This window comes from Gopherus flavomarginatus, chromosome 5 (genome assembly GCF_025201925.1).
Source record: "Gopherus flavomarginatus isolate rGopFla2 chromosome 5, rGopFla2.mat.asm, whole genome shotgun sequence".
NCBI classification, from domain to species: Eukaryota; Metazoa; Chordata; order Testudines; family Testudinidae; genus Gopherus; species Gopherus flavomarginatus.
Window position 1 is genome coordinate 110,827,119 of NC_066621.1, and position 139,102 is coordinate 110,966,220.

Here is a 139,102-nt window from a genome sequence, read left to right on the forward strand (position 1 = left end):
ATTGAAAGACTGAGCCCTGGTCTAAGCCTAAAACTCAGGTGGACTTCGCTATGTCACTCAAGGGTATAAAAAAATCACACCCTTGAAAGATGTAGTTAAGCAGACCCAACTCCCAGAGTACACACCATTAGGTCAATAGAAGAATTCTGTTGACCTACCTACCACCTCTAGAGGAGTGGGGATTTACTAGAGCAAAGGAAAAACCCCTTCTGTTGCTGTAGTAAGTGTCTTTACTACAGCAGTGTAGCTGCAGCTGTGCTGCTGTAGCACTTGTAAGATAGACATACTATATGGGTATGTCTACACTACGGGATTATTCTGATTTTACAGAAACCGTTTTTTAAAAACAGATTGCATAAAGTCGAGTGCGTGAGGCCACCCTAAGCACATTAATTCGGCAGTGTGCGTCCATGTACCGAGGCTAGCGTCGATTTTCGGAGCATTGCACTGTGGGTAGCTATCCTGTAGCTATTCTATAGTTCCCACAGTGTCCCCCGCCCATTGGAATTCTGGGTTGAGATGCCAATGCATGATGGGGCAAAAACAGTGTCGCGGGTGATTCTGGGTAAATGTCATCACTCAATCCTTCCTCCGTGGAAGCAACAGCAGACAATCATTTCGCGCCCTTTTTCCCCTGGATTGCCCTGGCAGACGCCATAGCATGGCAACCATGGAGCCTGTTTTGCCTTTTGTCACTGTCACCGTACGTGTACTGGATGCTGCTGACAGAGGCGGTACTGCAGTGCTACACAGCAGCATTCATTTGCCTTTGCAAGGTAGCAGAGACGATTACCATCTCTATTGCACCGTCTGCCATTGTAAATTGGCGATGCGATGATGGTTTTCAGTCATTTTGCCCCATTTGCATTTGGAAATTGGCGATGATGGTTATTAATCCTTTTGTACCGTCTGCTGCTGTCATGGGTGCTCCTGGATGGCCTCGCTGAGGTCGGCTAGGGGCTCATGGACAAAAATGGGAATGACTCCCTGGGTCATTCCCTTCTTTATATTTTGTCTAAAAATAGAGTCAGTCCTGCATAGAATATGGGGCAAGTGTACTAAAGAACCAGAGAGCACAGCCGCTTCATGTCAGAGCCCCAGAGATCCCGCAGAAATGATAAGCTGAATGCCATTCTAGGGGGTGCCCCTGCAACAACCCCACGTGTTGCTTCCCTCCTCCCCCAATCCTCCTGGGCTACCGTAGCAGTGTCCCCCCATTTGTGTGATGAAGTAATAAAGAATGCAGGAATAAGAAACTCTGACTTTTAGTGAGATAAAATGAGGGGGAGGCAGCTTCCAGCTGCTATGATAGTCCGGGCAGGACATTAAAGGGTGGGGGGGAGAGGAGCGCAGCCTCCCACTGCTGTGATAGTCCAGGCAGTACAGAATCTTTTCTTTAGACATGAAAGGGGGGCTGATGGAGCTCAGCCTCCAGCTGCTGTGATGAGGACGGTTACCAAACCTTTTGTACCATCTGCCGGGAATGACCAGGAGTAATTTCCATTTTTACCCAGGCGCCCCCAGCCGACCTCACTGAGGCCAGCCAGGAGCACCCACGGGCTGATGATGGCAATGGATACCAATCATTTTGCACCATCTGCCACCGGGAAGGGGATGCTGGTGTTCAGCGCTGCAGCACCCCATCTACCAGCAGCATGCAGTAGACATAGGGTGACATTGAAAAAAGGCAAGAAACGATTTTTTTCCCTTTTCTTTCGGGGTGGGGAGAGGAAGGGTGTAAATTGATGACATACACCCTGAAACACCCAGGAAAATGTTTTTGACCCTTCAGGCATTTGGAGCTCTGCCAAGAATGCAAATACTTTTTGGAGACTGCGGGGACTGTGGGATAACTGGAGTCCTCAGTACCCCTTCCCTCCCTCCATGAGCGTCCATTTGATTCTTTGGCTTTCTGTTACGCTTCTCATGCAGCACTGTGCTGAGTCCCTGCTGTGGCCTCTGTCTATCATAGCCTGGAGATTTTTTCAAATGCTTTCTCATTTCATCTTCTGTAATGGAGCTCTGATAGAACAGATTTGTCTCCCCATACAGCGATCAGATCAGTATCTCCCATACGGTCCATGCTGGAGCTCTTTTTGGATTTGGGCCTGCATCGCTACCTCTGCTGATCAGATCTCCACGCTGGGCAAACAGGAAATTAAATTCAAAAGTTTGCGGGGCTTTTCCTGTCTACCTGGCCAGTGCATCCGAGTTCAGATTGCTGTCCAGAGTCTTCACAATGGTGAAATCAATTTAAAGAGCCCTTTATGTCGATATAAAGGACTTTGTTGTGTGGATGGGTGCAGGGTTAATTTGGTTTAACGCTGCTAAATTCGGTTTAAACGCTTAGTGTAGACCAGGCCTATGAGAGAGAGAAAGTGCCTGAGTGAGCAGCTTAAAACACTGACTTGGGAAGAAACCTAGGAAGAGGTTTTTGGGTCAGGTGCAGGCTGATGAGAATGCTCTTGGTGCTGTGAGCAAAAGAAGATATTTCCTGATATTTGATCCCTTCTTCCTTCAGAGACACGAGCCTTTGTACACTGTTTGTGTGATGGGGTACACAAACTCCACACTGGGCCCAAAAGGGTTAAAAGGCAATACTAGACCCAGATAGCCTGACCTCTCCAGGCTTGCAGAGCATGCTCTTGTAACCCACACACCTCTTGGGTGTGGTGCTTTTTCCTCCTCTAGTGACACCAAGACCACTTAGAGATTAATGAGCCTGCTACAACCTTAGCTAAGAGGCATGTGGCTTTTAGCTCATATAGGAGAGGCTCATGCATTTAGCTCGCAAGAGCCTAGGTTCAATCCCACCTGCTGATGACCAGAGTCTGTTGATATTACATTCTGACTGAAGAACGGGCTAAAAGGAGCTTAGAAGGCCATGCAAAAGTGAGTGGACAGGTTATAGGAGAGAAGAATTCTCCCTTAGGAACTCAAACAGAGGGTTGAGACTGAGAGGGGACTACAGAGTGGGTAAGAATCTCAGACCAGATCCTCTAGAACCCTGCTCATTTGGTCTTTTTTTTTTTCAAGTGATTGGTTAAGTTATCAGGGCCATATAGGTAGCTAGTAGTCCAGGGCTGTGAACTTAGAGTCTGCAGGGAGGAACTTGCTGGTGTTGCTTCCCACAGGGCCCTGGGCTGGAAACCAATGGAGAGGGAGAGCCTGGGTTCCCCTACCACATCCCCTTAAGGGCCGTTATCCAGATGTGGGTGGATGCAGGTGATTCCCAGCTTAGGGTCAGGAATCAGGCACATCTACTGCCCTGACAGAGAGGCAGCAGGGCCAAAGGGCAGATGCACTAACTGCTAAGCTGAGCACTTTGTCACATTTGTAAAAAAACAAAACTGCATCAAAGAAAATACCAGACTTCATCAGTTTATACTTCCAACAGCAACATCCTCAGGGCTCTGAAATTTGACTAGTCACTTGGGTTGAAAAGGGGTGACAACAATAATAACAACTGATCATCCAAAAGTCTTCAGAGTCAAGAAGATGTATCTACTGGGGCTTCTTTTTCTTTCTGATCCTTGAATCAGCCAGTGGCACAGTATTTCAACTGCATGCTTCACTAGAGAGGAAGATGCTTTGGCTGATATGAGTGTGTCTATCACTTTCATTGCTTGCAGTAATTAACAAAATGCTGAGAGCTGTAAGCAACCTGGGAAACTTGATTTCACAATGTTACTAAGGGATGAGTAGCTCTGCCAAGTGTGAGTTTTATTTAAAAAACAACTTTTGACTCAGACACTTCAAAGATTTCAATTTTAACATTCTGTGCTCTGAAGACTGACCAGGGAAACAGTCTATAGCAAAAACATATAGGCTAGCTGATCATGCAGTAAAGGGCAGAGGAGAAAAGACAAGAATTTCTATGATAGCATAAAGGTTACAAGAAATGAAAATGGATCCCTGAACAAGTCAATTTATGCTTGCAGAAGCCAGAATTTCTTGATCCTGCTTGGTGTTTCTGACTCATTAGGATCATAAGGCCTGATTCACCACTGCTTTATACCAGAGTAACTCCACAGGTGTTAGGTCTTCTGTTTCTAACTTAATCCCAAATTCATTCCAAATTATAGATTGGGTCACATTCTTTAAGAATAAAAATTAAGAACAACTAAACTTCTGTTCCATAAAAGTAAGCTTGTGTGTGAGGGTGGCAGGCTGGCTGGCCGGCCAAGTCTTTAAGAGAAGCTGTTTCTGATGCTGTGTAGTAATACATTACACTGCTGTCCCTACTCCCTTTGTTCTTAATTTGTAAGTGTTTGCCAGAGATTAGTATCATGCTATTTTTCATCAGAGCTGGAATTTTAGTTTATTTAAGTGTCAGCATAAGGACTCAGACTAGGGCAAACTTGCTGCAATATGGCTAGACGGTAAATTCCCATTATGTTAGTAAATTCACTAGAATTAAACTTGTTTATGTAGCTAAAAGCATTTTTTTGTTAAATAATTGGGAATGAAGGGCCAGATTTTTAAGGGATTTGTGCTCCTAAAGATGCAGATAGGGGTCTAATAGGATTTTCAAAAGCATCCAGATGCATAACTCTTATTAATTTCAGTAGGAGTTGGGCACCTAGGGCTTTTCTGGGATTTTCAAAACCCCTATCTGTAGCTTTAGAGGCCTTAATCCTTTAAATGTCTGGTCCTATAGAGTAATACAAGGCATGTTGCACCCTTCATTCCTGTTGACTTCAGTAGGACTGGGGTTTTCAACACCTCACAGGATATAGCCCTACCTAGCAGGTGCAGGGAAAACTCCATATGGATACCTTGTGAACCTTAGTCTTGTTGTGTTTTTTTCTGTTCTAATTATCAAGGTGCTTATTTACAAATATTATAGATTATGCAATTATAATGCACACAGTAAAAGTGAATATGAATGCTAGTTAATTTTGCTAATTTAGCTCATTTAAATATAACTGAAAGTAATGCAGAAATGTTCTTTGGTAATCACTCAGCCTTCCCCCTTTGCACATTTTGAATGTTAATGATGATGCTCCTATAAATAAATGTATTCCTTCCCCAAGCCCTCCTTGTATCTGGGTTAAGGAAATAAATCTTCTATATGGTTAGTATAGTCATGAACAGAGAAATGCAAAGTTTCATGACTCAAACTGAGTGGAGAACAAAAGGGAGGCAGTAAGAGTAGGGGTGAAAATACCGCTAAGCTGACATTCGTCATTATATCAATGGTAGTACATTACTCTGTGGACACCTGCAGTGAATTACTTGGCAGCCTAATACCAAAGGAGCATAATCTAGGGCTGTCACAGTAAGAGTTTTTATAGTGCTATTTTACAAAATGTCAGTCTGATCCTGAAGCCCTGAATCACACTAATAGTTCTGCTTATGTCAATGGGTCTCCTTGCTTAAGTAAATTGAGAAGTATTTGGACTCTAATTACCAGGAAGTGGGTAGCACTTACTTACTTATGCAAGTAATCTCATGGACTACTCATGTGAGTAAGTTCCACCGCTGGACCCCAGTGTTTATATATATTTGTGCCTCTGTCAACTGATTGTTCACTGTATACACTTCTTTTCTTATCATTCTGTTTTGGACAGTGAAACTAAACTGTAAGTTTCAGATGATGACAAATATAAAACTGTACAGCTAACATACCTCCCTGTTAGTTTTGTATTTGGTGCCTAGATGTCATGATGAAAAGCAAACTATAAAACTGTAGATAGATTAGATTAAATATTATTATCTGAAAAGTTGTGTATTGTTACTAATAGCTCCATTCCTCAAGTTGCTTATGCAGATAAAACTCCATCTCCTTTGAAGTCAATGAGATTTTTGTCTGCATAAAAACCACAGGCTTGGGCCCAGCATGACACATCTACAGTACAGCTTGTTTGCTGAACTGGGCTAGGCTCATTGTTTGTTTGTTTTTTGTGGGGTCTGGGGCCAGGCATTTCTTCTGTCAGGAGTTCTTACCAACATATAGTGACTCAGACTGTGTACGTACTGGGGTGGCTTAAGATGAATGTGTGTGGTTGTAGTGATAGGAAAAGTTCAAGCACACCTTAGAAATGATGTAATTATTTTCCAGGCAGTGATCTTAAAAAATCTGTTTAGATTTAAAAAGCAAACTATATAGGTTTAAAAGAGATGTTTCCCAGCCAACTGGAGAAATGTAACCTTAAATTTAAGTATTTTTTTTCAGTTTCTCCCTCATAGCTTTAGAGTCTGTTGAACCTCTACTGTTACTTTCAGAGCTAGAGAAAAACAATCATCAATAAAACTTTGTGTTCAATAAATATCTTTCTCCAGAACTGGAGCTGTTCTACAGGATATGATATGTTAAAATATCCTTGAGCTGTGTGTGTCTAAAATCTTTAGTTTTAAAAGCAAAGCATTTTCTTCCTTTTGAATAGTTTTTGAAATGTTACAAGCTTTCAAAAATCACCCCACAGAAAGACTCTAAAACATTTCTTATTCTACGTGGATTTTTTTCTCCAGCCATTCCAGCTCTTTCAAATGTTAATATTCTGTATTTCCCTTTCAAAAGCAAGTAGAAGACAGTAGGGAGTTGAGTGTACATCCATAACTCCCAGTTACCCATTGGTATTACCCAAACTCAGCAAGGCTATATATATTCCTCTCAGTACAAACTCTTTGCTATTACAAGAACTGTTTTCAAGAACCTTCCCCCACCAAAAGGAAAACAGAAAAGCTAGTTACAGAATGAAATTCCTTACAAATGGGGTGATACAAAGCAAACACTACAAATATCGCCTTCTCCATACCAATTTATTAAAATGGGAATTTACCTATCTGGTCTAGGGCTGTATCAAGATGCTTATTGACAAAGTGATATGTTTTATCCACAATTTAACAGAACAGGTCACTTGATTCCTAGATCACTCTGCAACAATAACGTATATTAAGGATCAAAGTCACATGCACATGAACAAGGGCTGAAGAGCTCAGACAACTTTGCTGGTCAGGGGCTACGTTAAGGAGAAGCCACATAGTGGGAGACTGCATCTATATATGCCACTGATTACTGCTTAGGTGTAGCTGCCTCCACAGTCTAGTGTGTTGATGGTGCGGGGAGGAAGGGGTAAGGAGTACAACCACTGGATCTATGACTATAACTGGTCAGACTCCCCAATGTAGGTGGTTTGTGACAGCAGCTTTGCTGGTGCTCCTCGGCTTTGGAGAAATACTGCATTTACCTGGTTTATGCAAAATCCCCCTGTGAAAGGACTGTTTACCTGGTGTTTGAACAAGGGACCAGGATTCAGCTTTAACTGTATTTTTATAGCCTTAAAAGGAGAACACGCTAAATATTTCTTGTGCCAGGATCAAAATCTCAGCATGCTAGAAAAGTCTTCATGTTTCCTGTATTGTGATTGGTTCTAAAGTTGTGTGAAATGGTGAAAAAGATCTGAAAAATGTTTTATTAACATTCTACTATATTATTTCAGATTGCAAACATGTAGAATTTTAGACTGTCCTGATCCTGTCTAACACTTACTCATCTTGAAGTAACTTTACTCATGTGAGTTGTCCCATTGAACTCAATAAGACTACTCATCCCTTTCAAGTTATTCTTGTTTGTTTGTAGGATCAAACTCTACATTTATAGCATCACACTATAAAGGTCTGGTCCAACAAACATTATTGTGTGTACACTTACAATCATAATTCCAAAGGGGCTAATCACAGCAGTAAAGTAGAAAGTGTTTCTAACATCGGGTTTGATATTTGATATAGTTATAATGATAAAAACAAACAAAAAATTATTAGCCAACATAGTTAAAATTTATCCTGGTCGGTAGGCAGAAATATGGAATTTAATTGTGGGAACAATTTTGCATGACTCCTCTACGCTGGGATGAATGTAATCCTACATTGATATATTTTATTCAAATGAGATATTAGTGAAAATATTTTTGTTTAATTAGAATCCAATTAAACACCTTAAGGATCTTTTAAGAAGCTTAATTAGGTTTTTTCTTAAGATGAAGATTCCATTTGAAATATTTGCAGGACTAGTGATTGCAAATGATAATTTTTGTTTTAAGAAGGCAGACAGAAAGTTGTTGCTGTGATTATTACCAGAGTTCATGTTTTTAAAAAAGTGCAGATGATGAGGAACGTATACTGAATTATGTAACTGCAAATACAATGTTATCTTTTCAACTACTGGAAAAGGTCCTTGGTGGAAGCTGTGGGTATGATTATTGTATTATGATTGTTAGTTGCTGGTATAATTTGTCTAAATTATTACCAAAAAAAGGAAAGTTGGCTAGAAATCAAATTGCAGCAAATGTTCATTGTGCGAACAGAGAAAGCAATAGTACATGTGCTTTTTTTATCATTCATAACATAGGAATGCATATTAATCATAAACACTGTGCTGGAGGAGTAGATGCTTTGAAAAAGGTTTCATCCTTTTCAGAAACATCCTGAAGAAAAATAAAGTATCATCTTTATAAGAACATTATATTGACTGACTAATTGGAAGGATACCGAAATATTCCCAGAGGAAATAATCTAGAGCTCTGACTTCCTCAGTCAATGCTCTTCTTAGCCACAGCAAATATTTCTTTTAATGGTATATAAATCCATTTAAATTGAAAGTACCATCTGTCAAACTCCCTAATCTGACCATAGGTTCAAAAACAAACCAGTCACAGAGAAACAAATGAAAAATTTGTTCTCTACTGCATGATCCATTTTATGTATAGACAGATGAGGCTATGAGCTAAATCTTGTATCCATTTAAGCTTGTAGGAATTTTGCCATTTATTTCAATGGGAGAAGGATCAAACAATATGTATAAAATAAAATGATTGTGTTTGAAGAGGGAAAATTGTCATCTTTTTAAAGGACCCTATTAGGATCTCTCTTCTGTATTTTCTGTCACACATTTCTGATAACTGCTATATTAGTATATTCTGAAGTTGCAAATGCAACTGGATTGTGACATCAGAATGTGGGCTTCCGTTTTCATATTAATTAGTAATGTTGGGGAAGGAAATATAGAAAAAGAAGAAGCCGTACTGCCAAGAAAGAGGTAGGAAATAGGCAGAGAAACATTGTAGCTGGTCACTGTTATATGGGAGGATTTGCATTCCCCTCCAATACCTGGGTTCTTCAGGACTGGGTGGCCACACACTCTACTTCCATCCTGTCCCTTGTTCCCCCCAGAAACCTCCCCCTCCTGTGAGAAGAACTTGAAGAAACTTTGAGGTCAGTTTCTAGAGTTTGCTGGGCCAACCTCTTTAAGCTATTTCTACAGAAAGGTACAATTTGGCCCTGGATTTTTAAAGTTTCCCGAAGTATAGAAGTAGCTTTATAAACAAAATCCAATTGCTACTAATTGAAAAGTGATACTGCTTCTATTTAAACAACTGATAAATGTATTTTATTGAAGTGTGTTAAAATATTAATGAAAATTGAGGATTAAGTTGAAAAAAGTTTTGAAAAATTAAAAATCGTTTCACGGCAAATTTGTAATGCAAGTGAATGGAGGAACATTACATTTCTTTACTGTAGAAAAATATATCTCAGAAAATATGTGAACTCATACACTGGAAAAGGGAAATTCAATTTATGAATTCACTAATATGAACCTAAAGAAACTGCTATAAAACAAATACGAAAAGAATGTTCAATCCTGCAATATGTTATACATACCACATAATCTTTGTGCTCTTCTTGGGTAGCCTATACCTGCTATGGAAAATTCAAAATGAATTAGTTTCACATAACATCATGCTTATCTGGGTTTAATGTATTTGATAGGCTTGTATATATCTAACATCAACATGGTTTAGAAGTTTGTTTTCATTTAAGAGCTCTGCTAAGGTTCTACCCACTGTGCAAAACATGAAATTAACATGTCACTCTCCAAACACAATATACTTATTTTAAAAGTATTACATCTTAATTTAAACCATAACTGAATATGCATTGTGCCATAATTTCCTGATACTTCACCCTGACATTTTCCTCTCCTTTTCATTGTCGCCTCTTGCTGTCAAGCACTAACAAAAAGCCTATCAGTTTGAGGGGTGTGGGCAAGAGAATGGAGCCTCCATGGGAACTGGTGCTAATTGCAGGTTATGTCTCAACCAGGAGTGAATAGTGCAAGAGAAGTGCAGCATATGCTGTCTTTCCTGGGTATTCAGCCTGTTAGCTTCACAATTGCAGGGACAAATCCTGCTTGCCTGACGCAACCCACTAGTCATAACATAGTCAGTAGGACCACATACAGGTGCAGGTAAGCAAATTTGACCAAAGTTGGTGGCCAAACCTCATTCTTGTAGTGATACTGCAATGTTCTTGTAACAAGTTTAGGGTGACTGGATAGAAAGTATGAAAAATTGGGACAGGGGGTGGGAGGTACTAGGCATCTATATAAGAAAAAGCCCTGAATAGCAGGACTGTCCCTATGAAATCAGGACATCTGGTCACCCTAAACAAGTTTCAGCACTGGAAGATTCAGCACAACAGAATCGGTCTAATTAAATGCTTTGCATTGATAGTTATTGTCTGATTTTTAGGATATTATACTTCCAGTATACTAGCACAGGAATGGATTCTGTTTCCTGTGTGTTCTATTATAGCTAGGATTCAAAGAATACATCACACAGCCACAGTAATAGAAAGAACTATAAGCATGTAAATGTCTGCAATAAAAAATTCTGAAGTCATGTGGTACTGTAGTAATAACTATTTTTGAATGAATAAATGAAAATAAAAAATGAAATATCTACCACATCTGTAAGGTATAGCAAAAGCCCTATCCTGCATGGAACACCCACTTGTTTCTGTGCACAGGTCATGTGGCTGGTGAGACTGAGGCAGTGAGGAGACTAAGGGAGCTAATCAGCTGAGTTCCCTGGCAGGAGATAGGGTTGTATTTGTTTCTTTTCTTTTACTTAACTAGCAGGTGCTCTCCAGGGAAGAACCCACAATGGGAGGAAAATGGTGTGTTGCCAATACTACTGATAGTTTTTCCTCTGTCTGTACCTGTGGGCCTCACTGCCAGATAGGCATCCTGACCCTGGAATCTTCTACCCAGGCCCTAGCCTTGACTTGCTGGGAATGTGGCCTGCACGTCCCTGCGGACAGTCCAGGCAGGGGAAACTCCCTGGTGTGAGAGGTGTCTGTTGGTGGAGATCCTCAGGAAGCAGATGAGAGAGCTTCAGGTGGAGGTGGTTCATCTGTGTAGCATCTGGGATCACAAGGACTTCATCGGCAGAATGCACATGAAGACACCTGCGACACAGGATGCTAGTAGACTACAGATGATTACAGAAACACTAGAGAAGAAAGCTGCTCAATAGGTAGGAGGCAGTACTCCATTCCCCACGAGGTCCCCTGTGTAGCAAAGTGAAGAACTGTCCCACCCACAACATTTTGGCACCTGAGGCAGGGAGCTCAAATGATGCCCCCACGCCCTCTCGCTTGTGCCAAAACTTTGAAAGGTCTCAATTCTACCTTCTTCCTGTTCTACTCCTCTCTTGGCACTGCTCTGCTTCCTATCCCAGTAAAGGAGAACTAACAACTCAAAATACTTTGTTCAAAATTTTTTTGTAACACTTAACTTTCAAACGCCTGAACAACAAATGTAACTTTTCTTGTCTGCACAGTAAACACTGGCATTTTTATCTGTTTGAATAATCAAAGTGGTGCTTTCTGTGCCTTCTTGGTTGCAAAGATTTGAACTGCTTCCTGAAGGTCCACAGTCTGGGCCAGTTCATGCTCTGTTGAGATGGTTGCAAGGCCGACCAGCGCCTCCTGTGTCATTGTGGGGCATACATGTGTTTTTATTAACTTCAGCTTGGAGAAGCTGCATTCTCCACTGGCAACTGTTACAGGAAGTGTTAGAAGTATGCACAGAGCAACAAAAGCATTTGGAAAGGGAGTGGTTATCTTATTTGTGCACATATATTCCAGAACAGCCTTTGGAGTTGATCCTGCTGAAATGTATCTTGAAAGGGCTTTCAGTTCATCACCTAAATCACTCGCATCAATATCGCGCATGTCATCATGTGTCAACACTGTCTCTAGTGCCCTGCATTGCTGGTGTAGGTGTTCTTCAGGTATAGTGAGGAGTTTTGGAATATCCTACAACATCCCAAATATACTGCTGTGTTCCTTGAGCTGCATGAAACCGTCTTCAACTGACTGTATTGTACAATCTAGCACCTGGTTAAAGAATTCAACTTTGAATTGTTTTTGGGGTCTCTTATGGGATTATCCTGTGCCTCATAATCAAAATGTCATCTTCAGTGACTCTTGTATTCTTGAATGGGTGTGAAAATAGCTTCAGTGTGAAGTTCCTCTGCCAACTTCTGTGTACTTGTCAGAACGTCTTGAAATCCCTCTTCTGACCGGTAAGACTGTAAGGATGACTTTGCTTTGTCCAGTTGTTCCATTGCTTCAGATATATCAAGGTCAACATCTTTGACTCTCTTACTTACAACATTTATTTCAAACAGTATGTCATGCCACAACACTAAGCCACACAGAAATTTGAAGTTATTTATGTTTCTGGTCATTCCATTTCCCTCTGCCACTGTTCTCCCACGAACAGTTCCTGTCATAGCATTATCCTCCACACTGGCAACTATGGCATCATCTATCTTCCCAATTTGGTGTTTGATAGGCTTTATCGCCTCCACTCGACTTTCCCAGCCTGCGGCACTCTGTGGTTTCAGTGTCAGAGACGATGTTCTCAGATGTTGCTTCAAAATTTGCCATCGATGAGTTGATGCAGAAAAAGATACATAGATGCTTTGAATTACATTAAAAAATTCAGCAGCCCCACTAGAAGCTGATGCTGCATCAGAGACCACCAAGTTCAATGAATGAGAACTGCATGGGACAAAAAAAGCTTGAGAGTTTAACTCTCGGATCCGTGTCTGCACTCCTCTGTTCTTTTCTCCCATGTTGGCACCATTATCGTAGCCCTGACCTCTCACGTCAGCTATCGCTATTCCCATATCTTCCAGCTTTTTAAGAAGCACATTTGTCATACCAGCTCCTGTAGTATCATCAATGTCAATACATTCTAGAAAATACTCTCTGATAGTCACCGTTGCAGGGACATTTTCACTAAGTTTTGTTGTTGTTACAAAACGCACCATTAAAGTTATTTGTTCTGTATGGCTGATGTCAGGTGTGCAGTCCAGAATAACAGAGTAATATCTTGCTGACTTCAGATCTGCCACAATCTTCTGTTTGACTTTTGTTGCTGGTAACTGTATGATCTTATTTTGAATTGTTTTTCTAACATAGTGGTGTGTGTACATTTCTTGGGTGGTGACTCTTCTTAGATGCTCCTGGAGTACAGCATCAAACTCAGCCATCAGCTCCACAGTTTTAAGGATGTTTCCATTGTTTGGCACATCCAGCTGATCTGAAGTGCCACACAGTGCTAGGTTTTGGGTAGCAAGCATTCTCACAATGGCAATGAGTCCTTTCAGAACATTTTGCCAGTAAAGACATGCTGATGCAATCTTCTCTTTATGCTGATCATCTATGGTGGCCTTTAACCTTAGTTTCATCTCAAGCTCTTTCCACCTATGGAATGCTCTCTGGTGATTTGCTGCCTTCTCATGGCATGCCAAATTTTTCCAGTCCTTTGTTCCTGTAGAACTCAGTGTGGCTAGAACATTAGACTGGAAGAGTTTGCAACAAAAACAGTATGCAGCATTCTGGGGTTTTGAGTACATAAGCTGTGGGGATTTCACGCCAGTAATGTGTTGGATGGAAACTTCTATTTTCATTGTCTTTGGGGAACATGAAGTTTTTCACTTGCTGTGGCCCATGCAGTACAAGGAAGTCCCTCAGGCTACTGCTCAAGTGGGTCCACAGTCCTGGACCATCTACACTTAAGGAACTAAACTCAGCAGCAGCTGTTTCTTGTGCCTCCACCATACGCTTCTACACTTTTCTTCAGGAATGTGCATGGTTACATCCATCTGAGATGGAGATATGGATGCTACAGTAGCTGCCAGGTCACCTGCACTCTGACTAACTGGAAGATCAGGCATCTCCTCACCACTCACATCCTCACTGGGGCCGGAAGGCTCAGAGTGAACATTTGTGTCTATGTATCTCAGGAGAGCTCTTTCCTGCTTAGATAGAAAAGCTTCCTTTGCTTTCTTTCTTTTTCTGAATGCTACCCCAGAGGGGTGTTTTCTTCTTTCATTCATGACTGCTGTTCTGTGCCAGCTATAGTGGCTCTCAACATCCAGTTGGAAGGGGACAAATAAGCAGGCTGGTAGCAGGGCCTGAGTGAGGGAAGATATCAGCGTCTTAAGGGCCTAACTGGCTCCTACTACTTCAGTTGACTGCCTGTTCTCCTCAAGTGGATTCAGGGAAGCAGCAGGAAACAGGAAGCTCCCTGAGAAGCTGGGGTTAATCAGTCCAGCTAGAGAGGGTGCTAGAGAGGTACATAAGAGACTCCTCCTCCTCCTCTCTTCCTGCAGCTCCTGCTGCTTTCTGTTATTCCCTCTCACCTTTTCTCTTTCCTGCCTGTCTGTTATGTCTCTTGTGCACTCCTTTCTCAAGCACAGCACTGCACCATCTCTGTGCATCTAGAGCAGAGAGAATACATATGCACCAGCAGCAGACACAATTTTCTACACTTTGGGTCCTAGTGGCACCCCCCCCAGAGTCTGGCACCTGAGGCAGCCACCTCAGTTCACCTCATGGTAAGGCCAGCCCTGAGAACTGGTATGATGTACTGGCAACAGGAAGTGAGGAGCAGACCCATGGCTAAGGAGGAGAAGCTACTTGCCACCAAGGATGGGAGGCTCTTGACCACCACAGCCAAGATCTAGGGTACTGACAGTCAGGACTCCCTTCTGAGGGGAATGGAGACAGTCCTTTGCTAACCTACATGATGGCCTGTGAGGAGTGCTGCCTAACTGGATCCTGCATCTAATAATTATGGAAAGGTTGCAAAGGCTCATCTGTCCACAACCCCATGCTGCTCTCTCTCTGTCCTTGAAAGCTGTGGGCACCTTGTTCAGGAAGGTTAGGCAGGTTAAAAAGGGAGGAGGTGTTGCACTATACATCAAGAATATATTCACTTGTTTTGAGGTCCAAAAGGAGGTGAGAGGTAGATTAGTTGAGTGTCTCCAGGGTAAGATAAAGATAAAAGAGGTAAAAAATAGGGGTGATGTTATGGTATGGGTCTACTATATTCACTCAAATCAGGAAATGAAGGTGGATGAGGCAATTCTAAAATAAATAACAGAAATACACAAAACACAAGACTTGATAGTAAGGGAGTCTTTAACTACCCAGACATCTCTTGGAAACTTGGCAAAATACAAAATGTCCAATAAGTTCTTAAAATGTATTGGAGAAACCATTTCGTTCCAGAAAGTGGAGGAAGAAACCAGGGAGGCAGACATTTGAGACTTGATTCTGATCACCAGAGAAAAATTGGTAGTGAATCTGAAGTGGAAGGCAATTTGAGGTGAAAGTAATCATGAGATGATAGATTTCATGATTCTAAGAAAAGGAAAGAGTGAAAGCAACAGAATAAGGATGATGGACTTCAAAAAGCCAGTTTTAACAATCTCTGAGAACTGATAGGTAAGGTTTCACGGGAAGAAATTCTAAGGGAAAAAAGAAGTTAAGGAGAGCTCACAGTTTCTCCAGGAGACAATTTTAAAGGCTCAACTGCAAATTATCTTGATCCAAAGGAAAGATAGGAAGAATAGTAAGCAGCCAATATGGCTCCAGCAGGAGCTTTTTAATGACCTTGAAGTCAAAAAGGAATTCTTCAAAAAAATATGGAAACATGGACAAATTGTTAAGGAGGAGTACAAAAGGATAGCACAAGAGGTAGGGATAAAATCAGAAAAGCTAAGGCACAGAATAAGTGACACCTAGCAAGGGACATAAAGGCAATAAGAACAGGTTCTTTAAATACATTGGGAGCCTGAGAAAGATGGACAGTGTAGGCCCTCTACTTAGCAGGGAAGGAGAACTAATAACATCAAGGAGGCTGAAGTGTGTGTTGTTTTGCTTCAGTCTTCACTAAAGAGGTTAATGATGACCACATATTCCACACAATTAATATTAACAACAAGGGGAAGGAATGCAAGTCAAAGTGGGGAAAGAACAGATCAAAGAATATTTAGAAAAATTAGATGTGTTGAAGTCATGGGGCCTGATTGCTTCAGCTAGTTCCTTAAGTACCCTAGGATGAATTTTAATCTTGAAACTGCTAGCAATTATCTTTGAGAACTCATGGAGGATGGGTGTGGTTCCAGAGGACTGGAGGAGGGTAAACCTAGTATCTATCTTTAAAAAGGGGAACAAAGAGAAGCCTTGGAATTATAGATCAGTCAGCTTAACTTCAGTATATGGCAGGAGACTGCAACAAGTTGTCAGTTTGTAGGCACTTAGAGGATAATAGTGTTATAAGGAATAGCCAGTGCAGATGTGTGAAGTACAAATCATGCCAAACCAGCTTCTCTTCTTTCTTTGACAGGGTTACTAGTCTAATGGATAGAGGGGAAGTTGTACGCATGATGTATTTTAATTTTAGTAAGGTTTTGACATAGTCCCGCATGACATTCTCATAAACCCATGAGAGAAATGTGTTCTAGATGAAATTAATATAAGGTGAGTGCACAACTGGTTGAAGGACCATACTCAAAGAGTTGTTGGTTATCAGTGGTTCTCTGACAAACTGGGAGGGTGTATCTAGTGGGGTGTTTCAGGGGTCAGTCCTGTGTCTGATATGTGTCTGATATTAGTCAATGTTTTCATTAATGACTTGCAGATGACACCAAGATGGGAAGCATTGCAAGCACTTTGGAGGACAAGATTAGAATTCAAAATGATTTTGATAAACTAGAGAATTGATCTGAAATCAACAAGATGAAATTCAATAAAGACAAATGCAAAGTACTTCATTTAGGAGGGACTAATCAAGTGTACAAGTGAAAATGGGGAATACTTTAACTGGCTTTGGTAGTACTGCTGAAAAGGATTTGTGGCTTATTGTTGACTCGTACTCAATTGTTGATGTACTATATGATGTAAATGTAAAAAAGGCTAGTATCATTCTAGAGTGTATTAACAAGAGTGTTATATGTAAGACCCAGGAGCTAACTGTCTGGCTCTACTCAGCTTGAGTAATGTCTTAGCTGGAGTATTGTGTTCAGTTCTGGGCACCACACTTTGGGAAAGATGTGGACAAATTGAAGAGAGTCCAGAGGAGAGCAACAAATATGATCAAGGGTTTAGAAAACCTGACCTATGAGGAAAGGTTTAAATAAAAGCGGGGCATGTTTAGTCTTGAGGAAAAAAAAGAATGAGTGGGGACCTGGTAAGTCTTCAGATATTTTCAGGGTTGTTATAAAGAAGATTTAATCAATTGTTTTCCATGTCCAGTGAAGGTAGGACAAGAAGTAAAGGGCTTAATCTGAAGGGAGAGAGATTTATGTTAGATATTGGGAAAAGCTTTCTAATTATAGCAGCAGTGGAGCACTGGAATAGGTTTCCAAGGGAGGTTGTGGAATCCCCATCATTGGAGGTTTTAAATATCCAGTTGGACAAATGCCTGTCAGGAATGGCCTAGGTTTACTTGTTCCTGCTTCAGTGCAGTGGACTTGACTTGCTGGCTTCTCAAGGCTCTTTCCAGCCCTAAATTTCTCAGATTCTATGATCAAGGGCTTGCAGGATTAGGCCCAGAGTTAGTAAATGACAACAATACATGGTAAGTGATTGAATGTTGACACACATAATAAATTCTACTGAAAAACCTCACTTCCATGCTCTTCTATCTAGCTTTCTTCTAGGTTCGTTTATCAGTACCTCTTACTGCAGGCAGACTGTGGTGGCGTTCAGACTGGGGTCTGAAATTAGAAAGGAGTAGGGCTATCTCTAATCTTTTCCAGAGAGTGTTTCACAGCCCAGAGCCAAGCACTGGGAGTCATGTAAGTTTCACCCTTCTGCACATAAAGTTATTGGTAAGATTCATTGTCATCTTGTTTTTTAATTCTTGTTCTAAGGACAGAGGTGACAATTATTATAATTTATATGCCAGAGAATCTCACCTTGTAACTTCTGTATTCATCCCTTACCCACTGAGCCAAAGCATCTCTTTTAGAAAGCATTCAGTCTTGACTGGAGAATTCACCACATCCTTTGGTAAACTGTTCCAATGGTTAATTACCTTTACTAATCAAAAAAAATTTTCACCTTATTTCTTTTCTGAATTGTTTTACATGAGCTTCCAGCTATTGAATCTCATTACCCCTTTGACTGCTAGATTAAAGAGTCTTCCACTATCAACTCTTCTCCCTGTCAAAGTACTTGTAGAAGATAATCAAGTCATCTCTTAACCTTCTCTTGGATAAACTAAATAGATTGAGTGTGTAAGCAGGTTTTCCAGACTTCTAGTCATTCTTATAGTTGTTGTCTGAAATCTTCAGCATCCTTTTTAAAGGATGTACATAGTACAGTACATACAAAGATTACATTACCCCTCTTAGCCACTGCATTGCACTGGGAGCTTTCAGATTGTTATCCACTGTGACCCCCCAACTAAGTTCTCTCCAGAGTCACCGCTTGCCAGGAAAGAGGTGGCCATTAACAATGGATGGTTTCAGCCCATTGATGTCTGGGTTATGGGCCCAGCACACTCCTGTTGTGCCAATCTGCTGACAGAATCATAGCCCTTGCTAAGCTGACACAAAGGACCCTTAAATTATCCCTAAAAGTCTAATGGGGTTCCTCATTATAAAGGAATCATGGGGTGACATAAAGACAACTTTACACCTTCCTCTCCTTGTCTTCCCTGACGCAGGGACTTGTCAGGGCTGGCTTAGGGAAGGAAGAGTGAAGCCAGGGTGTGAGTCATCCCACCAATCCTTAGAAGAAGCAATAGTCCCTAGGAGGTATGAGATGTGTTCTACATGGTATGTTCCAACTTGTGCCAGGGCCCAGTTTGGCCCCTAACCGCTTCTGGAATTAGGGGAGCCATAGAGTTGCTTAGCAACACCTTTGCTTCCCCTTTCTTCAGCAACACCAAGCATAAGGTCAGCGCAGTTTGAGGATTGCATCCTTAAGAGGTGTGGCTGGTGCAAGAGGCAGCCCCCACAGGCATAGTTCCTTTACACAGGAGGAATTATTTACTGGCCATCTGCATCTGCTTAAGTCCACTTTGTCCCATGTAAGTGAACTTCACAGATTGGAGAATGCTGTGTAGTATTTACACAATGAGTGCGGTTGTCTTGGTGAGACACAGATGGAGAGGTTGCTTCCTTCCACTGTGAGCCTTAAGGCAGAACTTTACATTGGACCTGGAAGTGAAGGGGGAATTAATGGAAGTTGTAGACCTCTGCTGTAAAGTGCTCTGAGAGGCAAGCTCTGCTCCAGAGACAAGCTGCTGTGTGTTGTATGAGCTTGAATTTTTAGTTGTCCTTGACCAAAATGCCTAGGTATAGGGATATAGTACTCAAGTGCTGAGGTGATGAATTTGTGAATCACTGTTGAAAAGTTGTCATCTGAGAAGAACAAGAACAAACTTCTAGCAATATGGAGACAATAGAAAATGTTTCTTGCTACTGTCGCTCATAAGAACAAATAAATGTGAATATTATAACTATTCAATGAGAGAGAGAGCATACTATAGCATACTTACATGTAAAGGAATTCAAAGTTTCCTATAGGGTCATAGGTAGTCTGAGATGTGGTTAGTGTACTAAATTGCAATAAATAAATAAAGTAAGTAAGTAAGACCTGTGAAAAGAACTCATTACTGACTTTGTCTCTTGTATTCTCTTATCAGTCCTATGAGCAAAGTTAATTTAACAGTTGATAGCCTACAGATAGTAAATCAAAGTGAACTCCGGCATAATAGGCCATATGTTTTTAAAAATATATAAGGATAGGAAATGTGATTTTTCTGATATATCTTATGGGGACATGTGCTGCGAGTTCAGTGCACTTGATACACAAATACAAGCTACAGTATTATTCTACCATTAAACAACACATCTTAGTGTACCCAATCTATCTAATTAGATCAAGTTCATCACTGTGGTATATGAGGGCTAGAGAGGGACATAGATTCAGCATTTTAACATCTAACTTCTGGGTGCTCTGCTACCTAGTGGAATCCAAAGTATTCTGGGGTGGGGCTCTCTCAGGGTATATTTTTGATATTAAAATACTCTCTGGGAGCCCTTTTCATAAGCCCCCATCAGAATTAATATATTTTCAAAAATGAAAACACACTAAGCAGCAGCCCACAGCAGCAAGCCTCAGAACCTAGGTCAACAGACTCCGAATCGCAAGGCTTGTGCTATGGCACTGAAAATAGTTGTTTAGATGCTCGCAGGGTGACCAGACAGCAAATGTGAAAAATCGGGATGGGGGTGGGGGTAATAGGAACCTATATAAGAAAAAGACCAAAAAATCGGGACTGTCCCTATAAAATCGGGACATCTGGTCACCCTAGGTGCTCGAGCTCTGAAGCATGGGGAGGTAGGTGGGCTTCAGCCCCTATGCTCCAGCCCCAACTGCAATGTCTATACAGCTGTTTTTATTGCCATAGCATGAGCCACGTGAGCCCAAGTCTGTCAGATTGGCTCTGAGTCCCACAGCAGCAAGCTGTGTAGACATACTTCAGTCTTTCCTGTTGATGCTGTTTCTCTTTGTATAAAATACTGGAGTCCAAATAACTCCAGAGCCCTAGGGTTAGTGCACTCATCTTGGAGGAGAAGATGTGACTTCAAGGTTCTGCTCTACGTCAGCTAGAGAGAGAGGATTTGAACCTGGGTCTCCAACACCTTGAGGGAGTTTTTACATATGTGGGGAACAGGACACTACCACCTCCTGCTGTGTTTTGTGGTGGGTGGGCCTGATCTGTTAGGCATACTTTAAGCATGAATCAGATAAGTGGGGAAATGCCTAGTTTGAGGATCTTGACAGGAGCAAGGTGGCAGGGCTGACACAGTTTTGCACATGCCTAGTAGCAGAAATGTAGGTGCATAGGGAACTCTGCCGTTGGAAACTTAGGTGCTTGCAGGGTCATACAACAGCTAAGTGAAGGTTTTGAGGATCTAAATTTTGGATTTAGGTGACTTAAAATGGCAGTTAGGTGCCTAAATCCCCTGGTGGATCTAGCCCTGAATCTCTAGACAGAGTTTAGGCACCTGAAAGATAAATATCGGATCTAGGACAAGGAAAACACCAACAAATGAAGACATGTTCATGGCCTATGCTTCTATTAGTGTTATATCTACTTATTTATTCTGTAGGCAGAAGCTGCCTTAGAGTGTGATCCTGTACCCACTTAACTTTACATACATACATGAATAGGTGCATTGAATTTATGAACAGAAAGTTAAGCATAGTTTTGAATAATGAAAATAATACTTTGCACTTACCTAATGAGCTCGAAGCATTTTACAGATGAATTAATTAAGCCTCACAACATCCTTGTAAAGTAGAGAAGTACTTTTAGACACATTGTACAAAGTGGGAAACTGAGGCATAAACGTTAAGGGACTTGTCCCACTGTAGTGGCAAAGCTAGAAATAGAACTCTTAGTTCACACTCCTGTGCTCTAACCAACAGCTGCACTAACCCCTGCAACACCCTATGTAAAGGAAAATTCATGAGCCTCAGACAGATTACACTAACTCATGCAACGTATAAGGGTTGGAAGGTAGAGTTCGGCAAATGACAGGAGATCAGCTAGCTTGTCCTCAGGCAACAGGGCTGTGGACAGCTGGTAGGGGAGTGTACTTTTCATTGTTTGGCCATAAAGAGCCGAGAATCCAAATTTAATGGGGGAACCATATTTATATCTGGGAAGGGATGCACAGTAGGTACCCACAAAACAGGACTTTGTATGGCCACACACCTGACATATGCCTACATCAGCCCTGTTAGGGATCATTTGGCCTTCAGTACTTATACTCAATTCATATTAATGAATGATACATATACATATGCATGATGGGCCAAATTCTAGTCCCAGTGAAGTTAATGGCACATCTCCCATTGACTTAACTGAGGATAGGATTTGAACTCAGTACAGAATGGGTTTGTGAAGAATTACCAACTTGCTGTGCCATATTTCCCATATGACGTCCTTACTGATACTACTCCTTAAAGCACTGGGTCTCGACTGTTTGGGGCTCAGGATTCATTTGAAAACCTTGAAGGCCTGTTGCAATCCAATAAATAGTTCTAGTGCAAAAAACATTCGGCTTACTAAATATTTTTCACCCATGATATATACACATTAACATAAAAAGTACTAATAAATATACAGTGTGTACCGTAAGCACTGGCTCCTGTGGCTCCTGTCCTGAGGACTAGCTGGGATCAGCTCTCCACTCTGGGCGTTGCAGATTCCAGGGTGTAGTGCTGCTTGGGTTTGACCTGGCTTCTCTGACCTGGGGGCCAGCTGGAACAAATTTGTGTGAGTGGTGTTGTGACCTAGTGCATGGGGCTGCAGTGCCACTCACTCAGATTGAGCCTGGCTGGTCCTCATCGTCAAGATGGAGGGACAGCTGAGCCAAACTGGAGAGGTGCTGAAACCCTGTGTACCAGGTTGCAATGCCCCGAGCAGGGAGCTGAGCAGAGCTGCCGCTGCAGGGTAAATACAGGATTTGCTCAAGCCACATGTCAGCTGTCTTATTAATGTGACTGTTGAGATGCAGTCACTTCTATAAAATGTTGATTCGTTCAGTATTGGATAGTTCTAAATTATACTTTAGCTATATTGAAATATCTTCTTAATATTTGTATTAATGAATAAATATTCTTTGTTTTTATGATCTTGGACAACCTCTTTCTGTGTAACTTCACCTTTGCACCGAACTGGCCATTTTGACCTTAAGACACAAAGGAATGCAAAAAAGCTGCACGGGGGAGAGACATGGGAGAGACATGGTTTGTAAACAGGAATTTGTGGAATGTACTCATATTTTGGTTGTAGTTGTAGTGTCCAGAATTCCACAAAAAAAACCGAATAAATATTGTTATATGGTATATTTGCTAAAATAAATAATAATAATGTTGCATCATCACTAAGCATCATCTAATGTAGAGCAGTTACTCTAGTTTACTTTGGCAAAAACGCAAATATTTTGAAAATTATAATATAAAATAGATCCAAAGCTTGATTTATTGCATAAGTCCCTTAATTATTGGAATATGATTAATTTTGGCTTTTGTAGTAGAGGGGAAGTGCCCTAACTACAAAATAATTTGGTGATCAATTTGTCAAGTTGTTTGATGAAACAGGATTTATAGTACATGCATACTTGTTCCACTTGCGAAGACTATCTTATGTTCCTGTGTCAACACTGTTACGGATGAGGTATTGAAAATAAGGAATTTATAAGATAACAGAAAAGTTAATGCTTATATTTACTGTTCACCAAACACTTCCTTCGCATTATTTCAGTGGCCAAAGATATGGGGGTATCACACCTCCATGTATTCAAAACAGATTCATAGTCAGAAGTTGGCAGATTCATGACAGGTACTCAAGGAGGAGAACAGCTGTCTAGCAGCAAAACAATTTTAGCTGATCTTTTCAGCCACTTGCTGTACCATTGCTCTGTGTGTGTGTGTGTGTGTGTGTGTGTGTGTGTGTGTGTGTGTGTGTACACACATACACACCCCATGGCAGGTGTTTTTCTGTGTGTGTAAAGGGATAGAGTGGGCAAGAATAAAAAAAAAATTGTAAGGGGCTATGGAAGCATTTATTACCTGGTTTAGTAAAAAAAAATAAATCATTTTTATAATAGAACAAATAAACATTTTTGTTACAGACAAATGGCCTGATCAAGACTTCTGGAAAGTTTTGTAATCTTTCTTTGCTCAGCATTAAAGGGGAAATATCTCCTTTTATAAAACATCTGTGGAATGGCATATAAGGCATTCTGCCGCCACTTTGTTCTCTAGCAGAAATCCTGGCCCTAGTGACATCCGTGGCAGTTTTGCCATTGACTCCAATGGGGCCAGGATATCATCCTATGATTCTTGTCAGCCAGACCTACATATATGACAATGTGCAATAGAAAATGACATTGCAGGAGTCACTGAGAAAGAATTAATAGGAAACAAAAAATCATCAAAAGAAGAATAGGTCTGTAAAACTGACAAAGCAGAACTAGTCATATAATTTATGCCAAGAATTACTATGTTAAGGGGTACTTATTGAACTGATTCTGAGAAAAACACATTCACGCAACAAGTCCCTACTCAAGTGAGTGATACTTTTGGCTGCAATAGGTCTACTCACATTTATAAAATATACCCATGTACATACAGGTTTGCAGGAACAGGCTCATTGTCCTGACCTCATAACACTGAGTAAAGAAGAAAACTACATGAGATGTTAGGGTTTATATTTGAAATTTTTATGGACCTTTTTCATCTAAGAGCCATTAGAGTCTATTATGAAAATCAAGTTGTGCTGCACTTTTCATATGCTAAAGATCTGCATAAGTTTTCAATGGGGGGAAAATACATGCAGAAACAATACACTTGTAAAGAATACATTTAATAGTTACATTTACTTGTTTTAAATGAAAATACCTAAAGCTATTATTTACACTGTAGGCTGAAAGGACCAAGTCCTGTTGTCTTTGCTCAACATCTGCTCCTGCTTCCACTGAAGTCAATGTGTATCTTGCCTGGGTAAAAACAGGTATTTGACTGCCAAAAAATATTTTACATTTTTTTCCTGTTAAGATTTGGCAGGAAAATTTCACTGCAAAGAATAAATCTTTTAGTTAAAAATGCAGAAGGAATTAAACCAAACCCCAAACACTTTTCTTTTATCCTTTTTTCTTGAGACATAGGTGTGTTTTTCAAATTTGATTTTGGGTGTATGGTAGAAAAATTATTTATATCAAGATATAAAGACCTTGAACACAGTGATCACAGTGGTTTACAATGCAGTGACAAAATCCTATACCTGCAGTGGCATGAATGGCAATGCTAATGATAAGAATGCACTTACTGCTTAAACAATATTAGGGCCTGATTCATCTCCCAATGACTTAAATATGTGCAGGTTTGCCTTCAAATATGTCCATATAAAGTCCCATTAAACCATTTACAAAGACAAAACACAAAAGAAACTCCAAAACATGTTCTATTTATTATATATGTGCAAATAACTTTTGTGTTTTGACAACATTTTTTAAGGTGTGTGTGTTGGTATAATTTCCCATTCTGAACCTTAGCATCCAAAAGATGGGGTACCAGCATGAATTCCTCTAAGCTCAATTACCAGCTTAGTACTTGTAGCGCTGCCACCGACCAGGAATTCCAGTGCCTGGTACACTCTGGTCCCCCCAAAAACCTTGCCCGGGGACCCCCAAGACCCAGACCCTCTGGATCTTAACACAAGGAAAGTAAACCCTTTCCCCCACCTTTGCCTCTCCCAGACTTCCCCTCCCTGGGTTACCCTGGAAGATCCCTGTGATTCAAACTCCTTGAATCTTAAAACAGAGAGGAAAATTCACCTTCCCCCTCCTTCTCTCTCCCCCTCCCAGACTCTCCCTGAGAGAGAAAGTAATCCTAACACAGAGAGAAATTAAACTTTCTCTCCCCCTTGCCCCCCACCAATTCCCTGGTGGATCCAGACCCAGTCCCCTGGGGTCTCACCAGAATAAAAAAACAAACAATCAGGTTCTTAAACAAGAAAAGCTTTTAATTAAAAGAAAGAAAAAACAGTAAAAATTATCTTTGTAAATTTAAGAGGGTCTTTCAGCTATAGACACTGGGAATACCCTCCCAGCCTAAGTATACAAGTACAAATTAAAATCCTTTCAGCCAAATACACATTTGAACTCCTCCCAGCCAAACACACATTTGCAAATAAAGAAAACAAACATAAGCCTAACTCACCTTATCTACCTAGTACTCACTATTCTGGACATATAAGAGACGGTATCAAAGACATTGGAGAGAAACCTGGTTGCAAGTCTAGTCACTCTGAGCCCCCAGAGTGAACAATAACCAAAATCTAACAGCACACACAAAACTTCCCTCCCTCAAGATTTGAAAGTATCCTGTCCTCTGATTGGTCCTCTGGTCAGGTGACAGCCAGGCTCACTGATTTTGTTAACCCTTTACAGGCAAAAGAGATATCAAGTACTTCTGTTCTATTAACTCTTACTTATCTGTTTATGACAGTTTGTTTTTGCAAAGCTAACCATATTTGTTTTAAAATTATGATTTAGAAAGGAAGAAGTTGGCAAGTTCTAGGAATCAGCATAGGCATACAAAACTTTTCTGCTGAGTCACCTTGGCATCAAGAGCCCAGAATTCTAGAGATAAAGATTTTTGTCAGATCAGTTGAAGCATGCCAGTATACTATGGCCCTTATCCTGCGAAGAGAGCAATGGGTATGGACTCCTGTGGGCTGCAGGAAGCCCCATTGAAATCAGCTGGGCTTCATGCAACTGTAGGGCACACAGCTCTCTTTCCAGGATCAGAGCATATGTTGGCAGTTCTGCACTGCTCCTATCTCTTTACATATGATTTAACAAATGATTGGTGTGATCACTACCCAACATTTTAATACTATCATTGACTCCAAGGGGAGGTTTGACTAAGTAAGGATCGGGAAATAAGTTTATTTAATAATTAACCAGGAAATACTAGTTAGTATATATAACAAATAACAAAACATATATGTTTCCTATTTGATCTCAGTTTGCTCTTTTCCAAAGCAATTACTTTTAGAACATAGTCTTATGATGCATCAGAATTACAGTACTATGATACATTACAGGTTAACTCTAAGTGGATGCCCAAAAAGTATCTAGTTTTTTTATACTTGCATACTATCAAAAAGATATTTTAGAAACCCAAGACCGTTTCCATCTATCCATTGCAAACATAAAAATGCAATTCCTTTCTTAATAGTTAACCTCTTCTAGCATGCTTTTCTCAGAGCTTGCCCTTTAAACTTGGGAGAGACAAACAGCAGCAGCCCTGGAGTTGCCATTTTGTGTCTGACTGTTGTAGCCATACCTTCATTTCTGTTAGTGGGTAAGTATTTTTTGTTCTTATTAGGTTTTCAATTTTTCTTATTTCTTAGGACATGGGATATCCTTACAATTAATGCTTTAATATTAGAAATCTGTATAAAATGTATTATTTTCAAATTGTAAAATGAACCCCATAAATTCAAGTTAAAACTCACCATATGGGTTTAATTGTGAGGCAATAGTTCTTTTTATGATATTAAAATACCAAAGTATTTGAACTAACTACTCTTATTGGGGAGGGGAAGAAAGTACTTTCCCTATAAAAAAGACTTTTGAAAATAATGATTGTAGTAATTATATAAGTTGTAAGAGCCAAGGGGCTAATATCTGATAGTTCAATAATTTGGCCATCCAAATCATCTTGGTGTTTTGGTTAGGATTTGCTAACTACAGTCAATGAGGATTTCAAGTATCTATGCTTAGTTAGATCATCTGCATGCATTGCAGCCTTACAGTGTTTGCAATCATCTTGAATGGGGTCTAAATATTTTCCACCACCTCTCCTAAGGCATATTTAGCATCTTTATTTCATACAGAGAAATCCTCAATTATAGCTTTAAAACATTAGGCAAATAAAATCCACCCATTTCCTAGACTGTTGTGTCCCTGAGGCATCAGAAGCTGCAATATTTTGGTACTATCCAATTATCTAACAGAAAGAGCTAAAGGAAACCATCTTATCCCCAACCCTCCTTCCTCCCCAAAAAGAGCAATGTGCCACTAAATAGAAATGCTTGAGTTGTCTGAAAGCAAAGAGGGAGGGATGGTAACAGCAAACCACCTTCATACCCCTATCCCCAGGAGTCTTCTTTGGTATCTGCCTCTCACAGCCCTCTTCTTGTTCACCTGTGATAAATGTAATCTCTCACCAGCAGCTGCCAAAGCTTCACTCATTGATTTCTTCACTAAGCATGCAGGCAACAGAAAAAGCGTGTTTGTTCACAAAGATCCTTCCTCCATCTCCTGCACCAGACTGGCACTTGTATTGAAATAATTCATAATTATTAAGAAGTCTATGGGAATGGGTATCCAACTCAGTACAGGCTACAACAATTGGCTGTGTTGGCTGAGAAGGATGCTAAGGCAGTGACTACCCTGAGCCTCCCACAGGGGGTGCAGCGTGTGTGGTAGGGTAGGGGAGTACCACTGATGCATTGCATTCCATTGTACTGTACTCAAGAGTTCTCTGATGCTGGATTACAGGAGTCAGGGCCTTGGAGTTGAAGCTAAAATTGTTTATTATACAGTAAACTAATTGGCTATCCTACTCTTTCTTTACCTACACACACAATTACAAATTTACCTCTTGTAGAGGGCTTAAAACACCATGAACGTTTAGGTTCTATTGGCATATTGCAAAGTGCTAAACTTTCCCTGTAAAATCTCTAAATCAAAAACATGCAAGATCCCTCGCTAAACCTTTGTTTGGTTAATTTTGCCAAATAAAATGAAGAACAGATATTATGTGAAGTGAACCTCTGGTGATGTTTTAAGTGTCTGGCACTGTGCAATTTAAAAAAAAAATCTATTTCTAAAGCAAGAGCAGATGACCTTTGAGGGAGTTAAGCTTTTCAGACAATATTTTTAATTGTTTTGCACTGTAGTTTTCCAATTTTTCTTCTATTTTTTTTTATTTTGAACTCCTAGGTATGTATTTAATCTCTCAGACTTATTAGTCTTTTCTTTAGAAGAATTTGGTTTCTGCATTTTATTTTGTTCTTTGGATTCTCCCTATGTTGTCTTTTCTTTTCACACAAAAGGAAGTATGCAACCTTCTTTAGGAATGATGAAATTCATCTATGGTAGCAGAGGCTATGAAAAGCTCTCAGAGTAGTGAAACCATAACAGTTCTGGGTCTCACTGGCCAGCAATAATAAGAAATACATAATATTTACATACCATTTTAAATCTTCAAAGTGCTCTATAAATTTAAATAATTAATCCTCTCAACAACCCAATCAGGTAGGCAGATAATTATTATACTCATTTTATAGAGGGAAAACTGAGACAGAGAGAGTAAGTGACCTACCTAAGTAGGATTGGAATAAAGGTCTGTGAACCCCCAGTCTTGTGTTCTAACCATTAGGCTATTTCGACACCACACTTTCTGTGTGCAGTGGAGCTGGGCTCCATATTGCCCATTAATGGTGTGGATTTAGGGTGGGGGGAATAAGGGAAAGGATGATGAGAGGACAACTGCATTCAGGGTTACATGTATTCAGCAGCCAGTTCATAGGATGCATACAGGGGTTGTAGCGACTATTTCAGCCGAGGAGAATACTGAAAGGAACTTTCCTCCCATTGCATGCTCATGGAAAGCAAGGTTATATGGAGTTCCTATCCTAAGGAGCTCCCAAGAACTGCTTCCTCTGTACACCCCTGGGGAGAATACATTTCCCTAATGGTGCATGCAAAGATGGGTCTATGGTTTCTTCTCATTGGCCCACAGAGTTATCTGGGAGTATAAGGGAGAACATGCTTCACTATTTTGAAATGTGGGAACACACAGTTAGGGGAGGGAGGGATTTATACTCACCTAACAGAGGCACAACAAACCCTGTCAGTAGTCTCCCCCCAGGCAATGCTGTGCCAAAAGTTTTTCCTAAACCAGGGGCTTTAGCTGAATAAACAGAGAGCGTTTCCTGAATATTGATAGGGAAAGAGTGATGATTCTGTCACTCACTGTTGCCAAAACCAGAGTGAAGCAATGGGATGATAAAGTAAATCACTTAGTGATTACACTTAAGAGAAGGATTTTGTCATGGAAATCATTAATGAAAATGAAGAGTTTTGTAAATATTGTAGGATATGAACAATCCATATAAAAATAGTTTGACATACTCAAAATTTTTACTGACACTTCAGCGTTTTACAAACTATCAATTCTACTCCACAAAAAGCCAGTAAAGGATGGATTAACATATACAAATTATCATATATTCAAGAAGCCTACAATCTCCAAGCAATTTTTAATTAATCCAATGACTGTTTATGGCCACACACATCAATGTTTACATAACAGAGCATTTCTTGTGTTATTTTACTGGTCTTCTTTGCTTAATAATTCTTATCACATGGGACAGTTCATTTCTGATATAATAAGACTGAGAAAACACCACAGTTATTTTACAAGTATTTTCACATACACAAATAAGGCATTTAAAACCACGAGCAAAGGGTTCTCTTCCAATTCAGTGAACTTGTACATTTGATCAGCATCAAGGATGACATCAGACACTAACCAGTTACTCTACACTAGGTCAATAGTAAGCAGACTGTAAAAAGGGACAAAAACCAGATAAATACTAGCACTTGGAAAGTGAGAATACTGCTTTTCAGTTAATTTGTTGCTTGCTCTTGTAGCTACTAATTTCTCTCCAAAACAATTTATTCCTGCAAATCTAAACACTGAAGTATGGTAACCTAATGGTTTACTAAATGACACTTTTTGTTTACATACAACATGTCAAGAATTCTTAGGGAAGAAGCATCATAGTAAAAGTGTGCTTGATTTTGCATAACCTGGCTTCTGAGCAATGATTTACACTAGTTATGAAATTCCTTTGGGAATGGCAAATCATGCAAATACCTCAAACATGCAGGTGAATGTAATAGCATATTTAAGAAATGATAATTCAAGCCACATGCAAGCAAAAGGGGGATGTGGGGAATACCTGCCCTGGGACTGGAAAGGTATTTTATGTTTTATAAGTAGGAAACCAATAGATTTTTGAGGGTGGGGAATTTCTCTGTCTTTCCACTACAGTTAAATCCCTGGTTGTGAGTCTATGTGCTGTGGTGAGCCTATTAAGTAATTACAAATATCTAATTGATTCCCATCAGAAATTTAAATAACATTTCTGTAATATATAAATGCAAATGTATAAATACTTTGTGCTTCCAGGTTGACTTGTTTTCCCTTACAAAAATACTACCTAGTACGCTACAATAGTTAATCAAACCATTCAGTAACAATGTTGTAAGCATTTTGTGTTATATAATACAGCATTTTATAACCAAGAAACAAAATGCTTACAACATTATTGAAAGAAAGCAGTGATAGAAAAGTAAAAGTAATTAAGAAAATATTATGCCAGTGGGAGGAGTGTGTATCTTACTTGTCTGGTCTATGATTTGTGAGCCACCAAGCAAGACTGCATTTCTAACCTTCCAGAAGTGTTGGGGGAGATGGGATGGATAAAGACATGAATTGCCTTCTTTTCTCCTCCTGCTGCCCGTGAAGGAAAAGTGTGTGCATATGTGTGTGAGAGAGAGAGAGGCGGCAATGAGTTGTTGCTTCCCCTTCAGGTCATGTTGCCTTAGCAAGAGATAGAACTAGCCTATGAGTTACAGAGCTTTCATGGAATGCTAGGCACCCAAGAGTGAGGTACTTGAGGTATTGTGGTGTTTCCAAGGGGGATTTGTGTCGCAAAGAAGGCACAAAGGATAATTAGCAATAAACAACATATTTAGCATAACTGTAATAGACTGTGACCTCTAAGTTTACAGATTCATTAAAAGTCCTTGCTATTGGGCTTGTAATGTCATCTGCCAGTTCCTTTAATATTCTTGGATGGAGATTATCCAGGCCCCTTGATTTGGCCTTATTAAACTGTTTGAGTTTGACTTCCACCTCGGATGAGGTAATTTCCACTTCCATGTTCTCATTTCCCATTAGCCCCCCTTCTACTACTCCTAAGCTCATTACTTTTATTTAAAAACTGAGGCAAAATATTCATTTAGGAGTAGGGCCATGCCAAGATTATCTTTAATCTCTTTGCCAGAGTCAGTGTTTAGTGGTCCCACTTCTTCCATTTTTTTCTTTTTATTTCTATGGCTATAGCACCTTTTACTATTGGTTTTAATTCCCTTTACAAGGTCTAGCTCTACTTGGCTTTTGGCAGTTCTCACTTTTCCCGTACACCTTCTGACTCCAAGAGGTAGCTTTCTTTGCAGATCGTTCCCATCTTCCATTCCTTGTAGGCTTTCTGCTTTCTCTTAATAACCTATTTGAGATAGCATGAAGTCAGAAGAGGAAGAATGAGCATTCCCCCCCCGACTCTACCCACTCCTGCAAAGAGACTTTATAATCTCTGCCCCTTTCTCTAGTGGAGCATTGTTGGTGGGACTGAGAGAGGGAGAACAAGGAAATGGTGCTGCAGAGGCAGTTAATTCACTCTGCTTTCATCCATGAGTGAGGAGATTCCCCAAAGACCTGAAGCAGAAGGGACAATCCTACTCAAGCTCTGAAGAAGTGCAGCTTCTAATGATGATTTTGTATGCTCCTAATTCAGGCAGCCTGCCTCATCTTCATACTCTTAAGCTTTGGGCTTGCTGGACAAGTTATCCTGATATTTCCTGGTCCCATTTAGTACAATTGTTTATATAAAAATATAAGCCTACTCAGAGTGTGTTAATTTTACTCCCTGAATGACTTTAACATTCAGATTGCGAGCAAAATGGGCAGTTCATATGTGAATTGTCTTATACACAAGTATATGGGATAAAACTTTTTTTAATTCATTACTTTAAAATATTCAGGTAATCAATATTTCTATGCTTTTAGAAAGTGATACAAATTACAATTTTCTTAAGATATGAGGCAAAAACTTTCAGATAGAATTTAAACTGTAACTTGATATGCAGTAATGTAAAATGTAATTAATATGCTCTAAGTTGTATACTTTAAACAAAACAGGAAAAAAAATGCCCCAAGTACTTGAAGGTCAGGCAATTCAGGGTTAAGATTAAAAATTCTAAAGTCAGAAAAGTAGGATGTTGTAGTGTTGAGTTTAAAAAACCCTAAATTAGTTCAGGCCTCTTGTGTGGACACTCTTTATTTCAGTTTTAAAGTGGATCATACTGATTTAGCTTAAACCAGCGAGGAATTGATGTAAACTTAATTGATATGGGTATTCTTATACTGAAAGTGTTCACACAAGTAATTTTTACCAGTTTACAAAATTGGTTTCTAAACCAATGATGTTAAATTGGTGTAACTTTCTCATGTAGACAAGATCTCAGAGGTGGGTCTTTAGAAGGGATTAGAAGATTGTTGAACTGGCCGTCTAATTTCCTGTTTTCTTTCTAGAATTTTATAACATGTATCTGTAATTATGCACAAAAGAACATTATTAAGTCTGCCAAGTTAAGGACTCAAAAGTTAAGAAATGCTAGAATTAGGGAATGCCTGATTTTGCAGGCTTAATGTTTGGTGGTTTTTATTTTTGTTAATTTCCTATGATTTTTAAAAAGCAAATTGAAAAAACCCAAACAAATTTAATTTTTGACATTGTATGGACACCCATGTGGATCATCAACAGGGCTGGAACCTTTACATCCCACACATACATTTCTGCTGCTTGAGCTAATAGAGTGACTGACAGAAGTAGAAGGATGGTTCTTTATGCAGACCAGCGTTAAAAGGGGATGATACACTTTGTTACAGGGTTTCAAAGAAGTTTGCTGGCAGCAGAAGTATGGTGAGACTCAGGAATTCTCGATTCCATTGCAGGATCTAAAGGGACTGGCTCTTCTTCTGTTCCCTCCCAAGCTTGACCCCTTCTGCTTCACCCCCTCCCACCTCTCTCAGTAATATGTGGCAAGTGGGCACCCTCCAATCTGCTCTCTGTGCCATCTGGTGGGGTACAGGTCTGCAACTCTATCTGGGCATCTACTTTCTGCCACTGATTCCTTCTCCCTGGAGAATTGGGTCAATAACAAGGCCAGGTTGGTCACCAGTTGCAGAGATGGACAGGGTTGCTCCAGTGCCGTTCTCTTTTGGAGCAGGGCCTGGTGCTCAACCAGATGCTGTCCATGCTCTGGAACTGGTTTACTACACTGAACCTGCCCCTGGGAACACTAGACGGTCCCCAGAAGAAAATCCTGGAGTTTTTCTGGCCAAGGCTTCACTGGGTCTTTGCGGGTGTGCTGAGCCTCCCCCTGGGGTAGAGAGGATGTGCTTGGTGTGCAACTGCAGCCAGGTCCCTGCCTTCCATCTCCAGGTCCTGAAGAGTCTGCTTTACAGTGCAGGTAGTATAGCATGGAGCACACTGGTGCATACTTTCCTCCACCGCCTCTGAGGGCTCCAATATGACTGGCAGCTCTTTTGGCTCCACCTGAAAGATGTCCCCTAAGACCTCTCTGAGCTGCCAGTCTCATTCGCCAGGACCTGGAAGCTAGTCTCTGCAACCAGGAAAGTGGAAGCAACCTAGCGGGAGGATCTCCTCTCAGAACCCCTGCTACACAACCCCCATCTATGTGTGCAGGTGGTGGAATCTCCCTTGGTGCACTGCAGGTTGGTCCTGGCTGGTACCACCAGACTGAGACCTCCAGGACTATAATTGGAGGGTCTGAGAGGACCCCATGGTGTTTAACCAGTGCATGAGGCTGTCTACCCTCTCTGTCCAGAACCCATCAATGGGCCCCTGTCCTGTGAGCCTCCCTGGCTGACCCCAACATGCAACCTGAGCTGAATGCACAACATTCAGCTGGTTTGCCTCTGAACTGCACCCAGGAAACGTCTGTATTACTTGTGCTTCACACCATCCACTTCCTTGCCCTTGTGCCCTGCCTTGACACCGAGAGGTGGGACTTTTTGCCAATGAAGAAGGGAGAGGAGCCCTGGTGGGGCAGCCTGCACTCCATTCTGGTCCCACAGCCCGCCAGGGATATTAGTTGATGGCATAGACAACTTATGCCTCCTGATGCTGGGGGGACACAATCTAAAGGGGACATGTAATCACCCCACATCTCGTCTGCCCAGTGACCCCCCTACTCTGCTCCCAGTCTGGGCCTGCCATGCTTTTGCTGCCCCACCAGAATTATCTGCAGGGGAAAGGGGGGCTATGTCCTTCTCCCACTGTTCCCTGGCACATTTGACCATTCTCCCTGGCAGCCAGGCCCAGGAGGGAGCTGCTTCTCATGCCATCTGAAGCTGGCTGCTATGGGTCACTGCTCTGTGCAGCACAATGGTTGCCTACAAGAACCAAACTGCAGAGGCAGTGGCAGTGGGTTGATCACTGCCCAGACCTGGCTGCCAGGGACAGGGGCTGAGGGATCTGGAAATGTGTCTCCCTATGCTGGCTCTTGCAGGCAGCCACCAGGCTGCACAGACCAGCAACCAGAAGCAGTGGATGTGAGAAGTGGCTGGTCCCCAACCAAGCCCGGTTGCCAGTGACGGGGCTGAGTGTGACAGGGGGCAGGTGCAGTGAGACAAGGACAGACCCCTTCTCCCTCCTCCTGGCAGGCCAACAGAAATCGGGAGGGGGGGCAAGGTGTACTTGAGCCTGCATGCCCCCCCTGAATCCCCATGCATTGCTTATGGTTGACAGTTCCTTCATAGAACCCTGAGCACAGCTGTGTACCTGGTGTTGGAGGAGTTTGTGTTTATGAACCACAACTGTCCCTTTTGTGTACCTGGTGCACATCTACACAGAATGTGTCAGGTTGCATCCCTTCTTCCAGCTGCTTCAGAACCTCCTGTTGAATGTTGGGAGGACTGAGACTGGTGCCCGCCCAGAGTGACAGAACCGGGGAGCTGGCTGCCCCAGCACTGTACCTCCTGATTCACTTACACCTCATCTGTGGCCTCAGAAAGTTGCAAGACTTCCTTGTCAACCTGCTTCTCCTGCTGGCTAAGACAGCTATCCATCACAGCAAGAGAAGGAAAGTGGAGAACAGGGCAGGGAGGAGAATGTTTTACAACTGTTGTACATTGGTGGGTCCTTTTCTGTCCTTGTCTGATCATGCCTCTGGGCACAGTTCCTCTTAGCAGTGTGTCCACTGACTCCTTACGTGACTTTGAGGAGCAGTGGGTGTTAGCTGAAATTCTCAGCCCAAACAGTTATAGTTTGGCAAAGTTATAAGTACCTGAAAACAGTCTTAGAATGGGAAGTGTTAAGCAAATTTCATAGGCTGTAATATTGATTGTTGTGTCCACACACTTTTAATTCTTGCTTTTTTTCTGTGGGAATTAAATTTCCCAAACTGTTATTAGGTAGGCAAGTGTCACTGCCCCACTTTATAGAGTGGAGTAGGAGTGTGTGTGCAAAGGTTGCGTTCCCCCTGTTTTAAGAGACCATCTTCATCTGCCCAACGTTTTGGACAGCTGCTTTCAAATAGCTTGGCTTAAGTGTCTCTTGTCTAGGGCCGCACATGTAGCCCTTTATCACCGCCTGAGGTGGGATTAGAACCGGAGTCTCACCCTATGCCAGTTACTTGGACCAGCCATTTAGCCAAGAGGGAATAAATCAGCCTCGTCAGCTCGCGCCCATACGGATACGCGCACTGGGAGTGCGGGAAGGCGCGCGTCCGCCCAGCTTCCCAGGGAATTCGCGGGAGCAGCAGAGGTTCTTCCCGCGCACGCGCAGCCGGCCGGGCCTCGGGAGCGCGGAGTCGCGCGGCGGCGGGAGGGAAGCTGCTGAGGTAAAGTTAGGGGGAGAGACAGACTCCGTCAGCGAAACGAGAGCCGGGGAGGCTCAGCGGCCGCCATTACTGAGCCGAGAGCGCCGGGGAGGCGGGACGGGGCTGCGGCGGCCAAGAGCGCGGAGGGCCGGCGAGTCTGGGAAGCCCGGCGGGGAGGAGAAGCCGCTGGCGAGGAGAGACCGTCCCGGGAATGCTGCTACCCCCGCCGCCGCGGAGGAGCCGGATCCCAACCGCGCGAGGTAGGGGAAAGAATCCTTTCCCCTGGGATCTCACCCGGCTCCCCACCCCGGGCTGCAGGGGCCGGGGCCGGCCGGCCGGCGGAGAAGGGGGAGCTGCTGCCGCCGTCGCTGGGTGTAACCAGTTGGGAGGGCTGGGACTGCTGCCCGCCCGAAGCGGCGGAACCGGGGAGCCGGCTGCCCCGGCACCTACGCGCGGGGGGGGGCGGGAGAGGAGTGTGCTGCCTGGTCCCAGACAGGTGAAGGGCAAGGCCTGAGCAATGGGAGGGTCTGAGCTTGCCGTACGAGGCTGCCAGCTGGTCACGGTTGTGGGGGGAGCTTTCCTAGTCCTCTCGCCTTCCTCCTAATTCTTCCTTTCTCTCCTCTTCCCTTCTCTAATGGATTTCAACTGTTCTCAGTTCTCCCACCCTAGCCCCCTTCCCCTACGCCTCAAAAATTCCTTGAAATGAAATCTCCGCAAACTTTGCTCCCTTTTAATGATCTGTGTGCGTTTCTATTTTTCCACCAGGTGGGTTTTTGAAATAGGGGATCCAGGATGAGATGTTGCAATTTACAGCATTTTATATCCTTTCAGCCTGTGTAACCTTTAGACTTTCTCCACCCAAGGAAAGCTCTAGGGATACATATAGAAATTACAATATGGTGTTGCAGATGAATGATATAGGGAGGGTGAAACACTGGGTCTGTTTTAAAAATTTAAGATCAATAACAGAGAAAATGGGAAGCCACCCCCCTTTTTTGCCCCCTCTGTATATGAGGCTTTTGGTATCTTCAGTGCTGAGGATTTGCCTAGTAAGTGGGAGTCAAACATTTTAAATCTAAAACAAAATAGTGTAGAGATGTGTGTGTATTCTTAAATTGAGATTCACACAGATGATTAATTTTTTTTTGCTTAGGTAGTAGAGATTGACAGAATTTTTTTTAAAAGTGTGCACTGCAGAATAAAACTGAAATGGATCACTGCATTTGCTGATCAATCGCACGTCCATTTTAACTGTGTGTCTTTGGAAGGCTTTCACTACTATTGAAATGAATTACAGCACTGATACTGGTATACCCATTTCATATATGAATGAGGAGTTAATAGGTGGTATTTTTCTGTTGTGTTGATGTCACTGTGTCCTACCTTATAAAGTTCTGTGATATGAAAACTGTTTTCAGCTGTGACAACAGTTACTGTAATCCCAGAATTATGCTTTAAAAAAAAAAAGAATTAACAGTGCATATTTAAAACTGGCAGGTTTATAAATGAGGATCCAGGTACATTTTTGTCATGGGGGCTTATTTTTTTTTCCTTGTGACTATAGTTTTTTGTGTATGGTAATATGCTACAACTTAAATATACTAATTTTACTATACTGTAGTAAATATGCAGTTAATATAGAGGTGATATTTTTAGAGGCCATATAGTACATCATATAGTGTCAGAACATTACTTTAAGAGTTTGTTACATTATCACTAGCTTGTTGCTTTTAATCTGGGAAAATAACATTCTTAATGCTGAATATACAAATTACTAAAACATCTTTTATAAGCTTGATTGGAATGTAAATAGGTTTAATGGTGCAATTGTGAACAACTCAATAAAATGAAAGACTTTCAGCCAAGTTTCTTCTTTTGGTGGTGGTAGGCTTTATTTTTACTAAGGTGCGGCATGGGTAACATAGTTCAATTAAATATTTTATGCTCAGAACAAATTGTCTTTAAAATCCTATTGTTAACACAGGTATAAACAAACAGAGTTAGTTCTTTGAGGTTAAAGATAAAAAGTTTTCTTTGTCCCTTAGGTCTTTATTTTCATGGAAAATTTCTCTGATGTTTACATAACCATATTAATCAAGTTTTCTGAGCATCTTTATTAAAGAATAATGCTACTAAAATAATTCCATTCCATTTAATAAAGGTATTAAAGGATGCTGGCAATCTTATCAAAACCCCAAAGGTACTTCCTTAACTGAGGTAAAACTAAAGGTAAATATAGTGGCACTCCTGGAGGATGCCTTACATATAATTTTAAAACATTTATTATTTTTAATAGACTAATATATGGGATATTTTTAAAATTTTCTATAAAGCAGCCTCCAGAGTTGATTCTATATGTGAATTTACCTTTATTGAAGGAATAAAAGTTTTGTCTAAGTGAATGTCTGGAGTGAATGAGTAATTTGTGACTTCAGAATTTAGTCACTGTGCATAGAGATGTTCTACTGTAAATGAGCAGTTACTAGAGAAAACGTGTTATATCCCAGATAATTTGATACCACTACTGCAGTGAGCAATTATTTTAGCACTGGAAGATGATATTTGTTATTGATAATACACTTTTAGAAATCCCAGGCACTGCAAAATGTTTTCAAAGGTACAACTTGGCCTAAAGTATCAGAGTATCTCTTTATAATAATTAATAATATTTGCTACTTGGAGAGTGCTTTTTATGCATAGATCTCTAAACACTTTGTAAAATGAAAATAATGCTTACTCACATTTGTAGAGAGGGAAACAGAGACAAAGATGTGTGATTTGCCCAAGGCCATACAAGTCAGTGGCAGAACTAGAACTAGAAATAGATCTCGACTTTTAGTCCTGTGGCCTAAGCCATATATCACAATTCCTCCTTAAAAAGGACACTTGATTTATATGGCACAACACATATGGGTTGCTGAGTTCTGCTCCACTATTTTCTCTATCCTTTTTGTGACTGGTTTTATTCTCTTTTCTTCCACATGCCAAACAGGTTTTAGTTCAGTTTTGCAGTTTCTTCCTCTAATTTATGACTTTTCTTTTTTTAACTCTCCATCACTTCCTTTATCCCATTATCTTGCAGGTTCTGTCTTGAATTCCCCATAATTCCCCTTGATAATCTTCCTTCCAGCAACACTTCTGTGGTCTTTGAGTAACTATAATGTTATCTGTAAATGGAGAGCCTGATCCTGCAGTCTTAGCACTGAGAAACTTTTGTTGAACAGCATGAATATCTTCAGTGGGAGTTGCTCCTGCACAATGACTACAAGATCAGGCCTAGTCTGATCTTGTGTTACAGTTTTACTTTTTGCTTCTATTTAAATAATGGTATTATATCTAAATTTAACAGTTGTCTTTCAGATATTTGAAAATCTTCTGTAGAAGACCAATAGCCTAATCTAGGGGAAAAAAGTTCAGACTTGAATAATGATGGTAATTTGAATCATTACTATTTGCCAACATGTGTGTCTTCATAAAACAGTTGTTTGAGATTTCAAGACAACATATGTTGTGGGTGATTCCTGATTTTAATACCCACTTGTAGTTTTTATCTGAATACATTAATAGTCATAAAAATCTTCCTAGGATTTTAGAGAGAAATTTCAAAATAGCAAATGGTAAACGTAGTTGGTGAGCACCATGTGAAATTACTAATACTCAAAATATATTTACTTTTGGAACAATTAGAATACAAGATCCCATCCTGAGAGCTCTGTGGGGTGTTTTGTTTTTAAAAGTGGAAATAATTTTTAAATTATGTTAAATCTTAAAAGAGAATTAGGAGGATTTTCGAGCTGAATGTAATATTAGTCAGTCAGAGATCAAATGGAAAATCTAGTTGGTTGAATCATAGAATATCAGGATTGGAAGTGACCTCAGGAGATCTAGTTCAACCCCCTGCTCAAAGCAGGACCAATCCCCAGACAGATTTTTGCCCCAGATCCCTAAATGGCCCTCTTAAGGGTTGAACTCTCAACCCTAGATTTAGCAGGCCAATGCTCAAACCACTGAGCTCTCTCTCCCTCCTAAAGGGGCTGAGAACTTGGAACACCTGCTTTTAACCCAAGTTTTGCCATTGTGTATACATATATATATTTTGGTTCCACTTTGGGCAAAGCATGTAATTTTTCTGTCCGTCTCAGTTTGTAAAATGAGGATAGCAGTTTCTTTATAGCTTTTGAGTGAGGATTAAGGATAGAGGATTGCTCTTTAAAAATGTAATGTGATATATTTAGAATTCATATAATAAAGAAAAACAAACGAAAATTTGGATCACGCAGTTTCATCCTCCACCTATTTCGCATTATTACTTGCTGTTCCATTCAAACTAATTTCTTCTCTGATCTTGAAATATCTGCAATGTTAGTGCTCAAGCCACCTCTCTTGGTAGTTTGTTCCCGTATTTATTTTTGTTAGTTATTCCTGTGTTGAACTTATTTCCCGACATGTAGCCTCAATGTTTTCTTCCTTGGTTTAGTGTTTGTGGGTTTTTAACCCTTTAAAATAATTTATGAAAGTTATTTACACATTTTCAATCTCTTTTTATAAATTCAGTTTGGTTATAGTCACTCTTACTAAAATTAATGCTAATGAAAGATGTCCAATTGACAGTCTTGGATACTTAAGAGTAAAATATGGTCAGAGGCAGTGCAAGCATTCCTAAACAGCTTTGTTTAATGTGCATGAATGCTGATTTGAAGTGAGGTGCGTCCACTCTTGTCCACTAGGCGATGGACTGAGACTACCAACTCACTTTACAAAGGCCCTCACAAGTAACAACTAAGGGTAACTCTTGGTAACTAACATCCTGGAACATCTTGGGATGTCTAAAAGTAATGAAATGAATACTGGTGGTTCAATGGCTCTGGTGTATGCATCATCAGTATAGTTCATACCCAGCCTTGAACACTAAAACCTAGTGAATGTTTCCTGGGACTCAAAGTTTCATTTTACATCTTCCTGTGCCCCCAAAATAAAGTAAAACCAATCTAATATTTAATTAGGAACTGAACCACTACTAGAGATAGGAAAAAATGAACCTTTGTTCATGTCCTTTTTCAAAGGACAGCACCGTAGAAGTGTAACTCCCTTTCCTCTCTTATTACTTTATTGCAGCATCCCTTGGTATAAACTCAGTTTTTGGGGAGGGCTAAAATAAAAAAACTTGTATCCAAAAGCTGAGGATTTATCATCTTGCGCCATAGTGATGCTTTTATTTTTCTGCTCCAATTGTTATAACCCACTGTAACTTCCTAATTACAAACTTATCCAGTAGCTTGTAATGTAATATATAACTGTATTTTAAAAAAATATTTCTTGTAAGTATTTTTAAGATAGGTATATGTGGAAACAAATGTAATTCACCTATGTTATATTTTAATATTAAGGAGTCAGACTTACAACCAAAATCACTAAGATGAATTTATATTTGTATCAGTATTTGGATGTCCAAAATGAGGTGCCATTAAGGGGCCTGATCTTCAGAAAAGATTGGGAACATCCACCATCTAAAAATCAAGACTCAATGTCAAGTTGGGTTCTCAAAATCACAAGTGATTTAGAAAATCTTGGCCTAAATTCCTATCTTAGATGTATGTGGTGGTGGTGAGGATTTTTGCACAACAGCGTAAGTTAAAGATGGAGTTCTGACTTGGATTTTGCCTCTGAAATTACATGTATTTGTAGATTTAAACTAAAGTAAATCTTTCTGATGAACAAAGTAAAATGTTTTGTTCCTTATCCCAATGTCGGTTTTCTTATGCTTGTATAACTTTGAAAGTATTAATGGATTATGTGTTCATTTTCAGATCCCTCAAGGAAGGACTCCTTGAAGGAGATAGTTTAAATGTGTGACATCACTGCAGGGAAATCCCTGCAAGTTAACCATCTACTTGCTTGGTACCTTGCTTCTATCAGGGTAAGTTTAGGCTTTTGATCTTCATAATGTTTTAAAAAATTAATAGAAGTGCATAGATACTGATTGCTACATATTGTTATTTTTTTTATAACAACTACATTCTGAAATTTAAAAACCTGTCCAGACAAAGTCCTATGGCAAGTCATAGGCAGTTCAAAGCAACTCCTTTTGCAGTGATGTCTTGCATTTTTTCAATATGCATTAATTCACAAAATCCTTCTTTTAGGGACCCAAAGATAGAAACTGTGTGATCCTTTAGTAACCCCAAAATCTTGGCAGGTAGGAGATTTTAGAAATGAAACAAAACAAAGCTCTGAACTCACAACAGTCAAAAACACTAGGGAAAGTTTGTAGAAATTCATCTTTTAACCAGATCTTTAATGATACTTCAGTGTAATTATTTTACGTTGAATAGAACAAGACTTTAAAGCTCATGTCTTATGAATTTCTAGAAAATGCACATTTGTACGTTTACAAAACTTTGTAAACATGGAACATTTAGAGGTAGGTTATACAGGTGTATTTAGAAGAAAATCTTGCTTCTCTTCAGGGAACAATATAGTAGTAATGGTCTGTTAAATGCCTACTCATAATGTATAGTCAGCTTATTTCTTTAACAGGTTTATTACTTTCTCATGTATTTATTTAAAAGGCATTTCATTGTCTATTTGTGTATTATTTTCTAGTTCGATATCTGTATATCTATCTATGTATAGCTATATCTACATATGAATGAAATGGAAGAAGAACTGCTGGGTCATGTAGTTCATGTTCCTGCTTTGCCAACCTTCCTTACAATTTTTTCCTTTGTCCATCTTATTAATGCTCCAACTGATGAAGATCTTTCATGGAAAATGGTAGATGTTGCATCAGTCTAATACACCTGTCAGGAACTTTTCACTGCTACTCAGCAAAACTGTTTTTCTTTCCTTAATTTCATTCTTTTATTCCTAGTTGAAATTGCTCTTAATTCCTCTTGTTCTTAAGTGTTTAATCTTGTAGAATAACTTCCTTACTGTCTTCTCAGTTGTACAACTTGAAAGTTGATATTGATTTCTGAACCCAGATTTCTTAAAAGCAGAGGAGAGGATTAGGAAAGAATTGGTGTACAAGTGGATACATCAAATGAAAAATCAGTTATGTCTGAAAACATTTATATGCTAGAATTATGAGTAATTCTAAGTTTGTTTTAACCAAAAGCATAGAAGATTGTTTTTTCTGTTGTGTTTGTTTACCTCTCATTTGACAGTATTCTGTCTGCAGCTGGTATGAGTCTTTGGTGTTGTCATTCATTTTGTCTTGTTTATGCCATCTTACAGCCACAAAGGAAATATTTTTAAAAATCAAAAAGGAGAATGTGAAAGTAAAACTTTAAATTTGTAGTTATAGTACCCGAAATTACTGTTTACTATTTTTTTTTCAACTAACTGGATTTCAAATTGATGGTGTATTTTGAAATAAATCAGTGAATCAGACCTTCTTGGCCAAGACTTTACATTCCAACTTTCAGTTCACAGCAAATTTTTACTGGACTGTGATGAACAGAAAATAGTTTATAATGAAAATGTTGACTCACCGTCTAAATTTTCATCTCGTGAGTTATGCCACTATAATATGTTTTACTTTAAAAAACAAACAAATAAACTCAGTATTATCTATAGTAATATCAACAATGTTCCCAAAGGATTTATTTTTGCTAAAATTGTTTTGCTGAGAGAGCCATTTTGTTTTAGCCCTGCATTCTCCAGGTTGTAAGAGCAGGGAAAAACCTAGGAAGAAGGAACTTAGAATATCTTACATTGTTTTACTGTCTTTGAACATGTTTTTGACTGAGACTGTTGGCAAATAATATCAAGCATAATAAAATACATAATAGTAGTTTTGCCTCTTGTGACCAAAAAAACTCACTGTGATGTAGAAATCAAGCTGAGTTTAAATTCCTTGTTTTTAATGAAATGTATTTGGTTTTAAAATTACCCATTTTAGTAATAGCAGTATAGCTGAGATAACATTGTGGGTGAAAGCTGTTAAATTTTAGGTAAGTGAGTATCATGACAATGGATGGTACATGTAAGTATTTTGCTTCTAATCAATTTGAAGCTCAGTTTTAGTTCTTTCTAATGTAGATGTCAAATGAAAAGCTATGTTTGTGTTACATTTGTTTTACAAAATAAAGCCATGAAAAATAATTTCTTGAACATTTGACATCAGTTTAGTCTGTTTACAATAAATTCTTATTTGTCTTATCTTAATTTAGGATTTCAAATGTAGATACATTTTAATATTTGCCTATCAGTTTTAAAAGTCTTGACCTACACTTTGACAGGTTTTGGAAATGTATTATGCCAACTATTTTTTTAAACTAAGAGCTTGTCTGTATGAGACATTACTGTGTGGCAAGCTATGGTGCAAATCTACCGCACATTAGTTTGCAATGTATTAACATCCTGTGTACACAAGCCCTAAACAAGCTTTCTGGGAATCACATCATTCATATCCACTGTTGTTGATGGATTTCTTCAGATAATGTAAAGAAAGACCAAGTTATAATTAAGTCTGATTGCAACATTCAGATTAAAAATTTAAGTGGGTTAAAATTCCAATTTTGTTTCTTTGCATTTTGGTTGCTTATAGATGCACAATTGGATGTTTATTTAATGAGTCATTACATCTGTACAAATGTATGAGTGGTACTCTAATCTAGCAGTAGTCCTACCAAGTCTTCAATGTCATCTGATACTTCTTGTTTTCCCAGAAGTCTGTCAAAACAGCTCATAACTAGAATAGACTACTTATCCAAATGTACTCCCCTCTTCCCCCTCTCCCCATAACTTGATAGTTTCTAAATTAAATAGATGATCTGTTAAGAAAGCTAAAAGTTAGTGGTGGTCTTTATGCCATATTATTGTTTCAGGGACACCATTGTGAACCTGGAGTAACTCTCTTATATTTGGTGTTCGTTTAAAAAAATTTTTTTTTGTTTGCAACAAATTCTAAACCTTTATTTTTCATGGAAGCAATGTGAGTGGTACCAAGTAAAAAATTTGAGATTGGTGTGTATTTCAGTATTAAGGTTATTTTGTAATTGCCCATTCTGGATGTTAACATTTTGTTTTCTTCTATGCTTTGTTAGTGACTTGTTCTGCTTAAGGAGGTTGCTGTCAACTATGAAATCTAGTCCATTTAAAAAAAAAAATAGCAAATATTAGTTTTTGGTATGTGTGTGTACTCCTGAGTTACTCTACCAAGTTTTTTGTTTTTATATTCTGTTTTTAAGCATTTCTTTACTGAAATAAGTATTCAAGGAATATCATGCAGATTCCTGCTACGTTTAGTAGGACTTGAATTTTACAAACATAAGACCCAAACCCATCCGTGTAACTTTATTCTTATGAATAGTCCCATTAACTTCTGTTGAACTACTCACATGATTAGAGAGATTCATAAGTGTGTACAGCATCAGTTCTATAGAAAATATATTTTGTATTGTTTTTATCTAGGTGAGAATTCAGTGTTTGTTTTTGTCTTTCACATACCACAAGGCAACTAAAAAACAAACAAACAAGGGAAACAATGGAACTGATTATGTGTAAAGTGCTGCCAAATGTACAGAGCCAACAACCTGAAAAAACCCTACAGAATTTATTTTTCTCTCATCTTTTAGAGTAGTTTAAAGTGTTAATTTAACAACAGTAGTTGAAATTTTTTCAGATACAAGTTTAAGTTTTCATGCTTTAAATAATATAAAAGGGTGAAGTCTGAACTACAAATGTTTTTTAATTTAAAGTATTATTTATAAAATTTCCTCCTAACTCGAAAAGGGCATTTGTAATATGATATTTGTTAAAATTAAAATTGATTCACTTTTGCTTATTTATTTTGTATCTTAAATATTCAATGAAACCATAGTCAACTTTTTTTAAAAATGACTTTTTTCTCTTTAGGATGATGATTCACCTAATCCTGAATATGTAAGCTCTCACAGTGATGGAGGAAACAAGAAAAACTGAAAATTAATCCTGGAGACGAGGATATACAATTTTAATTTGAAGAGTTTTTTTTCAGAATGAAAACCACATTCAGTTATCTTGATGAGTGCAGAAGGACGAGAAGAAAGTTATGATGGCTAAAAACAAAGAGCCTCGTCCTCCATCCTATGCTATTAGTGTGGTTGGACTATCTGGAACTGAAAAAGACAAAGGTAATTGTGGAGTTGGAAAGTCATGTTTGTGCAATAGGTTTGTGCGTTCGAAAGCGGATGAATATTATCCTGAGCATACCTCTGTGCTTAGCACAATTGACTTTGGAGGACGAGTTGTTAATAATGATCACTTTTTGTACTGGGGTGACGTAACACAAAGCGGTGAAGACGGAATAGAATGCAAAATTCATGTAATTGAACAGACTGAGTTCATTGATGATCAGACTTTCTTGCCTCATCGGAGTACGAATTTACAACCATATATAAAACGAGCAGCTGCCTCCAAATTGCAGTCAGCAGAAAAATTAATGTACATTTGCACAGATCAGCTAGGCTTGGAGCAAGACTTTGAGCAAAAACAAATGCCTGAAGGGAAACTCAACGTAGATGGCTTTTTGTTGTGCATTGATGTTAGCCAAGGATGCAATAGGAAATTCGATGATCAACTTAAATTTGTGAATAATCTCTATATCCAGCTCTCAAAATCTAAAAAACCTATAATAATAGCAGCAACTAAATGTGATGAATGTGTGGATCACTATCTACGAGAGGTTCAGGCATTTGCTTCAAATAAAAAGAATCTTGTGGTAGTGGAAACATCAGCAAGATTCAATATCAATGTTGAGACATGTTTTACTGCACTGGTACAAATGATGGATAAAACTCGTGGCAAACCTAAAATAATTCCATATCTGGATGCCTATAAGACACAGAGACAACTTGTTGTTACTGCAACAGATAAATTTGAGAAACTTGTGCAAACTGTGAGAGACTATCATGCAACTTGGAAAATTGTTAGTAATAAACTGAAAAATCATCCTGATTATGAGGAGTACATACATTTGGAAGGAACAAAAAAGGCCAAAAATACATTTTCAAAACACATAGAGCAGCTTAAACAGGAACATATAAGAAAAAGAAGAGAAGAATATATTAATACACTACCAAGAGCTTTTAACACATTGCTGTCAAACCTTGATGAGATTGAACACCTGAACTGGTCAGAAGCCCTGAAGTTAATGGAGAAAAGACCAGACTTCCAACTTTGTTTTATTGTGTTAGAAAAAACACCATGGGATGAAACTGACCATATAGACAAAGTGAACGATAGGAGGATACCATTTGACCTTCTCAGTACATTAGAAGCTGAAAAAGTTTATCAAAACCATGTACAGCATCTTATATCTGAGAAGAGGAGGGTTGAAATGAAGGAGAAGTTCAAAAAAACTCTTGAGAAAATACAGTTCATTTCACCTGGGCAGCCATGGGAAGAAGTTATGTGCTTTGTAATGGAGGATGAAGCGTTCAAATATATCACTGAAGTGGACAGTAAAGAAGTATATAGCAGGCATCAGAGGGAAATAGTTGAAAAAGCCAAAGAGGAGTTTCAGGAAATGCTTTTTGAACATTCGGAATTGTTCTATGACCTAGATCTTAATGCAACACCCAGTTCAGATAAAATGAGTGAAATTCATGCAGTTCTGAGTGAAGAGCCTAGATACAAAGCTTTACAGAAACTTGCACCTGATAGAGAATCTCTTCTTCTTAAACACATAGGATTTGTTTATCATCCCACTAAAGAAACTTGTCTCAGTGGCCAAAATTGCATGGACATTAAAGTAGAGCAATTACTTGCCAGTAGTCTTTTGCAGCTTGACCATGGTCGCTTAAATTTGTACCATGATAGAGCCAATATTGATAAAGTTAATCTTTTCATTTTGGGTAAAGATGGTCTTGCACAAGAGTTGGCAAATGAGATTCGGACACAATCCACTGATGATGAATATGCCTTAGATGGAAAAATATATGAACTAGATCTTAGGCCAGTTGATGCAAAGTCACCTTATCTTTTAAGTCAGTTATGGACCTCTACATTTAAACCACATGGATTTTTCTGTGTGTTTAACTCTATTGAATCCCTCAATTTTATTGGAGAATGTATTGGAAAAATAAGGGCTGAAGCATCTCAGATAAGGAGAGACAAGTATATGGCTAGTCTTCCATTTACGTTAATATTGGCTAATCAGAGAGATAGCATTAGCAAAAACCTACCTATTCTGAGACTCCAAGGTCAGCAATTAGCCAATAAGTTGCAGTGTCCTTTTGTAGATGTGCCTGCTGGTACATATCCACGTAAATTTAATGAAGCTCAAATAAAGCAAGCTCTAAGGGGAGTGCTGGAAGCAGTTAAACACAATTTGGATGTTGTAAGCCCAGTTCCCACCATTAAAGATCTGTCAGAAGCTGACTTGAGAATTGTGATGTGTGCCATGTGTGGAGATCCATTTAGTGTGGATCTTATTCTTTCACCCTTCCTTGACTCTCACTCCTGTAGTGCTGCTCAGGCTGGCCAGAATAACTCTTTAATGCTTGATAAAATTATAGGTGAAAAAAGAAGGCGAATACAGATAACAATATTATCATACCATTCTTCAATTGGTGTAAGGAAAGATGAACTAGTTCATGGGTATATACTAGTGTATTCTGCTAAAAGGAAGGCATCCATGGGAATGCTTCGGGCATTTCTTTCAGAAGTACAGGACACTATTCCTGTCCAGTTGGTGGCTGTAACTGATAGCCAGGCAGATTTTTTTGAGAATGAAGCTATCAAGGAATTAATGACTGAAGGAGAACATATAGCAACAGAGATTACTGCTAAATTTACAGCTTTATATTCTTTATCTCAGTATCATCGTCAGACTGAGGTTTTCACATTGTTCTTCAGTGATGTATTAGAAAAGAAAAACATGATTGAAAATTCCTATATGTCTGATAGCACCAGAGAATCAACACATACAAGTGAAGATGTTTTCCTGCAGTCTCCCAGAGGAAATTCTCTTGTGTATAATTACTACCCGGATTCAGAAGATGATACGGAAGCACCACCCCCCTACAGCCCAATTGGAGATGATGTGCAGTTGCTCCCGACACCTAGCGATCGTTCAAAAAATCGATTAGACATGGAAGGAAATGAGTATCCTGTTCATAGCACACCACTCAACTGTCATGACCATGAGCGCAACCACAAAGTACCTCCTCCTATAAAACCCAAGCCGCTTGTACCTAAGGCAAATGTGAAAAAACTGGATCCAAACCTTCTAAAAACAATTGAGGCTGGCATTGGTAAAAACCCAAGGAAACAATCCTCTCGAGTGCCTTTGGCACCACCAGAAGATTCAGACCAATCTGATAATTATGCAGAACCTATTGACACTATTTTTAAACACAGAGGTTTCACTGATGATATCTATGCAGTTCCAGATGATAGTCAGAATCGTATTATTAAAATTCGAAACTCGTTTGTTATAAATGCCCAAGGAGATGAAGAAAATGGATTTTCTGATAGAATATCAAAGAGTCATGGGGAAAGAAGGCCATCAAAATACAAATATAAATCCAAGACACTATTTAGCAAAGCAAAATCTTACTACAGGAGAACACATTCAGATGCAAGTGATGATGAGCCTTTTACCACATCGAAAGCAAAAAGAAAAGGAAGACATCGTGGAAGTGAAGAAGATCCACTTCTGTCTCCAGTTGAAACTTGGAAAGGTGGCATTGATAACCCTGCTATCACTTCAGATCAAGAGTTAGATGACAAAAAAATGAAGAAGAAAACTCACAAAGTAAAAGAAGATAAGAAGGTAAGTTAGTTCAGTTCATTTTGTTAAATGGTGTATAGATGAGTTCCGTTAAGCTAAGTCCCCCCACCCTTTTTTTTAAACTGTTCTTTAAACTAACTTATAAAGCATTAACATTCATTTCTGTGATTAAAAAATGGCACTTTATTTATGAATAGATCTGTTCTTTGTGTATATTCAGAGTTGTATTTGTTTTCTTTTGTGCTAGTTTTTACATATTTTAATCTTGTTGGCACTGCACAGCCAGTTTAATATGAGGGAATGATCTGTTTTTTTTGTTTTTGTTTTCCCCTTATGCATCAGTTGTTTACAAAGTTCTAGACAGGTTCACCTTCACAAACACATGGAAGGCAGCTGGGACACATCCTTTGGCCTCAGATTCTTTATTTTTAGTGATAATGGAAGAGAAGGGGCGGGGGGGGGGAAGCCATCTAGAATTTTGAATCCCAGGTAGAGTTATCAGAGTTAGCATTTAGGAAAAAAATTATTTTTACTTGTAAATTATATACAATTTGCATGGAAACTGGGACTCTAAATATACAATTCTACAATGTTATTTTTAGATATATTCTACGTAGAACTGCACTTAAATTTTTTTAATATTTATTTGCTATGTTCAGAAACATACACAGTTACTCTGCCCACAAGGCTAAGTAGATTTGTGTACAGATATTGCAACTTTTTTTTTTGTTTTTTTTTTTAAAATTGCTCTTACTAGTATGCTTCAATGGTGTGATTGTTTCACATATGCAACCACATGAAGGGTTTCTGTTTTCAGGATCCCTTTTTTAATTTTTTCTCTAGTAGGGATTCCTCTTTGTTTAAAATATCTAATTATATAGAAAGAATTAAAACTTTGTGGCACTTGTATGCCCTCTATAATTTTAACTTACGGTGTCTAAGGTAGTTGTGCTACACTTCAGTCTCACAAGAATGCTTCGGTCAGTGTGCTCCTGGTTTTCACTTAATATGATATCAGAAACATATTTGGTCAATTAGTTGTCATTTTGGTCACTATATAATGTGTAGAGCTTTTGGATGTTGCCTTTTGCAGAATCTTGGAACTTCCCATTAATTTAAGGTTATGTTTGCTGTTCTTGAATAGCATTTAAAAAAATTTTAATGAAAAATTAAAATCCGCATTTTATAAATGGACTACCGTATATACTCGTTCATAAGCTGAAGTTTTTTAGTAAAAAGGGAAGCACCAGAGAAGGAGGTCGGCTTATGAATGAGTAAAGAGAGGGAGAGGTGGGACACAGCCCCTCCCCTCAACAGAGGGGGCAAAGAGAGGCAGCATAGCCAGAAGGGAAGAGGCGGGGCCAGAGCCTCTCCAATTCTGGTCACGCTGCTTTCCCACGGTCTCCGAAGCAGCTTCGGCTCCAGGGCTGGCAGGTGGCAGGCTGCAGCCCTGCTGCTCGGCCCCAACCCCCAGAGCAGGCTGTGGCCACGCCACTGGAGCATACTGCAGGTCTGCCACCCGACCCAGCCGGCTAAAACATGCTGTGGTCGCATCACCCGGTCTGGCCTGCTGGAGCAGGCTGCGGCCGCACTGCTCAGCTTGCCGTAGCAGCTCCAGCCAGGTCAGAGACATTCTCCCCTGGCCCTCCCCAGATAAGGTGGGAAGGGATGGGGAGAGTGTGTGGGGGTCCCGGGCTAGAGGTGGGGTCATTTGGGGGGTGGTCACGGGTTACTCCCCGACACCCAGCTTCTCCCCTTTTCCTTCTCTTCCCCCACCCCCCCCCAAAAAAAATTCTCAACTAGTTGCTGTCCCGGCCCATCAGGGTAAGCAGCTGGTGCGCTGGGACACGTTGTTTACTTCCATGACTGTGGACGCTTGAGGTAAACAACCTCTTGGTCCACAAGCGGCTTATCCTGATGGCCTGGGAGCCAAAGTTTGCCAACCCCTGAATTGTAGACTTGGCTTATCAATGGGTTATAAAAAATTTCCATTTTTACTTATTGATCTTAGGTGGTCGGCTTATAAATGAACTGGCTTATGATTGAGTATATACAGTACTTTCTGAAATACAGTTCAATATGAAGTCACTGCCAATTTCTTGAGACTCCCAAACTGACACGAACAAAGCCTTCATATTTATGAAATATCTTCAACAAAGTTGTGTAGCTACACAAATACTCACTTTGAAGTTATGCTTTTTAACAAAGTTCAGTAATGTTTAAACAATTTTGTAATAAACCTAATTGAGGGGTGCCTATTACTTTGGGTGCAAACAGTCTTGCTGTGTCGAGTTGAAAATGTCCTTTTCTGTACTGCTACTGGCACAAAGTTGCTCTGAAGCTGGCATATATACCTCCAGTAGGATCATTGAAGTCAGGGATTCTCAGACCGAGGGTAGGGGTCATGAGGTTATTATGTGGATGGTCGTGAGCTGTCAGTCTCCGCCCCAAACCCCACTTCACCTCCAGCTTTTATAATTGGGCTAAATATAAAAAAAGTTTTTAATTTATTAGGGAGGGTGCTGTGTGAAAGGGGTCACCAATACAAAAGTTTAAGAGCCACTGATCCAAGTGTAAGAGGATTCTCTGGCAGAGTGGAAGTTCAGTTTGGAAGAGCGTAGTCCTTTCTTCTTTTCCTACATCTCTTAGATGTTATTAATCCTGGGGGGGATTCTGCATCACTGCACATGTGCAGAATTTGTCCCCTGCAGATTTCTTTGCTTCCCTGCAGAAAAGGGAAGCAAAGGGAAACCACAAGAGCAGTCATGCAACTCTCCCCAGCTGTATGTTTTGGGTGACAAGGACAGCCAGCAGAGAGGTAAAATCACTGTGAGATGGGGGATGGGACTAGGGGAGACCCAGCTGCTAGTCCTGGCTAGGCTGGGGAGGAATCTTTGCAAACTCTCTGCCCTCTGCCCACCCTCCCCCCACTTCCTGCACCCATGGCTCCTCAGCTGCAGGAGGAGGGATCACTGTACAGGGAGTTGGTCCCCCATCTCCCTAATCCTGTGTATCCAGATCCCTTCATACCCAGTCCCTCCCACTGAGCCTCACCCCCCTGCACTCAGAGCCCCCCCCCCGATGAGCTCGATTCCCCCTGCACCTGGACCACCACAATGAGCCGCCCATACCTGGATCCCCTCCCCAACGAGCCCCAACCAGCTACACCTGGATCCCCACTCCAGTGAGCCCCACTCCGCCAGTATCTGGATCCACTTACTGAGTTCCCCCACCCAGGGCCCCGAGCTGAGCTCCAGCCCCCTCACACTGACCTCCCTGCTGATCCCCAATCACCTTCACCTGTGCCACCCCCTTGCAGAGTCCCATTACTGTTGCACCCAGAACCACCCCCCCCCACAACAAGCACCTGTGCAGCCAGATGTCCCCTGCACCTGGGTCCCCCACTGAACTGCCCGCACCTAGATTGGATCACACAAACCCTCTCAGTCCACACCTGGATCCCCCCACACTAAGCCCCTACACACTTGGATCCTGCCTTGCTGAGCCTGCCTGCCCACAGCTGGTGCACCTGGAATGGAGGGACAGGGTCCTGGGGTGTTTCTGGGGCAGACCTGGTCCTTGTGCTGTGAGGGTTGGGTGCAGCCTCACCCCTGAGTCTGTGTCCGGGGGGGTGGATGGGGGACAGCACAGTCATCTCCCACCTCTGTGCAGCCAGTGTCCTATGCTCCCCAATGCCATGCTGGAACTTCCACATTTAGTTGACAAATAAAATTTTTAGAATTTTAAAATATTGTGCACAGAATTTTTAAATATAATAAATATAAAACTGTTATTGCTTTTTTGTTTAGAGGCTTTTAAACTTTTTTCCCCTTCAACCATGAAAGGACTGCTATTACAGATTGACTGTTAGAGGGGTGTATATACAGGCTTCTTAAATTTGTTAATCAGTCTCAATTGTTCAGCTGTAGGAGGTGTACAGGACAGTTGGCTGCCTTTCTCAGCAAGTGACTATTTCATCTATTACTTATGGTACAATGTTTTTATTTTTTGTAATAGAAATTACTAGACATACTTTGTGGAATGTTCTGTTATGTTTCAGATAGATTTGTGGCCAATGTGTTCATAAAACTTTTTGGAAACTTCCGGCTTGCTTGCTGTAAGTATGTAAAGAAAATGAACATTAAACAAACTATGCGTGGACTGATGTCCTCACTTTCTCTGTTGGTGTCACGAACACCTACCATTCTATAGTTAGTTAGAAATTCCAGGTAAGATGCCTTTAGAATCTGCTGACTACTCAGTTTAAATAGTACTTGTTGAAACACACTCTCCTTTTCTGGCTAAGGGAGTGAAAGTCTTGGTATTTAATCTGATTCTTTTGTATAGCACTCCAGAGGACTCTTTGCATAGAAGATTGTGGAAAGTTTTTAGGTTTTTTAATCTTCTGTCTGCTATGAATCAAAGTAGTTATGTATCTGAAGGCAGAATTTTCCACTACAGAAGCCCCCCCGACTTACACAGTCGTTCCATTTCAGAAAGCCTTGCATAACTCGAATTTTGCGTAAGTTGGAAACGTATACCCATACATTATGCAAATATTTCCTCAACTCGAAAATCATATTTCTGGCTTATTCATAGATTCTAGGACTGGAAGGGACCTCGAGAGGTCATTGAGTCCAGTCCCTTGCTCTCATGGCAGGACCATATACTGTCTAGACCATCCCTGATAGACATTTATCTAACCTATTCGTAATTATCTCCAGAGATGGAGATTCCACAACCTCCCTAGGCAATTTATTCCAGTGTTTAACCACCCTGACAGTTAGGAACTTTTTCCTAATGTCCAACCTAAACCTCCCTTGCTGCAGTTTAAAGCCATTGCTTCTTGTTCTATCTTTAGAGGCTAAGGTGAACACGTTTTCTCCCTCCTCCTGATGACACCCTTTTAGATTCCTGAAAACTGCTATCATGTCCCCCTCTCAGTCTTCTCTTTTCCAAACTAACTAAACCCAATTCTTTGAGCCTTCCTTCATAGGTCATGTTCTCAAGACCTTTAATCATTCTTGTTGCTCTTCTCTGGACCCTCTCCAATTTCTCCACATCTTTCTTGAAATGCGGTGCCCAGAACTGGACACAATACTCCAATTGAGGCCTAACCAGTGCAGAGTAGAGCGGAAGAATGACTTCTCGTATCTTGCTCACAACACACCTGTTAATGCATCCGAGAATCACGTTTGTTTTTTTGCAACAGCATCACACTGTTAGCTCATATTTAGCTTGTGGTCCACTATAACCCTTAGATCCCTTTCTGCCATACTTCTTCCTTGCAGTCTCTTTCCATTTTGTATATGTGAAACTGATTGTTCCTTCCTAAGTGGAGCACTTTGCATTTGTCTTTGTTAAACTTCATCCTGTTTACCTCAGACCATTTCTCCAATTTGTCCAGATCATTTTGAATTATGACCCTGTCCTCCAAAGCAGTTGCAGTCCCTCCCAGTTTGATATCCTCTGCAAACTTAATAAGCGTACTTTCTATGCCAATATCTAAGTCATTGATGAAGATATTGAACAGAGCCAGTCCCAAAAGAGACCCCTGCGGAACCGCACTTGTTATATCTTTCCAGCAGGATTAGGAACCATTAAGAACTACACTCTGAGTACGGTTATCCAGCCAGTTAGACACCCATCTTATAGTAGCCCCATCTAAATTGTATTTGCCTAGTTTATCAATAAGAATATCATGCGAGACCGGATCAAATGCCTTACTAAAGTCTAGGTATACCACATCCACTGCTTCTCCCTTATCCACAAGACTCGTTATCCTATCAAAGAAAACTTACCAGATTTGTTTGACATGATTTGTCCTTTACAAATCCATGCTGGCTATTCCCTATCACCTTACCACTGTGACAAAGTTCCTCCTCTGCCTTGGTGGGTCCTGCGCTTATTGGCAGATTTGCTCACCTCAGTGATCTTCCCCACAGTCTGGGTCAACTCCTCCTGTGTCTGGTCAGGAGTTGGGAGGTTTGGGGGGAACTCAGGACCGCCCTCTACTCCGGGTTCCAGCCCAGGGCCCTGTGAATTGCAGCTGTCTATAGTGCCTCCTGTAACAGCTGTATGACAGCTACAACTCCCTGGGTTACTTCCCCATGGTCTCCTCCAAACACCTTCTTTATCCTCACCACAGGACCTTCCCCCTGGTGTCTGATAATGCTTCTACTCCTTAGTCCTCCAGCAGCACACCCTCTCACTCTCAGCTTCTTGCACCTCTTGCTCCCAGCTCCTCACACACACTTCCTCTCCTCTGGCTCCCCCTCACCTGACTGGAGTGAGCTCCATTTTAAACCCAGGTGCCCTGATTAGCCTGCCTTGATTGGCTCTAGGTGTTCTGATCAGTGTGTCTGCCTTAATTGGTTCTAGCAGTTTCCTGATTACTCTAGTACAGCCCCTGCTCTGGTCACTCAGGGAACAGAAAACTACTCATCCAGTGACCAGTATATTTGCCCTCTACCAGACTCAGGTACCCCACTGGTTTGGACCTGTCACACCACCTTCCAAGTGTTTGCAGATGATTTCCTTAATTACTTGCTCCATTATCTTCCCTGGCACAGAAGTTAAACTAACTGGTCTGTAGTTTCTTGGGTTGTTTTTATTTCCCTTTTTATAGATGGGCACTATATTTTTCCCTTTTCCAGTCTTTTTCCGTAAGTGTGAATTTGCGTAAGTCAGGTCTTGCCTAACTGGGACCAGATGGCATTCATCCAAGAGTTTTGAAAGAACTCAAATGTGAAATTGCACAGCTACTAACTATGGTTTGTAACCTGTCCTTTAAACCAGCTTCTGTACCCATTGACTGAAAGATAGCTAATATAACACCAATATTTTAAAAGGGTTCTAGAGGTGATCCTGGCAATTACAGACCGGTAAGTCTAACATCAGTACCCAGCAAATTAGTTGAAACAATCATAAAGAATAAAATTGTCAGATACATAGAAGAACATAAATTGTTGGGTAAAAGTCAACATGGTTTCTGTAAAGGGAAATCATGTCTTACTAATCTATTAGAATTCTCTGAAGGGGTCAACAAACATGTGGACAAGGGGGATCCAATGGACATAGTTTACTTAGATTTCCAGAAAGTTCACCAAGGTCCCTCACCAAAAGCTCTTAAGGTAAATTAAGTTGTTATGGGATAAGAGGGAAGATCCTTTCATAGATTAAGAACTGGTTAAAAGACAGGGAACAAAGGGTAGGAATAAATGGTAAATGTTCAGAATGGAGAGGGGTAAGTAGTGGTATTCCCCAAGGATCAGTCCTAGGACCAGTCCTATTCAACTTATTCATAAATGATCTGGAGAAAGGGGTAAAAAGTGAGGTGGCAAAGTTCACAGACGATAGTAAACTGCTCAAGATGGTTGAAACCAAAGCAGACTGTGAAGAACTTCAAAAAGATCTCACAAAACTAAATGATTAGGCAACAAAATGGCAAATGAAATTTCATGTGGATAAATGTAAAGTAATGCACATTGGGAAAAATAACCCCAACTATACATACAATATGATGGGGGCTAATTTAGCCACAACTACTCAGGAAAGAGATCTTGGAGTCATCGTAGATAGTTCTCTGAAGACGTCATCGTGGATAGTTCTCTGAAGACGTCCACACAGTGTGTAGTGGCAGTCAGAAAAGCAAACAGGATGTTAGGAATCATTAAAAAGGCGATAGAGACGGAGAATATCTTATTGCCCTTATATAAATCCATGGTACGCCCACATCTTTAATACTGTGTACAGATGTGGTCTCCTCATCACAAACAAGATATACTGAAATTAGAAAAGGTCAGAGAAGGGCAACTAAAATGATTAGGCGTTTGGAAGGGGTCCCATATGAGGAGAGATTGAAGAGGCTAGGACTTTTCAGCTTGGAAAAGAGGAGACTAAGGGGGGGTATGATAGAGGTGTATATAAAATCATGAATGATATGGAGAAAGTGAATAAGGAAAAGTTATGTACTTGTTCCCATAATATAGGAACTAGAGGCCACCAAATGAAATTAATGGGCAGCAGCTTTAAAACAAAAAACTTCTTCACACAACGCGCAGTCAACTTGTGGAACTCCTTGCCTGAGGAGGTTGTGAAGGCTAGGACTATAACAGGGTTTAAAAGAGAACTGGATAAATTCATGGTGGTGAAGTCCATTAATGGCTATTAGCCACGATGGATAAGGAATGGTGTCCCTACCCTCTGTTTGTCAGGAGAGAGATCACTTGGTCGTTACCTGTCAGGTTCACTCCCTCTGGGGCGCCAGGCATTGGCCACTGTCGGTAGACAGGATACTGGGCTGGATGGACCTTTGATCTGACTCAGTACGGCAATTCTTATGTTCTTAAACATATATAAGAATTGTCCAAAGGCTAAAAGATTGATAGAGTTTTTTTTTTTTCGGGTGCCAACGAGTTGCGGATGACCATATTTTTAAACCAGGCTGCTACAGGAGGATATTCATGCATGTCTGACTCCTACCACTCAACAAAATGTATAAAACTTCTGTAAGTGATGTTGAAGTTAAAATTATAGTAAGCAGATGGGCAGATCTCTCTTTTGGGCATATGTTTCAGGAAAACATTTACATTCCAATACTTGTTTAAAATGTATTGTTTGTAATTGACTTAAATTCCCCTTTCTTCAATCATGATTAAAACATAATAGCATTATTATTAAATGTTTCTATAAATGTGGCTGAAGATTTGTGCCCTTTTTTGAAAAGAAATATTAAATGGACCCTGTTGGGATTTAACGTGGGGAAACTGAGTCCAGCCAATTTAGGCTTAATGAATTTCTGCCTTTATTTATACAATTTCAGACAGAATTGTCACTTGTACTGTCTGAACATATATTTATATGGGTATGGGTCCCAATTTACCACATTTCAGGGCACCTGGAAGTTCTCCTATACTCTGTCACCTCCTCTGATCTCTCTCTGTTCCTTCAGTTTCTGGTCTGCTGTTTCTCCAATTTGGGCCTTGTTGACTTCAGTATATTTATGCATTTCCTCATTACATATTTGTTAACCTTTCTCCAATCAATTTCAAGCACATTAAGCAAGTGTTTTAGGTCATACATGCACAAGCTTCAATTTACACAACTTTTGCTGTTTAATTTCCATGTCATCATGTTTCAGTGTCATCCTTGCCCTGGATTTTCCAATGAAAAGGAGGCTTCTTGTCATTATAGGTTTGTATATTTTTACCTCAGAACTTCCAGCACAACGTGATACCTTTGTCCTGTCAATAATAACATAATTTTAAGCAAATCTGTATGAGAGGACGAGAACTGGCAAAACCACACTCATGCTAGTAAGACCTTGACTTACGTGTTACCTTATCTAAATTCATTCACTATTCATAATTATAAATATAACTCTTAATCTTACCATTTATCTATTCCATATTATAAGTCACAAACAGTATATGTGTGTCATTGTACTCCTACCCATGAATCTACTTGGTGGGGGGGACCTTTTAATATCACCACCAGTTTTTTGTCTTCTGCAAACGTATTTGGGGGACTTTTGTCTCTCAAAGTCCAAACCTTACATTTGTGAATATGTGAAAAATTGATTTGCTTTTCTCTACTCCTTCAACTTCCCCTCCCCCTTTCATCTGTGTGTGAGAGAGAGTAAGAGTGAGAGAGAGGAAAAATTAATGGAGCTGAACCCCCCAAAGGTGAAGAACCTCAGGAGGAGCAGAGGTACATTGATGAGCAAGAGGAAGATGCAAGCCTGGGAGGTGCATACATTGATAGGCTGGGAGACAGATAGATATGATGCCGGGGACAGCACAGAAATCATTAAAATTTTGGGATTTGGAGAGAAGTAGGAAGATCCACATCATCAGGCAGCCAGGGAGAGCTCTTGCAGCAGGGGCCAAAATCACCTTTCTCTACAAATTGAGAGAGCTGGCCACACTGGTTTGCCACACACGCATTCAGGGTGGCCAGGGGGAGTTCAGAAATGAAAAAATTGTCCTGTACTTTTTGGTGTATTAAAAATTTGGTTTTGGGGCCAGTCGTGATTTTGTGGTTTAATTCATGATTTTAGAACTTTTGGGGGTTGGCAAAACTGAGGACTTTTCTTGCAGTAGCTCCTCCTGGCTACCAAGGGCTGGCTGTGTACCGCTGAACAGAAAAACGAGGAGCAGGAAAACTTTCCTGTGTACTGAATGCCCCTCTCTTCCACCTCCCACCTGGGAAAAAAATTTTTTTTACCCAGGCACCATGCAGTAGAGGATAACTTGCTTGATGAATGCAATGGGAGGGCAGGGACTAGCTGGAATAGACAGGAACAGACTAAAAACACGTGGTAAGAGGGCAGGAGGCATGTGCATGTCGATAGGAGCGGGGAAGGGACAGGAGTAGTGTTTATGTGGATAGGAGCTTGGAAGGTGGAGGGGGTGAGGCAGGAGTCTGTCAGGGGAAATAGGGCAGATGAAGGCAGGGAGTATCCATGAAGGGGAAGTGCAGAAGTGTGTCTAACTCCTAGAAAACATTCTCCTCCAGAACTTTGAATTTAATCCAGGGTCTTGGAGTCTCAGTAGTCCTCTGCTGTCTTCCAAATAGCTGTGAAACGCACTGGCAAAATGTCTTTTCCCTTTATGGTTTCTATTCTGCATAGAGGTTAACTGCTATCAGTTACTCAGTTAACTCAAGTAGTTTGTGTGAATTGTGCTCTGGCTCTCACGGTTCCAACTCTTCTAATGAGCTGTCTGGTGGTCATAATGGTTCCACATGTTATTCCTGTGAGGTGGTTTTTTTTTTTTTCCCAATAGACTTTTTTAAAAAATTAGGAAATTGCCTTTAAAATACCTTAAGAGAATATTACAGTTACAAAGTCAAGTGCTCAAAAACAAAGACATTTCAGTATTGGGGTACACACTGGTATGCCTGCAGCTTTTAATCTTATTGGCAGTTGGTCAGCTTTCATGTGAGTGCAGCATGGTCTTTCTCCTGCAGGAGCTTCAGGATCAGGAAGTACCCACACTGCCAAGTCCTCTCAAAGCCAAACATCCCAAGTCCCTTATGCCTGAACTATAAGTGAAGCATATACTTAGAGGGATCTCTGGGGAAAGGAGTTGATGAGGGTGACAACTACCCCTGAGAAAAAAACACTTTTTTAAAATCCTTCTTAGCTTTTTCTCTTGCCCTGTCCCATTGCCAACAGGCCTCTGGAGTGGCTGTGCACAGAATATGGCACTTGTGTGCTGGCACGGCTTTGCGTCAGTTTCCTCACCTGTCCTGCTCAAATTGCTGTCATGATGGTAAGATGCACCAGCACTGCTTCATTTCTTCTCCTTGCCTCCTCAGGAAAACACCAAGAGAAGAACTTAACACATTTATCCATCCTCACTGTAGTGTGTGACTGCTTCTCCACCATTAAAGAATTTTATCCCTCACAACACTCATGTGAGGTAGGGAGGGTATTGTTCTTGTGTACATTGGTCTAATCCAGTCTCATCAGAAGGAGAAGCCCTGCAGTAGGCAAAGGGGTAATAACTTACAAATACTCAGCTTTGGGGGGAAGCAGTTACTTTTAATAATCTGTTATTTGCAATCCAGTTTTGAAGGTAGACATTTCTATTTGTCGTTTTTTTTTTCCCATTGGTGAGGAGGATGCTGCAGTGTTTTATCTGTGCAACAGATATGTTTCACACCAAGGAAAATATCCTCCTGTAAACATGAGATTGAAGAAACTGTGTGAAATTTCAGAAGAAATAACTTCTAAAGAAATTCTGTCTTTAAATATCCTAATAGGTCCTTGTGTCTTGCAAGATGCTGATTTAGTAAGGAGTTTTTTCCTAATATAAAATCTTGGATTATATGCTGTACTCTAAATATTAATTCAGGTGATAATCTTTTGGACATATCAGCAGAACTGTAATTATGGTCAGTAGTTTGAATAACATTTTATTAAAAAGTTGCTTAACATTTAAAAGCTTGCTTTTGTAGTTTTTAGATGGCCTCCAACTCACTACTCTTGTACTATTTTCTAAGTGTTGACTGTTGATTGCATCTTTTTGTTGACACATACTTGACTCTGATCTTCATTCAGGTTGACATTTTTGTATGTATATACCTTGTAAATGATATGTAATTTATTTCTGGTGTCTAGTTTAGTTTAATTTCCACATTTAGGTGCTGATTATACAAGTGAAATGTAAAAAATAAGTGGATCTGTAGCTGCAAACAGTCCAGTAGTACTACATTTTTTGACAGATAAAATGTTTCATATCAGGATTATTTTTCCTCAGTTGTTTAGTAGCTGAAACATGAATTCCATTATAGAAAGCTCCTGCACATGCTAATATTAAAAGACTTGGACATGAATTCAGCTATTTTCTCTTTAGTTTTCACCCAATGCAAACCTTTTTTAAGACAAAATCACAAGCCTAATGGCAAAACTTTTAATAATAAGCCCCAATGAATGGGTCCTAGATGCCAAGCTGATGCTACACTGTACTTTTATTTTACATTTGTTGTGGGATATTTTGTGTGTGTGTGTGTGTGTGTGTGTGTAAGTAAAATAACTAGTGTGCAGAATGCAGTATCCTTAATATAAAACATACTGAAGCAACTTGGTTCTCAAAAGATGCAGAAATATCCTTACCTCTTTTGTTGTCAATGTGAATCTTTTACATCTGTTTTTGTGTGTACAGAATCATAACTCACTTCTGTAGATTTGTTGTGAAAGTAGCATCATTATAATTTCACTTTGTATGGTGTTAACATGTTAATTAGTTTAAATACAGAAGAAAAAGTGTCATTGCGACTCTAGATAAATAGTCTTTTATATTCCTGAGGCTGCATATTTGTTGCTTGTGTGTGTGTGTGTGGTTTTTGTTTTTGTTATCATCCTGTTTGCTTTCTGGTGCAGATATGACCAATCATTTCCATTATGTCACTGCTTTTTTTACTTAAAGCACACTATTTTAAATATATTTTTACTTAAGTTTTGCCATTAAGGAAAACTCACATACTGTAGTTGTGATCTTAATTGGGGGTTTGTATTGTGAATGTTTGTTTTATTACACTGCTTAATAACGATATTTTTGGAGTAACTTTGGTATGTTTTGTTGTAGCAGAAAAAGAAAACTAAGGCATTCAATCCTCCAACCCGTAGAAACTGGGAAAGTAATTACTTTGGGATGCCCCTACAGGATCTGGTTACACCTGAGAAGCCCATACCACTGTTTGTTGAAAAATGTGTGGAATTTATTGAAGATACAGGTAGGATAGAAGTATGGTTGGAAGAAAGATATTTTTACCCTTTTCTTCAGTGAGGAATGTATGTCTTTTTTCTTTAGTTGCGAAATTGATTTTATAATTTTACTTTGACGTACAAGTAAATATTTGTACAATTTTAAGATTTTATTTTACTGTAAGGTAAAAATATGCTTCAGGAAGATTGAATATGTTTAGACCATATGCTTAAAATGATTGGTTTTATGGGTATTTACACACACAATTTTTAAATATAGCCACTGCAGCTCTTTAAATAAGCGGCTAGCTTAATTTTTAATGTAAGTAGAATTATTTAGAACTTTAACACAATGACACCATGATTGTCACTAATATATTTTGCATAATCATATATAAAAAAACCTCAATCCACATTTTTCAAGTGGTGAAAACAATTTCTTGATTTAATGTGAGTGCAATTTGTTCAATAAAATCCTTTCTACCAACTTAAATTTTCTTTTTAAATTGACAAAATAATGCTTTTTAGTGGTTCTCTTATGATAATTAACACTTTTAATGTAGAAATTACTGTTCATGCAGTACATTGAAAGAAAAATAATTTGATTGTGTAGTCCAGTTTAACTCTTCTGAGGATTCTCTAATAGTGAAAAATATTTGAAAACAGCATATGCATGCACACTGTCTAATACAGCGTAACACATATTCTTAATCTGTTTTGTATTTTTGTTACGCCAGTGAAAGTATCCTACTAAGATGTTACTGTTCATGTTGGCCAGCATTCTTACCCTCTGTAGCATCCCAATGATCTCAATGGTTGTAGGGAGACAAAGTATATCTATTGCTAGTAAAATATAACTGGATATTTTTATCAGTAATACAAATGCTGTTTGGTATGTGCTATTGTAATGTTTCCAAGAGAGCTCCTACAGGTGATATGACTAATAGTCATTGCCATGGGGAAGTTCGAACTGTCGTATGTGGCACTGATATGATGTCCATACAGTAGATGAACTGATCAGGCATTGACCTTTTGTAGGATCAGAGAATTAAGAAAATGAATTGTCTGTCTCTAACACTTTTCTTTCATGACTTCCCTGCCTGAAGGCAGGAGCTGGTGTTTGACCCTCCCCCACACCCCCAAAAAAAGAGAGAGAGAGAAGGAACTGTATACAGTAATCTACTTGATAATGGCTTGCAAATGTTACCAGAGTATGGCAGATGAATATGTTCATTGGTGGTGAATCCGTTGCCCAAATCAAAAATGTTCTCTTAAAAATGGGAATAAAATGTTCTAAGTTAAAATAACTTTTATCAACACACATTTTGGAAGAATAAATTAACTTTTAGAAAGTCTACAGATAGATAATATGCAATATTATCTAAATAAACTCTTGCATATTCATAGGTCTTTTAGCTGTCAAATGATAAATTAGACATTTAATTTTGTGAGAGCACTTTCAATTATCTGAGAAAAGTTAATTTTGAATCCTATATTAACCTTGGAATTTTACAGGTGACTGCTTGTTGAACGCCACAGGGTGTCCATGGAGACACAGAGCATCACCAATCACTTGGTATTTCTTGCAGCTGACCTTATCTGTCTTGTGCTCTCTTTCTGCATTTTTCAGAGATACTACTGTTGTATCTTTCAAAGACTTGATTACAAAATTAGCTTTGTCAAATCCTTTTAAGACCTGCATCAAATGCTCAGCAGTCAGTTCATCAGAAGTGTACAGTTTATCTCCAACCATCATTGGTATGATGGCCATGGCATCGCTGATGTATGCTGTGAATTTTTTTTCTTGTTTTTAGCTCATGGATTCTTTCAGCTTGAGCTCCTAGTTGATGCCCTAATTAAGTTTTGTCTGACATAATCACCCAACAGGACTATGTGCATAAGAACAGTTCCCATTGAAACATCTTTGTCTTGCCAAGGACAGGGCTCTGTGGCACAATTTCTGGACTGATAGCTACTGTGATTCTTATTCTTCTTTCCTTACCAGACTTCAAATGTGGTGGTCTTGGCCATGTCAGCAAATGTTTTGATGCCAGTTTTCTTGACTGAGCTGAAGAAGCTAGCTGTCCCATCAGAATCAAGTGTACTGCTCACCAATCTCTCCATTTGTTCTTCACCAACATCTGCTATTGTCAGTAAAGTCTCTTGTGTATCTGATGTCACATGCAGTCTGGTAGATATGCTGATATTCACCTCTAGATGTGATTCAGGATCAATGGGTTTGTCAGATTATTAATGACATGGTTTGTAGGAGCTGTAACATGCTTTACATCCCACTTCAGTTCAGAGGTGAGGTCTTGTTTGTGAACTTTGTCTTCACTACTTTTTGTTGGGCCACTTCTTTCTCTATTACAAATAGCTTTTGCATATTCATACTATAAAGCTTTGTATTGTCATGCATAACACTAATATTGACCTGTGTATAAGTGACACAGAATTAAAAAGCTAATCTCTAGAGTACTTCAAAAGCTAGTAGTGCATGCACAGGCTATTACAAATTAAAACCTTCTTCTAAGGCTATGTCTACACTACTACGGTAAGTCGACCTATACTGTGCAACTCCAGCTACGTGAATAACATAACTGGAATCAATGTACCTTAGGTTGAGTTACTGCGGAGTCTACATCACAGGGGGTTGACTGGAGAAAATCTCTCGTCGACTTCCCTTACCCTTCTCGTTGGGGGTAGAGTACAGGGGTCAACTGGAGACTGATCTTCAGTCAATTTGGTGGGTCTTTACTAGACCTGCTAAATCAATGGCCGGTGGATCGATCTCAGAGTGTTGATCCCTGCCATAGCGTAGACCTGCCCTAAGAAGACTAGCGGCTGCATTTATGAACAAAAGCTTGCAAATGGAGAAGCATTATGTTAGGAATTCACATACATAATATCTACTCACTGTGCTGTGCAAGCCATGAGAACACATACTCCTGGTGCATAACCTTTAGTTTGAGACTGATATGGGCAGCAGTGTTCAGCTGAAAATAGAGAAAACTGTTATCACTTGTGAAATACTTCAACAATTAAGAATATGCAATGTGAAAATATTTCACGTTAGTATGTTGCAAAAGGTTATTTGCTATTTTTGACACATGCTAAAGAGTTTAATCATTTCGGGAGGGCAGGGAGGGAAACCCTTGACCATTCAAAATCACTAAAATCTCTTAATACTTTGTCATTTGGTAGCTTTGACCTATAAATACCACATTAAGGTGTTGAGATTAATGTAATCTCTAATAACTATAGTCAGTAGTCATGTTGCAATGTTTTTGGAACTGTGCAAAAAAAAAAAAAGGGACATTTTTTTAATTTTGGGTACCATAGTTTTACCTCGTCTACAGACTTATGGCACCACTTGGCAGCTCAACATCAGATCTCATCTAAACATACTAAAATAAACTTTCAAATCCTATATGAAGTGGGTGTGTGTATGGTGGGTATATTAAACTCCAAAAATATGGTCCTTTTTGGAGAATTGCCACACTTCTACTGAGGTAAGGAAGGGACTTGGCATGTTACGGTCCTGCAGTTTTCTCTACATAGGCTAAAAATTCAAGGACATCCCACTCTCTCAAAGTTCTGGACAGTGGGCATGTTAGCTTAACTGAAGCTGCATTTAGCAGAAAAGTGTAGTCTAGTGTACTATCTCTAAGGTGGAAACAGATGTAAATTGTATGTATAGTTCTCAACATATTTATCTCTCACACTTACTAGGCAGTGTGCTAAAATTATGCTCTCCTTATTAACCTTCCTTTGTCCTTCCCTTATCTGTGTTTATCTGAGAATCTCATCAGATCTAATTTATCCTGGGCTAAAACTGTTGTATTATAAGAAACGGTAGCTGTCAAAGTGGAGGAGAAAATTCTTAACATCTTCATTGGAGAACTGCAAATTCATAGTTTCTGTATTAGAGTTCACTGTTACACATGTTCACGTTGACTTCTTGTTATAATTACAGTATTCTTAGATGTGAAAATTTTTAAACTAGTGGCCTCTCCAGGAAAAGGACCTCTTCTTTACTGCCAGTGGTTGACAGGTCTGATTCTCTCCTCAAATCGGCACGTAGGCTGAAAATTGACTGGAAGGATTAGTAGACCTTTCTACTTAAAGGAAGCTTTTACGTAAAAATGGATTTCTTTTCGTAACATTTACAGTTGCCAAAAGTTGAGGGTACTATTGCAGGAAAACTTGGATTAAGTGAGTTTTGCATTTAGCTCTGAATTCTGCTAATGCTGGTCATTCTTATTTCATCTGGCAGTCAGTTCCATTGTCTTTGGCTCCCATGAAAGTTCTGTTTCTTGCAGTCATAAATTTGCCATATTGATCAACAGTTTCATTGTTCCAGTGTAGCTGTCATGGGAGGTTATCATGGACAGAGAAGCATTCTGTCTCGTAGGACTCTGAAAATCTTGACAATAGCCTTGAACTAGTCTGTGTCGCTGGGGAGTCAGTGCAAAAACTGGCAAGTTGAGGTAATGTATTCCTGGCAATCTGTGTTTCTGAGCAGGCAGGGTGCTCTGTTCTGAATCAGTGGGAGCTTTCTCAGGTATGGGACTTCATTCCTAATACAGAATTACAAGAATTGGTTAGGTTTTCCCCCATATAAATTCTGCAATACAATTTTATATTGTCAATACAAAAGTAGGTGGAATATTGAACAATTTAGGAAAAGCATATTAAACTTGATATAACACAATAAAAACAAGTACTATTTGGATTATACTCCTTTGTTTATTCAGTTAAAAATCTTTATTTTAAATTTTATTTGAGGCTGATCCAGAATTTTCAATGTACTGCTCCAAATGTGCCACGAAGCAGATGATTTTGCTTCATAGTACCTTGCGCATTGCTTAAGAGTCCTGCGTGCCAACCCCAACTGAGAGACTTCCTGCCCCAGATATATCAGGATGCACCAGTCTTCCAGTGTGGATCATGACACTATTGTATATTCTTTGTATGACAGCAATGCCTAGCAGCCCTAACTGGCATTGTCACACTAGATGTAATCTCTGGACCAAGAAACTTATTGTTTATATAGACAAGACAAAGAGTGGGAGAAAAGTATGATTACCCCATTTTACAGATTGGGAACTGAGGTGCACAGAGATTGACATGTTGAAGGTCACAGGAAATCTGTAGTGGATGTGGAAAATTAACCCAGAATTTTCTGAGTAATAGTCCAGTGCTTTTAATCTCAAGGCTGTATCATTTGTCTCGTTGAGGAAGGAAAAGTTTGTCTGATTCAGCTGGTGTTATACAATTGTTGGGTTTGATAGCTGTAACAGTTTTTGGAGTTATGGGCATAGTTACCTATATGGCAGTCTCAGTGGTCCCATGCTGCACGGCTTTCATGTTGCAGTTATGTAATTGAACTAGAATAATATAAATACATTCAACTGAAGGCTAAGATACTAAAATCCATTTGGCCATATGTGAATTTAATTGGCATTAGTAGGAAAACTGCCTTTCTTTCATTTTCAGAGGTGTGGAAGCATACCCATGACCTCTTCCTCCCCTCAACTGTTCGGCATACCACTAACAGATATTTGTCAGCTGTTATATGTTGTTCTTGTTTAATTCTGTTTTCCTCCTTAGTCTCTTTAGGTTCAGACTTCCAAGTACAGAACATATTTAATATCAGTGTTGAGGAGTCCTAGTTTTTCACTGAGCTTTTGAAATGACTGAAGAGAGATTGAAAATAGCCAGGGTGGATTTGATTTAAATCACTAGTCAGGAAGACTCGATTTAATCATGGATATTGACATAAAAGTGCATTCTTGTTGATTGTTATAACCTTAATACATATTCTTCACAACTCAGAGATAGATGTAGGTTTCATTTTTAGAAGGTACACACTATACATTTTTAAAGTGATTTATTTTGAAAACTTTTCAGTTTAATTTTACAGCAATCATTCATTTTCTGATATCGGTTATTTCATTTTCCAAAGGTAATTGAAGCAGATATTTATGAAGTCATTGGGAGGTGAACTATCTCCAATTCAACAGGTTAATAATTAATATTTGGAGGATTTTCTTGTCATGCTGTATTAGGAGGAGAACATCACCAGACAGACATTTAAATTTTTTTATTTAACTAAAACAACAATATTAAGTATTCTGGATTTTTTTCCTTCAACAGCAAACATATAATATTTTAACAAAACAAGCATATGAATTTTTGAATTTAGTTAAACATTGAAGTTTTTTAAAATCAGATTTGTTTTTCTTGTTTTAACTAAAATAATTAAATGAAATATTTAAAAAATAAACAAATTAAATCGACTGTCAGCCAGGTCAACATGAGAAACTTAAAATATTGGCTTCTGCAGCTAACTCAGTCGTCTTCACCTTCATTTTCCTATTTGTTCATAATCTGGAAAAGGAAAAACAAACTTTCCTGCTTTTTCAGGTCCTAAACTATTTCTCCATTTGGAATGAATTAGTCCAAAGGAAGAAAATATTTTTTCTACACCAGCGGAAGAAGCTACTGCTGTTAAAAATGAGATTATCACTTCAACAGTCTCTGAATCCAAATGCTTAAGTGACTTCCACCAGTTCGCTGGCATGACTTTCTTTAAAACGTCATCAGCAAACGTGTTTCTTGAATGGTTCACCCTTAGCTCTGAAGTTTATTATAGTTGGCATTATGGAGGGATGATTGCTGGATGTCCATGTCATAGCCAACTCCTCTTCTTCAGCAGCTAAGGTTTGACCGTGGTACGGAGTATTGAGAATATTTGCAAGAAAATGAGCTGGAGATAGTGCTTGTCCCATTTATTTTTTAATGCTTGTAATTTTAACTCTGTCATTGCATAATTCTCTTTTTAAGATCTCACTCAGTTCCTTGCAAATTTCAACAGCATCAACAATAAAACAGCTATTTGCCTGCATTTTGTTCAAGGCTACAGAAATGGGTTTCTCAGGATACTCACCACGTGTTCAACATTTCTCTTAAGCCCAATATTGAGAACTTTGGCTGTGACAGTGCAATCTATTTTTTCATCATTTTGTTCACAAACTCTCATCAGATTAGGCCAGTTCTTGATGTAGTGCGCAAAACAGTCTACTACTAAATTCCATTGCAAATCTTGTGGGAACGTTAGCTTGGTTTTTTCAGAGCAGCTGCTGCAAAGTGGTTGTTATGAAAGTATTTTGCAATTTCAACAACATTAGCCTTTATTTCTGGAACACTGAAGTCTTTTGGCTAGGAGGTACATCAAATGAGCACTGCAACTGTATGTTACTAGCTTGGGACTCTCTTCTAAAGAATTTATTCTCATCTTGGATACATTTGCAGCATTGTCTGTGACCAAGCTGCGTACTAGACATTTGAATTTTTTTCACAGTTATAGCTTTAATAGCTGCTACTTGTAAGTATTCTGCTGTGTGTTGTGCATTTCCTGATGTATCAATTGTTTCTGTGATGAAAACATTCCCTTCTTCTGTTGTCACACAAGCAAATACGACAGGATCATTGTGGATATTGCTCCCCCCATCAAGATTCAGGTTAGCAATTTTACCTTCTAGACCTTTTGCACATAGCTCAGTTTCTCTTTCATACAATTCATCCAGCAATTTGCCTGCAACATCTGCTCTGTTGCATGGACTGTATCCTGGTCTTAATGACTGAACCATGTTAATGAAGCGTGGGTTCTCAATCATATGGAAAGGAGAGTTTGTTGCATAAACAAACCGGACAATTTTTTAATCAATTACCTCTTCTGTAATCTGCTAGTTCTTATCACAAATTTATCTATGGTTGTTTCTGGATGATGGAGGTTTTTTTCCCTTTTGCTACAGGTGATATACTATGGCTTTGTGACATACATGATGTGACTGAAACACTATCATTGGCAGATAACTCTGAAACTATAGAAGATGATGGTGATCTTGAAGGTGAATAGTCTTCAGAATCCTGTATGTTGAGGATGGATTCTCCTAAAGAAAATAAGTCAATGCAGTTACTTAATTATTATTACCATACTGCTCATTTAGTATTACTCACTGGATTCACTGAAACTCAAGTACTACGTTAAAGGTGAAATTATAAAAGGAAGATCAGCTATTTATTTTTTATCACAACTGCATCTAAAATGATAGTATCATAGAGAAACAACTATATTTTTTTGTTCAAACATGAGAATTCAGGAGTAATCCAGAAGGAAGTCAGGCAGTCCTTAAGAAAGAAGTATGAAATAAAAAAGTTTACCAACCTGAAGATCCTGCATGTTCAGACGTGTTCCTTTCATCATCTTCAACACAGCTTCCTCCTGAGACAAAACACTTCTCGTGATGTTGTTTCATTCAGACCTTCCATTTCTTTGTTGCACTGTTTGCATTTTCCACGCATGCCTGTCTTACCCACAGATAGAGGAACTTCATTAAAATATTCCCAAACTGGGTCTCTTTTATGGCCTGCTGCCATTATAGGTTTTACTTGCTATTGAGAGAATGGTATGGTAGATCTCAAATCAATGAAGGCTAAACTCAGAAAAACCTCAAGACTTCTGGAATATGCTGCTCAAACAGTTTCACTTTTGTTTCTACTGCCTGTTCCTTCCTTCTCACATTTGTCTCCAGATTTATTCTGCTCCCAACAACCTTTTATTCATTGAACTTTTTGAAACTTTGCACTTTCAAAGAGAGGTAAGGGATTGACTCAGTGTACACAAATTTGAAGAGGGACAGTAGGGTTGAGGTCTGTGATTTCTTACCTCTATATATTTATTTATTTAAAACATTTTTGCTGTTAACAAGCATGTTATCTCTGGAGACACACATCGACAGTTTGAGAACTGCAAAACTAAGTATCTGATGGTATCGTCCAGACTGAGCACTAAGTCCCATTGGGGAGATAGAAAGATAAACCTAAATAATCTATACTGAAGCCCCTGGAACCTCTAAGATTGGGTCCCTAATCCATGAACTATTGGAACTCATTTAGAAAACTTTTCTTAAACATTACATAAATATGTTGTCTCTCATACTATAGAATTAGAATTTATAATCCCTATTCCATGACGAGATATCTTTGAGCTATAATGTGTCTTAATTAAAACTATTTTAGATAGGTTCCCCCTCAATCATTTTATCAAAAAAACAGATTCAAATAAAATCAGATTTTAAAAAAAAATCATTGATTTTTTTACCCACCCTGAAAATAGCCTCACCATCCCCTTTCCATTTGTATTGCCTCCATAAGGTTGCATATTCAGTGAATAATTAATGTAAGAAGAAAGAACCGGAACTTCTGCAAATATACTGATATTTAAAACATGCTGTAAAACAAGCATTTACTCAAGCTTCTATTTTATGACAGATGAAACAAAAATAAATGTTCAAGAAAGGAAATCTGTTTTCAGAGCAGTGTAATACCTTAAGTTTTTAAAGAGTAGACCTATTGGTTTTTGCCAGTTTCTATTTTAACATAGCCTTCCCTCATCCCCCAAGCAAGATTTTACTCTTGATGATGGGCACCAGCATTACATGAAGCTTTCCTTAGAGTTCCAAACTGCTATTGATTTTTCCAGTGACTTAGTATAGTGGTTCTTAGCATTCCTTCCAGGTCCTTGCCTAATTTGTAAGGAACACTTGCTGTCCTGGTATGCCAAGGTCTGGCAATTTTATTTTCTCTTCTGTTGCAGACATTGCCACATGGTACAGAAATCAGGGCAGCCCGGGGGGGGGGGCAGAGGGGCAATTTGCCCCGGGCTCCGCAGGGGCCCCCACGGGAGTTTTTCGGGGCCCCTGGAGCGGGGTCCTTCACTTGCTCTGGGGCCCCAGAAAACTCTTGCGGGGCTGGGCCCCAGAGCTGCTTCCGCTCCCGGTCTTCGCTGACGGGGAAGTCCTTCCGCTCTGGGGCGGAAGGACCCCCCGCCATCGCATTGCCGCCAAAGCGGGACCTGCTGCCGAAGTGCAACCCAGTCTTCGGCGGTAATTCGGCGGCGGGGGGCCCTTCTGTTCAGGGACCCGCTGCCGAAGTGCCCCGAAGACCCGCGGCTGGGACCCCCCCGCCACCAAATTACCGCCGAAGAGCGGGCTGCACTTCGGCGGCAGGTCCTGCTTCTGCGGTAATTCGCCGGCGGGGGGCCCCCGCCGCGGGTCTTCGGGGCACTTCAGTGGCAGGTCCCAGAACGGAAGGGCCCCCCACTGCCGAACAGGGCCGGCTCTAGACATTTCGCCGCACGGGTGGCCCCCTGCTGGCTTGCCGGTCCCACGGCTGCGGTGGACCTCCTGCAGGCATGGCTGCAGAGGGTCCTCTGGTCCCGTGGCTCCGGTGGACCTCCCACAGGCGTGCCTGTGGATGCTCCACCGGAGCCGCGGGACCAGCGGACCCTCCGCAAGCACACCTGCGGGAGGTCCACCGGAGCCGCCTGCCGCCAATGGCCCCAGGCCCCCGGAATCCTCTGGGCGGTCCTGACAGAAATCACGTAGAATGCTCTGAAGTGGTAATTTTGATGGCAGAAATAGAAAAAGGAGAAAATTTCAAAATAATTGAAGATTATGTAATTATATACATTCACACTTACTTTGCTTTCAGCACCAGTTTTCTTACAAATTGTTTCAAAGAACAAGACAAGTAAGCCTCAGATTTGAGGCTTAATCTTTCACATTTCTCATTCCTCCGTTGAAAGACTCCCATTTTGTTTTATTCAGGGCTTTGCTTTGTGACTAATCTCCTCCCAGTGTTGATTGAGGACTAAATACCTCTTGTGCAGTATTTAGTTTTCTCTACCTCTCTGTGAGATGCTCAGATGGGAAAACACTTAGTCCACACACTGATTTATTCTGCTTAATTCTCTGACATTATTATTCAGGAATATGTGTCTACACGTGGAGTTAATCAGGAGCAACTCAACATGTAGCCAAGTCTTCCCTTAGTCCGAAGTGATCTTGAAGATTCTTGTTTCAGCATAAGCCTTTTGACGATGATGCCATTTGGAAAGTGCAATAAAATCATTCTTCCAAGAATGCTGTTTGAAGTTCTGCTTATAGAAAGCAACAACCGCACCACCATTGTTCTCCTCAGTAGGAAAGGAGGCACTAGAAACAAACAGATCCAGAAACTCAGAAATCCTGCCAATGTCTGTAACATCTGGACCTTCATTTTGGACCACTTGCATCTAGAGGAAGCAGCCCATGTGAGGCTGAGAGATCTCTTCACAGCAGTAAAGGAAAATGAGCTAGGATATTCTTGTGCTTCTAGCCCCAAATAGTTCATTCTAAAAGATAACCTTCTTTGCAAATTACCTATACAGAAGTTTCATTGTGGAGTCTTGGAAGATGGACACTCTCTTTTTTTTTTTTTTTTTCCTTCCAGTTGAGGAGTGCTTGACTTGTTGCCTTCTATTTGTTGGTAAAAGTAGCTTGGAAGTTATAGGGATTATGGCTTTTGCTTCTAACTTTCCAATTTTGGCCTCGCAGACCATGATTCTCTTATCTACATCAGACTAATAGCTACTTTTGCTCATGAGATACTTAATTCATCAAGGTTCTTTTCACTATTCACACCTGCTGAGACTCCAGTTGTTGTATCTTTTATAGCACAAATACTTTGGACAGCTATTGGATTTCCTCTTTAAATTAATAATATGAGAGAATAAAAGAACATGGGTTTTTCTAGTGTGCCCAAAGGCAATAAATCTCTTGCAGGCCACTATTAAAAAAATTTACTGGGTTCCTGTTACCTGTTTTTCCAAAGGCCTGAGCCTCCATTACATGAAAGGCCAGGTATTTGCTGTACAATCAACCAATTCTTTTCACTTAGTCTCAGAACCAGTTCTTCCTTGTTTTTTGATTTTTTTCGCTAGGAGACCTTGATAATATGCCTGCTCCTATTGAAAGGAAACTCCACAACGACAACAAGAAAGAAACCAAACTTAACAATGCAAAGTTCCTGAGCTACTTCCTGGACAAAGGCAAGAAACAAAATATCATCCCCAGAGGACTCACCTTTTACAACCTTCTGACCACCACATATGCTGTATAAAACTCCACATATGCTGAACAGCTCTGCGGACGTACTTTGGAAAAACTGAGGAACCCCTCCAGAAGGGACCAAGTCAATCAAGAAATCCATTACATGATCCCACACACTGGAATTAAAAATAATGAAACTTACTGGCAATCATGCAGGAACCCCAAAACAGCTGTCAAAAAAACATGGTGACAGCCTGTTACCCTGGAATTCAACATTCCTGCACGCCAGAACTTGACAGTACCGCTGTCAGTTATTTTGTATATTCAGCCATTGCCAGCTGAAAACCAAATGCCGCATCCCAAGAAAGGGGGAAAAAAATCATAGGCAGGAGTAAAAAAAGCAAAAATGAAAAAAAGCCCAGTGGTCTGTAATGGGATGATAGATAGGGTGGGATCTGAGTTACTACAGAGAATTCTTTCCTGCGTGCTGGCCACAACCAACAGAACAACACCTCCAGAGCAGTGGTGCTCAAACTTTTTCAGTCATGCCTCCCTTTTCCCAATAATGGAATCTGTCTGTACTTCCCCTTCATTACTGCATAGCCAAGGCTTCCTCAGCAGTGGAACCTGGGCAGAAGGCAGAGCTGAGGGCAGAACTGGGGATGGGGTAGGAGCTGGGTATAGAGGCGGAGCTGGTCTTGGAATGGAGAGAGAATGAGGGCAGAGCTGAGCTGAGGGTGGAGTAGAGTTGCAGCTGGTCTGGGATGGAGAGGGAGTGACGGTGGAGCTGGGCCTGGAGGTGGAACAGGACTGGGGGCCTATTGGGGTTGGAGGTGGAGCTGGTCTGGGGCTGGAAGTGTGGCACACCCTCCCTGCCCCCTGTAGGGGCTGGCCCCATCCCTCCTGAACGTTCCCCCACTCCCCTCTGTGGGGGGATGCACCTTACAGTTTGAGAACTACTGCTCTAGAGTAACCATGACAAGGGACTGAACTTCTGCACCACTGCAGAAACTGGTATCATACTAACGTGGTGAACAAAAGTAATTCTTTCACTGACTCTGCCTCAGAGAATTCTTTCACAACAAAGATGATACCGCTCAGAACTACCACATCCTGGACAATCATAAGCAAAAGGAATCATCTGACTGGACATCCCCCAGTGGACAAGACCACACAATGAATCATTACATCAATTGCATTAGAAAAAATATTGACTATGAAATCCTTAACAAACATTACATCCACCTGAGCATTGTGGCTGAGAAGGTAGTTACTGAGTCCCTGATATTCAGCTATGGTAGCAATCAGACCAGCAGACAGAGGGGGTGCCATTGTATTCCTCAACTGTGATGAGTACATCGGTGAGACCGACCGACAATTCAGTAACACAATGTACTTTATAGAACTCAGAAGACCCCCCCTCCCACCCACACTTAACATAGGAATTTAAATATATCTTCACATACGTCTTCCAAACAACTGCAAGAGAAACTCTATAACCTCATCCCCATGAACCTGCCCAAGGAACTTCTACATGCGTCCCAAGATTAAAAAAAAGAACACAGGCAGATGCATCATATCTGGCTACATCACTCTTACTAAAGGAATATCAGATTTTGTAGAAACTATCCTCAAGTCACTCACTACATACAGGGCCAGTTTCCTCCATGACACAGCCAACTTTCTCCAGAAACTCCACAGCATTAACACGCCTTTCAGAACAACCATCCTTGCCATCGTGGATGTCACTTCCCTATACATCAACGTGCCTCACAATGACAGCATAGCTGCCTGCCTCAAATATTTTGAAGAGAATGGACAACACTTAGAAATCCACCTCAACATCACCAAAGTCATCCATTTGATCCTCACACATAACACATTTAACAACAAACACTTTGTCCAAACCATGGGAACAATCATGGGTACTAGGATGGCCTCCCCAATATGCCAGTCTCTTCATGGGGACCTTCTGAAAAAATTTCTGGACAAATGTACCACAAAATCAGTCATATAGTTGAGATACATCAATGATATTTTCATCCTCTGGACAGATGACCTAAACTCCCTCATAGATTTCCACCACAGCCTCAGCAGCCACCACCCATCCATCAAACTCTAAAACAGTCGCACACCAGCATCAACTTCCTGGACACCAGAATCTGTTTCAACAATGGAATCCTACGGACAATTATAGACAGAAATCCATGGATGACCACACTTACTTCCACAGATATAGTAGCCAGCCCAAACACGCCCAGAAATCTGAGTGGGTAGGCACTCAGATACCATGGTATATGCTCTGAGAGGAAAGTTCAGATATGTACCTTCACACTTAAAGCCACCTTTACCAAACAAGAACACTCCACTAGAGAAGTAGATCACATAATGGAATAGGCCACCCAAATACCTCAGGAGAACCTGCTTCAAATACCTCAGGAGAACCCACCCCACCCCACCAAAAAAAACAGACTGCACATCCTGGTTGTCACCTCCCACTCCACATTGGAATCTATATGGGGTATCATCAAAAATTACAACCCGTACTTGATGGAGACTACATCCTGAAGGAAGAAATCTTTCCAACCCTTCCTGACTTTTGGACTTCAGATAACCCTTAACCTTGGTAAGCTCCCCGCAGACCAGGACACGCTAACTCAGAGCAGCACCAGACCCTGCCAGAATAACAGATGTAAAACCTTAAGACATATCTCCACTGCTACAATGATCCATGTGCCACACAACACACTTTTCAAAATGTATGGGTCCCACACATACTTACCACAACATGTGGTGTACCTCATCCAGCACATCAAATGCCCCAACACCAACTAAAGTTCTTTGAAGCTTGAAAACCTGTCCTCTCCATCAACATAAGCTGGTCCAATAAAAGAGAGGACCTCACCCACATTGTTTCTCTCTACTCCTGTTGACTCATTTAGTAATGGAAAATTATCGTGTTTGTGACATCACAGTCTATACCATGAAAATGAACTGTAATGCCCCAAACTAAAGATACTGACTTCACTGATGGGGCATTACTTGAAACTTGTGTTCAATGCATGTACATTACATTTTTTTTCCCCCCACCTGCTGTTTTTTCTAAAAATCAGAGTAAGGAGTTTCAGAGGGATGCACACTTAAACAGTGTATGCAATATTAGAGACACAAGGTGGGTGAGATAATATCTTTTATTGGACAAATTGAAGTTGGTGAGAGAGATAAGTGTTTGAGCTACACAGAGGTCTTCTCTTAGCAACAGAAGTTGGTCCAGTAAAAGAGATCACCTTGCCCACCTCGTTTCTCTAATATCCTGATGTCAACACTTTGAGAGCACAGAAAGATATGCCTGGACAACACTAAGAAATTAGGTCGGTATGACTATGTTGCACCGGATGTGAAATCTACACCCCAAATGATGCAGTTAAACCGACCTAACTCCTGGTGTAGACTGTGCTAGGTTGACCAGAGAATTCTCCCATCAACCTAGCTACTGCCGTTTAGGGAGATGGATTACCTGTGCTGATGGGAGAAGCCCACTTTGGTATATGTAGTGTCATCAGTGAAACATTATAGAGGCACAGCTGCAGTAGTGCAGCTGTGCACTACAGCATTTTCAGTGTCGACAAGCCCACAGGCTCACTGCTTTCTGGAGCCTGGACCTAACGGAGCCTACAGCAGCCCAGAGCAGCAATTTCAGGAAAGCCCTGCTGAGCTGTGAGCTGGAGCATATCCAGTGTGGACAGAATCTTGAGAGATTTTAGCTGTTAATCCTAATAAGTATCTACTGAGCACATGCAAACTGCATTTCTCCGCCCCGCCCCCAAGGTTTATAACTTAGCCCAGTTTAAGTGGCTTTTCACAAGGCTGGCAAAAGACATATCTGTGATACAAAGGATGCTTTCCTGCCAAATTTGAAGTCCCTGCTCCAAAGCCTGAGGATGCTAGAATTGTTCAAAGTAAAGGTTGCCAAGAGTTAACATAGGCAAAATGTGTTTTCCCTAGCCTCTCTCTTGGAAACAGCTGAACTGCTTTGACTGAAATTTTCCAAAAAAAACTCTGCCTAGAGCAGATACCTGGCATGGAAAATTTCAGCCCAAATGTTTAAAGTTTGGTCAAGTTATAAGCAGCTGAATATAGGGGTGTATAATGAGAAGTATCAGGTAAGTTTAATACTATGCAGTGCTACCAGCCCCACCTACAATGTGCAATATATCTAACAGCTAGGGTTCCAAGTGGTGAAACTCTCACTTGAGCATAATTTTTCATATCTTCATTTTCTCACTTGCTATACCTACCTTGTTCTATTTCTCATAGAAATAGGGTGACTCTAAATCAGTGGTTCTCAACCCACCCAATCAGTACACAGGTGAGCTCATGTGATATCCTCAGGGCTTTATAGGTAGTATATATAGTGTGTGGATGTGGCCAAGGGTGAAAGTGAGCCGGTACGGGACGGTACTCTGTGCCAGTAAGAACCCACACTGGCCCACACCCAGCCCACATTAAAATGCTGCTGCAGCAGTGCTTTAATGTCCCTGCCCCTTTTGCCTCCCCTGTCGGCAGCCCTGACGGTAGGGTCCGTACTGGCAGGGCTGCAGATACGGAAGGGGGAATGGGCAGCAACCTTAAAGTGCCATGGCAGTGCTTTTAAAGATGGTCCTTTGCTGTGGCAGCACTTTAACGTTCCTGCACCACGCTCTCCCCTCCCCCCTCGGTCAGCGGGGAGTACAGCAACATTAAAGAGCTGCCACGGCAAAGGACCCTGCTGCGCTTTAATGTCCCTGTCCCATTGTGCGCCCCCGGGGGGGAGGGGGAAAAGGGCCGATGATTTAAAAGGGCCCAGGGCTCCAGATGCTGCTGCTAGCTCAGCAGCGGTGTCCGGAGCCCTGGGCCCTTAAACCAACAACGGAGCCCCGGCTGGCGTGAGCCAGGTGGCCTGAAACGGCAGGCTGGGGGATGCTTACACCCCACCCCCACCCCAGCTACCCCTTCCACCCAGAGCCCTGCCCCTTCTGGGGGCCAGAGTCTTCCTCCGCCCTCCGCTAAGTGGCCTAACTTACTTTCACCCCTGGATGCGACCTACATAATGTAAGGAGAGCTGCATATGTGGCCCACAATGGTAAATAGGTTGAGAACTGCTGCTTTAGGTAATATAGCTTGTCGAAAACTGTTAGTATAATTGTCCATCTTGACAGCTGCAATTGCAGAAATCTCCTATGCTGTTGTAGAAACAGAGAGATAATATTTTTTCCCCTAACTGCACTTACTTTTTTTTTTTTCTTTGAGAAATTAATTGACAGGCTCTCCCACAGGCTGAGGGTTGTTTAGACCCACCTCAGTCTTGAAGATGGAAAAAACAGGAAAGGAGGGGATTCCAAGTAGGAAGTACAAGCACTTCCCTCTTTTGTTGTTCAAAATTTCATCCGTTTAATGCATTCCTTACTGTTACAGATCTCTCAGGCCTTTGCAGGCTGCCACTGGTGTGACATGGAGCAGGATCAAATTTGGGTTCTCCCGTAATATTTCCTGCCTCCTCCTCACCCTTGACTGGAAGAAAAGGAGAACTATTTTCAGAGAAGAGGACCTACCCTCAGAGATCCTTTTCCCTGTTCCTGCCCAGTGGAGTTCCCTACCCATTGTTTCCCCTCCCTCTGCCTGATGTTGCATCCCAGGACCATTGCCTAGGTAAACCAACCATACTCTGCTTCCCTCCTTTTTAGTCTGTGGGGGTTAGGTCTTCCTCCTCAGGTAACAAGCTTCTTAAATGACTCCCTCTCATCTTCCTTTCTGACTTCCCTCCTCAGGCCTTGGACTTGTCTGCCCTGAGAGGTGGAATGGTCCTGTGTATGGCTCTCCAGTTCTCTGGGTATGAAGCATAAGGTTGAAGTGAAAGTAGGCTCTTACTCCAAAGATCCAGTTTTGTCTCCCTCTCTCAAAACCAGTCTTTTCACTGGGAAATTCCCAGATAATTTTACCAGAGATGTGGGCCTCTCTAATGTCTCATTTGGCATTAACTTTCTGTCTTTGCTGTTGAGCGAAAGATCACCAAGAATGAGGTTGAGCTTTTCAGTATTCCTTCAAGGGCTAACTCACGAAAAAGTCCTCGCTGTGTAGCCCTCTATCAAAATGTTAGAGATGGGTTACTCCACTCTGGACAAGAACTTTTCTTTTCCTATGAATCAGCACAAGGTTTACAAACTCAGTTTCAGTGTTTCAGGATCTCTGGCTGCCTCACTCCAATTTGGAGTCAACAGTGGCCCCTTACTTCAGGATTTCTAGTCCTTGACTGGAGGCAATGATTCCATGAATGAAGGGCTGATCAGACAGAGATTCATCCTAGGGCGTAAGCCTGTTGCCACAGCTGGGTGTGTCCCTTGTACATCTACAGCTGCCATCTGAAGGCTAATGGAGGTCCATTTAGACAGAGTACTCTGTTCCTGGCTTCACAAACTACATTGCAGAAATCTAACTAGGTGTTTGCTAGCTCTGAAGAGTCTCAACATCAAGGCTCAGGTCTATAATTATCTTGAGGTTATTGTTTTTTGAGGAGTCTTTCATCTTAGCAAACAGAGCCCCAGAAGTTTGGCACAGGGGAAGTTTCTATTTTCAACGCTCAGATATTCTAATTTCTCAAAATTATTTTGTGAAGTCCAGTACTCAGCTCTCCAAGAGACTTGGCAGGAGAAAAACTTCCCTGCTTTATACATGTTTTCTCCATCTTGGAATCTAAGGTCATGGAGACATTTTTCCCCTTTATTCTAGGAGGGGCTGACCCAGATCTCTCTATCTGCCAGTCTCTTGTTAAGTACTGACCGTACCAGCCCAAGATCCAGCCATACAGGGCTCATTCCTCAGAAATCTGACGCAAAAATGCAGCTTTTTCCAAAATTGGAAAAACCCAATAGAAGGCAGCCTTTATTATTCCTTTGCTCCCTTGGTATCCAAGGCTTTGTGCAGGGGAAAAGGGAGCTGTAGAGGAGGAGGATTGGCGCTATTCCTAGACATGTAGGTCAAGGTTATAAAGAGAGCCCAGGCTTATGATCAGCAAAGAATCCTGTGGCACCTTATAGACTAACAGACGTTTTGGAGCATGAGCTTTCGTGGGTGAATACCCACTTCGTCAGATGCGTGTAGTGGAAATGTCCAGGGGCAGGTATATATATGCAGGCAAGCTAGAGATAATGAGGTTAGTTCAATCAGGGAGGATGAGGCCCTGTTCTAGCAGTTGAGGTGTGAAAACCAAGGGAGGAGAAACTGGTTTTGTAGTTGACAAGCCATTCACAGTCTTTGTTTAATCCTGAGCTGATGATGTCAAATTTGCAGATGAACTGAAGCTCAGCAGTTTCTCTTTGAAGTCTGGTCCTGAAGTTTTTTTGCTGCAGGATGGCCACCTTAAGGTCTGCTATAGTGTGGCCAGGGAGGCTGAAGTGTTCTCCTACAGGTTTTTGTATATTGCCATTCCTAATATCTGATTTGTGTCCATTTATCCTTTTCCGTAGCGACTGTCCAGTTTGGCTGATGTACATAGCAGAGGGGCATTGCTGGCATATGATGGCGTATATTACATTGGTGGAGGTGCAGGTGAATGAACCGGTGATAGTGTGGCTGATCTGATTAGGTCCTGTGATGGTGTCACTGGTGTAGATATGTGGGCAGAGTTGGCATCAAGGTTTGTTGCATGGATTGGTTCCTGAGCTAGAGTTACTATGGTGCGATGTGCAGTTACTGGTGAGAATATGCTTCAGGTTGCCTGTGGGCGAGGACTGGCCTGCCACCCAAGGCCTGTGAAAGTGTGGGATCATTGTCCAGGATGAGTTGTAGATCCCTGATGATGCGTTGGAGAGGTTTTAGCTGGGGACTGTATGTGATGGTCAGTGGAGTCCTGTTGGTTTCTTTCTTGGGTTTGTCTTGCAGTAGGAGGCTTCTGGGTACATGTCTGGCTCTGTTGATCTGTTTCCTTATTTCCTCGTGTGGGTATTGTAGTTTTGAGAATGCCTGGTGGAGATTTTGTAGATGTTGGTCTCTGTCTGAGGGGTTAGAGCAGATGCGGTTGTGCCTCAGTGCTTGGCTGTAGACAATGGATCGTGTGATGTGCTCGGGATGGAAGCTGGAGGCATGAAAGTAGGCATAGCGGTCGGTAGGTTTTCGGTATAGGGTGGTGTTAATGTGACCATCACTTACTTGCACCGTGGTGTCTAGGAAGTGGACCTCCCGTATAGATTGGTCCAGGCTGAGGTTGATGGTGGGGTGGAAGCTGTTGAAATCGTGGTGGAATTTTTCCAGAGTCTCCTTCCCATGGGTCCAGATGATGAAGATGTCATCAATGTAGCGTAGGTAGAGAAGGGGCGTGAGTGGACGAGAGCTGAGGAAGCATTGTTCCAGGTCAGCCATAAAAATATTGGCATATTGTGGGCCATGCGGGTGCCCATAGTGGTGCCACTGATCTGGAGATATATATTGTCATCAAATTTGAAATAGTTGTGTTGAGGCTTATGATGTCAAGGAGAGCATACCAAACCATTGAGGAGACTGGGGAAGCCAGGAGTAGAGATCTGCTGAAAGTCCTCTCTCTTCTGTTAATGGGCAGAGAAGCACTTGGAGTCTCTTTAAAAGTGCTCCATATTTTCTGCCCTCTTGAACAGAATATAGATCCATCCAAGGAAGGTAATGGTTGTTGTGCAAGGAAGTGTTAATAGCCAATGTTGAGAGTTCATTGAGTTGATCTTCAACTGGATACCTCAGTGCTATAGCCAGTATGCAGAACCCGAGATGTGGGCCAAGTATATTTTCTGCTTTTGTGTACACATGCACATATGAGAATTTTTTACTTTACTCCCACGTCTAATTTGGAAGTTTCTCAAAAAGGCAAGTAACAGCATAGGCTCACTGATCTAGGGGCTCTGGATTAGCCAAGAATGTAATTTGCAGATGTGTTCTAGTTGTCTCAAGGTCTCAATCTTCCATTTCCCAGAAGACCCAACCTTGCTTGATAAATCTGTTCTGCATCACAGTCCTGCAACTTAAAGGCTAATGGCCCACCTTGTAAACAAAGCCTTCTAAATAAATCAAGTATGGCAAAGTCCTAATCATTCTTCTTCAGTCCCACTGGAAGAACAGCCCTTGTTTGCCTGCTACAGGATTTGAGCCAGGCACTTAATGCAAATTTCTCAAATTCTCCAACAGAAAACCGTACTGCTGGTAATTTTAGGTTTCATTTAGGCTCGTGTTGGTAACAGTCTGGCAGTTAGCTTCTTCCAGGTCCAGGTCTCTGCCCTTTGTTTCTTCCAGGGTCAGGTAGATAGGATTTATAATGGATCTCATCTGGCCATGTGTAGATTTCTCAGTGACTTATTTTACCTAAGATATTCCCGTCCCATTTAAGTTTTCAGATCCTCTAAAATCTCAAATTAGTGTGAAAACTCCTATTTTAAGATACCCCTGAATACTTGGAGTGCCTCTCTCTTTTTTGTCTTGGATAGTTTAATTTAGGTGGCTAGCCTCTTTGTCTGCAGATGGGTGAACTTGCTGTCCTTGATTGCTATTTAGCCTATGAAGTTTTTGATGGAGAAAAATGGTTACTCCTGTCTCTCATTTCCCCCAAAATAGTGTCAATTTTTTCTTTAAGCAGACTTCTTTCTCTGCTATCTTCCAAAGCGCACACAGAAATTTGGTGACATTCCTTATATGTGTAATGGGGTCTGTAAGATTTATCTTGATTTCATCAAGGGAATTTAGGCAATTCCAATTCCTTTCTTATATGAGGATTTTAAGAAGGGGAAACAAAGCCTCTAAATTAGTACTCGGTGGATTAGAGCCCTAATTCCAGGCTCACTCTGCTGGGATAGTTCCCCCTCCTGGGAGGAAGAGGGAGAAACCTCAGTAAACGAATTGTATCAGACTGCTGTTTGATACTCCATGCACCTTCTCCAATTCTTCTGCCTCCATTTGATCCTTTACAGCTATGGCAAAGACAGTAAGTGCTTTGAGCTGTAGTCTCTTGTTGGACCTAAGCTACCGTTCACAGAGGAGGGGACCAATTTTTCACTCCTTTGTCCCCTTTTGACGTTGTCACTTTACCTCAGCCTGTCCTTTAGCTTTCCCTCTATAGCTTAGGGGTATTGCTAGTAACGTCATGTGATAGAGATTTCTTACCTGTTAATTGTTTGTCATGGAGTGACCATGTATTTATAAATGCCCACCTCATCGGACTTGGGTCCTGGGCTGAGTGACAAGTTAGGAAAGACATCACAGATTAACTTGTGTTATGTAAGTTTGGAAATAATAAAGTGAGAAGTCTGCCTGCACAAATACAGAAGGGGGCAGAGGCCAGCATGAAAAATCATGTATCCTGACTGGACATCACATGCATTACAGAGGACAGAAACATATCACTAGTTTGTACTGTTGTGGGGCATCACAGAATACAAGTAAGAAAGAAATTAGTTTTTATGTATCATACAAGATCTTGAAAGTCACGTTTTGAAATATACAATAATGTTGTACATTTCAGCTGTCTACTAATTAAGATATCTCATGAAAGCCAACACAATGGAAATTATGTAAAGGAGATATAAACCATGTGAGCATAAATCTAAATATAGGAATCAATGTTTGTTTTCACTGTAGTTACTGATATAGTATCCCCCTTCCCCCGCAGAAGCAGCCAAACACCTGATACAGTTGGGTAAAGTCAGATTAAATAATCTTCACATCTGAGTTACTCGTTCTTTAATAAAATAAATGCATAGGCACCTCCTCTAGGACATCTGCAGGGAAAGTGAGTTGCTGTTTGTCATGTCATATTGGTAGAAATCTTATTCTATTGTCAGCAGGGTGAACGCACTGTAGGATACACGACTGTGAATAGCCATGCTTGCTGTAGGGCCAGAGGGCTTGTTAGAGATTGGTTAATGTAAAAAGTTTTAGTATTCGCAGATGTAGAACTGTTAATTCAACATCAGATGAAGCGCTCCCTGTTTTTTACTTTTGAAAAATTTCAACTTTAAATGATCACACTACTGCCTACTGAAAGTTCTTAATGTTCACTATACATTTGTTTCATTACTGCATTTAGATCACTTTAATGTTGAAGTTGTCTGGTTCTGGGTTTTTTGAGCTTGAGAATGGTACCTCATTTTAGTAGTTTGTAAATCCCACCCCTTCTACAAATTCCAAAGCTTAGATTAAGAATATCATTTATATAGGTTAATTTCATGTGAAACTTTAACATATCTTGAATAAGTGATTTGCTTTATTCTTTTTCCCCTTTAAAAATAAAATGGGTTAGATTCTTTCCCCACAAATTATTTAATTTACATAGGAATTGCCACACAGGATCAGACCAGTGGTTCATTTAGTTCAGTATAGTCTGACAACATATCTGATGCTTCAGGGGAAGACCCGAGAAAACCTGTAGTATGCAATTACAGAACAAACTTAGATTACAAGTAATTACCGGTACTTGCATAATGAACTCTTTGGAGCAGAGGATACCTTTTTGTTATATGTTTGTATAGTACTAAAATAGTCTGGAAAATATTGGAAAAACTGATCACATAATTAAGGATTGTATCATGCAGACACACTTGAATGCCAAATTAATCTAATTCTTTTCCTAACACTTGAAAGCTTGACTTTGCAATCATTAACGTACTTTTAACATAGCTTTTTGTGTGTAATTTCTTAACTTTTTTAAAACAAATCAGAAAAACAGATTTCATCATGTGAGACTCATATTGACCATTACCTGAGTCATCAGCAGGGCTGGAACTTTCATGTCCACAGCACAGTCACTTGAGCTAACTGTATAACTGATAGTACTGTTTAGTTGAGCCTCCTCCATGTGGGCCATCCACTAGAAGGGAAGAAAACATGCAAAAAACACTGGCAAAGTGCAAATATTTGCTGACAGTAGACAAAGAGGGTGACTCAAGAATGCTGGGTCCCATTCCATATCCTGGAACCGTGTACTGTACTGGGCACAGGCTTCTCTGTTCATGTCTCTTGCAACCTGCTGTGCCAGTTCTCTCTCTCCCAACCCTGCTTTGTATCCCAGTCCATCTCCTTGCATAATCAATCCCATTCTCCATCTTCAGTCCTTGGCCGGCCTCTTCATTACGGATCCTGTCTCTGCCGCCCCACTTTCCCACCTTGTCCAAGTGGCTTCCTCCAGTTTTCTCATCCAAGTTTCAGTCCCCAGACTCCTCATCCTAATCGCTCCCCTTTTCACTTCAAGATGCCTAACAATTTTCTTTGTCAGGTCTTGTTTTTATTTACTTTGCCAAACTTTAATTGTTTGTTCTGAAATTTTCCATCCCAGGTGGCTGCTTTGAGCCAAATTTTTGTTTTTAAAGTGTCTACAAAAACTGTACAGCCATTTCTTGGAAGAAGTTTAGGGAAAAATAGGTTGTTTTGCCAATGTTAAATTCTTAATGAAAAGCTTCAATGTCTTTGTGAAATTTTCAAAACCAAAAGTCAAATGTGCTTCTGACTCACTTAGGTGCTTTTGAAAATCGCATCCTCCATGTTTTGAAGTAGGAACTTGAAATTTGGTGGGACTAGCCCTGACATAGGCGTTAACTCTGTGGGTGCTCCAGGGCTCTGTGGGTGCACCCACGGGGAAAAAATGGTGGGTGCTGAGCACCCACAGGCAGTCCTGTCAGCTCTCCCCATAACCCCCAATGTTTCCCATTCGCGCTGCGGATAAGTGCCTCCCTCCCTGTACCTTCTGCCCACCACAGTCAGCTGTTTCATGGTGTGCAGGGGGCTGGTAGGAAGGCGGGAGGAGTGAGGACACTGGGTCAGGGGAAGGGGTGGGGCTTGGGGGAAGGGGTGAAGTGGCAGCGGGGCCTGAGGCAGAGCCAGGGTTCGAGCACCCACTCCCCCCGGCACTTTAGAAAGTCAGAACCTATGAACCTTGACATCAGATGTGCTTCGTGCTGTCTCTGTGAAAATCTACTCAGATTTGTCCAAAGCTGGATATTGATGTGGTGCCAGTGACAAGAACTGAGAACAGGAGGAGACTCTCCTGTGTTCTCAGCACTCCCCCTGCTGGTGTTCAGGCAATGTGGAGGAGGAGGAACAAGATGACTCAGATGCAGAGGCCTGAGGATCGGAGATGGGAGACAAGAAATTGGTGTAGGTGCAGACTGAGAAGGATGGAATCAGATGGGGTGCATGCTTGGAGGGGGAATATAATAGAAGTAGGGGAGAACAGATTATAGGAGAAGGGTAGGCTAGGAGTTGCAGAGTTGAGGGAGCCAGAAACAGGTGTAGACTGAGTGATAGGAGTGGAATGAAAAAGAGGGAAGTGCTAGGGGCCAGGCTGGAGTAGGGAAGGGAAATAAGGGATGTATGGGAGGAAGAAGAGGGTAGGCTGCCTTAGGCTCCCCTGCTTCTTCCACTCCTCACACCCCACTCCCTGCCCCAAGCCTTCAGGCTCTTTACTTCATAGGCTGCTCCTCACTGCCTCTGATTCCCACTAGGTTATAATAAAGGCCAAGTTACACTGTTCAGTGTAAGATTTCAGTCTACAGAAAATATCTAATTTTGGTGTGGAAGAGAGAATAGATTTAGAAATATCAGTAGTAACTAACTAGAACTATGTTCATCATATTAAGAAGATTCAGTTTTACATAACTGGTCTATAAATATCTCACTGACTTTGTATTTTTTTAAGGAGGATCTCACATACAGCAACTCTTCTAACTGTATAACCATCACTAGTCCTGGTATATGCTTATGTAGCTCAGGCTTGTGAAAAAGTTTTGCTCCCTGAATGCTGTATTGAGATGGATTTAGTGCAGTGGTGGCAGACGCTTGACAACTAGCTGCCTAGGAGTGTGGCCCCTGGACAAGCAGCTGCCGAGAAGCAGCAATGCCAACAAGTGTCGCCGATGAGAAGTAGCATCATCAAGAGGTGTCACCGCTAAAATGCTGCTGAAAATCAGTGGTATTTTGGTGGCAGCGCTTGTTGACGTTGCCGCTGCTCAGCAGCATTTCGGTGGTTGCTTTTCCAGCAGCCAGTAGGCGGGCACACATAGATGCCACAGCAGGCACCACATGTTGGGGACTCCTGATTTTTAGTGTATACACAGCTAGGTTGTCAGAAGAATTCTTCTGTCAGTCTAGATAACACTCTGAGAGGTGGATTAACTACACCGATGGAAAAACTCTTTTCCTCAATGTATGAAGTGTCTATGGTGCTTCAGCAGCAGTGTTGTAGCTGTACCACTCTCGCATCTGTAGTGTAGACATCCCCCTAGACTACTTGAGTTAGGTATTGTACTAAGTTTTTTAATGCCAGCTTCAGGACAGTAATCATCAATAATCAAGTGGGTGGGAGGAGTTGAGGCCTTTGGTCTTTGTTTGGGGTAGCTTTATCTATGTAGCTAGGCTGACAGAGGCCTGTCTCCAATGAGGAGAAGCCTCAGACTCAGAAGGTGGAATGAGCACAGGAGAATTTGGTACGTAAAATAAATAGTATGTTGGAGGAGTGTTTAAACTTATAAATGGGGAAAGCTGACAGCAACTGAGCAGCACACAAGTTAGTCATCTGATAAAGATGGTAATACAGTGGTATCTGTGTATCCAGTAAAGGATAGGGTGCAAATTACAACTGAACTAGAGCAGAGACAGAATAAGAACACATAGGTAAATTCTGCCAACTCAGCAAGGTGTTAGATTAAGGTGTTAAATAAAAACAGGCACTTAATCTGGAATAAAAACTGTAAATGTCTGTATACAAATTCAAGAAGATTAAATGCTAAAATAAGCAAACCGGAATGCCTTGCAGTGGATGAGGACCTTGATATAACATGCATTACAGAACTGTAGTGGGATGATATAAGCCAAAGGGATATGATAATACCTGCACAGGAAAGACAGACTAGACTGAAGGGTTGGGAGAGTAAGGTTGTATATAAGGGATTTCAGACACTCTAGCAAGATAAAAATTCTGAGTGGCACACAGTTGAATCTTGTATGACTACAAATCTCAACCTGAAAAAATTATAAATATATTAGTTGGGCAGTACTAGCGGTCTCCAGATGAAGAAAAGGAAATTCAATGCATAATGTTGAAAGATCAATGAGGCAGCGAAATCTAACGATAACATACATATTGGTCAAATAGCACAATGAAACAGTCTTCAGCGAAACAATTTCTCAATGCTTAAGTGATTGCTTCTTGAGACAAGTTGTTGTAGATCACACAGGAGCAGAGGTTATTCGTGTCTTATTCTTAAGCAACATAGAGGCTAATTCAAGAGGTGACCATAACTGAGCCACTAAATAACAGTGACTGTAATCTAATTAGGTCCAGTATCTGAAGAGCAGGTAACATACCAAAAAGTGACAGTGATGCTACACTATAGAAAAAGATTTCAATAAAATGAGATGGGCAGCCAAACAGGCCCTAAACTGAAAAGTAAAAAGTTAAAACCTTGGATGTGGCTTGGGTGCTACTAAGAAAAACAGTAATGGTCAAGGAGATGTGCAGACTGCTGAACAAAAAGGGAACCAGGAAAGCAAGGAGGAAACCATTCTGGCTAACTGACAAAGTTCGAGAGGCTATTTGAGCCAAACAGAAATTATTCAAAATGTATTTATCTGACCATAGTGAAGCCAATAAACAGTAGCATAAATTACAGCAGGTATTAAGAATGAAGAAAATGAGAGAGGCTAAAGTGGAGTTTGAAGAGCAAATAGCTAAAGGTGCAGAAACAAGCAGGAGTTTCTTTTAAATGTATCAAAAGTAGGAAACCTGTGCATCTACTGGATCACCACTGATTTAAAGGGAGTAATTAAGGAAGATGAGGATGTTGCTGAGAAGCCAAGTGACTTTTTTTAATTGGTATTCAGTACCCACAATGTTGGGAAGATTCCTAGCCCGAGCATGCTTTTTCATGATAAAGATTATATACTCTTAGAGGTGCTTGAGCAAAATCGTAATTTAAAATATAATCAGGCTCCAAGCCCAGTTGGTACATCCAGGAATTCTAAAAGCACTCAAGTAGGAAGTAGCTGAGCTGCGAACAATACATTTTTATTCAAAACATTTACTATTCTAGTGGACTGGAAGGTAGCAAATGTTGCATCCATAAAAAGGCTATTGGAGTGATCCGAGGAATTGTAGAACTGTTAACCTTACATCTCTACATGGCAAGTTGGTGATTTGACAGTTAAAAATAAAATGTGTGGAAGATCTAGATCTGCTAAGGTCTAATCAGTATAGATTCTGCAAAGGAAAATCATATCTCACTCTTTGAATACATCAGTAAAGCAGTGGACGAAAGAGAACAAGATGACATAATATATGTGGAACTGCAAAAAGTCTTTGACAAAGTCCTGCGCAAGAGGCTACTAGAAGAAGCTAAGTAGGCACGGGGTGAAAGTCAAAGTACTGTCTTGAGTCAAAAATTGGCTAGGAGACAAAGCAGAATAGGATTAAATGTTCAGTTTTCAACATGACAAAAGGTTAACAGCTAGGTCTCTCCATACAAGGCCTGATGTTAGTTTAATATATTTATTAATAGTTTGGAAAAGAGGGTGGGGGAAGTGAGTAGTGAGGTAGCAAAACTTGCATATGACACGAAGTTATTTAGATTAGTCAGGACCAGAGCAGACTGTAAGGAACTACAGACAGACCTAAAGCTAGGTGAATAGGCATTATGATGGCAAACAAAATTTCACACAAAAAATGCAAAGTAACGCACATTAGAGGGAAAAAAATTAAATTACTTTTACATCTCACAGGATTCTAAATTAAGTTTATCAACCCAAGAAAGCAACTTTGGTATCACTGGTGACAGCTCAGTGAAAATGTGCAGTGTGCCAAAAAAAACCCCAAGATATTAGGCTACCCAAGGAATGGAGGATAATATTGAAAACAGAATTCTTTTTATACAATCAATGCTTCATCCTCGGCTGGAATACTTTTGTAATATTTGTCACCCCAACTCAGAAGGGTCTAAAAGAGGTTCAGAGAAGATGAGAATGATCAAAGGCCTGGAAAACTCTCAGAAGATTGGGATTATTTGCCTTAGAAAGGAGATGAATAAGAGGAGACAGGATAAAAGTGTATAAAATAATAAATTATATAAAGAAGGTAGATCTCAGAGGCATCTGTTCTCTTTTTTAACTAAGAACAAGGTAGAATGAAATTAAAAGGTAGAAAATTCCAAACCAGTAAAAGGGAATATATACTCGATCATAAGACGGTTTGTTTATAAGCTGACCCTATAGTTCAGGGTTCAGCAAACTTTGGCTACCGGGCCATCAGGATAAGTCACCGGTGGGCCAAGATGATTTGTTTACCTCGATCGTCTGCAGGCACGGAGGTAAGCCTAAGTAAGTAAAGTGTCCCGGTGTGCCAACTGTTTACCCTAACGGGCCGGGACAGCAACTGGTGGGGAAATTTTTTTTGAGGGGAGAAGCTGGGAGTCGGGAGTAACCCATGTGACCACCCCCACATGACCCCACCCCTAGTCCGGGACCCCCACACTTTCCCCATCCCATCCCATCCCTTCCTACCTTATCTGGGGAGGGCCAGAGGAGGATGTCTCTGACGTGGCTGCAGATGCTCCGGCAGGCTGGGCAGTGTGGCCGCAGCCTGCTCCAACGGGCCAGAGTGGGCGGCACGGCCGCAGCATGTTCCAGTGGGCTGGGCTGGGCGGCATGGCCACAACCTGCTCTTAGGGACAGGGCTGAGCGGCACGGCTGCAGTCTGCCAGCCCTGGAGCTGCAGCTGCTTTGGAGGCTAAGGGGAGAGCAGCGTGTCCAGAAGCGGAGAAACTCTGGCCCCGCCTCTTCCTTTCTGTTTCTGCTGGCTGTGCTGTCTCTCCTTGCTCCCTCTGTTGGGGGGAGGGGCTGTGTCCCACCTCTCCCTCTCTATACCCGTTCTTAAGCCGACCCCCTTCTCTAGTGCTTCCCTTTTTTACTAAAAGAAAATTTGGCTTATGAACGAATATATACAGTATTTTTTTCACTCAGCATGTGATTAAACTGTGGAACTAATTGCCACAGGAAGTTGTTGATCCAAAGAATTTAGTAGGATTCAGAAAAGGATTATATATTTACATAAATATCAATATCCAAAGTTGTTGTTGTTAATGACAGTGCTTTTAGAAATTATATTAAACTTTGGACTTCACGATTTAAGCAAATATCTGATGATTAGGTCTAATCCTTATCTCTTTGGTGGTAGGGAGATTAGTCCACATGTGGTTAATGCAGGCACGTATTATGGCTAAGGCTGTGAGTCTGTCACAGAGATCACAGATTCTGTGACCTCTGTGACATCTGCTGGTGCAGCTGGCCCAGGGGCTGCCAGAGCTGCTCAGGCAGCCCTTGGGCCAGCGGCACCGGCTGCTTCTGGAGCGCTCCCCCCAACAGCAGCAGGAGTTTGGGTGTGGGAGGGGGCACAGGGTTGAGACAGGGTTGGAATGCAGGTGGCGCTTACTTAGGAGTGGCTCCCCAGAAGCGGCAACATATCCCTCGGCTGTTAGGCAGAGACACAGCCAGGCGGCTCTGCACTGTGCCTCCATCCGCAGCACCACTCCTGCAGCTCCAATTGTCTACGGTTCCCAGCCAATACGAACTGCAGAGCTGGCATTTGAGTGTTCGGGGCAGGGGCAGTGCTCACAGACCCCCCTGGCTGTGCCTCCGCCTATGAGCCAAGGGATTCCAGGGAGCTGAGTGGAGCCGGGTAGGGAGCCTGCCAGCCCCTTCAACTTCCCCCGAACCCCAGCACCAGCAGAGTTCCTGGGTCAGACCCCTCCCCTGAACACCCACAGTGCCCCCCTCCAGAGCAGGTTTTAGTTATGGGTGCATAGTAAAAGTCATGGACAGGTCACGGGCTGTGAATTTTTGTTTACTGCCCATGACCTGTCCATGACTTTTACTAACAATACCTGTGACTAAAACGTAGCCTTAATTATGGCCATTGTCAGAGACAAGATACTGGACTAGACTGAAACAATATGGTAATTCCTATATAAATATAATACCCAGCAAATTAATATGAATGAATGTATGTGCAGAACACATTAATTGCTACTTTCATGTGTGAATGAATAATTATGTACCGTATGTCCATCTCATTGTTACTCTGTAAAATATAATTTTGTGTTTAAAAATTTTTCTTTCCCCAATCAGGGCTATGCACTGAAGGCCTCTACCGTGTTAGTGGGAATAAAACTGATCAAGACAACATTCAGAAGCAGTTTGATCAAGGTAATTGTAACTGATTTTCCTGATACTGCAATAAGTCTCTTCTCCAGAATTATTCTTAGTAGCTATTTTTGGAAGGGAATTGGGGTTCAGTATTGGTCACTCTTCAGCATTCTGTTGTTATAAATTAATTATTATTTGTAAGAGCTCAGGTATTTTGTTTTCTAATTCCTTTTAGATTGCTCCAACGAATGTCATTAGTTCTTGAGTTCTTCTTTTAACAGTGTATTTTAACAAATCCCTTTTACTACTCCTAAAGCGGAACACTGACTGGAAGTGAATTAAGATAAAGTGAATTAAACCCACTTCAATTCTGAATGTTTGTCCACATGGGTTTAATGCAGTTTAACTAATCCAATTTAAATTGATATCTTTAATTAATTTGGATTAATTATCCTGAGTGTTCCCATGTAGACAAGCCCTTAGTGTTAGCGAAGAATCCAAGAGCACTCGTATCTATTACTGGTCACTCTGAGACAGGATGTTGGTTAGATGAACCACTCATCTGATCTGGTATGGCAGTTCTTATGTTCTGACCTGACATTTCTCAACTGTAATTTCCCAAAATACCTCTACTTTCTAGCTTAAGTGTTGCATTTTTTAATAAATATTTATTAGTATTCGGCATTCAGGTTCTAATTAAAAAGTAAACTGTATGACTAATGAGGATTCTGTTATTGGTGAATTGTATTTTGAATAATCTTGTTAAAATGTTAAATTTAGTTAGTCCACTTCCAGTACAATGTAGAGCCTTTATTCATCTTGTTAGAATGTACATGAATGCAAATAGTATATTGTGGTTATAATCTGGATCTCCAAGGGAAGATGTCCTGTATTATTGTTGTTATTCCTCTCTGAACATCACCCTGTAATATACTGCCTCAGTCTTTTAGTCATTTATATAGAAACTTCCACTCTGACCTGGATTCCCACAGTTGGATTGATGCATTATAGTAAAATTCATCATAGACAGTGGCAAGAGTAAATTAGATTTTTTTCTCTGCCACATTGAAGCCAACATCTTCTATACAGAATATCTAAATCTATCTATTAAATATCTATCTAGAATATCTATTTGTTCTTCAGCTGCATAGGTACATTAGTGGATTTACTCACATTTGGATCAGAGCATGATTGCAGGCATATATTTACCTGGTGGTGGACCTTTTCATTCAGTTACTTTTTGAATAGAATGTTTGGTGGTATATCCCTTTTTGTATTACAGATACTTTTTTAAAATAAGGTATGTGCAGTGATAGCTGTTGGTTTTGCTTACACTAATAAATTTCTGTTTCATTGTGTCTCACAGATCATAATATCAACCTAGAATCTATGGAAGTGACAGTAAATGCTGTGGCAGGGGCTCTTAAAGCTTTCTTTGCAGATCTGCCAGATCCTTTAATACCTTATTCTCTACATCCAGAATTGGTAGAAGCATCAAGTAAGTAGTAAATCTAGTCTCTTGTTGATTACGTTCTGTGTGTTATCTTATTATACGTTTTAAATTCATTATATTTTGAAATGACTAGCTCTTGTGAAACTGAAATTTTTAGAATAAATTGCTGCCCTCTGCTGTGTCTATGCAGTTTTAAAAGGACACACTTTAAAATGAATGAACACTGTTACATAAAGAAGTAAATCTTTAATGAACATCTCAGACCAAATTGTGATTTTATTATTTATCTTATCTGGATAACTCATTTAATTGAAAGAATTAGCTTTGTGCCAGTCTATAGTAAAGTTGAAGAATAAATGTAAATAATAGTAATAGGGAAGCATGCATGAAATAAATATTTTGTTCAAAAAGGTTTATAAGTTAAAAATATTTAATATTCTTTTTACTTAAGAATTTTCCCAAATGCCTTTATTTAAAAAAACCCAACAACTATACAGTGTTAAATCTGTTTACCTTTCATGTATTTTTCGTACACTTACAGCTGCAAAGCATAACGTTTATGGATCTACCCCGTTTAAAGGCCTTCTTTCTTTGAATCAGATTAGGTCAAGGAATTGGATTGCAGCAAACTATTCCGTAAACATAAACCAGTGTTACATACTTGTGCAGGGTGGAACTATGACACAAATAGTACTGTTTTTTTTTAATCCAAAACATGACAATATATTTATCACACTAAATCTGGAAATTGGGTATAGAAGACCAGCTAGATTAACACCTATCTTTTAACACATGTATCTTTGTATGTTTTGGTTTTATCTAGTTGATATCCATAAATACTTTATTTATAGGAAAAGGTGTTAGTGGTCTTAATTCTCAATCAGTATTTTTAGTTAGATTACTTGATTAATAAACTACAGGCAAATTTTACTGATTTTTTTTATTAGATGTGACAAAACCCATGAAAACTTTTAATTTCTATAGAAGCAACTGTTTAAAAAGGAATATAAATTAAATGTTGTTGTTGCAGAATGATAATCCCAATTTGGGAACAGATTTAATGCCATGTTGTATGGCCCTGCACCTCAGATATGTGTTTAGTAATAAAATCATGTAGATAACATTTTAATGAATGAGATGCCAAATGGCGCTAATGCCACAAAGTGTTTGCATGTTCAGGGCAGAGTGGAAACTCCCTAATGCCTACATATTGTTTAATAGTAGCATTATTTTGAGGCTAGGTAAGAGAGATTTGTTCCTTTTTTTAATTAAGCATTACGAGTCAGAAGGATAATGTAAAAATATTATGTACGCTAACAGTAAAATTGATGGATCAAAAGAACTGTTTAAAAAAAAAAAAGTAATAATCCTAACACCATCTAAATAGGAAAACACACTAGAAGACTCCTCCTCTGTGTGAAAAACATGGAGTTCCTGGCCCTAAACACAATTCCATTTCAGTCCTTTTTAAGCTGTAAAACAGCATTGCTCCCTTTTGGAATATCATTTGGCCAGTTGACCCCACCTCTCTCTCAATTTTTAAAACTCAAGAAATTTTCACATATGCATCTTGGTGGGCTACCCAGACAAATGTGTGATGGCATCCTTTATGTTTCAATTCTTTAGACTTTCATTCAATCAGCCTTTGAAGAAATTATGAGTAATTATTTTTGTCTAACCAACTGTCTTCTAGAGAATCAAGAGAGAGCTTCAGTCCTTTTGCTGTAATTGCAACTTTCAGCAGTACTAAACTGCCAGTCTGTTGCTCCACTGGGAGCCACAAAATATTTCCTGAATGTCAGCCAAAGAGGGTACCCTGGTCATATCCCTTCAGAGAAAGACCAAGCCCATCCCAATGGCTCTCTCTGTTACTGCTACCTTAAACGTCTTTTCTTTTATATTGAATGATCTTTCCTTATATGCCAGCTCTTTTATCTAAATACTAAGAACTCACCCTGAAATTGCAAACAGCAGCTGCAGAGATTATTTGAAATAAATTTGTAAGGTTTGGATAAACTTGTGATTGCTATCCATACAGAAAAATTAACCTACTTAACGTTGTACTTTTAATAGTCTGTGGAAGGCTTCTCTGTTAGTTTATTCCCTAGACTGTTGTTCATACTTACTCTTTAAAGTTTGAATGTTTGCCTGCTTCTGCTAGTTTCTACCTTTTCCTCTTTTAAACAGAGTGTTTTTTAAATCATTTCTCCCAGGCTCAATCATGTTATTTCATCAATTGGACTAGTTGACAGGCTTAACATATTTTCAATTCATGGGCATAAATCATGTATTAGAACCACCCCTCCCCCAAATTTTGGGAATCTTCTGTCTCTGAATAAAAGTCTTATAAAATATTTTTAGTAGTAATAGTGTGAAAGAGGGAAATCTGACTCATAAGTGAGTTAATGATGATCATCTCACAAGCCAACAATGAGCTATTAAAATGATTTTTCAACATTAAACATAGATAAATAATTTTGTCAGGTACAGATTGTGTGTTCTACCTATGATAGAGAAGTAAAACTATATATAATAGTTTGTCTAGATACAATTCTTCATGTAACTTCAAAAACGGTTTCTCACATTGGCATTCCTTCCCAGAATGGATGCTTTATCTGTCCCTACATACTAATGAGATGAATTAGCACTACCATTTGTAAAGGTTTCCTTTTAAGTATATAAGGAAAATTGGTGTTTTGCTGTTATCTCTACAGAGATCTTGGATAAAACAGAACGACTGCATGAGTTAAAAGAAATTGTGAAGAAATTCCATCCTGTGAACTACGATGTCTTCAAATTTATAATAACTCATCTAAACAGGTTTAGTATTCTTTTCACTACTAAAAATCTATGTAATAATTACTGAAAAAATTGTATGTTCATATCACTCATGTCAATAAAAATATTGAATGCGTGAACAAACTAATATTAAAAAAAAGGAATGCAAGAAAGGGGATTTGAAATGTAAGTTAATTTATAATGAAAAGAATTCATGGTTTGTGTAAGGGTTTGCCTTACTATAGCTTATTAATACTGTGATTTATTGAAGTAGGATAATCTGACGCTATCACTGTTCTGTGGGATAGAGCAAAATTTCTTATATCTTGAGTAAATTTCTCTGTTGAAGAGACAGTTGCGTGCAACAGTAGATTTGGGAGTTGTTTTAATTAAAATTCAATGCAAAACCATACAATGAACTAAACATTAGAATGCAATATGTATTTAATCTACTGTCATGTTCTGCAGGCTTGATCAGTAAGAGGTTGTGTCACTGCCTTCCCTGTAACCCTGGTGCCTTAAATACTCTGTTGCTGTGGCTCACAGTCTGCAGACAAGCATGCAGTATTGTGTATGTGTGCTGTGGAGCCCTGGTTCTTCTGTTCGTTGATGCAGCTGTGTAATCTACTTAGAGGTGTGCGTACCCAGCTCACAGGAGCTGGAGAACTTTGCCTAGCATTACCCATAGGAGCACACTCATATTCTATGGCCCTAGCCCCTCCCCTGGCCATATAAGGGCAAAGCTGTCCTGACCTCCTCAGTTCCTTCTGACCACTTGTGGCTAGCGTTGGAGTTCCATGTGGTGTTTTTTACCTTGTGGTCTCACTTTCTAAGAATTTTTCCTTGAATATACACCTCTACCCAAATATAATGCTGTCCTCAAGAGCCAAAAAATCTTACTGTGTTATAGGCAAAACTGCATTATATCGAACTTGCTTTGATCCGCTGGAGTGCGAAGCCCCGCCCCCCCCCCGGAATTCTGCTTTACCGTGTTATATCCGAATTAATGTTATATCAGGGTAGAGGTGTAGTAGCACTTAGGTTAAGTTTAGTGTTAGGTATTAGTTAGAATACAGTAGTGCCTCACTTAACGTTGTAGTTATGTTCCTGAAAAATGCAAATTTAAGTGAAACGATTCAAAACGAATCCAATTTTCCCATAAGATCTAATGTAAATGTGGGGGGTTAGGTTCCAAGGAAATTTATTTGGGGCAGACAAAAGGCATTATATACTGTACAGTACTGTACTGTACTGTGGTTGGAAAGTGCCCCAGCTTACACTGCTGCAGGCAAGTACACTAGGAAGCACCTTTCGAAGCAGCAGCGGCGGCAGCTTTCCCAGAGAAGAAAAGGCCCGCCTCTTCCTGTCCCTGCTCCACTCCAGGCCCACCTCTTTCCACCCGTACTCACCTCCTCTCCACACTTTCCTCCTGCCAAACAGCTGTTTGGCAGTGCTTAGGACTTTCTGGGAGGGAGGGGGAGGAGTGGAGATGCAGCACTCCCCCCCCGCCTCCCCCTCCTTCCCAGAAAGTCCTAAGCGACACCAAACAGCTGTTTGGCGGTGGGGGAAGCACTGAGAGGGAGGAGGAGGAGGTGGAGAAGAGGAACTTGTGCAGTGCTCCCTTGTGAAGTCGCTGCTCTTCCACAGAATCTTACAAGCAATGAACAGAGCAGGCAGCCAAAAAACGTTATAAGGGAGCATTGCACAACTTTAAACGAGCGTGTTCCCTAATTGAGCAGTGATGTAACTTTGAAGCAACGTTAAGCGGGAGGATGTTAAGTGAGAAGTTACTGTAGTTGGCTGCTCTGTGTGTTTAAGCATTGTCTGTTGGGGGACGGGGGATCCCCAACAGTAATCCCCACACAAGGTGCCTGTGTCTTGGTAAAGGACACATTAAAGAGTGGTGCACCATCTGCAAGTCATTCACAGTGAGGACTCAGGTGGTGAGAGACAAGCACCTGAAGGAGGCCCACTTAGATGAGGGCTTCAGTGCCAGATCATCAGTCACCTTCAGGTCTGGCAAGTGATTCTGCTCCATGCTTGGGTTCTGTCATTTCCCCAAGAGGAAAAAGGGGTTGTTTTCCCTCCTCTGGTATGGTGAGGAAGAGATCCCATAAAATGAATCTGGACCATTCCGGGGCTTGGGAAGGCTTCTCCTGATCTTCTAAGAGGAGCAGCACACAGGATGAAGCAATGTCATCTAACTGCTCCCTAATACCACTCAGAGAGCCTGTACTGTTGACTCTGGTTCTGGCCATGGGGCATTCACTGAGTCTGATACCAATGACGTCGGCACCACGCAACTGTCTCCATGCTGGCAACGTAACAAGCAGCATTGACCTGCTTTGCCCCTCAGTCCCAGCCTCTCCACTGGTATGGTTTCTACAGCCTTGTACTTTGTTGTGCCCTTGGCATCTTGTGGCCATGTTGCAGAGCTCCTGGGCTTATCATCACCAGAGCACAATCTGGGCCTCAGACTGTGGAATTGAGGCCAACATTGGGCCCCGACACTGAATGGCCCCTGGTGATGGTGCATCCTTCAGCACTGTCATCTTGGCAGCAGATTTCTTTGTCAACTTCAGTGCTGCCCTCAGTCTTGATACTGGTGCCTCTCCTAGTACTGGATGGAACTCTTTCTCTCTCTCATTTGGTACTGCCGTTGCTGATCTCCCATTCCTCTTCAGTGCCAGTGCTGAGTCTGTTTGTTTACCCTGTTGTCAGCAGAGAAGCTCCAGGACTCCTGAAGCTCCAGGTCTGGGTCATCCTACCCTTTGTCACCAGATAGGCATTACAGATCCCCTTTGGATGGCCATCAGTATGAAGATTGGCATCTGCCTTGCAGTTGGGACAGGGGCTCTTGGTCCAGTGCATACTGGCCAACAATGCCTCATCTGTGAGCTCCTTGGAAGCCTTTGAATGCTTCTTTGCTCCTGAGATCCCATTCCTTGACCAACAACAGAGTGAGATACCCAATCCCAATGGTGTCTCCCACTCCCAGACCATCTCAGCTGCAAGCAACTGCGGAGCTTGTTTCCCCCTGGACCTCCAGGGTTATTCCGATCAGATCCTACGGTGCAAAAACAGGACCTGTCGCTGATGCAGCAAACCTTCTCCCTGGATGACTGTCCTGTACCAGAATCTTTCTCTCCCTCAGTGACTGACGATTTTAAGTCTTATCAGGACCTCCAAAGGCATATGGCCACTACCTTGGGTATCAAGGTGGAATGCCCACAGGAGAATACACGTAAGTTGTTGGATATTCTCTGATCATTAGCTTTACCGAGAGTGTCCCTCCTGATGAGTGAGGCTCTTTTGGAGCCTGTAGAAGCCGTCTGGAATACTGTAGCTTCATTGCTTCCCATGGCAAAGCATTCAGAAAAGGGGTACTTCATTCCAGTGCCAGGTTTTGAGGGTTTCTCCACCCATCTGGCCCCTAACTCTTTCTCTGGTGGAAACTGCAGGAAGTGACAGGGCATGGCAGGGAAACTATAAGTTCATCCCTATGGAGAAAGAATCCAAAAGGATGGACTTAATGGAGAGGAAGATTTATACCTTCTCTTCCATGCAAATGTCCATTGGGAACAATCGGGTGTTGGTCTCTAAATATGACTCTGACAGTTGGACAGCCATGTATATTATATAGTTTATGGATAAGTTACCAGAACCCTCCCAGGAAATAGTTTACAGCATTCATTGCAGAAGATCGTATTGTGGCTAAGACTGTTGCAGTTAGCTCTGGACGTGGTAGATGCCGCAACCAGAGTTACAGCATTGGCTGTGACCATGAGGAGGGCCTCATGGCTGCAGAATTTGTGCATTACATGTGAGGTGTAGCAGACCATTAAGGACTGACTGTTTGATGGCTGGGATTTATTTTCGGGGAAAAAATGATGAAACCCTGCACTCTTCTAAAGACTCCATAGCTAAGTCCCATTCTTTGGGAGTATATACTCCGGCCATAAAGAGATGCCACTATTGCGATCAACACAGCAACTTTTTTTTCAGACAGTTCTCCCTTCTTGTAAGGAAGAGGAACTACTGGAAGGGGCCACAGATCCCCGAGGAGACAGTTCTCTGGTTCTGGGTTTAACCTGCCAACTTTGCCTTTCCTCCTTTTCCCTCTCTTCCCAGCATCCAGCAAGCACCTATTTTGACTCAAGTGTCCAGGACAGTAGTCCAGTGGTGACCTCTCTTTCTCCTTTCCATCTGTTTGGGGACAGACTAGCTTGTTTTTATCATATCTGGGACTCAATTACCATGGAAAGCTGGGTCCTAAGCATCGTCAGATTGAATTATGCCATATTGTTTCTTTCCATCTCTCCTCCCCACCCAGTGCCTTTTCAGGGACCCCTCTCATGAGAATCTGCTCCGCAAGCAGTCTCGGTTGGCTCTGGGGACTAAAGAGGAGGTTTCCCGGCAGCATCGGGGACAGGGGCTCTCCTCCCTATATTTCCTGGTTCCCAAAACCAAGCGATGGAAGAAACCTCTGCACTCTCAACAAATATTTCATATATGTTAGATTCTGTATGGTCACCCTATCAACTATCCTCTCTGCCTTAAATCACAATCTCTGGTTTGCTGCTGTGGACCTGCAGGATGCTTATTTCCACATAGCAATCGTTCCGAGCCATGGGAGATTCCTCAGTTTTCTGGTAGCTGGCCAGCACTACCAGTACACTGTGCTGCCTTTCAGCCTACTTTCTGCTCCCTGGGATTTTCCAGATACATGATTGTGGTAACAGCATGCTTCAGGAAGAGAGGTATTCATATCCCTCCATATCTGGATGATTGGTTACTGGGGGTCAAGTCCAGAGAGGAGGTCCTCTGTCATGTTCACTTTACACTAAGCCTACTTGGTCCTCTAGGTCTCCTCCTAAACAGCGGAAAGTCAACGTTGGTTCCAACTCAGACAGAGTTGGCCTTACCATGAGGCGAACTGAGGCGGCCCGCCTCAGGTACCAGACGTGGGGGTGGGGGTAACAGAAAGCAGCAGGAGCTGCAGGGAGAGAGAGGAGGAGGAGCCTCTTATGTACCTCTCTAGCACCCCCAGGAGTGCTAGAGAGGTACATAAACACCAGCTTCTCAGGGAGCTTCCTGTTTCCTGCTGCTTCCCTGAACCCAGTTGAGGAGAACAGGCAGTCAACTGAAGTAGTAGGAGCCAATTAAGCCCTTAAGACGCTGATATCTTCCCTCACTCTGGCCCTGCTACCAGCCTGCTTATTTGTCCCCTTCAACTGAGTGTTGAGAGCCACTATAGCTGGCACAGAACAGCAGTCAGGAATGAAAGAAGAGAATGCCCCTCTGGGGCAGCATTCAGAAAAAGAAAGAAAGCAAAGGAAGCTTTTCTGTATAAGCAGGAAGGAGCTCTCCTGAGATACATAGACACAAATGTTCACAGTGAGTCTTCCAGAGCCAGTGAGGATGTGAGTGGTGAGGAGATGCCTGATCTTCCAGTTAGTCAGAGTGCAGGTGACCTGGCAGCTACCATAGCATCCATATCTCCATCTCGAATGGAATGTAACCATGCACATTCCTGAAGAAAAGTGTAGATCAGAGAAGAGTATGGTGGAGTCACAAGAAACAGCTGCTGCTGAGTTTAGTTCCTTAAGTGTAGATGATCCAGGACTGTGGACCCACTTGAGCAGTAGCCTGAGGGACTTCCTTGTACTGCATAGGCCACAGCAAGTGAAAAACTTCTTGTTCCCCAAAGACAACGAAAACAGAAGTTTCTATGTACCACATTACTGGCATGAAATCCCCAATGGTGACAAAGTGGAGAGGCCGTGGCTTATGTTCTCAGAACCCCAGAATGCTGCATACTGTTTGTGTTGCAAACTCTTCCAGTCTAATGTTCTAGTCACATTGGGTTCTACAGGAACAAAGGACTGGAAAAATCTGGCTAGAAATCTGGCATGCCATGAGTAGACAGCAGATCACCAGAGAGCATTCCATAGCTGGAAAGAGCTTGAGATGAGATTAAGATTAAAGGCCACCATAGATGATCAGCATCAAGAGAAGATTGCATCAGTGTCTCTTTACTGGCACAATGTTCTGAAAAGGCTCACTGGCCATTGTGAGACTGCTTGCTACCCAAAACCTAGCACTGTGTGGCACTTCAGATCAGCTGGATGTGCCAAACAATGGAAACTTCCTTAAAATTGTGGAGCTGATGGCTGAGTTTGATGCTGTACTCTAGGAGCATCTAAGAGAGTCACCACCCAAGAAATGTACGCACACCACTACATTGGAAAAACAATTCAAAATGAGATCATATAGTTACTGGCAACAAAAGTCAAACAGAAGATTATGGCAGATCTGAAGTCAGCAAGATGTTGTTCTGTTATTCTGGACTGCACACCTGTCCTCAGCCATATGAAACAAATGACTTTAATGGTGTGTTTTGTAACAACAACAGAACCTAGTGAAAATGTCCCTGCAGTGGTGACTGTCAGAGAGCATTTTCTAGAATGTATTGACATTGATGATACTACAGGAGGTGGTATGACAAATGTGCTTCTTTGAAAGCTGGAAGATAGGGAATTGTAATAGCTGACATGAGAGGTCAGGGCTAACATGGGTGGAAAGAATAGAGGAGTGCAGACACGGATCCAAGAGTTAAACCCTCTAGCTTTTTTTGGCCCATACAGATGCAGCATCAGCTTCTGCTGGATTTTTTAATGTAATTCAAAGCATCTATGTATTTTTTTCTGCATCGAGTCATCGGTGGCAAATTTTGAAGCAACATCTGAGAACATCGTCTCTGACACTGAAACCACAGAGTGCCGCACAATGGGAAAGTTGAGTGGAAGCGATAAAGCCTATCATACACCAAATTGGGATGATAGATGATGCCATAGTTTGCATTATGGAGGATAATGCTATGATAGGAACTGTTCGTGGGAGAACAGTGGCAGAGGGAAATGGAATCACCAGAAACATACATAACTTCAAATTTTTGTGTGGCTTAGTGTTGTGGCATAACATACTGTTTGAAATAAATGTTGTAAGTAAGAGACTCCAAGGTATTGCCTTGTTATATCTAGAGCAATGAAACAACTGGACAAAGCAAAGTCATCCTTACAGTCTTACTGGTCAGATGAGAGATTTCAACACATTATGAAGAGTGCACAGAAGTTGGCAGAGAAACTTCACACTGAAGCTATTTTCCCACCCATTTAAGAATACAAAAGTCATCGAAGAAGATGACATTTTGATTGAGGCACGGGATAATCCCATAAGAGACCCCAAAAACAATTCAAAGTTGAATTCTTTAACCAGGTGCAAGATTGTGCAGTACAGTCAGTTGAAGAATGTTTCATGCAGCTCAAGGAACACAGCAGTATATTTGGGATGCTGTAGGATATTCCAAAACTCCTCACTATACCTGAAGAACACCTACACCAGCAATGCAGGGCACTAGAGACAGTGCTGACGCATGATGACATGCGCGATATTGATGTGAGTGATTTAGGTGATGAACTGAAAGCCCTTTCAAGATACATTTCAGCAGAATCAACTCCAAAGGCTGTTCTGGAATATATGTGCACAAATAAGATGACCATCCTCTTTCCAAATGCTTTTGTTGCTCTGTGCATACTTCTAACACTTCCTGTAACAGTTGCCAGTGGAGAACGCAGCTTCTCCAAGCTGAAGTTAATAAAAACACATCTATGCCCCACAATGACACAGGAGAGGCTGGTCGGCCTTGCAGCCATCTCAATAGAGCATGAGCTGGCCCAGACTGTGGACCTTCAGGAAGCAGTTCAAATCTTTGCAACTAAGAAGGCATGGAAAGCACCACTTTTTGATTATTCAAACAGATAAAAATTCCAGTGTTTTTTTTTTTTCTTGCAAACAAGAAAAGTTACATTTTCTGTTCAGGCGTTTGAAAGGTAAGTGTTAATAAAAAATTTTGAAAAAGGCATTTTAAGTTATTAGTTCTCCTTTATTGGGATAGATTGCAGAGCAGTACTATTAGAGGAGTAGAACAGGAAGAAGTCAGAATTGAGACCTTTCAAAGTTTTGGCCCAAGCAATGAGGCATGGGGGCATCATTTAAGCTCCCTGCCTAAGGTGTCAAAATGTTGTGGGCTGGCTCTGCTCAGAGAATCAAGTTTGTTGGCACACCGGTAGACTCTACAAGTTCAAGAGCATTTCTGCGAGCGGAGTGATTCTGGGCAATTCCCCTTGCGTCTGGATCTGCAGTCTCAACACTCAACTACAGCCCGAATATGTCTGCAGTTGCTAGGCCGTATGGTTGCATGCACACACATAGTCCAATATGGAAGTATGCACCAATGTCCTCTTCAGAAATGGCTGAAATTGGTTACCTACCTGTAACTGTTTTTCCTTGAAATGTGATGCAGATGTGTATTTCATGACTCCCTCTCCATGCCCTCTGCATTGGAGTCTGTACTTCTGGCATTCTGTGTGAAAGAACTGAGGAGATTGGGGCAGCACCCCAATATATGGCCAGGGGAGGGACTAGGGCACAGGGCATGAGTGCTGCCCCTATGAATGCTGCTAGGCAGTTTTCCAGCTCCAGTGTGCTGGGTGCATGCACACATACCTAAGTAGAATACATGTCTGCATCACATTTAGAAGAACAAGTTACAGGTAAGTAACCATTTGTTCAGCTCTGACCCTAGCAGCCTGCCTGCAACACAATAGCCTCATCCCTGATTTCTACCAGTTTTGGTTACACCTGGCAAGATGACCCCAACACACCTACAGTTCCAAATTTGCCCACAACTGTCTGCCCTGGAGTCTGCAATGTTCCCGTGGTGTACTCAGAGAAATAAGAAGATATGTTTGCTCCTTTAAAGAGACAATACCCAGCAGCCTGCCAATTTAACTGGAGTTAACAGTTCAGTTCAAACACAGCACTGGGTTGGGTTAGATGAAAAATAAAACAAGTTTATTAACAACAGAACATAGGTGAAGTGATACCAAGAAAAAGAGAGAAAGGTAAAGGTGGTTAGTAGTAGAAGTGAAGATATGCACCTAAAAGTCGAGAACTTAATTTAGCAAGGTATGGTCTTTAGGATGGTTTCTCTCACTAGTTATTCTTTGTCTAGCATGACTGACTGTCTCTCTGTTAGGACCTTCTACAGAAATGTCCCTTGTCTTCACGGGTAAAAGATAAACATGGAGTTTCTTTGTCCTTTATATTCCCAAAAAATTGGCTTTGTTCTCAAAGTTAGGAAGGCCACCTGGGGATTTGGTCTCTTGTCTCTCTCACTGCAGGAGCTATGTTAATTCTCTCTTGAGTTCAGGCTCATGACAACCTCTTCAGGTTTAGCTTGATAGCTTTGTTTATGGCTCCTATGTAAATTGATTTAAAATCACGTTCCTTTTACCTAGGGTAGGCTATCTTTGTCTTAAATATATTATAGTAACATTAGAGGGAATTCATTACAAGGCATATTTTGTACAAACATTGCAGTAGTGTGTAAGGTGTAAATACAGGGGTCCTTAAGGTCATGTCTATTTTGCACCTGGCTTTTCATAACATCTTTAAGTGTTATTTAATAAAACTGCTTGAAAACAAATATTTCTTATGGAGTGAAAGTCTTGTATTTGTCTCCTCAAATCTGGTCTTCTACATGAGCCATTTAATGCTTTCAAGGTTTTTCCTTGATTTTAATATATAAGGAATTGTTTTTAATCTTGACATTAGCAGATGGACGCCACCCATAGCATGACTTGGTGTGTATATACAAGTACGTAATGTTCAGAATTATGGAAAGAAGAGTGAAAAGACCAGTTTGGTCATCTGATTTCTCACCCCACCAATGCGAGAGTATGCCCTGAAAAGCCTTGAGTCTAATTGTGATAACAGTTACACTGGTATAAATTAGAATTAACTCCACTGAAGCCAAACTGGTGTGACTAGAGTAGAGTGCATTCTAGTAACTTTTTGTCCAATTTTTAAAAATCTGTGCAATGGATGAGGCTGTTTCAAGTGATTAAGAAACTCCCTGATTCTTAGATTATTGTATATATTCTTAACTTCATCTAGAGCAGAAAAATACCTCATAATGACTAATATTTCTTAAATAGAATATAGTATAAAATTTTTATAATACGTAGGCTCAAGGTAACATACTTACAGTTGAATATTCAACCATAATTGCATTTCTGGACTAACTATCCAATTTTAATGTTGTATTCTCATGGACTTTTAATGTAGTTATATAATGTTTGATTTGATTGGGAATGTGTATTATAGTAAAATACATTACAGGGTAGTATTATGTTTTCTTCGCTGTAACAGTAACACGTTGAAAAATAAAATGCTAAATAAGAGGTCACGTTGCAGCTCCCAGCTGAATCCTTTTAAGATAATTCATTCAAAAAACTATTTGGCTGCCTAGCTAATTAAACCACAAAAATAGCTTTCTATGTCTCCCTAAAGAAACCTTTCTGAGCAGTAGGAAGGAAAGTCCTGCTAAGTTGGTTATTAAAGTTAACAGCTCTGAAAGAGTGGAACCAGATCAAAATGGGGATGTCGTGCAGTATACAGAACAAAACTCATGCAAGAGATTGCCTTGTATTTGACCACAGTAATAGATGGTAAAAGGATTTGAAAATCATAGACATGTAGGACTGGAAGGTACCTCAATGGGTCATCTGAAACCAGTGGAATAGACTGGCAGCATAAGATCTTTAAAGAAACACACGTTCTATTTAAAAACTCTGAAGAAGTTTTGAAATTTGCAAAGGATTCTGAGTAGAAAACATAGACTTCTAGACTACCTTGTGTTTAAACTAATGTGAGTATGTAATTAAAATGGCAGTTACTGTTTGTTAAAAAATATATTTTAAAATTTTTACTTTTGAGTTCCATGGTATGTGCTTAGCTTCAATAATTGTGCTAAATGGACTATCTCCTATGATTTATCACAATCTGACCTGTCGTGATCTTAATGTGGAGCAGTCTACACTTTCCATATCAGTTACAGAGAGTACTATTTAATGGGGTCTATATGAAATATCACTTATCTTTTACATGGAGATAGACTCCATGCTCCTGAAAATTTTTTCCTTATTGTCCTTATTTCTAGCTATTGATATCTTATACCTAGACTAGGCCGGGTAATTAAAGATACACTCAAGTTCTTAGGGAAGAGTGAAAGTTTTGTCATAATGACTGAGAAAGGAAGGGATGATGAGGATTTAGAAGCAATGATTAAAAGCTCATGTTGAGTTTAAGATGGCCAGCAGATATCAAAAAGGCTGAGATTTTAGCTGGGACCAGGAGCAGAACAAATTAGAGTGGAGTGGAGAAGTAGATCTGGGTGTTGTCAGCACAGAGAAGGTAGATGATAGGTCTGTTCTATCTCTGTATAATCACTTTTGCATACAGAGAGACGAGTTGAGGGCTAAGGAAGAAGCCCAGTAGAATTCCTATTGTCTGGAATGAGAGGAATCTTCCAAACCAAACACTGAAGTTGCAATGGGAGAGGTAGAAGAGCCAAGAGAGAATAGTCATGGAAACTGAGGGAAACAAGATTTCACGGAGAGCATGGTCAACAGGGTAAAAGGCAGCCTGACAGGAGGTAGGGATAGAATACTGTTTCTGACACTTTGCTAAGAACTTCTTCAGTACTATGTAAGTGAGAGCAATTTCAGAGAAGTATAGAGAGATGGAGTCTCACTGGAGAGGGTCAAGGATGGAGTTTAAGACAGAGCTCCAGAGAGCAGCTCTAGGCAGCGTGTTGAATTACTTCAGGGAGAAAAGGAAGAAGGTTCTGTGATAACTTTGAAGACTGAACATTTGTTCTATCTTTAAACATGATATTTTAATAACTAGCCTACTCCCTTTGCTGTCAGCAGGGTATTGTGTATCATTTTAGCCTATTTACATTTAACAGTGTTCTTAAAATTTAATTAAATTATTCAGCTGGCAACAGACTGACTCATTAATTTTCCTCTGAGGGGTACCCTAGGAAACAATTATATGTAGAAGAACCAATTTAAAAAAAAAAAAAAAAACCTTGGATACAAGCATTAAACAAAATGCAACTTCTTCCCTATTGTCTTTTGAATTCTTTAAAATTCTGTACATGAAATATTGACAGCATTAACTACTCATTGAAATGTAAAAAGTTCTCAAGAAAGAAAATGTGAATATTGCCCTAATTCAGGATGAGTATGTAAATATCTCTGGACATAATACATTCAAAACAGACAATACACCTCTACCCCAATATAACGCTGTCTTTGGGAGCCAAAAAATCTTCCCTCATTATACCGCATGAAACCGCATTCTGTCAAACTTGCTTTGATCCGCTGGAGCATGCAGCCCCTGCCCCCCCCCAGGGCGTTGCTTTACCACATTGTATCCGAATTCGTGTTATATTGGGTCGCGTTATATCGGGGTAGAGGTGTATTTGATTCATCCTATACTACTTGACAAAGGCACTACATTTATTAACACAAAATATTACCTGTTGCAGTTACTTCTGCCACTGCAAATGAGGAAAATATTTTCTTGTACAATTTATCTTAATATTTGGTTTATACATTCAGTCCGGATTAATGTCCCAGTTGTCTATCAGATTTATTAACCAATTATTTTCACACTACAAATAAGGAACTTGATGAACCTTAATCATATATTAAAAAACAAAATAGATAAAATTCCACCCAATTTCCAGATAAACAACAAATCTAAAACCTTAAAATCTGTAATTTTAGAACAAGATGTAGTCTTAAGTGTGAGGTTTTTTTTCCATTTTAAAGGTAAAGATTCCTTATCTAACACTTATCTAAAGTTTGATTTTCAGTAAATCTGAAACAGTAGTGAAATATTTAGCCTAGTAAATAGGTGTTATACCTATCTCAGATCACACAACTGGTAGGAGTGCAGGATATCAAAGATCAGGCACCAAGATGGAAATTCTCTTTTTATATGTTGAAAACAATCGTTCTTCTTGTTAATAATATACGCAGTGGTATTTCAAAGTAGGACAGAATCCCACATTTTGTCAGGAACATTTAAACTGAAAAAACAAAGGCACAACAGAAATTCAGTTGCAACTTGAGAACTTGAAAGAAGAAGGATCTCTCTCGTGGTCAAATCTAAATCACAAGGAACTCTCATTTCAAATCTTTTTTTTTTTTTTTTTTTTTTTTTTTTTTTTTTTGTATTGGCCACAAAGCCAGCTGTGACATTAAGAATGTCATCTAATTAAAGCAGGGTTCCACAATGCGGAACCCACTGGTGCCATGGCATCCGCCAGGGCATCTAAGTGTTTCCGTGTACTGGCGAGCGGACGAGCATCCGCCGAAATGCACCGACAAGCAACGTCATCCCGAGGTGTCATCGCCAAAATTTGTGCCGCGATGCCTCTGGATGACGCTGCTTGTCGGTATTTCAGCGGCTACGCCTATTGACGCTGCTTGTCAGCAGCATTTCAGCGGATGCTCGTCTGCCGCCACAGTCTTCCGTGGCTCGTTGTCTGGTGCCCGCCAGACGAAAAAGGTTGGGGGCCACTGCATTAAAGTCTCCACTCAGGAGCTGATGAGAGAGCATTAAAATCATTTAAAATTTTATATAACACTTAATTCATTCTCAGGAACTCCTGCTATAAAACAAATATACTATTTTCTGAAGAACCTAAAAATCCAACATACTGCTGCTGGGTAAAGTACAGGATTTAAAGACAAGCTTGCCAGTGAGTTTCGTAGACGGTAAGGCCAGAAAGGACCATTATGATCACCTAATCTGACCTCCTGCATAACAGAGGCCATAGAATTTCATCAATAGTTTTTGCATCAAGCATATAACTTCTGCTTGAGCTAGAGCATATCTTGTAGAAAGAGAGCAAAACTGAACTGAAAAAATTCTAGTGACAGAGAATCCAGTGTATTCCTAGGTAAACTGTTTCAATGGTTTATTACCCTCACTGTTAATTTTGCACCACATTTCTAGTCTGAATCTTTAGTTTCAGTTTCTAGTAACTGGAAATTCTGTCTTTGACTGTTTGAATTAAAGAACCCTCTACTGTAAGACATATTCTTCCCATGTAGATACATGCAGACCATGAAGAAGTCATCGCTTAACTTTCTCACAGGAAGACAGGTTTCCCAGACCTCAAATAATTCTTGTAACTCTTTTCTGAATTCCTTCCAATGTGTCAACATTCTTTTAAAATTGTGGACACCAGAATTGGATACCAGTATTTGTCTTATCAATGCTTTATACAGAGATGATACCTTCTCCCTAGTCCTATTTGATATTCCCCTGCTTATACATCCAATAATGGCATTAGCTTTCGTATGCATAACATTGCACTCCTTTCCAAAATTCAGGGCTCCCCTCCCCGTTCTGTAAGTATGACCTATGTTCATTGTTCATAGATGTATGACCTAGTATTTCTGAGTATATTAAAATGGTTCAGATGAATCCAACTTACTAAGCAATTCTGATTACTCAGTAAAACTGACTTCTTAAAATTTATCACTCCCATCTATGTTGTCATGTGAAAACTTGACTAGCAATGTTATATTTTCTTCCAGATCATTGATAGAGATATTGAATATCATTGGGCCAAGAACAGATCCATGCAAGACCCTAGAAAATATGTTGTGGGATGTACCAGTGTTCAGTCCACTTAATGTGTACTGTGTTGATTTTTGTACAGTGCTGTTTGTTTAATCTGAATATCATGTGATATTAAGTCAGATGCCTTACAGAAGTCTATTATGTCAACACAGTTGTCTTTGTCAACCAAATGTATAACTTCTTTTAAAAAAAACAAACAAAAAAAGCACCACACATTTATTTAACTAGATAGATTTTTAATAAAACCATATTGATTGGCATTAGTTATGGTACTGTTCTTTGATACTTTACTGTTTGAATACCTATGCATCTTTTTAGGAGTTTTATATACCTTGAATACTTTAAAATTCTGTCACTTCCTCAAAGGGGCAAAATCCCATATTCCTGTTTGGAAGCGTGTATAACCATATGTTTTGGGGAAAAAATGTATGAAGCTCTAAAAGACAGTAGAACAAAGGTTCTCAAATTGGGGGTCAGGACTCCTCAGGGGTCAAAAGGTTCTTACATGGGGGGTCATGAGCTGTCAACCTCCACCCCAGACCCCGCTTTGCCTCCAGCATTTATAATGGTGTTAAATATATAAAAAGCGTTTTTGATTTTTAAGGAGAGGTCACACTCAGAGGTTTTCTGTGTGAAAGGGGTCACCAGTACAAAAGTTTGAGACTCACTGCAGTAGGACACACAGAGCAATATCAATAGTTAACCTAATCGATAAAGTACTGACAAAGATTGTTAAGAACTGCTTATATCTTGCCCTATCACTACAAATTCATGTTGGTTATGTATGCACAGAGGCTCCAATCAGGGATCTGGCCTGTATTGTGCCAGATGCTGTATGCATATAATTTAATTACTGTCCCAAAGAGCTTAAATATGATGAAAGACAACAGGTGAATGAAGCAAACAGTAAGGAAGGGGAGGACAAGTTAACAGTGAAATAATCGTGCTTATTAAAATAAGCAACAGATATAGGGGAGGGGCTGAGCTGTGGCTTGTGCTTGATTAGGCAAATCTGGCAATGGGAGAGAGTCAAAGGAGTCAAGGGAAGTGTAGTTTTGTCTACTGAGATAACAGAGGAGAGGATGAGGACTTAAAGTAGAGAAGTCACTGATGTGGGTAGACTGGAAATCTCAGAAGGGTTGGATATGGCAAGGACTAGGAGGAGGCAGCAGAGCTATGTTGAAGGGAAAAAGGTGATGGTCAGGGAAATCAACAATGGAAAATGAGTGAGAGCTGTTCCAAAGTTGCAGATTAAACAAAGCCCTTCATAGCACAGAAAGTCTTCATTTTTGCCCCCCTGTGTAGAAGGTTTGTGCCAACAGGGACAAACAGTCTGTTAACATAGACCTGCTTTGTGGAGATAGTCTTGATTCTTGTTTTCAGGATAATGATTCTACAGTGTACAACAGTGGTGACCAACTTGTCAATCGCAATGGACTGGGTCTCGGAGCACTGCTCCTGCCTGCAAGCACCGCTCCCACAGCTCCCATTGGCTGGGAACAGGGAACTGTTGCCCATGGGAGCATTGGGGGCGGTACCAGTAGAGAGGGGCAGCGCACAGAGCCATGTGTCGTCCCCCCGACCCCTGCAGGGGCACATTTGCCCCTTCCAGGAGTGGCATGGGGCTGTGGCAGGCAGGGAGCCTGCCTTAGCCTCACTGTGCCGCTGACTGGGAGCTGCCCGAGGTAAGTGTCACCCGGTGGGAGGCCACGCCTCAGCCTTGAGTCCACTTCCAGAGCCAGCACCCCATACCCCCTCCTGCACCCCAATCCCCAGCCCTGAGCCCTCTCCCAGAGCCAGCACCCCACCCCCTCCTGCACCCCAAAACCCTGCCCCAGCCCTGACCCCATATCCCCTCCTTCATGCTAACCCCCTGCTCCAGCCCTGAGCCTCCTCTCAGAGCTAGCGCCCTGCACCCCCTGCTGCACCTCAATACTCTGCCACAGCCCAGAGCCCCCTTTTGCACCCCAACACCCCCCCAGAGCTTGCATCCCTCACCCCTTCCTGCACCCCAACCCTCAGCCCAGAGCCCCTTCCCAAACTGCAAACCCCTCAGCCCCAGCCCAGAGCCCGCACCCCCTCCTGAGCCTCAACTCCCTGCCCCAGTCTGGTGAAAGTGAGTGAGGGTGGGGGAGAGCGAGTGACAGAGTGGGGTGGAGTGGGCGCGGCTTTGGGGAAGGAACAGAGTTAGGATGACCAGACAGCAAATGTAGAAATCGGGACGGGGCAGGGGGGTAAGAGGAGCCTATATAAGAAAAAGACTCCAAAATCGGGACTCTATAAAATCGGGACATCTGGTCATCCTAGATCCTGGGTTGCCCTTAAATTCAAAAAGTGATCTTGGGTGTAAAAAGGTTGGAGGCCACTGATGTACAATAACTATCAATCTATACAAATATCTGAAATGTACAATACAGTTAGTTTTTTCCCTCAGTTTGGAGGATTTCTCTGAGTCTCAGGTTAATCACTGAAGCAGCATATTGGTACCTTTTTTATTCTTTCCAGCTCACTTTATGACGCTTCATTCAACAGCTTCCATCTTGCAGAACAAAAAGCAAAATGCATGTCCTGGCCTCAACTGTTTGTATTATAGATTCCCCCATTCCCCAGCCAAGCTAAAAACATCTTTTTACCGTCTTGAACTTGAGTTTCAGAACTTAACAAATGAAATCAGCTGGAAGTCAAGCTACTGTGGTGCTTTTGCGCAAGCTGTCAAAGATGTAAAACTGAAACATCAAGTTGGGACTAGATTTCTCAAGAGAAAGTTTTAAAAAATGGGACTTTTGAAATTTTGTGAAAAATAAAATTGGGAGAACTCAAACCATTCAAAATGAATGGGTGAAAACTTTTCCATTGAATTTCGCAAAAAAAATTTGCCAGCTTTGCCCAGCTATATTAAATTTAAACGTTTAAAAAAATAAACGTTAATCTTACTCCTATTTATACTGTTGTTTTCACCTTAGCTAGTGATGACATGGCAGAATCATCTAGCTTTCAACAGTGTATATTCCTCAAAGTAACTGTGAGGGGAGAGATGTTGCACTTCAACTTGTGCATCTTGATGTAAGCAAAACACCTACTGATAACAGTGGGAATTTGCTTAATAGCACGGCTTAATTTCAGACACTATTTTATCACTGGCTAATATGAAAAGCCTATAATGAAATGAAATATTTCAATCTTGCTTTTTTCTTTTGATATATAGATATCACTAAATGTAGATTCCTCTTTGTATAGACATGTTGTCGTCTTTTTCTTCTAGAATAGGGGTCCTCAAACGGGGGGTTGCAAGGTTCTTATGTGGGGCTTGTGAGCTGTAAGCCCCATGCATGGCGGAGTTCCACCTGTAAGCCCTAGCCTCGCACATGCTGGGGCTGGCAGCCTGAGCCGATCCAACTCCACCCTGTCTCCAAAGAAGGGGTGCCAAAATAGAAGTTTGCACGGGGGTGCCATTTTCCCTAAGGCTGCCCCTGAGGCTGAGACAGTATTAGAGGGCTTGATTGTTCAGCAGCTATAGAGCTGCATTAAACCGAAGACCAATCAAAACACTGAGATCGGCAAAAAAAGTAATTTATAATTTAAAGGACACGCAGGCGGGGTGGTGCTAGGGGAGGTCTTATTTGAGCTATAGCCACTCCAAAATTTGCCATAGCCCCCCCCCCCCCGCCCCCCCCCCACCCGTAGCTACCCCTCTCAGCACAAAGGTCAAATGTTATGCAGAGCTAATGGATTTTACCTTGCAGGGCAGGAAATCCTCTGAGAGTTGCTGGACTCTAACATATACATTCATTGTCACTTCTTTAAAATGAGGGATAACTTCTTGCATTTTAATTTCCACCATGATTCAGATTCAAAACACCGAGTCAAAGTCTTATCTGTTAGCTGTTAAATCTGAAATATTCATTTCTGGATTTGCATCAGGGTAACATCTAAGAATGCTATTGTTTTAATAGATATTTGTAAAAATATTCTTTTGCATTAAAGTTCATGTTTATGAAAATATTTGAAATCAGACCTGTTTGTATATCATTTTTAATTGTTCTTTGTGAACGTGTTCTGAAAATTTATTCTCATTTCAGGGTTAGCCAGCAAAATAGAACCAATCTTATGACTGCTGATAACTTATCAATTTGTTTCTGGCCAACTTTGATGAGACCTGATTTCGAAAACCGGGAGTTCCTGTCTACCACCAAGATTCACCAGTCAGTTATAGAGACCTTCATTCAACAGTGCCAGTTTTTCTTTTACAATGGAGAGATTGTAGAAACCTCCAACTCTGTGGCATGTCAGCCATCACTATCCAACACAGTGCAGATGGTGGAACCAATGGTGCCACTTCAGTTACCACCACCATTGCAACCTCAGCTGATACAACCACAATTACAAGCAGATCCTCTTGGTATTATATAAATAGAAGAAGATGCAGGCAGCCTGGCGTTGGACAGAAAATAAAGCAAGACATGCATGTTTCAGGATTCAGTATGTACTTCATATTTATGAAAAATAACCACATCCAAACTGATGGGACATTTTTGTTACAACCCATACTGTATTTCTTCATTCATACACACTGCAGATCAGAACCATGGGATAAGCATGACTGGAGAGGTTTAATTTTTAAAAACAAAAATAGCTATAAAGTGCAAAGCTGCTGCTGCATGAAACCTTGTCGCAATCACTATATCATTCCTGTGGCAGTTTGTCACAATATATTGTGAATAAAATTTTTCTATAGAAATTTAATGATTTAAAAGATCACATTTATGATACATTCAGTGCTTACAGCCTGCTTTATGGCTGTTTTTGTTATTTAATGTGCTATTTTTGTCAGAGTTATTCACATTCAGGCATTCTGTGTAGACAACTGAAGCCCAGCTGTAGTTTATTTTGTAACCTCCTGGCTACTTATGCTATAGTATGCTGGGGATGGTTTTTGAAAAAATGCAAAATGCACTGTTGAAAATATTACAGTCCTGCACCTTTCATCTTTACTTCTAAGTAAACCTGTGGACAATTTGTTGAACTTGCATAGTATTTCTTACAGCACAATACCAAGGACATGCTTGTTGTAAAAGTGAGTTTCATATATTGTACAAAAATTTTGATGTCTCCTAGTTATTTCCTTACGTTCCATTACTGAATTAAACATTTTGTAATACTGTTAATTCTGTAAACAGCTGCATGTTTAAAAGATCATTGATGGTCTTGTAAACTTAATCTAATATATTTTAGATATTTTAATTTTTCCCACTTGGGAACACATTTAGTGTGTAGAAAATAGTTCATGACATTTTCATACAAGGTTATATAACTTTTCATACATAAACATGAACTTTGTTGTAGTAAAATTCTGTAAACCAAACAATGTTTTAATCTAGGACTTCAGTTTAATCTATTCTTTAAATCTATTTTTATGTGGCCCTTTAAAGATATACAAAAATGCATTGCTAATATATAGCAATAAATACTTTCGGTACTGACAATTAACCTCTTTGGAGTGTATATATAAAATCTCAAATTTGTATTCATATTTTTTCTGTGGTATGTTGTACTAAAAATTCAAAATTACTGACTTTTTGCACCATTTTTAGTTATTACTTTTTCTTTGACATTGGTACCAATTTTGCTTTAAAAGAGTGCTGCTGCTTAAAAATTTTTTTAAACATTTAATTGGTGGTAACTGTTTTAGAAGACTACACATTGTAGCAGAATTGAGGGGAAGCCATAAGTAAAAAATATTTGAGACTTTTAGCAGTTTTTTTATTTCATGCTCAAATTATAGCTTTTTGGTTTTGGGTCTGGAAAGGAAAAAAATAAATTCGGTTCACTCAGCTGCTAGAATATCTTATGTGTAGTTTAAAAAAGCTTTATGATGTTCACTGTTGTAATCTTCATTCATAATGAGATTTTAAGATCATCTTCTATGTATTATAGTAAATAGATGATTTTGAGAATTAAGGCTCTTAAGAGTTTTTGATTTACTCCATTTTCCTAAAATAAAAATTGCCATTCCCAATTATGTCCTAGGTATTGTACTTCTAATTATGACTTGGATTATCATTCTAGATTAAGATGATACCATAAACAAGGCTGCTGTTGAAGTACATGTATATGATAAATTATCTTGATATTTGTGTTCTATTCTTGCAAGTAATTATCTTTTCTAAGAAAACAAGAACAAAAAGCCCTAGTCCTGTCGCAAAGCATACAGGAATTGATAAAGTACAATAATAAAGTCTGTCTTGTAAATTGTAGTATTCTTAACTTGTTTTACACTGCATCTGTTGTCTACATAGCTTTTATTTATAGGTGTCAGTCTGACATTGGCATATTTAGCAAAGAAAAATTAAACTTCAAGAGTTTTATAAACTGTTTCTAGGTTGCTAAAGAATTTATTTTTCTACTATATATGATATAGACAAAGCATCAAACTGTACAGGAAACAAACCAAACTGTTTCTATTGGAAGTAGGCTAAAAAGAAAACTATATTTAGTCTTTGTGTTGTGAATTTCATTTTTAACTTTCTACTTCCTGTGTGGAAGTATACGTTTAGTTGGCCATGATGTTAAGTTAATCTTCGATTACAAAATTATCTATTTTTATGTTACAAATACATTTCCACAACATTTCAAGTTAAGCTTATTATCAAAATATTTGCAATATCATCTGTTTTTATGTATTCTATTACAAGTGCATCCCTTATTCCATACTGAGTTGTTAAAATGCCGCCCTTGTATTTGGCCTGGTTAGAAATTGTCATTAACTCTTACTGAAAGGTTCATTTAAAAAAAAAAAAAAAAAAAAGCTTGGCATGACACACCTACTTGGTGACATTGTCAGTATTTCTTGTGTAGTCTTTAGATCAGGGGTAAGCAACCTATGGCACGCGTGCCAAAGGCAGCACAGAAGCTGATTTTCAGTGCCACACTGCCCGGGTCCTAGCCACCTGTCCAGGGTCTCTGCATTTTAAATTAATTTTAAATGAAGCTTCTTAAACTTTTTAAAGACCTTATTTACTTTATATACAACAATAGTTTAGTTATATATTATAGACTTATAGAAAGAGACCTTCTAAAAATGTTAAATGTATTATTAGCACACAAAACCTTAAATTAGAGTGAACAAATGAAGACTCGGCACACCACTTCTAAAAGGTTGCCGACCCCTGCTTTCGATTAATATTAAAATACTATATGGCTATATATATAGAACAGAAAATAAAGATACTAGAAAATTATACCATTGCTAGTTTAAAATGAAGTTTATAGGTAATCTTTAGTACTGCTATAAAGCAAGGAAGAATGTCATTCCATACAGATTCTCTGTAGTTTGGCTAATGGAATTGTCTCTTATAATTGTTATAATTAAAGTTCAAACCACGAAAAACATTGCTTTAAATTTTTTAAATGACCATTTTTACAATAATCATAAGAGCAGTATCTTGATAAATGTGATGTTGTCTTGAGCGTCTCTCACGCTTTAACTCGGATTAGTATTTTATGTATTTTGTTATAGGCAAATTTTGCTACTAAAATGTATTGTTTTTAAATGTGTTCTTTCAGTAGATTCTTCTTTGAATATTTTAAAAATCCCACACTGAGTTTGAAAAGTGGCATTTTGTTAAGTAATGTTTTACAGATTATTTTAAAATTCATTATATACACAACTTTGTGGATTTTGAACATACATAGTGCGAATAGGTGTCAGATTCCTGACTTCAATGAAGAGAAACATTTTTATCTTGTATGTTTTCTTCATTTCTTGAATAGTGGTTGCTAGAAATTACCATAGACTTGTTTATTTTCAAAGTACTGGAATTTTGTTCCTAATATCTCTGGTAAATATATACAGAGGGAAACTTAATTGGAGATTTAAAAAAATGTAGGCCTTAGCTTCCATGGTGATTTCAGTTTTTATACAGTAATTGTGATGCTATTTGTCAACTGAAAAAAAAAATATATATATATATATAAAATTTTAAAAAGTCAGATCTTTGTTATTTGTTTATAATTAATGTAATCCTGTGTTGCACCACCAACAATACTGCAGTCAATTAAATATCAGTGAAACGTACTCTGTATAAAGAATTCAATGAATAAAACATTAAGATGCTTACTGTGTACAATGTTCAGTTTAGTTGCCTATTGAAATTTTAAAGGCAAAATCACCTAATAACTTTCAATTAAATGCTAAGGTGAAATTTAGCAGTAAGTCTTTACAAACTGACTACACCAAATGTTTTATAATTCAGTAGTTTTCTTTAATATCTTTTCCATTTCTTATAAAACTTGAAAAGCTGGTTGGTTTATTGAATATTTAAGTATAAAAGCATACCAGTAAGGGATAACTTCTCCCCTTGTATTGATGCATGCAATAATTGAGTCATTTTTAGGAATATATTGGTCCATGAAGATGTTTACACACATACATTGAAGAAGCATACACCCCCCTGAAAATGACAAAACCTCTAAAATATTTTTATCCTTTACAAACTGAGGACTTTGTTCAACAGAAGTTAAATTCTGTGTCTTCATAGTGTCTCGACTCTTTTTAACCTGATTTGAGCTATTCAACATGAAATTGGTTATTATTATGGAAACATTTTTCTTGATATTGGTGTGCTGAGAAACAGTTTAAGAGTGAATAATATTTTTTTAATCCTTGCTTGGAACACTAATCCTGAACTAAAAATTATCTCTGCATATTTTGAGGCTATTTTTAGATTCTCTAATTTATATAATATTGGTCAATTTTTCATGGATTCCTGTTCTGCTATTTCTAGATAGGAATATATCCTCTAATTTTCAAACTTGATACTTGCACTGTTTTAATTTTTGCACATGTGGCCATTCGGGAGGTATTTGCTATTTCAGTGTCTGTCAGAGTGCAATGAGTAATAAATATAGCTTATGACAGTGGTTTTCAACCTATCATCATCTGCAGACTCCTAAAAAAAAAAAAGTTTTGGAATGGAGGTGCATACCTCTTTGGAAATTCAGCCTGTGGTCTGTGAATACCTACCATAAAAGTCTTAGACTGAAAACGGACTGAACAGAATTGAACTATAAATGTTGCATGTGCTTGGCACAGCATTTGATACAGCGCAAGAAAGGGTGCTGAACTGTGGGCTTCTATGGTAACAACAATGCTTCCAGGTTTTGATCTGTAGCTGGGGATATTCACATACTTTTCTGGGGTCTAAAACTTTAATTTCATAGTCACCCTTCATGGACTCCTCTAGATATAGTCTGCAGATCCCCAGTTGAAAACCACTGGCTTATGATGTAGTTAGTAATCACTACTAAAACTTTCTGGCTGCCTTCAATCCAGATTAACCCTATATGTTTTCTTAGATCAACAGATGTTGTTGTCTGAACATTATTCTGTCAAAGATGAAGGTCCTTTGCCTGCACCGTATTTTAATTTTTCATTATATTTTGCCATATGCCAGAGTCTCAAGATTTTCACTAGGTTATCTAAGTGATTCACTAGATTCTGTACACTTCCCTTTAGCTTCGTTGTTTCCTGTGCTAAAACCTTATAATAAAATGTTCAGACATTAGGGGTAAAATTTGTGTTCACTTGGGGGTCAGTTTATCCCTGCTGGTATCTCCATTGGGCTTCAGTGTAGTATAGCAAGGATGAATTTGATCCACTACCTTGTTTGTCAAAGTGAATTCTACCTTTCCTTTACTTATCCACAAGCTCTTTTCAGAAATGTTTAAGAGCTTTACTACAGCTAATCCTTGTTACCTGTCTCCATTCCTGGATGTACTGCATATATACTTTGATCTTTTTGGTGTTGAATTGAGGTTCATTGATATTTTCCCACCATTATAGTTCCTTTAGACTGTACACACAGGGTTTTAAATACTACCTGATTATATTGCATAATAGAGCCATTACTGTTTTTTTCAATAACTGTGATTAGAAAATATGATGAATTTAAATTCTTGCTGAATGCCTACAATGATAATGTGTTAGCTTTCAAATTAGGATAGGGATAGATATAGATTAGAGCCAGTGTTAATTTTCTACTTGCAGCCTGACCCTAAATCCATTCCTGGCAAGAAGAGTTGTCAAAGGAATCTGTCTTAAGGTTATGTCTACAGAGCAGCTAGGAGGATGCCTCTTAGTGCTGGTAGACAGGCATGCACTACCTCTCCTTGAGCTAGTGTGTTAAAATTAGCAGTGTGGGCACAGTGGCTCAGACTAAGTGCATGAACAGGTACTCAGGTTGGGTTGGGTTATACTCAAAACAGCTAGCTTGTGCTGCTTCTGCCAGATGGCTATTTTTAGCGTGCTAGCTCAAGGGGAGCTAGCATGTGTCTATGTACCCTTGCTGGGAAGAACCCTCTTGTCTGCTGTGTAGCAATACCCTTAGGTACTTACGGTTCCCATCACCATAGCATCTGAGAACCTCACAATCTGTAGTGTGTTAATCCTCATAACACTTCTCTGATGGTGGAAAGCACCATTGTCCCCATTTTACAGATGGGGAGCTGAAGGGAAGACCTTTATCAACCATCACTGCCATCATCCCTCAGGACTGTGAGGCATTAGTGAAATTTATCTGCAGGGGGTTTTGCTTTTTAAATTTGTGATGAGATATCTTGTGTTTTGAAGGTGTGATTGGACTGGTTTTGTGGAGGGAGACAAATTGGTGAAAAAGCAGGGAACTGTGAGGAAGAGTGCTCCATGGGGGAAAGCAGGTCTGTGCTTGGAGTTTGTCTGAGTACCCAACAGTAACAGCTGGGACCTTCGAAAGACCAACATCAGCATGAGACTTCTGCCCCAGACTTGCTAGTCATTTTTCCTCTTACTACTTCTGTCTCAGGTAATCTATAATCAAGGTGACCTGTGAGGACAAAGCTGATGGCAAGGAGCCTTCGTATCAATAATGAAGGACAAGAGATTGTTGTAAATTCCTACCAAATTATCCATAGAGAGAACAATTGTATCCCTTGTAGCTGCTCAGAAACTCAAATGGTTCATCAACTTCTGAAGGCAAACTGTCAAAACGTTAGTCATCCCATTGGGACTGGCGTACCCTAACTTTAAAGATAATAGTCAGTCCTTGACAGAAAGATGTTAATATCAATCTCTCTGCCTTCTATCCCAAGTCCAGACACCTGATCCAAAGCATGTCCAGCCTTATGAATGAAGCCTACAACTACCTGAGACAGTAGAATGATTATCATGGCAGTCATGGAATTTTGGGTTGAATCATCTACATGGATATTAAAATAATTGTGTTACCAGTCTTGGTGATTCCCACACCAGTATAGTGAGGAACCTAATCAACCCAGAAGGCTCTCTTTTTTATTAGTGTGTGGCAACCTACATGCTTACACTAGCCATATCTTATCCTTAATTTGATTGCAGTATACAGAATATTTAAAAATTGTCATGGCTGTGGAGAAAGTGAAGAAACTGCCTTTCTTCACTTCTCCAACATCTCACACAGCAGAACTGTTTGAATCCTCACTGTGTCCACTTGGTTGCAGACTGATTTTTTCCTTGTGGAGAGCTTTCATGTTACTTGGCAGACGAAGTTCAAATTTGAACTGAGCTATCCATTGCTATGGAAACTCAACCCTATTGGAGAGGACATGAGCTTATGTCCTCTTTGCTTGAGTTAGAGCCAGTATTACAGAGGCTACGGAGGTGCTGTAGCTGCTTACTGATACAATGTGTGAGTTGCAGTCTTGTCCTTTCTGGCTAGTGAAGGCCAGCGGAGAAGTAATGGGTCCGTTGTTTGTCAAGATTGTGAATGTGTTTCTGTAGGCGGATGAGAACAGGATCCCAGCACCGCTTAAATAAGCTATTCGGAGATTCATTGTTTTGTTCTTTTTTTTAATAAGCCTATTAAAAATAAAATGTTTAACCAAAATATATCATGAATATTAAGATGAACCCATAATTCATTGGTGCAGGGCTGGGTACTGATTGTTCAAAGCCATATTCTGATTGGCTGGTTGTGCCTTTTAGCTGACATCAGTAGCTCTCAATGATTCACAGTTTGAATTCTTTCCCTACATTGCACAGATAGAAGTCTCCAAGCCCATCATGTTGGATAGAGAAGCAAAGCTGAGGGGAGGATACAGATAAGGCACAGTGTGCTGCTTTCACAAAAGGATTTTGGCGCCTATCTGCCATTTTAGGTGCCTCAATCCAAAATTTATATCTTCAAACACCCACTGAGCTGCTGCCTAATCCTGTTGTCACCTAAAGACTCTAAATCCCTAAATTTCTGCTGCTGGGCATGTACTCAGCTACCTAGCTCAAGCCTGAACACAAGTGAGATCCTCAAACTAGGTGTTACCCTACTTAGCTCACCTGTGGGGCCTGATCTGCTAGGCATGCCTAACCTCACATACAAGGCAAGTGGTGGTGCTGTTGCCACCCCATCTTTATAAGCTAGTGGTTAGAGCACTAACTCAGGATGTGAGAGTTCTTGGTTTAAATCCCCTTTCTGACTTGAACCTAGGTATCCTACCTCATAGTTCTTTGCCCTGACCACTGAGCTGTAGGATATATAGGGGTGCGTCTTTCTCGATCTCTACTGTTGATGCAATTCCACTTTCTAAAAATCATTAAATAGTCACAGGCAGAATGAAATTGATTTCATAGCCCAGGGGTTAAGGCACTCACGTTGGAAGTGAGATGCCCATGTTCCTTTTTCAGTGATTATTTATACAAGGTGTAGCAGCTTCAACAGGGAAGACAGGTACATAATTCCCTAGAGTACTTAAGGGCCAGGGCACAAACCTGAAGACCTGAAAGTGCTAGGGTCAAGATATGCTGGCTCTTTATAAATGTATCAGAGGGATAAATACCAGGGAGGGAGGGAGAGGAATTATTTAAGCTTAGTACCAATGTGGACACAAGAACAAATGGATACAAACTGGACACTAGGAAGTTTAGACTTGAAATTAGATGAAGGTTTCTAGCCATCAGAGGAGTGAAGTTGTGGAACAGCCTTCCAAGGGGAGTAGTGGGGGCAAAAGACATCTGGCTTCAAAACTAAGCTTGATAAGTTTATGGAGGGGCTGGTATGATGGGATAGCCTAATTTTGGCAATTAATTTGTAGCAGATAAATATGGCCAATGGTCTGTGATGCGATGTTAGATGGGGTGGGTTCTACAGAGAATTCTTTCCTGGGTGTCTGGCTGGAGAGTCTTGCCCACATGCTCAGGGTTTAACTGATCGCCATATTTGGGGTCGAGAAGGAATTTTCCTCCAGGGCAGATTGGCAGAGCCCTGGAGGCTTTTCTCCTTCCTCTGCAGCATGGGGAACGGGTCACTTGCTGGAGGATTCTCTGTACCGTGAGCTCTTTAAACCACGATTTGAGGCCTTCAGTGGCTCAGACATAGGTTAGGAGTTTGTTACAGGAGTGGGTGGGTGAGATTCTGAGGCATGTGTTGTGCAGGAGGTCAGACTAGATGATCATAATGGTCCCTTCTGACGTTAAAGTCTGTGAGTCTCTGCTCCTATGAGTCTGAGTCTCATAGACTCATAGACTCATAATCTATGAGTCTCTGCTCCACATCAGACAGAGGGGGGATTATGAAAGTAGGTCTCCCATGTCCTGGGGAAATGCTCTAACCACAGACCTACAGGTTACAATGGGGAAACGGCACCACCATCACCAGGTGTTTGTGGAGGTTAGGTGTGTCCTGATTCTGAGCACCACAGGTGAGATAGGTGATGAAATGCCTTGGACTTGGGCTTGAGCTAGGTGACTGTGGTTTTCTCTGAATTCACTGCAGATTTCCAAATTCCTTTGGGTATTGATGTGCGCAGAATGTCCTAAGTGTTCAGCCTCACCTTTGGTGTGTAGAGGGAGATTATCACTTTCCTGGTTTATGATGATGGCTTTTGTGTATGCAGCTTAAAACAACATTAGATTTTGTCTTGTTCTGTGCAAAAGAACAGCCATGAAGCCATTTGTACATATGGTGAGTTTATTGTATTTGCAAACTTCTGGGCCTGGTCACAACAGGTTTGTGAAACCACTCTTCTCCACTCAACAAATCTCGGAGGACCCTCACTTCATACATTTGATCTATTTGTGTACCAGATTTGCCTTGTTTTCTCTCCCCACCCACTCCATCATGGGTCTCGGTGTGAGTGTCAGGAATATGTATGTACTCTTACTTTTTTCTTCCTCCTCGCTAACTCTTCTGGGGGCTGGACTGTTATCATCAGTCCATAAAGGGCTTGCTGGTGGGCAGGATGTGTCTGTGTCCTTTCTCCACTGCAACAAATGTGCAGTGACTTAGCAAACGCTCACTTTAGTCAGCTGAGGGCCAGCCAGGTCACATAACCTCAAGTGTAAGTGTTGTGTAGGCAGGATGATGAGATATTCCCCCTAGGAGGTTCAAGTTCATCATTCAGATCTCTCAGTGACTGTCTGGGAGTTGGGTTGCTGCCAACGCCTCTGAGCAAACCTGGAGAGTTCGATGTAAGAATCTCCGAGAACCAAACCCTGCAGGGTTCACATGACAACTCTCTTTTTCATGTTCCCCAAAATCTCCCATGGTTATAAGAGTTTACTAAATATCTTACTCATACTAAAGCTCTCTGTTTTGGAATACTTTCCCTCAGATGCATTAGCTTATGTTTCTCCAGGCTAAAAATCCCCTTTCTGCCAATATTTCTAACATCTCTAAATCCCCTTTCTCTGTTTTCAATGGTGCTCATGAGATTTAGCACCACCTGTGAATTTGACCATCATTCTGCTCTCTTCCTGCAGCCTCCTGTCAGTTCATTAAGAAAGCTGTTAAATAAAACTGAGTTAACATACATCCCTATGATACCGCACCAGATCCCTTATTGCAGTTTGGTGCTGTGCCATTTATCATTATCCTTTGTTTATAGTTAGGCAGCCAGTTTTCAACCGATGTGACATGCATACTTAGGCCAGCTTGAATACATTTCTCAGGTATGGATTCTTGAAATATTACTAAATGCTATATATAGATAGATATGTAATATGTACGATTATATACCCTGCATTCTCTTCATCCACTTTGATACTTAGACCAAAAAAAATTGTTTTGTGTGGCATAATTTATGTGATTTATTAATTACTGGTCAGATCCCCCTCCCATTGCATTCAGTGAGCATCTTTTCATTAACTTTAACTGGAGTTAATGAAAAGAGAGCCACATAACATTTTGATGTTTTTTCTCCCCCAAAAAGATTTTCTTCGACTTTTGGAGGAGTTATTTTTAAATACAGACACTTTATTCATTTTTTAGAGTAAATGTTTAGTATTTAATCAGATTATGTTCTTGTGAAGTCTCCTTTAGTTGTTTAAGATTAATAGTCCCATCTAGGCTTTAAAATTAACTCATTCAAATTAATGAGATGATCAGTGGTAGGGTTCAGTCATCAATACTCAATCCTGCTCCCATTGTAATAAACTGTAGAAATAAATAGGACAAGATCAAGCCCTTAAATGACTAGGGTAAGTGCTTTTGGTATGGTACATTCACTTATCTATTTGTAAACTGGCTGGGTAGGGAGGAGGGGGAAGGAGAGCACACACATCCCAAACTCCAAATTTTTCACCTTCCTAGGTTTGCCTTATTGTTAATATTATTAGCAAACATAAATTTCAGCCTGAGATTCCTGGCAAGTATTAGTCTTTTAATCTGCGGGGTTTTTTTTGTTTATTTGTGGGGTTTTACATCTGATTGGGGCCTTTCCCCCTCAAAAAAGGCTACTTTTTTTTTAAATGGTGGTACATTCATAGTCATGGAGAGAGCAAGTCTAGTAGGTAGAGCCTAGAAGCCAGAACTTCTAGCATCCAAATCTATTCCAATATTTGGCATTAGCTCCCACAGATAATTTACATAACATTTTCATGCCAATTTCCCCTATATAAATGGGAATAAAGCTACTTTATCCTCTACTATCAACTCACAGACATTTTGGGAGGCTTGATATTTGTAATTAAAGTTAATTGTTCCTGTGAAATAGAATGTTCAGTTGCAGTGTTTATAGCTGCTGTTTTATTTGGCTACTACTCAGGGAGCAAGGCACCAAGCTGACCAAAATATCTCTGTCTTTTTATATATGTTTACCGTAGTGACTAGGTGAGTCTCTGGGAATGCTGTTAGATGATGCTCATGACAAAATAACAATCCTCATAATTAAATGTTATTCTTCATGGTAAGGAGATTTTTCTCTCTAGGTTTTGTATAATATTTTGATCCCTCAGTTAAAGATACAGTAAGCCACTCTAAAGCGTCTGAGTTTATCTCAAACTTTAGAGCATAGCAAATCAATAGTGAGCAGATAAATATAGACTTCAGTGCACCAAGCCTGTATGATGGACACAATATCTCAACACATTAAATCTTCCTTTAACCAGAGGAGTTGTATTATGGCAAAAATAATAGCTGTATATGCTTGGGGCTAATCTTGTGAATTAGAAATCCATTTGTTTTATTTCTTTGGTAAAGTTTTTACGTTTCAGGAACCTGCGATAATTCAAAAGTATAAGCAGACAAGCTGCTGATGAAAGTAAATATTACAGAAAATTCAAGAAAAGCATTACTGATAGTTCTGAGTATGGAATATCCCTTTAGAACAAGATTTTTGGTACTACCAAAGTACAATGGATGACAGATAATTGAATTCATAGTAATTCATGTTTTTGATGATGTTCTCACAGTCTTTGACTTGGTGCTGATTTGTGTTTATATATTAACCTTTATTAAATGTTTACATGTTTAGAACATTTTGTCTTCCAACATGCTAAAATATTTAATGGTACAAACTACTGAGCTATGGCTATCATATGATTTTTCCTTCCACCCCCACCCCCAAGAGAGCATAGAGCAATCTAGGGTGGTTGTGGGTGAGAGGGTCCCACTCACTATGTTAGCTCATTGCAAGATCCCCTCCAACAGCTGTGCCAGCTCCTCTGCTGGACAACGAATGTGACTGATCAGGAGTATAGCCAAATAGCGAGAGCCAGCCTGACTGAGCAAACTAAGCATCAGACTGAGAACAAGGGACTCTTAAATTCTAATCCTAGCTCTAAAACTGACTGTCCCTATAACCTTATTCAAGTTACCTTTCTGCTGAGGGATAATACTTACCTTACCTTAAGGGGATAGTGATTAATTGATGTAGCTAAAGACTTACCAGAAAGCAAATACAAAGCTTTGGTAGATGAGGGATAGTGACTCATTTCCCACTGGCTTATCTGAAGAATTGTTCATTGAAAAACTGGTACAGCAACTGGGCTCCACTTCATCTGCTACTGGAGGCTGGGTACAGACCTCCTTTTTCTATAACAAGAAACTGATAAGTTTTGAATTGTCCTGGGGGAATTCTGCATCATTACACATGTGCAGAATTCATGTCCCCTCCCAGATTTCTTTGCTTCCCCACGGAAAAATTACTTCTGATTGGGAAGCAAAGGGAAGCCACAAGAGCTGTCATGCACTCCTCCCTGGCAGCTCAGGCAGGTCAGTTCAAGTGCTCGGAAAAGCTGGTAGAGATGTAAATCACCACAGCAGGGGGTGTGTGGGGGGGTGTGTGTGTGGAGAGAGAGATTCTGTCCCTTTTGCTCAGCATGGAGAGGCAGGGCTTTGGAGTGTTTCTGAGGAGGTGGGTGTGGTGCAGTCTCTGGGCTTGTCTACATCAGAAAGTTGCAGCGCTGGTGAGGGAGTTACAGCGCTGCAACTTAGGAGGTGTACACATCTGCAGGGCACCACCAGCGCTGCAACTCCCTGTTTGCAGCGCTGGCCGTACTCCCGTTTTGTCTCGGGTGTAGAGGATCCAGCGCTGGTGATCCAGCGCTGATAATCAAATATAGACACTTACCAGTGCTTTTCTTGACCTCCGTGGAATAAGCAGGTATCCCAGCATACCTGAGGAAGCCTCTGGTAATCAAGCTGGTCTCCTTCCCCGGCTTGCTCTCGCGTTCCCCGAACCCCGAGCAAGCAGGTCTCCTTCCCTGAGGTTTGCTGGGTGGTTCCGGGAACGCGAGAGCAAACTGGGAAAGGAGACCAGCTTCGCCGCGGTTTGCTCTCGCGTTCCCCGAACCCCGAGCAAGCAGGTCTCCTTCCCTGAGGTTTGCTGGGTGGTTCCGGGAACGCGAGAGCAAACCGGGAAAGGAGACCAGCTTCGCCGCGGTTTGCTCTCGCGTTCCCCGAACCCCGAGCAAGCAGGTCTCCTTCCCTGAGGTTTGCTGGGTGGTTCCGGGAACGCGAGAGCAAACCGGGAAAGGAGACCAGCTTCGCCGCGGTTTGCTCTCGCGTTTCCCGGAACCACCCTGCAAACCGCAGGGAAGGAGACCTGCTTGTTCGGGGAATGCGAGAGCAAACCGCGGCGAAGCTGGTCTCCTTTCCCGGTTTGCTCTCGCGTTCCCCGAACCACCCAGCAAACCGCAGGGAAGGAGACCTGCTTGTTCGGGGGTTCGGGGAACGAGAGAGCAAACCGGGAAAGGAGACCAGCTTCGCCGCGGTTTGCTCTCGCGTTCCCCGAACCTCCCTTGAAGCCGCCCAACAGCGCTGCAGGGTGGCCACATCTAACACCACTTGCAGCGCTGGTTGCTGTAAGTGTGGCCACTCTGCAGCGCTGGCCCTATACAGCTGTACTAATACAGCTGTAACAACCAGCGCTGCAAAATTTTAGATGTAGACATGGCCTCTGTCTCCTCAGGCAGAGCAGAATGTAGCTGCCTGCCTGCTTAGTGAGCTGTTCCCCTTGTCTTTGTGAATTCCCCCAGAAGTATAAAACAGATGTAAAAGTTTTAAGGCTCCTTTACATTGCCAGAGTGGTGTAAAGGACAGTATGGCCTTATATATGCTTATGGTGCATTAGTGACTAGAACTGGTCTAAAGTTTTGGACTGAAAAAATTTCTTATCAAAATGTGCTCCATGAACTGTTTCTTACTTTTTTGGAGATGGTCAATAGCCAATATAAATTGTGAGTTTAATTTCCCCAACCCTCACTTGCGCTCCAGTTGCCTATGCTGTAAGACTGAGCATATGGTTGCATATATTTATTGACTAATAACTAGAAATAAAGGGTCAAACCAAGCTACTTACTTTAGACAAAGGGGGTTTGGGGATTTCCTCCAGTGCTCCCCACTCCCATTCTCCATCCATTGTATTGTAGTTTAAATAAATTACCAAAATAATTGAAACCAGCATGATTATATTGCTTAATTTTGACAAATAAAATATGCAGAATTTTAAAATATTGTGCTCCAAATTTTTAATTTTTAGGTGAAGAATTCCTCCATGAGTAGTATTGGAGGTACCCCATACAATCCTCTTTTACTCTCTAGAAAATCTGAAAAACAAACTCTGTGCATAGTGTTATGATTGTAATGGACAGGAGTGAGAAGGCTGGCTGGGACCTGAAATATGATTTTAAATGCTTAAGCTAATCTCTAGAGAGACAAGGTGGGACAGGTAATATCTTTTTTTGGCCCAACTTCTGTTTCTGAGAGAGAGGCAAACTTTCAAGCCACATAGACCTAAAGAAGAGCTCTGTGCGGCTCAAAAGCTTGTCTCTCTTACCAACAAAAGTTGGTCCCATAACAGATATTACCTCACTCATCCAGTTTCTCTAATATCCTGGTACCAGCACCAACATCTATTACACTACATAAACTAATCTCAGGCAATACTGTACTGAACAAATCCTCCCAATTTGATACATTGTGATTGATCCACTTTTTTAAAGTTTCTTTGATACTTCTGGCAAGAAGAATAAAGATTCACAGTGTTTGCTTTCAGGTTACGGTAAAACTGAAAAACAGTCACATTTGCAAGTTTTGATCTTACTTGGAGCTGGTCAAGGTTGTCAGCTCTTTGGAGCAGGGTCTATATTTTTGTTCTGTTTTTATGGTGACAAGCACAATGGGGTCCTGATCCATGAATGGGGCTCCTAGGTTCTATAATAATATAGATGATGATGGCTATTAATAATATTAGGCCAGTTTTATGGAAAAATCTCCTTGAAAAAGTCATAAGACAATATGCAACTTGCACATAGGCTTGGTTGATTTCAGTGGAACATTTCAGAATGGTTGGTTGTCAAACAAAAAGTGACTTATTGTTTATCAGTTATCTGAGAAACTCTGTTTTATCCCATGGCCATACAGGCCATTTCAATATAAAATAAACCTGATGAAGTTCAGATTGATAAAGCTGAGCCAGGAATAGAATTTCAGGAAGAAAGTACAAATACCTAAGATATAACTTCCCACTTTAAAAACTGCCTGATTTACTTAAGAAAAAATAAACATCCCCAAAAAACCCAAACAAAATTTGTATTTAAAAATATGGGTCAATCTAATGCCAAGGAAGAAAGAAAGCTCTGCGTGTTTGTCTAGTTAACTTAAGTTTCTGAGCTGGGTGTGTGTTTAAGAAATTTTAGTAAGATGAGTTTAGAGGATTTTTATCAGATAATGCTCTTGTTAAGAGCTAGTTGAGGTGATGCAAACCAATTCTGAAGCAAGCTGTCAAGTTCTGTGCAATTATAATGTTAGGCGAAATGGATTGCACGAAAAACTCCTATTTACTGTATACTGAATTGTGAGCTGGTAAAAAGTAGTATATTGTAATTTTGTTAACTCTGTAGTGTTTACCTTACAGTTTATCAAAAGTTAATTTAATTTTATTGCCCTGGTCTTGATTTTGTGACTTGGACCTGGCACTAGAAAATAAAACAATGTGGTTGAGGTATGGCAAAATTTGTCCAATTGGCTTGCTGTCTGCATGCAGATCCAATGAGCTCCAGTTATTATTTATATTAGATAACTTACTATATTGCATTTACTTCCATGTATATCTTACTCTGCTGTTTGCACCTCTGTCCGGTTCTCTTTAGAAGGCAATTACTCTCTTTTATAGTTTTTTTGTGCATGATTCTATTGCATTTATATTTATAGTACTGAATTTAGGCAAGCATACTGGTAGACTTAATTTGTATTCTGTAGGGGTTCATTAAAGTTCTTATTCTTAATATTTATGTTAATGCTTTAATGTTTAATTACTTTCATGTACAGATAATGCAGGATTTTCTGGACTCCAGTAGCGTTACTCACAATATTGTGAACACAACAATACGTTCACTTTAATTTGTTTTCATGTACAATTCTTTATTCTAAGATTTTTAAATAGGAACAAATCCTTCAGTCATTGCTTGGTTGAATTTTCCATTAAAGTCAGTGGTAGTGTTGTTTGTGTAAGATCTAACTAGTGCAGGATTTGACCCATATTTCTTAGCTATTAATAGACACACACATCTGCTCCTTGTACAGTCATATCACTGCTTTTACAAAAGATAAATGTTGTTGCCCTCATGAGTCATACAGTTCTTTATTGTGTAACCCTTCTGCCCCTCTGAGTTGGCATCAACAAGGGCTGGGTTCAGTATCCAGGGGTTCCGTTTTAGTAACACAATGCATAACCGGCTCTAGGAGGCAATACTCTCGCAAGCACGGAGTCTGAGTGTAGCAAAATCTTTTTAATAAAGGGAGGAATCAATGCGGCATCCCATTGGAGAAACACCACAAACCGGGTTATAACACAAACCATAAACAAAAACCCACCTCTAAGTACGTTTGGCACTGTCCTTTTTCCCCTTAGGGTTTTAAGTCCAATCACCCCAAAGTCCAACAACCCAAAAGTCTCTGGTCAATGCCACCCCAGAGTTCGAGAGTTTATCTGTAGAGGTCCCTCCCCCCAGCCTGGGTAGAAAGGGGCACCTTACGTGGTCCAGGGCCAAATGCCCTGCCTCTCCATGGGTTCTGCTTCTGCCTTCTCCACGAACTGCTCCGCTTTACCAGCTACTCCACTCTACTCCTCCAGCCGTCCTCAGAAACTGCTCCGCTCCACCAGCTGCTCTGCTCTATGAGCTGCTCTGCAAACTGCTCGGCTCCGCTCGCTCTGTGGGCCGCTCCACCCGTCCCACAGCTACTCCGCTCTGCCAGCCGCTCTGCTGCCACCAGCTGTCCCGTGATCCGCTCCAGCCGTCCCCGCAACTGCTCCACTCCACCAGCTGCTCTGTTCCACAGTATAACTTCAGGCTTCCCCACTAGTTAGCACAGTACTCAGTGCTCTCAGCTCAGTTATTTCAGCTCTTTAGTGATTTCAACTCTTAGTGATCTCAGCTCTTAGTCAGGGAGCCCCAGTGCTAGTGCACCATTAGCCCAAAGAGAGTTCAGCTCAGTAACCAGTATTTAGATTCTTGAGGGAACAAAAAAAAAACACCTCTGACATTCCACAGTGGAGAGAGGAGGGGGTGGAACTGGTGCTTCTGGCTCCACAAGGAGACTGCACCACCAGGCACAGATACCTGTCCCCAGCCTCTCTCAATTCACTGGGTTTTGGAACCCATGTCCCTTGTCTAGCAAGTACCACCCAACTGAGGGTGAGTCATTTGTCACCAAGCAGTCCCACAGCTCAGCAGTCTGGGATAGGGTAGGCGTGCCTATGCAAATACACTCTCTGAAATTCTTTCCACCAGATGGCAGGGTAGAGCTTATCCTGACTCTGCTTACAATTGCGTATTCCAAAAGATTGAGCATTGATAGATCAGAATGAGCAAAACTGAACAGATGCATTCATACATCATATGTGGCACAAAAGGGTATACAACAATCAAGACCCAGACAAGATCTCATTCAACCAAAGAAGTGGCAAAGGTGATTTCTCGTTGTGTAAAGAGAATAGTGTAGATGTGTCAGTATGAGACAAACACAATTTCTACCCAAATAATTTTGGAAGATTAAATCACCAGCAGAGATTGATTCAAAGAGTCAGTTGAACTAGTTTAAACTTTATGAAGCCTAGTTTTCCTGTTCCACAGATAGTGTGGCTAAGGACTACGAGTCAATTCATATACCAGGAGTTTATCCAGTTTAATGAATGACATTTATATCTAGAAATTTCCATAAAGTCCACATGAGAGAACAATATCATGGGCTGCAGTGCTTTTCCACATGGCAAGAAAAAGCTTCTTGGCAGTTAAGATGGTGCTAAGAAATCATACAGTAGTTTCTTACCACCAACGCATACTGGGTTGACTAAGTAATTGATTATATATATTAAATAAACCACAAAAGCATTTAGTTCTTAATTTCAACTGGTTAAAATGTTGTTATGAGTGTGGATTAGGAAGAACTTTATAATGGTCAGAACACAAAATCCCATAGGGAAAATTTATGAAGGAATAAGTTGGTATTTTTATTTTGGTTTTGGGGCTTTTTTTGGGGGGGGGAGATTGGGGTTTATTTTTTTGAGGTAACCTCACGTAAGAGAATTTATCGTGTATCTCCATAAAGGATTGTTTAACACAGTGGAGTTATGTTCTTATGTTCTTGAAAGCACAAGAATGGCCATACTGGGTCAGACCAAAGGTCCATTCAGCCCAGTCTGACGACAGTGGCCAATGCCAGGTGCCCCAGAGGTAGTGAATATAACAGGTAACAGATCTCTCTCCTGCCATCCATCTCCAACCTCTGACAAACAGAGGTTAAAGACACCATTCCTTACCCATTCTGGCTAATAGTCATAGACTCATAGAACTGGAAGGGACCTCGAGAGGTCATCAAGTCCAGTCCCCTGCCCTCATGGCAGGACCAAATACTGTCTAGACCATCCCTAATAGACATTTATCTAACCTACTCTTAAATATCTCCAGAGATGGAGATTCCACAACTTCCCTAGGCAATCTATTCCAGTGTTTAACTACCCTGACAGTTAGGAACTTTTTCCTAATGTCCAACATAAATCTCCCTTGCTGCAGTTTAAGCCCATTGCTTCTTGTTCTATCATTGGAGGCTAAGGTGAACAAGTTTTCTCCCTCCTCCTGATGACACCCTTTTAGATACCTGAAAACTGCTATCATGTCCCCTCTCAGTCTTCTCTTTTCCAAACTAAACAAACCCAATTCCTTCAGCCTTCCTTCATAGGTCATGTTCTCAAGACCTTTAATCATTCTTGTTGCTCTTCTCTGGACCCTCTCCAATTTCTCCACATCTTTCTTGAAATGCGGTGCCCAGAACTGGACACAGTACTCCAGCTGAGGCCTGACCAGCTCAGAGTAAAGCGGAAGAATGACTTCTCGTGTCTTGTTTACAACACACCTGTTAATGCATCCCAGAATCACGTTTGCTTTTTTTGCAACAGTATCACACTGTTGACTCATATTAAGCTTGTGGTCTACTATGACCCCTAGATCTCTTTCTGCCATACTCCTTCCTAGACAGTCTCTTCCCATTCTGTATGTGTGAAACTGATTGTTCCTTCCTAAGTGGAGCACTTTGCATTTATCTTTATTGAACTTCATCCTGTTTACCTCAGACCATTTCTCCAATTTGTCCAGATCATTTTGAATTTTGACCCTGTCCTCAAAGCAGTTGCAATCCCTCCCAGTTTGGTATCGTCCGCAAACTTAATAAGCGTACTTTCTATGCCAACATCTAAATCGTTGATGAAGATATTGAACAGAACCGGTCCCAAAACAGACCCCTGCGGAACCCCACTTGTTATACCTTTCCAGCAGGATTGGGAGCCATTAATAACTACTCTCTGAGTACGGTTATCCAGCCAGTTATGCACCCACCTTATAGTAGCCCCATCTAAATTGTACTTTCCTAGTTTATCTATAAGAATATGATGTGAGACTGTATCAAATGCCTTACTAAAGTCTAGGTATATCACATCCACTGCTTCTCCCTTATCCACAAGGCTTGTTATCCTATCAAAGAACGCTATCAGATTAGTTTGACACAATTTGTTCTTTACAAATCCATGCTGGCTATTCCCTATCATCTTACCACCTTCCAAGTGTTTGCAGATGATTTCTTTAATTACCTGCTCCATTATCTTCCCTGGCACAGAAGTTAAACTAACCGGTCTGTAGTTTCCTGGGTTGTTTTTATTTCCCTTTTTATAGATGGGCACTATATTTGCCCCCTTCCAGTCTTCTGGAATCTCCCCCATCTCCCATGATTTCCCAAAGATAATAGCTAGAGGCTCAGATACCTCTTCTATTAACTCCTTGAGTATTCCAGGATGCATTTCATCAGGCCCTGGTGACTTGCAGGCATCTAACTTTTCTAAGTGATTTTTTACTTGCTCTTTTTTTATTTTATCATCTAAACCTACCCTCTTCCCGTAAGCATTCACTATATTAGACATTCCTTCAGACTTCTCAGTGAAGACCGAAACGAAGAAGTCATTAAGCATCTCTGCCATTTACAAGTCTCCCGTTACTGTTTCCCCCTCCTCACTGAGCAGTGGGCCTACCCTGTCCTTGGTCTTCCTCTTACTTCTAATGTATTGATAAAAAGTCTTCTTGTTTCCCTTTTTTCCCCATAGCTAGTTTGAGTTCATTTTGTGCCTTTGCCTTTCTAATCTTGCCTCTGCATTCCTGTGTTATTTGCCTATATTCGTCCTTTGTAATCTGACCTAGTTTCCATTTTTTATATGATGCCTTTTTATTTTGTAGGTCACGCAAGATCTCGTGGTTAAGCCAAGGTGGTCTTTTGCCACATTTTCTGTCTTTCCTAACCATCGGAATAACTTGCTTTTGGGCCCTTAATAGCATCCCTTTGAAAAACTGCCAACTCTCCTCAGTTGTTTTTCCCCTCAGTCTTGATTCCCATGGGACCTTACCTATCAGCTCTCTGAGCTTACCAAAATCCGCCTTCCTGAAATCCATTGTCTCTATTCTGCTGTACTCCCTTCTACCCTTCCTTAGAATTGCAAATTCTATGATTTCATGATCACTTTCACCCAAGCTTCCTTCAT

General features: G+C 40.5%; 1 protein-coding gene across 4 annotated transcripts; it reads left to right on the forward strand.

The window, feature by feature from the left end:
* Positions 1–36,388: 36,388 nt before the first annotated feature.
* Positions 36,389–121,415, forward strand: ARHGAP5 (Rho GTPase activating protein 5). 4 transcript variants are annotated; one of them, XM_050953851.1, is made up of 8 exons: positions 36,389–36,470; positions 42,257–42,366; positions 46,311–50,211; positions 63,264–63,411; positions 94,480–94,557; positions 95,864–95,995; positions 98,665–98,770; positions 117,379–121,415. In XM_050953851.1, exons 3-8 carry the CDS (start codon positions 46,486–46,488, stop codon positions 117,707–117,709), a joined length of 4,521 nt encoding a protein of 1,506 aa, XP_050809808.1. In that variant the 5' UTR covers positions 36,389–36,470; positions 42,257–42,366; positions 46,311–46,485; the 3' UTR covers positions 117,710–121,415. The 4 variants fall into 4 exon arrangements, with proteins under 4 accessions (XP_050809808.1, XP_050809807.1, XP_050809810.1 ...); XM_050953850.1 differs by lacking the exon at positions 36,389–36,470 and adding an exon at positions 36,477–36,709; XM_050953853.1 differs by lacking the exon at positions 36,389–36,470 and adding an exon at positions 36,477–36,709 and having other exon boundaries at positions 63,267–63,411.
* The last annotated feature ends 17,687 nt before the right edge of the window (positions 121,416–139,102 follow it).

Bases quoted from the DNA above. Each gene is read 5' to 3' on its own strand.
- ARHGAP5 (XM_050953851.1), top strand. From the start codon at position 46,486: ATGATGGCTAAAAACAAAGAGCCTCGTCCTCCATCCTATGCTATTAGT. The intron at 95,996-98,664 runs GTAAGTAGTAAA...TTATCTCTACAG, and splicing joins AGAATTGGTAGAAGCATCAA to AGATCTTGGATAAAACAGAA. The intron at 98,771-117,378 runs GTTTAGTATTCT...TTCTCATTTCAG, and splicing joins ATAATAACTCATCTAAACAG to GGTTAGCCAGCAAAATAGAA.